Source organism: Pavona decussata, unplaced genomic scaffold (assembly GCF_977016875.1).
Source record: "Pavona decussata unplaced genomic scaffold, jaPavDecu1.1 SCAFFOLD_181, whole genome shotgun sequence".
Classification (NCBI taxonomy): Eukaryota; Metazoa; Cnidaria; class Anthozoa; order Scleractinia; family Agariciidae; genus Pavona; species Pavona decussata.
In genome coordinates, this window is record NW_028145591.1 from 834440 (window position 1) to 978618 (window position 144179).

Sequence of the window (144179 nt, forward strand, 5' to 3'; positions counted from 1 at the left end):
TGTACATGCTAATTTCGTTTTGCGGCTCCATTTCGTCTGCCGTTTCAAGTTACAATCTGAAAGGTCAATTTGTCTCCCTGCCCTGCTAATGCTTATTTTGTCCAAGCTATTCCGATTCAATAGGAAAACTATTGACTAAAATAACTAGACTGAATGATTACCATGAGAAATACTGATTGAGTAGAACTAAAGCGATAATCCTTTTGATCTCCTACAAATTTGCATAGGAACGTAAACATGACATATGCAAATTAAATGAAAAAACATTTTTTCATTGCCGGACATTCCAACAATTTAGATTTAAAATCTTCAGCGCAGCTAATGGTAAAGTTTGATGTCAATGATCACAGGTAAATATATAAAATACAACAATTATTTCAGTATCAAGAGCTTTTTGGCAAACTCTACCGGTGAAATTGAACGGCGCGCGCGCTCTTCGATAACGCATATTTTCTCCTCGTGTAGGCAGTTCTTGATATTTCTGCAATGTTCACATCAAACTGATTTTTGAGGCGTTCTTTTGAAAAGGGGGATTGCAATATCAAATCTCTTAAGAGATCTAGGCATAGCAAGTTTGGCTTAATAGGAAGTCAAAAGAACAATCCATGTGGGTCTCTAACTAGGAAGGTTCATTCAATTATTGTATTCTTTTGCCAAATTTACAAATGCAGTGTTGACCAGTGCATTCTTGCTTTGACATTTCCTTTTATTTAGTATTGAGCATTCAACTCTTTCTTGTGTTTTAGTACAGATCATACATTTTCAGGCTTGCAATCTTTGATGATCGAATGATTTGGAACTGTCTCTTTCAATAGAACACCTACTTATTTCTTTTTTACTAGCCCTTCTTGACACCTAATGAACTGGCGAAGGACCTCCTCGCACAGTTATTAATTCTGTGTCACTATTGTCCTGAGAAACATTATTGCTTGTGAAGTAGTTGAAGATGAAAGTGTTTTTGTAAAAAAAAATCCATTTTTTTCTGTGCCTTGTTATAATTTTCTCTTACTGTAACTAATTACTTGGGCAATCTGTGGAGCCCAAGTTATTAATTCCACTTTCTTCTTAGATGTTAAAAGTGCAATAGGGTGTTGGGCAAGTCTGGGCAAGTTATAGTATCTGTTGATGGATTGTGAATGTGACAAAGTTTAAGTTGAGATGACCACATGACTATGTTTATACTTCATGTGCTGTTTGCTGTTTTCAGTTTATCAGAGGTGTTTCGTTAGCATCAAAGGTGATAATTATTTCGCACTATTCTTCTCCATGTACCAATTTTTTTTTAAGAAAACAAAACAGTGAATCTCATGTTTGCCCTCTAAAAACAGCGAGCAAGCATGTAGTAGTCAAATATGGAATGAAAGGAAATCCCTTGCTTGTTTTCATGAATTTAAGCTACCAGTGAGGGATACCTAAAATATAAAACGTTGAAGTAAGTTGAATTTGTGAGATAAAATGCGTTTGAGGCATGATTTCTGGAGTAATAACAATCAAGACACCATTTGTTTGTTTACCTTTCGGTTTGAAGAGGCATCTCATTGGTGCCTAAATGATAGTTGTTGACACTCAAGCGAGTCAATATTGCATTGCTATTTTGCTTAGAAGGCGTGACTGAGTTAAAGTGACAAGAAATTCTGTCTAGTACGTTGATTCCACATACAAATACACATGCCATTCGTGGTAGACCCACACTAAAAGATTTTGGACGTTTTCAGAACAGATTTGTGCGCAAACTTAAACAAAAAGAAAGATACTGTATTCAATGATACCAAATGGACAAACTGACAGATAGTCAACAAAGCAAAATGGAAAGCAGTTGCTCCACTTTCGTACCTCTTATTAATGCTCATTTTTTTTTTACATATAATCATGTAGTTTGGCATGTTCACAAGTGCATTGTTCGTGATTGTGCATCATCAGCAAAATCTGTTGACATTGTGTTTGATGATCAAAGTGATGTGTTGGAGAAAACTATAACTGTACCTAGTCTACCAAAGGAAAATGGTGTTCCAGTGAAAATAAACGTAATTGAATTGAGATCTCCTCAAGCGAATTTATTTTTAGCAAAAATGATTGTGTTGGATTTCACAGGTGTGTGTTTCAATGCAATCATGCATCCAGATCGTGTCACCAGTATAAAAGCTGAAATGTCTGTCACAGAAAGCCCAGGAAATAAGGGTATTTGGGTGAAAAATTGTTCACACAAATCTCGTTTTTCATCAAAATTCGTCATTATCTGAAATGCACTCATGGTTACAAAACTTGACATGTTCAGTGATGTTATGTTTTTTTTTTTTTTTTATTCAATCCTTTGCGTGACATTTCAGGTTGAACTAATCACATTTATCGCAAATACAAAGTGATGCCTTGGACTCTCCGTGAGTCTTTCATAGTTTACCTGTCATCAAAGACTGAACTAACATGCATGGTCAAATACGCCTAATAAAATGACAGCCAAGTATATGCTCCCACAGTGCCTTCTTTGATTATTATTTTTATTTTTTTAAGAACACTTTATTGTGTACAGTACTTCAGAACAGTACATTTCATTAATTATATTACCATATGACACTGCATTACTACATAACTTACATTACAGCTAACACCGATACTAACAATTATATCATTACTTGCAATACAATACTAATTACTTAGAATACTTACAATACGGTACTAACGATGTCACAATAGTTATGATGCTTTTTAAACTACAAACTTAGGCAACAAATTACACAATTACACATTACTTGCTGGCGCTTGGCAGCCTTGCAAAGCAATATAGCAAAAATACAAAAAATTGAAATAAAATTAAAAGGCGCAAAGACTTATTTGCAGCTTAGATTTGTGTTTTTCAATTTCAAGGTGACTCTTTAATATAGCAAAATAGGCTTCCCAGATATACCCTTCTTCTCTTCTTGACGCAGTATAGATGTAATATTTGGCAAAAATTTAACGGACCTTCAAGCCAAAACGACGAGACAGATCCAGGGTTGTCATTATGTTTCTGAGTAGCAGGTTCTGTCCATAAAGTAGGCGGCTGCAGCAAGGCACGGGCATCGTTCAGGGAGGGTATGGAGGGATATTGGTCCCTTCTATGGGGGGTCCTGTGGGGCCTCCCCCAGGAAATTTTGCCAAAAACGATACTCTGAAATGCAATCTGGGCATATTTTCAGCAAACTTTGTGTAAATTTGTAAATGGTTTTCCCACTGTTAAGTTGATGTTATAGTTCTGCAATCCATCTTTATGTGATACCTGAAGTCATGTATAACTGTATAATTCACCATGCCTGCCATTATCTTTATTTCCTTTTCTTTCTTTTGTGATTAAAAATCCTGAAAAACTACAGCGCACAAGAAGGAGACTACTATTCTCTTACACTGTATTTTGTCTTCAACACAACTTTTCTATTTACAGTATTGTCCGGTTTCTGTCAGTGTGTACTCTTTGAATTCAGTGTTTGAAATGTAAATTACTGTAACATACAAAATACTTCAAAGAAACCAAGATGCTTCAGATTAGACTTATTTCATTACAGATTAGATTGCTCTAATCATCTTCCAAATCACTGTAATAATCAGATTCATCTGATTCATGATCATCCACTTCATTATCATTATCATTATGTAAAACCCGGTGAACTGAAATAAAAAGTCAACAGCCCACAAAAATGAAATGAACATCTTACTAATTATCAGAGGTGCCGTCATGTCTGGCGGATAAATTTGGCAATTTTCTTGTTTGTATAAACACTCATTTGGCTGCAAGTTTCGTCTTGCAAATAAAGCTCAACTTATTCTAAAATTATCCTTCTTCGTTTCAATATTAGTTTTAGCCTTGGTATTTCTTTTTGATTGCTTGAGAGACGCGCCAGCACAAAAAAACGTAACTGTAAATAGTGAGTAAATTTAATTAGGGTTTACAAAATTTTCACACTGTTGTAATCAACAAAAGTGTTTCTAAAGCGACACAAAAGAAAAGATAATTCGAATGTAAGAAAAAAAGTATCATTAAAGTAACCTTAATGTTAGTGCCAATACTCACAAGATAACCAGTGAACCAGAACGACTTTTCTTTTTGCCGTATCGGGGTACTGAATCCATGGTCTGTCCAATGACTGATATTGTTTTCCGAGACAATGCGAAACGTGCAAAGGACGAGTTTTTATCAACGTTTACCTTGTTGCCCGTCGTCTTGCTCATTCTCCTCATCTTCCCTCATCGTCTTCTTTTTAATGAAATAGGCCTTATCACGGTTTTCGACGCCATTTTGACGAGTAGGCAAACACGTCTGAAATAACAGTGTTTGTATGGAAATCCGATGTCAAATAATTTTCATAAAACATCGCTTCTGAAAAACTCATGAATTGGAAACTTTTAGCACTAGTAAAAGGATTTTAAGAAAAAAAATTTGGAGGGATGTAGCTGTGCCAGAAAGCGTCCAGTCGTGTTTTGAACTTTCCATACATTTGTCTGTATTTTTTCCCGCGAACTATTTTTAGTAGCAGTTCACGGCTGGTTCGCTATACAGACAAATGTATGGAAAATTCAAAACACGACTGGACGCTTTCTAGCACAGCTACATCCCTCCAATTTTTTTCTAAAAATCCTTTTACTAGTGCTAAAAGTTTCCAATTCATGAATTTTTCAGAAGTGATGTTTTATGAATTCAAAGTTATTTGACATTGAATTTCCATACAAACACTGTTATTTCAGACGTGTTTGCCTACTCGTCAAAATGGCGTCGACAACCGTGATAAGGCCTATTGAAATCAAGCAAAGTCCTATTTCGTTTCGCTCCGCCCCCTCCGCTCGCCATAATTTTTTTGAAACCTCGAGCATTGACTGATGCTTTCGCAAGCGCGGCCAATCGCGTCGACATCTGTGTCACGCACACAATTTATTGTACTTTTTAGGCAAAATAACTGTTTTATTGCCTCTGTTCCGATTTGGCTTCCAACAAATTATTAACTGAACAGTTTTATTTCCGCGATACCATGCCTAGAACAAACCTAGCAGCCAGAGTAGCCGGCGCAGTATTCGGAATAGCCGGTGAAATGTGCCGGTTGCCGGCTTATTTTGACAACCCTGCAGATCTCTAGTGAACCCGTATGTTATTTCTTGTTCTGATAAGGTGATTGAATTTAGGGTTTTTCCCTTCCATCAGAGGGAAAATTGAGTCCAAAAACGCTGTACAAAAGGGCAAGTTACGAAAAGGTGTTTCAATGTTTATTTCTCGTTACAAAGGTGTCTTTGCTCTTTTTGAACAGGCGAATCCCTGAAAAGAGTGGCATTAGTTGGTAAAATATGAATATGATCTTAAACTGAAAGATAGCAAGTCTAATGTCTTTAGTAACTTTAAAGGGAATGCTGTAAGTAAGTTGTATTGATTCTTTGTCGAAGTTAGCTTGTTTCATCCTCCTCTCTGCTGTAGGTCTTTCGAATTTCTTTTGCGTGAAATTTTGTCTGGAGAAATTTTGTTATTGTTATTAATTTTATGGAACTTGTTATAGGTCCGCTTTTACCCTTTAATAAATTAATCCATTCTTGGGTGATCGCATGGCAAAGGCCACAATACTTCAGAAAGTTAGTCTTTAACTGAAATGTTGATACAAAGTCATTAAAGGTTAAGAAAGAGTTGCCTTTGAGAATATCACTGACTTTAGTAATGCCAGCTTCATGCCACTGCTTGTAATAAACTGAGGATCCATTAATTTTAATAAACCTATTCCAGATAATTTCATCTAGTATTTGCTCTGTGGATTCAGGAGTAGAGTAAACTAGTTTTTGCCAAGCTTCCAAGGCTTCTTTATAAAAATCAAGAGGTATATGGGCTTTTGGGAACTTCTTCTTTGATTATAGTGTCATCTCCATGCTGTTAATCCCTACAAATTTTTATACCTACCAAGCCCTTTTACGAAAATCATTGAGGCGCATAGTCAAACATCAGAACCTTCAATGGCCTTCAAATAACAATACAAATAGCTTTTTCACTAAATTTGACTGTAAACACACCTATGACATGGTGTTTGCATCAGGTCGTAAAGTTAATTCTGGCTCCCAGCAATATGGCTTGAGCTCCTAACTTTCAGTTTTCTTAGGCTGCAACCTTGAAAAGGATAAAACAACAAGCACTGGTATCAGGTTATAAAATGTACTAGGCCGTTTGTGCCCAATCAGTCATGGAAATAATTTTTACCTAATTAGTCCAATTATTAATAATTATTATTTATTATAGCCCATGTTAGTATCAGCATGTGTTCTGTTGGCTAGCATAGACAAATGAAAATCATGTATGTATAGATCACACACATCCTGCATGCAACTAGGACCAGTAGTGTTAAAAGTTAAAGTGCAAGATGCTGGTGAAGAAAGAATGATTGCAAATTTTATGATTGGTTAATTTATTCATTTATTCTTGTTGCTACTAACTTAAAGTTTTACCTCTGGCACTGGTACATTTTTCTGACCTCATATCATTTTGAAAAATAAGAGGTGAAGAACTGTAAGGCCAGCTGATTGCCTATCAGGGCTCTCGTGAAGTGAGCTTAACACTTCAAACCTTGTTGGTAAATTCAACCATGTACAGTGTACAGACACTATAGCCTGCAACATCAAGGTTCTATAATGAACATTCAGCTACAATAGGTGTAAATGGTTGTGACCCTTACTGACAACCCTGTATGTTAATGGTAATCAAAGAAATGCATTTCCAGGCACCATTACACATCTTGCATAATTGCACCTGATATGAACATTTGTTTCATCATGATGCTCATGGGTGATTTCCATGTGGAGGTTGGAGGAAAGAAGAGCATTTGTTCACTCAGCTATTATATAATGCATTTGTTATTGGCTTCTCTATAGGGGGAAGGGGAAGAAACAACAAGAAAAAACCCAGGAAACTTTAGACTAAAGTCCAAATGATAGAGGGAAACCTACACTTGATTGTGAAAGGGTACTTGTTATAGGGTTCATTCTGCCAAAGATGCTTATGCTTTAAGATATGAATTATAGCCTTATGGATGGCAAATAAAGGTGCAAATATTATCCTTTTTTTGGAAGACTTAACCCTTTCAACTGTTATGGCAAACCAGCTCCAATTGAATGTTGCAGAATATTTGTCTGGAGCCTGAAGTATATTATGCCATCAGCCGTTTATCTCCTCCCTCTGCTCTTACAGAAATGTGCTGAAAAACCACTAATTACTCCACACGTAGCCTGGGTCCACTTCTTTGAGAATATGGCAACAAATGCATGAATGGCTTACAAAGGCAAATCCATTATCTATGAAACCTGCTTCAGTTGGGTGGGGAGGGGTGGGGGATGGGCGTGCCTCCTGGAAGAATGAGCGATCGTGGGTTGTCATGGGAAACTGCAATGTGCCACGCCCTGCCTCACATCTCTTCTCTTCCCCACAGACCTTGGGTCTTGAAGCACCCAAGTCTCCGACCAACCTCTCTTTGGCTTGACTCAGTTCTGGCTAAGGGTCCCAAGGGATGGTATCACTGTTGACATTTCTTTCATTGGAAAGAGGCAAAAAATATTTCCTCTTGCCTGCATTCTCTTAGCCTTAGTCTAGTGGGTCTAGTATTCCTTTCCTCACCCTTACTGTACTGGACGGTTGACAGGACATGTCATCATCCGTTACACTTGTAGCAACGAAACGACTCTGCACCACTCAACAATCTCTGGGAGACTTCACAAACACTGGACAGATTGCTTGTTACACAGGATTGGACAGAAAGATTCTGTGAGGATCTGGGTACTGCGCAGTAACTTTGTCATCTGTTCCAGGAGTCGTGCTGCCACCTGATGAAGAGAACAGTAAGTTCCTTCTATGGCTTGTGATGATGAGCTGTTCCATTACCCATGAATCCTCCTGTCCAGCAAAGCTCTGGTCAATCTTCCACATCTTGATGCACTACAGGAGGCAAGCAGTCAGCTGAGCAATGACCAAGTCACAACTCTAGCAGTTCCAGACTTTGATGCTGAACATTTTGCGTCAGTTACCATTCCCAATGCTGTTGAGAGGCGTTCACAACAGCACTTGCTTGATCCCGTCATAGTCACCAGCAGCCTCTCCTGAGAGGAGAGAAGAAGCTTCTTGAGGACATCCTGAAAGGAAAACACTGAACTTTGTAACCGTTCTAGTTCTCTAAATTGTGCAGTTGGGGGTGGGAGTGTAGTTAGTTAGGATAACAGTTAGGACCATTAACCTTTAGATTAGATAATCTAACCATGGGTACCCAATAGCCTAGCAATAGCCATAACATTGACCATAACTTCTAACGCTAACTTCCTAATTGTAGTCCTGACTAACTACAACCCCATCCTTTACTTCAAAATGGATTGGACCGGAACGGTTACAAAGTTTCAGTGTTCTCCTTTCGGGGAGTCCTTTAGAAGTTTCTTCTTTCCCCTCAGGAAAGGCTGCTGATGACTGTGACAGGATCGAGTAGGTGTTGTTGTGAATGTCTAACCACTCTGGAGATGGTTACTAATGTTAATGTTGAGCATCACAGTCTGGAACTGCTGGAGTTCTGACTCAGTCATTGTTTAGCTTACTACTCACCTTCTGCAGTGCATCAAGATCTGGAAGATTGTCCAGAACTCTGCTGGACAAGAGGATTCATTGGTCGTGGAACAGTTCATCATCACATTTCACAGAAAGAACTTACTGTTCTTTTCATTCAGTGGCAGTACCACCCCTGGAGCAGGTCACACAGACACTGAGTAGTAACCGGAACCTCACAGAATCCTTCTGTTCTGTCCTGTGTAACAGGCAATCTGTACAATGTTCGTAAAGTCTACTAGAGATCGTAAAGTGGTACAGAGTCATTTCATTGCTTCAAGTGCAATGGTTGAGGGCCACTGTATACAAGAATGAAGGCCAACAAAGGGAACACATCACTTCTTCTCCCCTTTCTAAACCAAGCTTTCACTGAAAAAGCAGAGCAAGAGTAAATATTTCTCTGATCCAATGTAGAAATTCAATATTGATATCATTCTAAGTAGTTGTACAGCTCCTGAAGCAGGCTAGTACCCAGTCTTTTTTCCTTTTTTTTTAATTTTTTTTTAACCGCACACGTTACAGTACTTACAATAACTTACAACTAACTTAACGACGATGAATTGAGGCATGTGGGGTGTCATGGGAAGAGGCGCCTGTTCCCATGACACCCCACGCACCTCAATCTATCCTCTTGTCCAATCTTCTCACCCCACAAAACACATATATAGCCACTGGATACGAGTCTGCTCCTGAGGTGATTAATTTGTGTCCTAACCTTCACCATAATACTAAACCTTTCTATAACCTTGTTCTTTTGCTATCGCTAAAGCCAACTTAAACATGCCTAGGCCTTCTCTTTTTGTAATGCTCATCCTAACCTCTTACTTATGTTCATGTTCATGCACTAATCCTAATCCTTGCTTTCTGTATGCACATGACACAAATTGATTTCTCATTTCAGGAACTGTACCAGGACTCTAAGTTAGGATTGATCCAGGTCAGGAGAGATTTGTCAAAGACTCGGGTACTTTGAAACCTGCGGCCTGTAGGGTGGGGTAGGGAAGCAAGGTAGGACGTGGTATACTGTGGCTTCCCTTGGCACCCCAAGATCACTCATTCTTTCAGGCAGCATGGGGTGGGGGGGGGGGGGGAGGTTGGGGGCATCCCAACTAAAGCAGGCTTTATATATCTGGAGTTGCCTTTCTTGCCATATAGCTGGGTGAACATATGTTCTTCTTCTGGGAATTACCAATCAGCATTTTGAAGATCTAGCTCAAATTTCATAGGCGGATGGTGCTCTGTGGTCACCAATTTTAATGGACATTTAATACTATTTTCAAGAATGTACCAATTATTATAGCTGCCAGTCAGTGAAACAACTTGAGAATGCCATTTTCAGTGTTTATTCTCATGTTTTCTATAAAGTATAACTTTTTGTTACCTATGTTAAATTATGTAATAAACACTGTAAAACTCATATTTTCATTGGTGTGGCAGAGTTTGTGATCAGAGTATAGACACACAAAATAATGACGTCATTAACTTGGGTGATTGGCGCCACGATCTTAGTCTGTAGGTAAGACAGAGTGACTGGTCATCAATTTTGTAATCTGTATTGGCGAGTAGCATACTAACGTAGGCAATGAAATGAGGAAAGCAGACCTGCTTGATAGAAAATTGGACAAAGAACATTGGAAGTGACTTCAGCCAGGCTACAAAAGCTAGAACATTGTTGTGATGTGAAAAGTAAGGGAATATTTCTGTTAATAATTATGTCATCGATGGAAATCCCATAATACGTGTAATGGATCACAAATCGCAGTGAAGTGCTTCACATGTATATTACAGAGAATGGCACAATGCTGGAATCACTAGAGTTGAAGATATCTTCAACCAAAACAATTCCCTTGCCCCTGACATGTTTAGTAAAAAGTTTTCTTTGAAATCTTCCAACTTTCTGAAATATCTCGCATTGTGTAGCGCAATCCCCCGAGATTGGATTCGAATGTCTAAAGACACCCACGAAACCTCTGTTCCGGTCCCAGACACTGTGAACACGATATCAATAAATAAGCTTTCTTGCAAAATAGCGACCCAAAGTTTAATCGGCAAAAAATTTCAACCTCCAACTACTTAAAGAAGGATGAGGCAAGCAAACTTAGATAATAACGTAATTAAAAAATCTACAATATTCCATTTAATGTCACTAAAGATATTAAACTCGCCATCTTTCAATCCAAAGTCGAGCACCATATTCTGCCAACGCAACTTTATTTAGAGATAAAATTAAAGAGAAGAATAAATGCTATCTTTACGAACAAAAACAATCGCTAACCCGCTTATTTACAGCTTGTTCATTTGTCAAAACCTTTTGGACACAATTTACAAATTGGTGGAATACAAAAAATGACGATTCTATCGAGCTCAACGAAGAAAATTTTACCTATGGCTTCACTAACAGTATCGTGCTGCAACTTGGCCTGAACCTCAGTTTAATAATTGCAAAATATTACATTTACATTGCCTTGAGAGAAGAAGACCCTTATTTCTTTGATACCTTCCTTGCTGTTCTGAGAAGCAAACTTCACATAGAAAAACACAATTCAAAATTACAAATCAATCTTTAAATGCCGTAGAACTAAAACCTACCTTTTTGCCTATTAAATGAAGCAGCACTTTGTGTATTATAAATTGTAAACAAACATCTTTTTTTTTCTATTAAATTTTTTAAGCTTATATAAGTCTTGTATTGTATTGTATTTTCTTAGCTTGTATTTATGTTTGTAACTGTTTCTTTGTAACTCTTCACTGGAAGTGAGATAAAATCAAAGGCTCCTCTGAGCCAACTCGTGACTGCAGATGACACATCAGTAATTGAAATTTAGACGGCTACGGAAACTTCCTTGAAAGCTAAAAGAAATGATATCTTTGCCCGATTATGTAACAAAAAATAACCATTCTTGTACTATAAAAATGATTGTCAAATTATTCTCTACAGATTTAATAAGATTATTTTGATGTGCCGATTAAAAAAAATCATGTGTTTTTTTAAATTCAAAGTTCATAGAAGCACACCATGTGCAGCTACGTCATGCAAATTCGTGTCCGATAGTCCAGGACTACTGAATTTTGCGATCGGGCTAGTGGATTCTGACCATCCATCGGGAAGTGAAGTTTTTTTGGGAATTAAAATTACAAAATTACTGTAGGGCATACTTTTTTTAACTTCCAGGTAGATTTGTGTTTTTCAAGCCGATCTCACAGAGGGAAGTCTGTCCAACAGAGTATCGCATGACATTTCATGCCCGACGTAAATGCCTGAAATTTTTTCCTGTGGAGTTCAGTACTAATTATTTTTACGAAAAAAAAAAAAAAAACAGCGAATCTCACGTTTGCTCTCTAAAAACAGGGAGCGAGCATGTAGCAGTCAAATATGGAATGAACGGAAATCCTTTGCTTGTTTTCATGAATTTAGGCTAGATATATAGCCCACTTTGAAAAAGAGCTATAGCCTGGGTCGAAAGTAGCTTCCCAATCAATTGTGGGAAGGTTTGGGGGACGTTAGCTATTATCATTGCATTCAGTCTCCCCCCGAACAATCCCACAATCGCTTGGGCAGTTACTTTCGACCCAGGCCAGGACTCATTTTCAAAGTGGGCTATTGCAGGGAGGGATACCTAAAATACAAGCGTTGCAGTAAGTTCAATGTGACAAAGTTTAAGTTGAGATGACCACGTGGCTACGTCTATACTCCATTTGCCGCTTGCTGTTTTCAATTTATCAGAGGTACTTCGTTAGCATCACAAAGGTGAATTATTCCACACTATTCGTGTCTATGTCCTAATTTTTTTTTACGCAAAAAAAAAACCAGCGAATCTCACGTTTGCTCTCTAAAAACAGGGAGTGAGCATGTAGCAGTCAAATATGGAATCAACGGAAAGCCTTTGCTTGTTTTCATGAATTTAGGCTAAATATATATATCTCACTTTGAAAAAGAGTGATAGCCTGGGTCGAAAGTAGCTTCCCAATCGATTGTGGGAAGGTTTAAGGGACGTTAGCTATTGTCATTGCATTCAGTCTCCCCCCAAACAATCCCACAATCCCTTGGGCAGCTGGTTTGGGGGACGTTAGCTTTTATCATTGCATTCAGTCTCCCCCCAAACAATCCCACAATCGCTTGGGAAGTTACTTTCGAACCAGGCCAGGACTCATTTTCAAAGTGGGCTATTGCAGTGAGAGATACCTAAAATACAAGTGTTGCAGCAAGTTGAATGTGACAAAGTTTAAGTTGAGATGACCACGTGGCTACGTTTATACTAAATAATGAAATGTTATCTATGGCTTCACTAACAGTACATCGTGCTGCAACTTGGCCTGAACCTCAGTTTAATATTTGCAAAATATTACATTTACATTGCCTTGAGAGAAGAAGACCCTTATTTCTTTGATACCTTCCTTGCTGTTCTGAGAAGCAAACTTCACATAGAAAAACACAATTCAAAATTACAAATCAATCTTTAAATGCCGTAGAACTAAAACCTACCTTTTTGCCTATTAAATGAAGCAGCACTTTGTGTATTGTAAATTGTAAACAAACATCTTTTTTTTTCTATTAAATTTTTTAAGCTTATATAAGTCTTGTCTTGTATTGTATTTTCTTAGCTTGTATTTATGTTTGTAACTGTTTCTCTGTAACTCTTCATTGGAAGTGAGATAAAATCAAAGGCTCCTGTGAGCCAACTCGTGAATGCAGATGACACATCAGTAATTGAAATTTAGACGGCTACGGAAACTTCCTTGAAAGCTTAAAGAAATTATATCTTTGCCCGATTATGTAACAAAAAATAACCATTCTTGTACTATAAAAATGATTGTCAAATTATTCTCTACAGATTTAATAAGATTATTTTGATGTGCCGATTAAAAAAAATCATGTGTTTTTTTTAAATTCAAAGTTCATAGAAGCACACCATGTGCAGCTACGTCATGCAAATTCGTGTCCAATAGTCCAGGGCTACTGGATTTTGCGATCGGGCTAGTGGATTCTGACCATCCATCGGGGAAGTGATTTTTTTTTGGGAATTAAAATTACAAAATTACTGTAGGGCATACTTTTTTTAACTTCCAGGTAGATTTGTGTTTTTCAAGCCGATCTCACAGAGGGAAATCTGTCCAATAGAGTATCGCATGACATTTCATGCCCGACGTAAATGCCTGAAATTTTTTCCTGTGGAGTTCAGTACTAATTATTTTTACGAAAAAAAAAAAAAAAAAACAGCGAATCTCACGTTTGCTCTCTAAAAACAGGGAGCGAGCATGTAGCAGTCAAATATGGAATGAACGGAAATCCTTTGCTTGTTTTCATGAATTTAGGCTAGATATATAGCCCACTTTGAAAAAGAGCTATAGCCTGGGTCGAAAGTAGCTTCCCAATCAATTGTGGGAAGGTTTGGGGGACGTTAGCTATTATCATTGCATTCAGTCTCCCCCCGAACAATCCCACAGTCGCTTGGGCAGTTACTTTCGACCCAGGCCAGGATTCATTTTCAAAGTGGGCTATTGCAGGGTGGGATACCTAAAATACAAGCGTTGCAGTAAGTTCAATGTGACAAAGTTTAAGTTGAGATGACCACGTGGCTACGTCTATACTTCATTTGCCGCTTGCTGTTTTCAATTTATCAGAGGTACTTCGTTAGCATCACAAAGGTGAATCATTCCACACTATTCGTGTCTATGTCCTAATTTTTTTTTACGAAAAAAAAAAAAAAGAATCTCACGTTTGCTCTCTAAAAACAGGGAGTGAGCATGTAGCAGTCAAATATGGAATCAACGGAAAGCCTTTGCTTGTTTTCATGAATTTAGGCTAGATATATATCTCACTTTGAAAAAGAGTGATAGCCTGGGTCGAAAGTAGCTTCCCAATCGATTGTGGGAAGGTTTGGGGGACGTTAGCTATTGTCATTGCATTCAGTCTCCCCCCAAACAATCCCACAATCCCTTGGGCAGTTGGTTTGGGGGACGTTAGCTTTTATCATTGCATTCAGTCTCCCCCCAAACAATCCCACAATCGCTTGGGCAGTTACTCTCGAACCAGGCCAGGACTCATTTTCAAAGTGGGCTATTGCAGTGAGAGATACCTAAAATACAAGCGTTGCAGCAAGTTGAATGTGACAAAGTTTAAGTTGAGATGACCACGTGGCTACGTTTATACTAAATAATGAAATATTATCTATGACTTCACTAACAGTATCGTGCTGCAACTTGGCCTGAACCTCAGTTTAATATTTGCAAAATATTACATTTACATTGCCTTGAGAGAAGAAGACCCTTATTTCTTTGATACCTTCCTTGCTGTTCTGAGAAGCAAACTTCACATAGAAAAACACAATTCAAAATTACAAATCAATCTTTAAATGCCGTAGAACTAAAACCTACCGTTTTGCCTATTAAATGAAGCAGCACTTTGTGTATTGTAAATTGTAAACAAACATCTTTTTTTCTATTAAATTTTTTAAGCTTATACAAGTCTTGTATTGTATTGTATTTTCTTAGCTTGTATTTATGTTTGTAACTGTTTCTCTGTAACTCTTCGTTGGAAGTGAGATAAAATCAAAGGCTCCTGTGAGCCAACTCGTGAATGCAGATGACACATCAGTAATTGAAATTTAGACGGCTACGGAAACTTCCTTAAAAGCTAAAAGAAATGATATCTTTGCCCGATTATGTAACAAAAAATAACCATTCTTGTACTATAAAAATGATTGTCAAATTATTCTCTACAGATTTAATAAGATTATTTTGATGCGCCGATTAAAAAAAATCATGTTTTTTTTTTAAATTCAAAGTTTATAGAAACACACCATGTGCAGCTACGTCATGCAAATTCGTATCCGATAGTCCGGGGCTACTGGATTTTGCGATCGGGCTAGTGGATTCTGACCATCCATCGGGCAAGTGAAGTTTTTTTGGGAATTAAAATTACAAAATTACTGTAGGGCATACTTTTTTTTAACTTCCAGGTAGATTTGTGTTTTTCAAGCCGATCTCACAAAGGGAAATCTGTCCAACAGAGTATCGCATGACATTTCATGCCTGACATAAATGCCTGAAATTTTTCCTTTGGAGTTCAGAATTAATTTTTTTACGAAAAAAAAAAAAAAACCAGCGAAACTCACGTTTGCTCTCTAAAAACAGGGAGCGAGCATGTAGCAGTCAAATATGGAATGAACGGAAATCCTTTGCTTGTTTTCATGAATTTAGGCTAGATATATAGCCCACTTTGAAAAAGAGCCATAGCCTGGGTGGAAATTAGCTTCCCAATCAATTGTGGGAAGGTTTGGGGTACGTTAGCTATTATCATTGCATTCAGTTTCCCCCTGAACAATCCCACAATCGCTTGGCAGTTACTTTCGACCCAGGCCAGGACTCATTTTCAAAGTGGGCTATTGCAGGGAGGGATACCTAAAATACAAGCGTTGCAGTAAGTTCAATGTGACAAAGTTTAAGTTGAGATGACCACGTGGCTACGTCTATACTTCATTTGCCACTTGCTGTTTTCAATTTATCAGAGGTACTTCGTTAGCATCACAAAGGTGAATCATTCCACACTATTCGTGTCTATGTCGTAATTTTTTTTACGAAAAAAAAAAAAACAGCGAATCTCACGTTTGCTCTCTAAAAACAGGGAGTGAGCATGTAGCAGTCAAATATGGAATCAACGGAAACCCTTTGCTTGTTTTCATGAATTTAGGCTAAATATATAGCCCACTTTGAAAAAGAGTGATAGCCTGGGTCGAAAGTAGCTTCCCAATCGATTGTGGGAAGGTTTGGGGGACGTTAGCTATTGTCATTGCATTCAGTCTCCCCCCAAACAATCCCACAATCCCTTGGGCAGTTGGTTTGGGGGACGTTAGTTATTATCATTGCATTCAGTCTCCCCCCAAACAATCCCACAATCGCTTGGGCAGTTACTCTCGAACCAGGCCAGGACTCATTTTCAAAGTGGGCTATTGCAGTGAGAGATACCTAAAATAGAAGCGTTGCAGCAAGTTGAATGTGACAAAGTTTAAGTTGAGATGACCACATGGCTACGTTTATACTAAATAATGAAATATTATCTATGGCTTCACTAACAGTACATCGTGCTGCAACTTGGCCTGAACCTCAGTTTAATAATTGCAAAATATTACATTTACATTGCCTTGAGAGAAGAAGACCCTTATTTCTTTGATACCTTCTTTGCTGTTCTGAGAAGCAAACTTCACATAGAAAAACACAATTCAAAATTACAAATCAATCTTTAAATGCCGTAGAACTAAAACCTACCGTTTTGCCTATTAAATGAAGCAGCACTTTGTGTATTGTAAATTGTAAACAAACATCTTTTTTTCTATTAAATTTTTTAAGCTTATACAAGTCTTGTATTGTATTGTCATCTATGGCCTGGCCAGCCCTTCCATCTTCAGGGGGCATCAGCATTTGCAATAAAAATTCTCCATCAATTCCCATTGCATTGTTAGAGATATAATAGGGTCATACTACAATAATTATATTAAAAACAGATCAACTTTGAATGCTATCAATTTTAACACCTGTAAACATTTCCATGTGGCATCCCTTACTGGCATAATGAGTTGTGTGCCCTGGAGAAGACCATTGTCAAATGGAGTGCAATCAATCTAAGGCCGAAGGAGAGCCTGAATAATAAGAGGTTCAAGTTTTGCAATACAAAAGGTAGTCAAGCTGTTGTGGATATAATTATGAAAGATGGAGGGTCGTTTCTCCAAAGTTTGTAACAAGGGCTTTATTTCATAAATGAAGCCCAACATATGTAACATTCTCGAACACAATTTAGGACCTAAATTTGTCATGGAAAACCTTCTAGCGACGAGACAGGAGAATTACATTTTTGATCTTTGGGATAAAAGATGCTGCGATGTATGTGCAGAAATGTCGAACACAAGCAATATAGATTCAGGTATCAAATTAGTTGTCAATCAGATCTTTCACTTTGATAATGGCAATGTCTGTCCTGCAAACAAGGCATTGCAACAACTAACTGAAAGTGCATTGTTAACCTAATTTTATGCATTACGAGTACAGTTAATTCAGTTTTCAGCATTGTCATGTGTTTACATTCCTGTTTAAGGCCTCATTTGTTTACATGCCTCAACTCATAAGTGCACCACAGGCTTTTCTCAAACTAGAAAAATCAGGAGAACAGTTGCCAGAAAATAGAAATACCAGAAGACCAGTTGCCAGTTGTACAATGAAGACTTCTAGAGAGAAACAACAAATACGAGAAGGAGTTTGCCTACAATATGTGAGTGTTTTGTGTCAGAGTTAAAGGTAGGTAAAGTCGCACTACACGCCCAAGTGGCCCATATGGCCGTAGCTTAGCCCAGTTTCTGTAGTATGAAGCAACTAGGAGTATTAGGAGTATTGCTACTCCCCCCTGGATGGGATGCTAGTTCATCGCAGGGTTAGTACCACCAGCAGTATGTCTCCAGTACCCATTTATAACCTGGGCGATGAGAGACAATGTGGAACAAAGTTTCTTGTCTAAGGAAACAACACAGCAATGAAGAGACCAACCTGGCCACGAACCACCGACCCTCTAATTGAAAGTCTGACGTGCTAACCACTACACCACCACACCTCTGGAGTTGTTCCTTTAATGAGTATTGTATAGCATACCAAATGTCTGATTACTGTTTGCAGGATCAGAGAGCCTTTTACTGTCTGTGGTTTGTGATGTTAATGAAGAGATAATTAATGTGTCTCATTGCGCATCTATTCCCACTTTGGCTAGTCCATAGTTGACAACAAGGGTTGTACTGTTGTGGGCTTTTCTTCCCAATTTTGGGTTGGGTGCTTTGATTTTTTTTAAACATCACTTTCTACGGGCAATAAAGCTTTTTCACTTTTTCAATATGCAGTGTTTAGTCTGGAAATTGCCCTGTGAGAACTGAATGAATTCCCTTCATACAGGTAAAACATGGAGATTTTTTCAATAACTGATAAAATTTGCTTTGAAACATTTGCCAGTTTGAAGCAAAACAACCACAAAATAGTTGGCACGTGCATGGTCTTTTTCAGAAAGTGATAATTAACTGTGAAATGTCTTGGCAGTGAGAATAGAGGATGTAATATATATATATATTTTTTTTAATTTCCCTAATAAAGTTAAGGATTTCAGACAAGAAGTTTAGATTGCTTTGTTAGACTGGTTTTGAATGAGAATATTGAAAAAAAGAGATATTGAACTTTTTGTATAACATTGAAGGTAAAACATGGAGATTTTTTTAATAACTGAGTTAAATTTGTGGTGAAAAAGTTTCCAGTTGAAGCAAAACAACCTCAAAATAGTTGGCAAGTGCATGGTCTGTTTTGGAAAGTTAACTGGCAAATGTCTTGGCAGTGAGAATACAGGAAGCAACAGTTTAAATTTTATGAATTTCACTGAATGAATTTAAGATTTAAGACAAGATGCTTAGATTGCTTTGCCCAACATATGTAACATTTTCAAACACAAGTTAGGGCCTAAATTTGTTATGGAAAACCTTCTAGTGATGAGACAGGAGAATAACATTGTTGATCTTTGGGATTAAAGATATAGTGATCTATGCACAGAAATGTCGAACAGAAGCAGTATGGATTCATGTATCAAATTAGTTGTCAATTAGATCTTTCACTTTGACAATGGCAATTTCTGCCCTGCAAACAAGGCATTGCAACAACTAAGTGAAAGTGCATTGTAAACCTTATATTATGCATTACAAGTACAGTTAATTCAGTTTTCAGCATTGTCATGTGTTTACATACCTGTTTTACTTTAAGGCCTCATTTGTTTACATGCCTCCTCTCATAAGTGCACCGAAGGCTATTTCCTCAAACTAGAATCATCAGGAGAACAGTTGCCAGAAAATAGAAATACCAGAAGACAAGTTGCCAGAAATTTGAGATGTACAATGAAGATCTCCAGAGGGAAACCTCAAATACAAGAAGGCATTTGCCTACAATATGTGAGTGTTTTTTCTAAGAGTTGTATCATATAGCATACCAAATGTCTGACCACTGTTTGCAGGACCAGAGGGCCTTTTACTGTCTGTGGTTTGTGATGTTAAAGAATAGAGAATATTTCTCATTGTGAATCTATTCCCGCTTTGGACGTGTCCATACATCACAACCAGAGTTGTGAATGCTGTGGGCCATTCTACCCAACTCTGGGTTTAGGTCCTTTTTTTTTAAACATCCCTTTCCTCAGGCAGTAAAACTTTTCCAGTTATTCAGTATGCAGTGTTTAATGTAGACATTGGCCTGTGAGAACTGAATGATGAATGCCCTTTATACACTTATAATGAATGGCCTTTATACACGAACAGAGAGTTTTATACTGGCCTTATACTGAACAAAATCTGTCACAGGGATTAAAATGAAAATGATAGACCCCATATAGGAGTTAATCTCCTTTTTAACTCGTGAATACGGAGGTTCTTGGAAGAAAAACAGGACGCCTTTTTGTCGATTGCCAACCATGCAAAACCGCCAAATTTTCAGAGGTAACATGAAATACAATAGTGTTGAGTCAGGAGAATTGTATTGTTTATGTTTGGGATAAAAGATACAGTGATGTATGCACAGAAATGTTGAACAGGGGCAATATAGATTCAGGTATGAAATTAATAATAATATTAGTGTCAATTAGATCTTTCAACTTGATAATGCCAACGACTGCCTTGCAAACAAGGCATTCGAACAACTAAGTAATTATGCATAAGAAGTACAGTTGGCTCAGTTTTCAGGATGTCATGTTTTTACTTTGCTGTTCAAGGCCTCATTTGTTTACATGCCTCCTCTCATAAGTGCGCCAAAGGCTTTTCTCAAACTAGAAAAATCAGGAGATCAGTTGCCAAAACATAGAGAAAAAAAAACAGAAAACTGTGCAGTTGCCAGAAATTTGAGATATACAATGAAGACCTCTAGAGGGAAACCACAAATACAAGAAGGAGTTTGCCTACAATATATGAGTGTTTTGTGTCCGAGTTAAAGGTAGGTAAAGTCACACTTCACGCCCAAGTGGCCCACACGGCCGTAGCTTAGCCCGGTTTCTGTAGCATGAAGCAACTAGGAGTATTGCTACTCCCCCCTGGATGGGATGCTAGTTCATCGCAGGGTTAGTACCACCAGCAGTATGTCTCCAGTACCCATTTATAACCTGGGCGATGAGAGACAATGTGGAACAAAGTTTCTTGTCTAAGGAAACAACACAGCAATGAAGAGACCAACCTGGCCACGAACCACCGACCCTCTAATTGAAAGTCTGACGTGCTAACCACTACACCACCACACCTCTGGAGTTGTTCCTTTAATGAGTATTGTATAGCATACCAAATGTCTGATTACTGTTTGCAGGATCAGAGAGCCTTTTACTGTCTGTGGTTTGTGATGTTAATGAAGAGATAATTAATGTGTCTCATTGCGCATCTATTCCCACTTTGGCTAGTCCATAGTTGACAACAAGGGTTGTACTGTTGTGGGCTTTTCTTCCCAATTTTGGGTTGGGTGCTTTGATTTTTTTTAAACATCACTTTCTACGGGCAATAAAGCTTTTTCACTTTTTCAATATGCAGTGTTTAGTCTGGAAATTGCCCTGTGAGAACTGAATGAATTCCCTTCATACAGGTAAAACATGGAGATTTTTTCAATAACTGATAAAATTTGCTTTGAAACATTTGCCAGTTTGAAGCAAAACAACCACAAAATAGTTGGCACGTGCATGGTCTTTTTCAGAAAGTGATAATTAACTGTGAAATGTCTTGGCAGTGAGAATAGAGGATGTAATATATATATATATTTTTTTTAATTTCCCTAATAAAGTTAAGGATTTCAGACAAGAAGTTTAGATTGCTTTGTTAGACTGGTTTTGAATGAGAATATTGAAAAAAAGAGATATTGAACTTTTTGTATAACATTGAAGGTAAAACATGGAGATTTTTTTAATAACTGAGTTAAATTTGTGGTGAAAAAGTTTCCAGTTGAAGCAAAACAACCTCAAAATAGTTGGCAAGTGCATGGTCTGTTTTGGAAAGTTAACTGGCAAATGTCTTGGCAGTGAGAATACAGGAAGCAACAGTTTAAATTTTATGAATTTCACTGAATGAATTTAAGATTTAAGACAAGATGCTTAGATTGCTTTGCCCAACATATGTAACATTTTCAAACACAAGTTAGGGCCTAAATTTGTTATGGAAAACCTTCTAGTGATGAGACAGGAGAATAACATTGTTGATCTTTGGGATTAAAGATATAGTGATCTATGCACAGAAATGTCGAACAGAAGCAGTATGGATTCATGTATCAAATTAGTTGTCAATTAGATCTTTCACTTTGACAATGGCAATTTCTGCCCTGCAAACAAGGCATTGCAACAACTAAGTGAAAGTGCATTGTAAACCTTATATTATGCATTACAAGTACAGTTAGTTCAGTTTTCAGCATTGTCATGTGTTTACATACCTGTTTTACTTTAAGGCCTCATTTGTTTACATGCCTCCTCTCATAAGTGCACTGAAGGCTATTTCCTCAAACTAGAATCATCAGGAGAACAGTTGCCAGAAAATAGAAATACCAGAAGACAAGTTGCCAGAAATTTGAGATGTACAATGAAGATCTCCAGAGGGAAACCTCAAATACAAGAAGGCATTTGCCTACAATATGTGAGTGTTTTTTCTAAGAGTTGTATCATATAGCATACCAAATGTCTGACCACTGTTTGCAGGACCAGAGGGCCTTTTACTGTCTGTGGTTTGTGATGTTAAAGAATAGAGAATATTTCTCATTGTGAATCTATTCCCGCTTTGGACGTGTCCATACATCACAACCAGAGTTGTGAATGCTGTGGGCCATTCTACCCAACTCTGGGTTTAGGTCCTTTTTTTTTAAACATCCCTTTCCTCAGGCAGTAAAACTTTTCCAGTTATTCAGTATGCAGTGTTTAATGTAGACATTGGCCTGTGAGAACTGAATGATGAATGCCCTTTATACACTTATAATGAATGGCCTTTATACACGAACAGAGAGTTTTATACTGGCCTTATACTGAACAAAATCTGTCACAGGGATTAAAATGAAAATGATAGACCCCATATAGGAGTTAATCTCCTTTTTAACTCGTGAATACGGAGGTTCTTGGAAGAAAAACAGGACGCCTTTTTGTCGATTGCCAACCATGCAAAACCGCCAAATTTTCAGAGGTAACATGAAATACAATAGTGTTGAGTCAGGAGAATTGTATTGTTTATGTTTGGGATAAAAGATACAGTGATGTATGCACAGAAATGTTGAACAGGGGCAATATAGATTCAGGTATGAAATTAATAATAATATTAGTGTCAATTAGATCTTTCAACTTGATAATGCCAACGACTGCCTTGCAAACAAGGCATTCGAACAACTAAGTAATTATGCATAAGAAGTACAGTTGGCTCAGTTTTCAGGATGTCATGTTTTTACTTTGCTGTTCAAGGCCTCATTTGTTTACATGCCTCCTCTCATAAGTGCGCCAAAGGCTTTTCTCAAACTAGAAAAATCAGGAGATCAGTTGCCAAAACATAGAGAAAAAAAAACAGAAAACTGTGCAGTTGCCAGAAATTTGAGATATACAATGAAGACCTCTAGAGGGAAACCACAAATACAAGAAGGAGTTTGCCTACAATATATGAGTGTTTTGTGTCCGAGTTAAAGGTAGGTAAAGTCACACTTCACGCCCAAGTGGCCCACACGGCCGTAGCTTAGCCCGGTTTCTGTAGCATGAAGCAACTAGGAGTATTGCTACTCCCCCCTGGATGGGATGCTAGTTCATCGCAGGGTTAGTACCACCAGCAGTATGTCTCCAGTACCCATTTATAACCTGGGCGATGAGAGACAATGTGGAACAAAGTTTCTTGTCTAAGGAAACAACACAGCAATGAAGAGACCAACCTGGCCACGAACCACCGACCCTCTAATTGAAAGTCTGACGTGCTAACCACTACACCACCACACCTCTGGAGTTGTTCCTTTAATGAGTATTGTATAGCATACCAAATGTCTGATTACTGTTTGCAGGATCAGAGAGCCTTTTACTGTCTGTGGTTTGTGATGTTAATGAAGAGATAATTAATGTGTCTCATTGTGCATCTATTCCCACTTTGGCTAGTCCATAGTTGACAACAAGGGTTGTACTGTTGTGGGCTTTTCTTCCCAATTTTGGGTTGGGTGCTTTGATTTTTTTTAAACATCACTTTCTACGGGCAATAAAGCTTTTTCACTTTTTCAATATGCAGTGTTTAGTCTGGAAATTGCCCTGTGAGAACTGAATGAATTCCCTTCATACAGGTAAAACATGGAGATTTTTTCAATAACTGATAAAATTTGCTTTGAAACATTTGCCAGTTTGAAGCAAAACAACCACAAAATAGTTGGCACGTGCATGGTCTTTTTCAGAAAGTGATAATTAACTGTGAAATGTCTTGGCAGTGAGAATAGAGGATGTAATATTTATATATATATTTTTTTTAATTTCCCTAATAAAGTTAGGATTTCAGACAAGAAGTTTAGATTGCTTTGTTAGACTGGTTTTGAATGAGAATATTGAAAAAAAGAGATATTGAACTTTTTGTATAACATTGAAGGTAAAACATGGAGATTTTTTTAATAACTGAGTTAAATTTGTGGTGAAAAAGTTTCCAGTTGAAGCAAAACAACCTCAAAATAGTTGGCAAGTGCATGGTCTGTTTTGGAAAGTTAACTGGCAAATGTCTTGGCAGTGAGAATACAGGAAGCAACAGTTTAAATTTTATGAATTTCACTGAATGAATTTAAGATTTAAGACAAGATGCTTAGATTGCTTTGCCCAACATATGTAACATTTTCAAACACAAGTTAGGGCCTAAATTTGTTATGGAAAACCTTCTAGTGATGAGACAGGAGAATAACATTGTTGATCTTTGGGATTAAAGATATAGTGATCTATGCACAGAAATGTCGAACAGAAGCAGTATGGATTCATGTATCAAATTAGTTGTCAATTAGATCTTTCACTTTGACAATGGCAATTTCTGCCCTGCAAACAAGGCATTGCAACAACTAAGTGAAAGTGCATTGTAAACCTTATATTATGCATTACAAGTACAGTTAGTTCAGTTTTCAGCATTGTCATGTGTTTACATACCTGTTTTACTTTAAGGCCTCATTTGTTTACATGCCTCCTCTCATAAGTGCACTGAAGGCTATTTCCTCAAACTAGAATCATCAGGAGAACAGTTGCCAGAAAATAGAAATACCAGAAGACAAGTTGCCAGAAATTTGAGATGTACAATGAAGATCTCCAGAGGGAAACCTCAAATACAAGAAGGCATTTGCCTACAATATGTGAGTGTTTTTTCTAAGAGTTGTATCATATAGCATACCAAATGTCTGACCACTGTTTGCAGGACCAGAGGGCCTTTTACTGTTGTAGTAATATGATAGTGCATGATTATGCAATACATGATACGTATCACATGATTACTGTAAGCAGAAAGCACATGGTATAATACAGTGAGTTAAACGGATGTCTGTGTCTTCACTCGTGTCTTCGGCGGTGTTGATGATCTGTCGGCGGTCTTGGCTGTCGCGGCGCGTGCTGAAAATCTTCTTTCTTGTCATTTCGGCGACCCGATCTGCCACCTTGTTTATCATCTGAGCGGTATCTTTGATCCGTGTTACGGCACATTTTGGTGTAGTGGTTACGTTTACCACATTTGTAGCATTTAGCTCCGTATGCTGGGCAATTTCCTTTTCCATGTTTTGAACCACAGCGGGGACACATACCATTGTTGTCACGCTTGTAACTTTTGACTTGTTTAACTTTGTGTGATTCCGTTGTGTCCTGGAGTTTCTGGTCGATTTCGTTTGCTTGAGTAGTGGACTCTTCTTCTATGGCTGCTTCATCCAAGATCTGGGACAACGTCCAGTTATTGCGAATTGTTTTTACTCGTAAGCGGCTGTTTGTCATCGTCTTGATAAGATGGTCTCGGATTGCATCATCTTCGTCGGTGAATTCGCATTTCTTTGCTATCTCTCGTAGTCTAGCGTAATATTTCGCCATGCTCTCATCGATCTGCTGAGAAAGGTTTCCAAACTGGAATCGTGCATAGTCCTTGTTTTTTCTTGGTAGGAAATTCTTGTCTAGTTTCCGAATAAAGCGCGAGTAGACATCTTCGCCCTCGTGTTGTGCGGGTAGATCCGGGAGGGAATCTTCTAAATCGGCAATCTGCGATCCACCATAGATAATTAAGCCATCTTTCTTAACTTCTGGATCTGTTAATCCGAAGAACCTGAATTGTCTCTCTATATCCTTTTTCCATTTCGCCCATCGCACGGCTGTGTCGTTAGCATCATTTGAGATGGTGAACGGACGGATGTTTAATTGACGATTCACGACTGTGATGTTTTGTTGCGGATTTGTGCTCGGACCAGGATTATCGGTTTCTTCTGGTGGAGCCATTGGCTGATGTTCTTCTACTCCTTTCTTCTTTGTGGGATCCTCGTCGCCAATGTAGTAACCGAAAGGTTCTTTATATAATTGAAGACACGAGTGAAGACACAGACATCCGTTTAGTACAGGAATGTACTGAAAAGGGAGGAATGTAGTAATATGATAGTGCATGATTATGCAATACATGATACGTATCACATGATTACTGTAAGCAGAAAGCACATGGTATAATACAGTGAGTTAAACGGATGTCTGTGTCTTCACTCGTGTCTTCAATTATATAAAGAACCTTTCGGTTACTACAACTGTCTGTGGTTTGTGATGTTAAAGAATAGAGAATATTTCTCATTGTGCATCTATTCCCGCTTTGGACGTGTCCACACATCACAACCAGAGTTGTGAATGTTGTGGGCCATTCTACCCAACTCTGGGTTTAGGTCCTTTTTTTTTAAACATCCCTTTCCTCAGGCAGTAAAAGTTTCCCACTTATTCAGTATGCAGTGTTTAATGTAGAAATTGGCCTGTGAGAACTGAATAAATGCCCTTTATACAGGAACAGAGAGTTTTATACTGGCCTTATACGGAACAAAATCTGTCACATGGATTAAAATGATAGACCCCATATAGGATTTAATCTCCTTTTTAACTCGTGAATATGGAGGTTCTCGGAAGAAAAACAGGACGTCTCTTTGTCGAATGGCAACAATGGAAAACCACCAGAGAATGCACATGGTCACTTTTGCGTTGCCTCAGGTATCGGAAGGAATCGGGTTGCATGTGTAATTTAATTGTGTAAATGTTTATACATAATGCATTCCCGCAATATGGCGTGCCGTACAGAAATGAGTTGGCTAACAGGAGCATTTGATTGTATTTTGAGTGCAATATGGTTATTTTCTTTAATTTCAGCATTGCCAAGTGTTTTTGTTTTCTTGTTGAGGTCTGTTAAGTTTATTGTGTTCACTCATAAGTGCGCTTAAGTTTTGTCTCTCAGCTAGTACAAACTAGAGAATGGAGAAGTGAAGAAGGTTGAGAAATCCAAAGAAGAGGCCCAAAAGGGGATCACCCAGAAAGAAAGAAAATTGCACATGCATGTAAGTGACCTTTGACTTGCGTGTGGCTGTCATAACTGTAAAATAGACCTTTCTAAAGGATGCTGTAGGGACCAGGAAGCAGGTTAAGCCATTTTTGAGGAAGTGTGCAAAATTACTTTTCCTTTGTTGGAGAGCATGCAAGTGTGATTCTGGAGAGTTTCATTCTTGTGCTTGTGGATACCTGATTTTGTAAACGGACTCCAGTTAACTAGTTGTCCCGTGTTAAAATAAAACCTACAAACTCCCAGAAATGTCGTAAAGATGCCCAAGCTGTCATGAAGATTATAAGCTTTAGAGCGGGAGTTGTGACTACTTGTACATTTTCCCTTCTTTCAACCCAATGTTTTATGGCTGCTATATACCTTAAATTCTTGTGCTTTTTTCACAGCCACCAACAGCAACCAGGAACAGTTGTCAGATGCTCTTTCATGAATGATAACCAGTCAGTGGAAAGCATGTGGTAGGGAAAAGTTCATTTGTATCACCAAGCACAGTAATATTTGTCCAAAGTTCAAGTTAGTCTTTTGATCTTGTTTTTCTAGGTTATTCCAGACATTGTAAGGTTATAAAAAATGGAAAACATGCTCTCAGGAAACAGACACCACATTATAACCACAACCTCATTTGGATAAACAAGTGGATTTAAATCTTGTCACATTTGATGGCATTCTTGTTATTTCCTCATTTTCTGCAGGACAGATATTTGGAGGGCCAACCAAAACATATACATGTATGATTGAGTGCAAAGAGAAAAGGTCATACCAAATGAGGACTGCATCATCTATGCCCTGGCAGCCAACCACTTTCACATGTAGTAACTGAGGTAGAGAATGCCACTCCTGGATACGACTGCACTCTCATAGCTTGAGCTGAACCTCAATCAACTTATGAAGAGCTGGATGTAGTGCATTTGAGATGGAGGACAAGGTTTCGGGTATTTTTCAACTACAGCAAAGAAATTTGTTGACACTTTTGGTTGTTTATGAGGCCTCAGCAGCCAAAAGTGTCTCAAGAAAATATTCTGCATGTGAGAAGTATATTATTTTGTCCAGTGGCTTTCTGATGATCAAGGCTGTTAGCTTACTGGTGTAAGGTTGCTTACTTCTAACATTTCACAGGTTGGACTCTGAAATTCTCAGCTGCTGGCCTTTTGGGGCTCCTTTAAAGTTTTCTGTAGCCAGCAGCCTTGATTTTCGATGGAAGATTAATAATTATGTAGCATTTTACTATATTATAGAGTGTTTTCACATGATGTCACGGCGGCCATGTTGCATGGTGTCCCAACTTAAACCTCTGGGAATTGAACTCTATTTCTTTGCAAATACTTTCTTTTGTTTCATTAAACCAATATAGCCAGTAGTCATGTGAATGAAAACACTCCATATCTTTATTACCGGTTCCTAAATTGGTCAAAAGAAATAGTCACACTTACCTTTTGCATAAACCACTGAGTGCCAACTCCTGTGTAATTAACATGAACCAACTGGGATTATATCTACTGACTCCCTTGAGCAGAATGTTTATTTATCTCAAGGTTACTTCTAGTATTTTGGGATGGTTCCCTTAACCATTAAGACGAGATAGTGACAAGCATGCAAATTCTCCTCACAATATCACAACTTGTTCAAGGATTCAGCTAATGATAAAAAATGGAAATAGCCACCAAAGACAAAGGTCTTCATCTTTTGACAAATACTCCTAATGTCATGACAAAAATACGGAGAATAGTGAGAAGAAAATGTATGTTGATATTGGAGCTTAAAAGGTTGAATATGCCAAAATGGTGCATGGTCACTATTGCATTTTTTTTTACTAACAAACCCTGACCCTAACCTCTCAGCAAGATTGAGTTCCTTGAATAGTTTTGTATTTTTGAAAATCGTTTGGAGCATTTGAAGTGGTTGGCTTTTAAAGGTGAAAAAGAAAAAATGTTTCTCCATAGCTGACTGACTACATGACACTTCTTAATCGTAGAAATAAAGGAATGAAATCTTTAGCATGGTGACAGGGTATTTTACCTGCGTAATATTGCAAATAAAGGAATAGCCAGTTGGCATCAAATATTACCATCACTATCTATGTGACACTCCTTAATCTTAGAAAAGGTATGATCTCTTTTATGTGCTAAGCTGGTACAGGGTTCCATTAAATATAGCTGAGTGAGTGCACAGAGTGACATATTTTATATGCCAACACATGGTAACTGGACATTTTGTCTGCATATAAAGAAAAAAGGGCAGAGTAACATAACAGTCACTGACTAGCACAAAACTCCTTACTCAACCTTACTCAAAGAACAGGAGTGAATGCTGTAAACAGCTTTTTTATAACATTTTTATTCTTTTTTTAATTTTTATTTCTTATTTTTGATGATTTTATTCAGAGTATCTTAGAATAAATGGTGCCACTTTGCATGGTAAGCATCACTATCTAAATGCCAGCATGACTATTGAATGCCCAGTATAACTGCAAATGTAAACCTCGCAGGATAAAACTGCTGTCTACATATATGTGTGACTGAAAGCTTAATCACTTATAAAAATGTGTTGAAGCCTTTGACGAGAGGTGCGGCATAGAAACCAGAATCTGCACCAAAACTGGTATACCTGTCTGGTTATATTCCCTGCAGATGCCCTTATAAGTCTCTGGTTTTTATGGTTATTGAACACATTATTTCATATAAGGTAAATGACATACATATCCATTTCAGCACACTGTAATCGCTATAACCCAGAGAAAAAAGTACAGTTGTTGTCCTTGGGCAATACTCCCTACATACATTTCCATTTGTCTGGTATACCTTATGTGCCCCTGAGGACATAACATAACCTGTGGACCCTTCTGTTGTATACTTAACAATTATTCCATGAGCGCGCGTTGTATATGAGATGATAGATAGCCAACGATGCGCGTAGCGCCGAGTCGGCTATAATCATCTCATATCCAACAAGCGTGAGTGGAATAATTGTTTTATTAAAAGCAATCAAGAAATATTGCTAGATTTTGCCCATTTCGCTTTGAAGAACAATTAAAAATCAATTGAATGGTTGCCATTTCTCGGGCATGGTATAATGGCTCACCATAGCCGCTAAGCCAATCAAATCCCTGGAATTGCATTATACAATGATCCAGTTTTTAATAAAATATATTATTTTATAAGGCACACTGTACCCCTATAAACCTCATTTGTACCATGGAGACCCTTATGCACCATGCATATCTTTGGATATCAATGTACACCCTGCGTCCCTAGATATCATTTTACACCGAGCATCCCTACACACTGTTTGGATATCCTGTGAACCCTACATACCATTGGATACCCTGTGAACCCCACGTACCATTGGGTACCCTGTACACCCTGTGTAGTCTACATACTGTTGAACACCCTGTGCACCATGCATATAGTTGCATACCCTGTGTACTGTACATACCATCCTGCGCCTTGTGCACCCTACATATTGTTGCACATCCTGTGCACCATGCATATCGTTGTATACCTTGTGTATCCTACATACCATTCCTCTGTACTGTACATGCTGTAGTACACCCTACATACTGTACCATTAGATACCCTGTGAACCCCCTCATACCATTGCACCATGCATAAAGTTGCACACCCTCTGTACCGTATATGCCATTCTGAACCTTGTGTACCCTACATATTGTTGCACATCCTGTGCATCATGCCTATCGTTGTATACCCTATGTATCGTACATACCATTTTACACCCTACATACCATTGGAAACCCAGTAAACACCCACATACCATTGGACATCCTGGGTACCCTGTACACACCGTGAAGTCTACATACTATTGCACACCCTTTCTACCATACATACTGTTCTGCACCTTGTGTACCCTACATACCTACCTACCCTTACATACCCTTTTGTACCCTGTGTGCAACACTATCTGAGTGGAAGAAACATTAACTTGTTCCAGGCATTGAGTGTGTGTGTGGTGTGGAAATGCCTGGTTGGCCACCTGACAACACCACATTTACCTGTTTTAGGGTGATGTTAATCATAGGTGTTGATCACCTATTCAAGACCTCCAGGTTTAATTAAGTAAAAACATCACCCTGGACAATAATAATAATAATTTATTGCTTATATAGCGCGCAAATCATAAACAGATGCTCTCGCGCGCTTTACAATAAAGATATCCTAAATAAATATAATTTAAAATTACAATGGCAAGGTCAATGGCTAAAATACAGTTCTAATAAATGTCAAAGGCTTGTCCAAATAAATGAGTTTTCAACCTGTCCTTGAAAGATTGAACACTTTGTGCGCAGCGAACTGCATTGGGTAAATTGTTCCAGAGCGCTGGTGCTGCTACGGTAAAGCTACGATCACCCAGCGTACGCAGAGTCTTGATTCTGGGCAGTTGAAGGAGGACTTCGCCGGACGATCTAAGACTATATCTAGATACGGTCTTTAGGGTGATAAGTTCGGTAAGATACGCTGGAGCGAGTCCATGGATAGCATTATACGTAATTAACAATATCTTGAAGATCTGTACAATGGCGAGAAAGTAGCGCCAGGAGGTGACCTTTGGATGCTCTACCACTGAGCTACAGGAGACTTGTGGGAGCTTTTTTTTATTTATTTTTTTTAAATACAGGAAATCTGGCAAGGCCATTAAACCAGGTTCATGGGACAAACATCCTGCATACTGCTAGGGTTGGAATGTCGTGTGGCATATGCGCAATGGAACAATAAAATGTGATGCAATATTTTAGCCGGGTAAATAGATGAGAATGATGTATTATTCAGTGTCACCTGGACACTCGCAAAATCCGAGTTCTCCTATCAGGAGTCATACCTGACCTTCTGATTACTAGTTCAGATGCTCTACTACTGAGCTACAGGAGTGGGACAAACAGTATGAAGTATTTATTGCACCAAGACAAGCCACTGCAATTTTAAATCCCCCCCCCCCCCCTGAACATTTCAACTCTTAAAACATGTATGGCTTACTAATGCAAATAATGCTACTAAATGCCAGGTAAAATAGCCCTTGGAATGGAGTTGGTCTTCAATATACTGATAAACTTAAAATGCATGCCCCTCCAATTGCATTAGTTGGCAGAGGGGTGCAATGGGTGCTTTCAATTCCAGCATGGACTTATCCTCTTTTTGTTTCCTCATCATCCAGATGATTTTAAAATTCTTTTAACTGCAACCATGTTTCAATGATTCAAAGGTGAAAAATAGGTAAATGGATAAAACTATACAGTCGCTCAATTAACTTAACATGTTACATTACCAACAAATAAAATCTATGGGACTCCTTTAAACATTAAACACTCTTAAAATGCTTTTACATGCCGCCTGCAGTTGTTGTGCATGTATGTAGTTTACATACATATTCAATAATATTGATTTTTTCAGGCCTCTGGCGAATTGGCTAAAATTAATGTAGTATGTATATAGTTAATTCTTTGTAAAAGAAGCATACTCTCTGTTACTGTTTGTATTGTATGAGACTTTGTGGCTTCAAATTAATAATATACATGCACATGTCAATGACACTTGAAAGTTCCTTGCTCTTGTTTAGAGTATAATACTATAAGAGGGCCATTGTATCTTATGAGAAAAGATAACCCTAACACTAGTTGATGGTTTTTGTATTCTTAGGAACTTGCAAAAGTATAATAATCAAACAAATTATGATACAAGTATAATATATTATTGCTTGGAATATCATAGTGGAGGCAAATGAAGACCTAAGATCATTTCTGAAAGTGCATATATGAAGTGATCATTTGTGAACTGCAAATTAAGTAATTTAAGGTTGAATGAATGAAAGCCATAATCTCATGAGGCCAGAACAATACTTTTCTGGCTTAAATCTACAAAATAGCTTATAACTGCCAAGTGGGCTTTTTTAAGGTATAATAAATTTATTGTTAAATTATTTAAAAAATGAATAGTTTAATAACAAATAGGAAACAATATCATAGAAAACAAAGATAATAAATGGAAACAGCAATAGATGCTGCAATCCACAACTTAAGGGTTTTGTCTTGTCACCATTTATCTCAGGCTTGTTGTCAACAACAACACCATCCAAAGAGGCAAAACCAGATTGACAGTATGATGAAAGTGGGTTAAACAAGATTTTAAAAAGAAACAAATCTGTGAATTTTTCTGCATAAAAATGCTAGTTCATGCGGTTCCTTCTAACAATTTCACCAAGTGTAGACCTGTACAACAACTGCAAAACAAGACCTGAAGAACAATTCCAAGGGGCACTCCAGACATTACGTGAGAATAACAGTAACTGGTACTACCGGTAACTGTTCATGAAAACAAATTGACTTCAATTAATTATGACTTGAACTACATTGAGGGCTTATTGTTAAGTTGTAGGTAGGTAAGGATTGGGAACCCTTGTTGTAGTGCTTGGCTTATTCTGCTTGTCATGCCCGTGTCTCTTTAACTACTTCAGCAATTCTTTGGTAGAAGTAGGTTGTGTTTTACACTGTCAGCCTTACAACAGCTGGGCTGGACTGGTATCCATTGATTCAGTGGGAGTGTTTGTAGGGCCAGGACTGTTAGGTAGATGTCTCCCTTGGTTTCCTTTGCCTTTTACCGGAGTTGTTAGAATCGTTTATTGTGTTAAATCAAGCTATCATATTACATGTATCATATAACATCATTACATCATCAATTAATTCAGTACATATGTAGTAGTCATGTAATTCTTATCCCTTGATGTATGGTTTTGAAAGCTGCTGATAAACCAAGATGTTAAAGAGCAACAGCGCTTCAATCTACCTGCAATAATCCCAAAGATGTCATCCTATACTTTCACAGGGCTCAATCCTGGAACAATGTCATTGTACATGTAACTGTTTTAATTGTCCTAAATTTAAATGAATAGAGTTGAAAAAAGTGCATAAAAAACTGACATATAAACAGCTTTGTAGAAAAAGCCTTAAAGATCAGCACCAGCTATGCACAGTCTTTGAGGTGAGCAGGTCTTCTGCTTCTGGAACAGTATGTGTTAGCACATGAAACATCAGTTTCGCGTCTCAGTGCACATAGGGTGTGCAACAGCTTCTAGCTGCATTCCTGTAATGAAAAAACTTGTCAAGGCATGCACCACTTAACATTACTGGCTGCTTACATGACTGATTCAGCACTTATTTTCATCACAAACAAAGAGTCACCGTTTGCAGTGCCACCTCCAGAGAGGCCTCTGTCACATCAGGCGTACCCCAAGGATCACTCTGGATCTCATAAATGAGGCAGTACGGTTTGCTGGCTTCCAGTTTGTGTATCTTAACATCATGTTGGATTTTTCTCCTTGTGAAGACTGGCTGAATTTCTTTACCGATTTTGCTTCCTTAAAATCTCTAAGTTGGCAGTGTATGTCATCTGATTTGTGTGTGATTTAATTGTTGTTATGGATAATCTGCACGTGGGAGGCCTTTGAGGTGATAACCTGGGTTATGGTTGAGTTTACAAAGTTTGCTGGATATTTGAGTTTCGAAAACATTGTTTTCAGATGTTCACATTCCTCAGAGAAATATTGCCAAGAGGATGAGGGATGGTAGGCGCAGTTCAGCATTGTTTCCACTAATGATTTTTTTTCTGTTGTTGATTGTGTTGAAGGAGACCTGTGTTGGTTGGTTTTCTGTAGACTTTTGTCTCTAATCTACAGCCTTTCTTTTTTTATATTTGCATTCCAAGAAAGAGTAGTTTGTTGAGAATAATAGACTGCAGTTCCATGGTCAATGAGACTTCAATTGAGCTAAGTGTTTCTAGGAAACCTGTTGTAGCTGTTACATCTCACACAATTGTCAGTGTGTCATCCAAGTATCTTTTGTAGAAGGAGGGCATCTTGTCTTGGCGCTTAAGATTCTTTTTGATGGAGCTCATAAACGTGTTTGCCATAAGAGGACAAAGGGGGATCCTTTTGCCACACCGTTAATCTGTTAATATGGTTTCCCATCAAACTGAAAAAGTTGATCTTTTGTTGAACATTCAACATGGTGAACTACAACAATGTGTCTCCTACATACAATATTGCGGGTAATCACTGACCAGCACTATTTGATGTAAGTCAACTACTCAACCAAACTGAAAACCAAAACCCAACAACTACACTGGAATTGTGGTCACTAGCAACATATTAAATTCAATATGTTTGAATTTGAACATTGAGACAATTGACACAAAAGATAGTCTACTGAATTTATTCGAAAATTGTAATAAATTAAACTGTTACTCTTTGAGTGAATCTATGAGATACAAGAACTGTTACAACTTAAGTTAACTTCCAATTAAAACCCGTGGTCATAATGATCATAATAAGATTAAAAGTTACAGTTATGTTAATATTTATGCAGTATAAAAAATGAATGATATTGTTATTAATTAAGGTAATAAGATAAAGGTTCAAAGAAAATATAGCAGGTCATCAAATGCAAGTTAAATACCAAAACTAAAGATTGCAACCTGTATCACATAATAAAATGGGACAAGATGTAGATGTACAATTAATTATAAAGCTTGTATGTTCATACCTTCTTGTCTACCCTGGCCTTTTTTATCTCTCCCAAACGTTTCCGTTTTCTCTCTAGGTACTAAACTCACTGTATGTACAGAAAATAAGAGTTATGAACCGTGGTTTTTTGAAGAAGGGACTTTCACTGTAGATTCTCTCTTTGGAACTGAAAAATTAAAGGCTTTAATCATGAGCTACACTGATAGTGTGATTAGCCATCATGTTGCCTCAAGACAGTTTTCAGACTCATGCAATATTTTATTGTGTCACCCATAAAACAACCTGTACATGTTCACCACGAAACATAGTTTTGGGGGCTTAAAGCACTGGTAATAAGGTCTCAGGGAGAATAGCAATGCTATCCTCACAATTGCTGAGAAATGCCTTTCCGTCTCATACAGGCTCTGCCAGTGAAGTCACTTGTTGCACGTCCTCGATTTCGTAGCCCCTGGTAATGCTTTTATAAGCAGCCGAGCAACAGTGGCAGAAGGCGACTGTCTGGCGCCTTTAAAATAACCAGAACATTTATTTTGATAAAATTTATAATATTATATAATTTTGGGATTCAGGGGTTGATTTCGTGTGTGATAACCGAATTTTCCCTAAAAGACCTCAGATTTCATATGTTGGCAAAGTGAACACTTTTTTACAATACAATGTTGAAACAGCACAAAACTGCTTTACAGTAATTTGGGTTATTAAGATTACAAAACGTTACAATTGAAGTGAACACTTGCTATGGGCTGATTTCAGAGAAGGAGAGGTGGAGATTAATGCTGATCACCTTACCTTATCACCTTACCTTTTGAGGCCAAGGAAGCAGTGTCAAAAATATTCATATGTAGCCTACAGAATTATGATATTCATCAGTGCTGGGTTGTTCAAAAGCCGATTAACACTAATCCACGATTAAAACTTAACCAAGGTTTTCATTTCGCTCATTAAAAATGATTTTAAAGACTCATTTTAAGCCAATGGTAAAGAAACGTCTAAGACAAAAGTTAGGGACAAAATCTTTTGAACGAATCCTTATGAAAAAATAAATATACTGGAATCAAAGTTCATGTTAACCCAGGATTAGCTTAATCGGGCTTTGAACAACTGTGTGGTGGACTGTGCCAGTTATCAAAAAAGCCTTTCTACTAAAATTATTTAGGGCTTTTAAAACAGGTCCAGATGAAATGAAAATACTCTGGAATATAAAGACAAAGACAGTTGAACTTTATAATTTTGAAGCTTGTGACATGGTTTTACAACATGAAATATAGAAATATATCAGTGTAAATGCGGCTTCAAGTTTGTAAAACAGTCCTTGCAAGCTTCAAATAAGCTTAGCAAGCACAGAAACACATTTCAACAATGTGTTCATTTATTAAAATTTTATTTGTTTATATATTGTTTGCTTTTTATTTTCTTTTGATCTGTTTGGAGTACTATTAAAATGGCGCCTTAAGAAAGGCTTACGTTTTAACTTAAAAGCACAGTTGACCAGACAAAAGATGAAAGCCTGTGCTTTTGCCTCAGAGTTTCCCATGGGCAATATGTCTTGGTCTTTTGCATCTATGCAACATTTGATATCTTCCTTTAAATAAAAAAAGTTACTCAAATGAATTTTCTGTAAAAGACATTGACTGTTACTATAGTTACTAATGGTGTTTCCACAGAAGCTGCTTTTTTCCAATGTAACTAAATTTCCATAGGTTAAAGTTTTGCCATGCTCAGTGTCAGAGTAGTTGCAGATTTTTGTGCTCAACATTTTGTGACATTTCAAGAAAATCTATCAAAACTGCAGGTTATTGTTGTAAATTTGCACATGATTTGCAAACAAAGGAAGGTGTTACAAGTCATTTCAGAAAGCCAAGATATTGTCATGGTATTATGAGGTCATAGCAACAGATTTGTAATATATAATTTTATGTTAATCCTGCATGATCAGAAACAATGTTTTTGTGCTCTTTAAGGACTTAAATAGAAAGAGAAAAGAATTATAAGCTACTTTGAATGATAATAAAAATATATTGTCTTCCATCAATCAATGTGGACCTCACGTTTTGCAAAAAAAAGAAGGTAAGATTTATGCACAGCCCCCTACATTAATTATATATGCACCGCTGTCACAGTATAAACCCTCTTCCAAAAATGGCCAGTATTAATAAGAGTTTTTAAGTCAAAAAATGTTTAAATAATTAATGTATGGGGTTCTGCGAAAATCTTTCCTATACAGATACCGACACGGCACTTTTATATAAAATGGACCCAGTTTAAGAGGTGTTCATTGTTACAAAGGAGGGTGTCCTATGCGTTTTATGGCAAACCCATAGGAAAACATACTTTCCTCCCCAAGACAAACGGATAAACATGCATTACTGACCCCTCGGTAACCCGTGTGTATGCTTGATTGACGGACGTCTTTTGCAAGGTTTGAAACCAGGTCGCGTGGTAATGAATTTGACTGTAATAGTTAATTAATAAAATGGACTTTTGCTTACTGGTTTTGTATTCAACGACTTCCGAGGATCAGCGAAAATGGCGTCACCTTTGGGATATGGGTCTTACAGTGACGAGATTCAATTCCCCCCGAGTCTCATAATTCACCAGCGGTGGGTTCGTGACCAAATGTCACATGACCTCCACAAGAGCCCATGACTGCAATTCTAAAATCTAAGCCTCCCTGTGAATTCAAAGCTAAAAGAAATTATATCTGCACTATCATGTAACGAGAAATAACCATTCTTATACCATAAAAATGATTGCAAACTCATTGAATAAGGTTATTTTGATGCGCTGATTAAAAAATTTTCACGCGTTAGGTTAGCAACGTCGAAATATTTTTCCGTGGAATTTTCTTTCTGGTGATGTTTTCTGGGCACTAAATCAATTTTTCGGTAGATTGTTCCAAATATGTTTATAAGGTGTCAAGCGGTATCCTTTCATAAGTAAGCCTTAACTTATGCAATTTTATGAGTGGTTTTGGATGCCCTTGTATCCGAAACAAGCTGATAGCAAAACGTAATTTATTTCGCTACAACACTTAAAAGTATTTTTTTCAGTGGTGATGCACTTATTCTTTTTTCCCTAATTGCTATATTTCTTTGGCTTTCGAAAAAGCAGTAGAACGCTTGTTTTGCCTTTCAGGCATAAAGACAATCCTTCCGCTTAAGAGCAAAAAGCATTTTGTCAGTGAAAAGATCATGTCCTTTTCCCTAATTACTTTATTTTTTTTTGTCTTTAGAAAAAGCGTTGGATTAACTTCCGTAGATGGTGCGTTTTCTTTTTCTGGCATAAAAATCGTCCCTCCGTTTCTTGAAAAAGCCGTACAGAGTGCGTTTTCCATTTCTGGCATAAAAATAATCGCTCGTTTTCACAGCAAAGAGCATTTTCTCAGTTAAACGATCATGTACTTTTCCCTTTTCCTTAATGACTTTCTTCCTTTGGCCTTCAAAAAAGCAATTAATCAACCTGAGTAGAACGTGCTTGGTACTTTTTAGTCTAGTATAAAAATAATCATTCCGGTTTACAGGTTTCCTTTTCCCTGATTTCTTTGACTTTCGATAAAGCCGCAGACAAAGCTGTGTAAGGCGTGCGTTTAGCTTTCCTGGCATAAAAATAATTGCTCGGTTTTACAGCAAAATGAATTTTGTCAATTAAAAAATCATGGACTTCTCCCATTTCCCAAATAACTATTCATCTTTGCCTTTCGAAAATGCAGTGGATCAACTTGAGTAGAACGTGTGTTTTTCTTTTCTGGCATAAATACCAGGCCAGTTTTAAGATCAATGGTGCGCATGCTTATAATTTGCTACCCTCTGGAATAAGATTGGTATGTGACTTTAACAAGTTTAAGTCACTTGCGAAGCAATTATTCAAGCGCCAGTGAACTTGTGAACCAGTGATTTTACACTGGAGTCTATTTATTTGCTGATTAATCAGGACCCTATTTCTTTTCTCTATTTTTATTTCTCAGTATCAATAAATAAATATATAAATAAATAAATAAATAAATAAATAAATAAACAAATAAATAAATAAATAAAGAACCTTTTGTCAGTTGAAAGATCATGTACTATTTCCTTTTCCCTAATTTCTTTATTTCTGTGGCTTATGATAAAGGAGTGGATCAACCCCAGTAGAACGTGTGTTTTTCGTTTCAGGATTAAAAATAATCGCTCCTGTTCACAGCAGAGAGTATTTTATCAGGTAAAAGATCATGTGCTTTTCCCTTTTCGCTAATTACTACATTTCTTTGGCCTATGATAAAGCAGTGTTAGTTTTCGTTTTGGCCAAACTCTAAATTTCTCCCTTTTGGCTGGAAACAGTGGCCTCGTATTTTTACCCTTGTAAGCGTATCAGTTGGCAAGATCAATAACAGCTCAAGCTCCTTCTAATTGGATTTCTTTTCTCATTGTTTCAATTGCTGTATAATATTGACGTAAATGGTAGATTTTGACGGGAATGTGTGAACTGCAGACGGTGCCAGCAAATGGCGTATGGCGGTTTAACTTATTGTGAAATTCTGATACTGAAGGATATAACAACGAAAGGCATACAGATGAAATACCTAGAAGGTCTTTAGAAAGTTTTTGTGTCTGCGAAAACCGAGAGCCTGGTTGAAAAATGAAGACATTAGGGAGTCTTAGGAACGGATCAGAGCATCTTTAACGTCTGCTGAGTAGAGGTCTTAGATTTCTGTTAAAAAATACAGAAATTAAAGGTGTCTTTGCTTCCGCCTTCCGTAGGGGGCGTAGCTTCAAGACCAGGCACTTGTCTCGTCTAAGTTTTTCTCGAAATTATGACAAAAGAAAATACTGTTACACGTAGTTGCAAAATAATTCTCAAATAGTATTTGCGATTTCGTCCTGAAAGAAAAGATCAAATAATTGCAATGGGTAACTTGTTCAAAATTAAATTTGAGGGTCAAATGCAGCTGGAATGCTTCTGAAGTCTGCTCCTGAAGACCCCATTGGGTCTCAGTTTTCGGGGATCTTAGGTTTCGCAACAACCATTATAATCAAAACAATTTCTATTGAACACGAAGGATAAGCATTGCGTGTTAAAAGCTAGATAGTGCTTTTATACTACTAGTTGTTTCTAATTTTCATTTTTATGAGCCATTTCTGCGTAAACGTTTATATTCATCTTAGTCGAATCGTTTTCTCATGATACTGTCAGAATTTGCACAAGCTGTATGTGGTAATAACAATAACAACAATCTTTATTAAAGACTTTACAATTAATACTCTGAACTAAGTTATGAAACAATCAGGGTTTTGCTAGCTCGCATATATTTATTTATATATGACCTTAAGAAACGAATCAATCAATCAATCAATCCCCGGAGGGAGGGGGGGTCTCCTCGGTATTCTCGGTAGGGGTGTGCCGCCCAGTTCTCCAAATCCTGACCCCTATTTCAGACCAAAACATCCCGTTTTCTACACCCGTTTTCAGACCTGGCCTCTAAAATCCATACCCGTTTTCAGACCTGGCTTGTAGCGTAATTAAGCGTCACAACAGTGCCGAAGTCAAGAATTGGTAAAATTCACCCGAAAATTCAGCTCGAATGATATATTTTGGATATTTCTCTTTCTCTACTATTCATTTGGAGTTGAAAAGACAAATACGTTTATACACTCTCGTGATTCCCTTGAAAACCACCCCCGACTTAACACCATAATGGTCAAAATCTATACCCGTTTTCAGACCAAAACGGCAAAAAAAACCCCACACCCTTTAGGGGAGTACCCCCCCGGATTCAATAAATCTTATTCCAAAATGGCTCCCATTTTACTATAGTTTTGTTTGCATTCAAATTAGCCCTTCTTGCCTCGTTCAAGGTAAAATTTTCTTTTGATTTTTGAGATTAAGAACGAGGTAAGGAGGGCTCATTCGAATGCAAACAAAACAATGTTAAAATCAGTGGTAGCGGCATTTTGGAATAAGGTCTATGAACTTTATTAACGTGTCTAAACTGAAGTATCTAGCAGAGATCCGACCTCTAACAGTGTACACCTAACTAACAATTAAGTGACTATAACTGAGTCACTGAGATAACTCCATAAAAACTTTTGTAAGAAATTGAGATAAATATTACAATGTCTGTTACAAAAACTAAGAATTGTATAGATGGCAGTCCTTGCATCCATCTTGTAGAAAGCTCGATAGATTACGCCTTCTTCTTTTAGATTGCTCGCAACTCTCTTCTTACTGGAGAGGTTAGTCCACAGTTTATCGGGACCAAGGTATTGGCTGGAAGTGACAGTGTTAAATCTGGGTAGCACAAAGTCGGTTTGTCTTAATTGATAAATGTGGTTGCTAGCCTGAAATAAATCATGGATTGTCCCGGCCATGGAACACAAATTGAGTTTAGCCTTATACATTACAGTAAAACACATATATCTTGCAGCCTTCTACCGTGCCAAGATGGAAAATTTGCTTTATCCAGTTGCTGTAAGTGGCTAGACTGTTTGTCTGTAAAGCACAAAGCTCTTTTCTAAGTTTTTGATAAAAGGCGTTGTGTAACGTTTTTTCAGTTTTCTGAAGTCAGAGTCATTGTAGCATGAAGTATAGCCCGAGAACACGCGTTATTTTTTGCGTTTTTTTCAGGCGAGCGGCGGCAAGCACGAGGCGAGCGCGGGGCGCGAGTCACACGCGATCTTTGCGCCCTTTCCGTCGCGCGTGACTTGCGCTTGACTCCGCGCGCTCGCCTGAAGAACGCAAAAAAAAAAAAAAAAAAAAAAATCACGCCTGTTCTGCAGGCTACATGAAGTATATACCTGATGTTCCCTTACATGAACAGCATCCAAGTGGCTGCAGAGCCATATGATAAGAGAGACACTGGGGACGAGTAGGCTGTGTTGATAGTAAAATGGCCGCCCAGAGCTCAGGTAGTCAAAGTTCGGGCTCAACAAGGGCATTTGCCCAAAAACTTAACAAGTAAGTCACCTAATACTTTAATTAGAGCTAAAACATATGTAGGACTCGTTGCTTATTATAGTTCACTCGCCTACTTCTATTGTCTTTTAGATATCGGCGCAATGGATCGGCGAGTTTTGGCACTCAGACAAGTCTCACTAAATCACCGTCTTCATCAAGCTCCTTCCTTCATTTCGCCACGGGAACGGTATGTTTCTTCTGGCATAATATAGGCGTTGGATATTCAGATCTTTTGTAGTGGTAGCCTTAGAAGTCTTTTTGCTGTGTCATGTTGTAACATACACAAATACACACAACAGTCGGGGAATTCCGATAGTGAATGACACATTGTGAGTTATACATTTGTACGTAACAAGGATGTATTGATTGTTTGTTTTGTGAATGAACTGAGATTGATTGGAGCAGAAAAAGGCTCCAAGGTAATGGGAAGTAAGGAGATACAATAATTCCGTTTAATTACATGTAAAACGTCAACGAGGTCCTTTATGAAACCGTAACGTACTGAGTTAGAAAATAATTGAGAGTGCAGGAAGTGGCCCACCACCATTTCTATTTCCGTATCAATTTTCATTAAAATTTTTCAGGTTTTGTTGTTTGCTTTCCTTGTAGATAATTTCAACCCTACAAAGAAAAAAGATAGTTTGACCTCAAAAATTCATGTTTTAAAATCTTCCTCGAGATTTTTTCACTAAATTAAAATGCTTTTTTCTCATTGCATGACTGATCGATATTTTTCCAGCTTCTTGCATTTTGAAGTTTTAATTCCTTTATATTCATTTTAATGTGGGCATTATGCAGAGAAAAAGATTGCCACAGTGGTCAATACTCTATTAAACTGGATAAGACATGTATCTTGCAATCAAACTTGTTACCTTAGATTTGCCCTTGCTTTTTTACTTATTTTCTATCTTGAACTTGGTTTTCTCAAACTTGCTGCTATCTTCAATGATTTTCTGCTTAATTACTTTTGCCAAACTCCACCTTGAACCAACATTACAAAGTGTTCAAACACAACTGGACATTAAATTAAATTTCATGAGTATAATAGGCCATTTCCAAGTTGTGTTGAAGCTCATTATGAAAGTGAGGTTAAGTGCAAAGTTTTTATTATGAAAATTAGTTTCCATTCTTATGTAAACAATATGCAAGAGCTTTGCACTTAGCCTCACTTTGATAATGAGGTTCACAGCATCTTGGAAATGGCCTATTATGTAATTCTATGGTTTCATGAGATATTTGCAATTTAAATACTTCAATAGACCCTTCTTCTTCTTCTGAAACTTTGCAGGGTTACTAAGGTAGAAGTGCTCTTTCTAGTGCTGGTTTACGTTTTTAATTTTTACTTATTTGAATTTTCTACCGCCATTTTGGAGAAGGGTCTATTGTCCAAAATATCACTTGCTTTTGCCCCTGCCAAAGAGCAGAAAACAAGTACAGTCGACTCCCGATAACTCGAACCTTCAAGGGAAATTGAAAACGGTTCGAGTTATCGGGAGTTCGAGTTATCGAGGGTACAATTATATAGAAAATGACCTGAAAGGAAAGGAAAACTGGTTCAAGTTAGCGCGAGGTTCGAGTTAGCGAGGGTTCGAGTTATCAGGAGTCGACTGTAGTCCTTACTGAAGCTAAATTAATATGTAAGTTTGCATTTCTTTGCAGATCCCCCTTAATGAGGTTGTAGAACCACCAGATTTTGAAGACATTGTGTTGGGACAACAACCCTTTAACGAGAATGACCCAAACAGTAAAATGCTGGAATTTCCAGATGATGATATAGAAGTCACTACAATCGCCAGACAATGTCGCACAGTCAATCCATGCTTTCCTAAAGATACAGGGTAACTAATGAACCTCATAAATTAAAATGTTAAATTCAGTTTGTCATGATTATGTTGTGCTACATAGAAAGAAAACTGGAGTGCCAGATTGGAACCAAATCACCATGGTAGTGGTTGGTGCATCAAACGTTTAACAGACCGACGTTAATTCGAGGACAGGCTGATTTCAGCATTGCTGTGTTGTTTCCTGAGACAAGGAACTTCGCTCCACATTGTCTCTCTTCTCCCAGGTGTATAAATAGGTACTCCTATTTGTTTCATGCCATAGAAATCTTTTTAAGCCCTGGCTGTGTGGGCTAATTAGGCTTCTTGTGCAAGTTTTCCTTTTGGATTGGAATTGAATCCTTGATACACCAGACACTGGGGCCGGGAGCGATGAGAGGCGGCTGTATTCACAGGCTGGACACTGGTTTCATGTTCTAACCATTGAAGTATACAGAGAGATGATGTAATGTAGGACATTCATATTAGCCTCATTTGTTACCAACATACATGCATATCTCGATACATGCATATCTGTTACAGCGTAACAGTAGATAAAACCATGTCGTAACCAAGTGTGACTTAGAACCTTCTATCACACATTTAAAGCTAGACAGCGTTCAATGTCAGGGCCAATGGTCAGGGTTGTACTATGCTTATGATAGACTTTACATCATAGCAAACGCGACATGAATGCACCATTCACTGGTTTAGCCATACAGAAAAAGCGAACTAACTTGTCTCCAGACAATGTCGCAACATATTACAATGTGACTATTGACTAACGTGACAATGATACAGTGATAAGTCTAAAGTACAGTACGTAGAGATGCCACCCGGGGCTAAGGGCGTCACGTTCCATTAACTACGTTTTACAATTGTATTGTAAAACTTTCTTAATAAAAACTGTACTTTTTAAATTCTTTGCTTCATTAACTCCGGGCTCTTACAGTGATGATTGCCTCAATTCGGGAAGTTTACAAAACATTTCTAGATGCTCTTTTGGATAAGCTACATGTAGTCCTCCAGTGTTTACAATAACATGAAATTATTATGATTTTCATTTTAATCATTAATTTCTCCTCAGGTGTAAACCAAAATTAAAATCTGATGCTAATCCTGTATTGGCTTAACCCTGTTCTCAACAACTGGACACAGTGGAGTAGAAGATACTGGGAATAAAGTGTTTTCTTTAAAATGATGGATCACAAAGTAACTTTTATTGATAGGGTAAGAGTGCATCACAGCAGAAATTAACACAAACAGGCAAAGAAAAGGAGGACAGTTTACCCAGGGGTAGCTGGGCATCAAGGTAATATTCCTTCTAGATTTTCCATCCAGTTACAGAACTGGTACAGTGGAGTCTGTGTGAGATATCAGTTAAGCAGAACTTTGAGGCAGGGTTGTCACCTATTGGCATTCACATTTCACAGTCTGAGGCTTTGAAGTGTAAGTGAACATGTAATTGGGATACAACAGCCGGGCTATTTCTCTTTAGAGTTGTTGTGGTTTTATTTTTCATTTAACTTAGAGAACACGAAAATCAACTAAACAAATCAATTTGAATTTTCCTACAATCACACTTTGACCAACACTAGCTGTTTTCTTAGAGGGCAAAATAAAATAAAAAAACATTTGCCTTGCTCCATCATGCTGGTTTATTGAATGATAATACCTTTGGCTGCAAGACTGTTCCAAAATCTGACATTTTCTCTCAAAACTTTGTGTCATTGCTAGCTGTATATTCTGCAGACATTCTTCCTTGGGACACCTTGTAGCAGATGCCAAAAGGGGTTTATTTACTGCTTGTCTTTAATAACGTATAAGAAATGTCTAATATATATCTTGGACAAGTTCATTTCCTCTTATTGTTTGAGTGAACCATTTTTATGGCATGATTTTGGTTGATATTAGAATTTTCCAATCATTATGCATTCATAACAGTGAGCTGTTTTATTGTTTTAGCATTTTTGACCTGCAGTCCTGTAACCCTGATCCCTTGCTTCCTGCTGTTCTTGATCGCACTCCTGGAGATGAGGTGGACCGTGCAAATGAAGAGGATCGCCAACAACACAGAATACACTCTCTATTTTCCATCTATTCTGTTCAACAGGTAAATAAAAATGACTCAGAGCCGGCAGTGTAGTTGTTAATATGGTGGACTTCATGGATTATGATTTGCTTAGCAGTTTGTTGATAAAAGGTCACAAAGTCAGTCATCTCTAGTAAGCTAAATTTCATTGCTTGCTTGGAATCCTGATTAAATGAACATAACTATGTTATGTTTTATGTTTTTTTATGTTGTTACTGAGACTAGTGTTGCCTTACATTTAATAATAAGCTGCACATTGTAGTTCTCCAGCAAGATGTATAAATATTATTGGTACCAACAAATTAAATTAAGTAAATTTTAATAAAGATAGGTTTGTCATCCTGTTCAAGAAATCACTCCTACTTGCTTCATGCTAAAGAAATAAGACAGTGTGGATACAAACTTTGTAGATCAATGTTAATGATGTAACTTGTGGAATGTTTGATCTGTTAGATTTGACACAGTAATTACTACATCTACCTTTAGTTAACAGCAAATAAACACTGGGATGTGTGACCCTTTGTGCTTTGATCCACCTCATGTTGTTATGTTCATTTTTGTACAGGAAGAAGGGATCGAAAAGAGAGTTCCTGCAACTATTCCTCAAGAACATTTTGGGCAGAGAATTTTGGTCAAGTGTCTTCAACTCAAGTAAGTTTGATTGTTCACCTGCATATGACTGTTGTCTCATTGCATTTTGACATCATATAAAGCAAAAATATTTTATTGTCAAACAAAATGAAACTAATTACCGGGTAAATAAAAATGTAGTGATTATTTTTCTTAGCTTGACCTTTTTATCTGGCCCGTGTTGGTCTGTGTGGAGAAAAGTGGTTGTATCCAAGGTTCACCATACGAAACACGATCATGAAATGTTAATTTACTGACAAGTTTCTGTTTTTTAATTTTAGGCTTGAGTTGGAAGTGGAGCCAATATTTGCATCAATGGCTCTGTATGATGGAAGAGTGAAGAAAAAGGTGCACTTGATTTTGATTATTTTCAATTTCACTCTGTCTCACTATGGGTCTCCTGTACAGTGTTAAGGTGGCCGAACACAGTTTGCGCGCGCTTTACAGATTCTGTTAGTGATGATATTAAGCGCGCGCTAGGGTTGTGGTAAGCAAATACTAAGGATCCCTCGATTTTATACTAAATGGATCACAAAGGTAAGTTTAGCTCTTAAAATAACTCAGCTTCTTGTTTGTGAAACCTTCTTCATTTATCGGCAAACAAAAAAAGTAAGTTCACGAAGAGCTAATCCTTTTTGTACGCTTTTCATCTTTGCTGAGAAAATCTAATTAAAAGCCACGCATGCGCATTTGAGCAAAAAATTGTGACTGGTTGTTTTAATGGAAATGAACTGTTTTCTAAGGAACTGCTCGTTAGAATTTCGTGAAATTTGACAAAACAGTAGTTCTCTAAAAGCGTAACTCGCCTACAAACAAAAAACAAAATCTAACAGAGGGTGTGTTAAAAAAACATTAAAGTGCAAAACCAACATTTGCAGGAGATCTCTCTGTTAAAATTACATGAAAGCAGCGTCACTATGTCAGTATTTTGTGAGTTTTTAACTCGTGAATGCGCGTAGCGTAATTAACGAGTTATAGCGATAGCTGACTGTCGACTTGGTTGGTTGGTTGGTTGGTCGGTCGGTCGGTCGGTTTTGTCGTTAACTTTCAGGTGTGCGCAGTGAATGAGTTTTAAATTCAATTAGTGAAAAAAAACCCGCGAACATTTGTTGTTCACGGGGCATCAGGAAATTCTTATTCAATATGTAGAGAATAATTTGATGATCATTTAGTGCAAGAATGGAGATTTTTCGTTCAATATGAGCAAAGTTACAAGTTTTTTCAGTTTTTCAGAAAGTCCGGGGTCGTAAACTCAATTAGTGAAAAAAAAAAGCGTGAAAATTTTTTTCACGACGCGTCAAAATTCGCTCATTCATTCTGTAGAGAATAATTTGACAATCATTTTAGTATAAGAATGGAGATTTTTCGTTGAATCTGAGCAAAGTTAGGTTTTTGTCGTTTTATTCTACAGAGTGCGGTTTCTTTTAAGAATTAAAAATAATTTAATTTAGAAATAATTTAATTAAAAAATAATTTAATTTGTCAGTTTTCACGCCAAAGCGGAACGTGCCATGTCACACATCATTGACGTCGTAAACAAAATTATGCAAATTTCTGGTGAAATGAACACTTTAAGATCTTGTCAGCTTTCATAGAGGTTTCAAAGGGAAAAATGTTTCATTTTCGAAATTTACAACTGGTAATTTATGGGGAAGCAAAAGGACGCGGTCGATAAATAATTCTTATTTAGCAAGAGCTTGTCATAGTTCATTATTTTTACTTGAGGATTACGTGGACTGAACTCCAAAGGAAAAATTTCACGCATGTATGTCGGGCATGAAATGTAATGCGATACTTTGTTGAACAGATTTCCCTTTGTGAGATCGGCTTGCCCTACAGTAATTTTGTAATTTTAATTCCCAAAAAAACTTCACTTGCCCATCGGGCAAGTGATGGTTAGAATCCACTAGCCCGATTGCAAAATCCAGTAGCCCCGGACTATCGGGGACACGAATTTGCTTGACGTAGCTGCACATGGCGTGCTTCTATCAACTTTGAATAAAAAAACACGTGATTTTTTTTAATTGGCGCATCAGAATACAAGAGTACAAGAATGGTTATTTTTCGTTACATAATCGGGCAAAGATATAGTTTCTTTTAGCTTTCAAGGAAGTTTCCGTAGCCGTCTAAATTTCAATTACTATGTGTCATCTGCATTCACGAGTTGGCTCACAGGGGCCTTTGATTCTGGATACAAAAAATGGAAAAAAATCTAACGAGTGCATTTCTAAAAATTAAGGAAAACCTTTATTTGTGGACTGTTAATAGCTTGCTGTGTTGCCATGGCAACGTTACCTTGCTCAACGAGAAGTATCAAAATTTATTCCTTCTTAGTTAATTTTGCACCATGCTTATTTCGGGTACTCAGAAGTACGTAGTTTTCAAATGTTTACTAACACCTGTATACTTAAAAACTGTGTTCGGCCACCTTAAATGGCAAATATTCATGTTATGATGCAGTTTAACATTGACCTTGAATTTCAAGAAATTCTCCATGGATCCTTCAAAGTTAACACCTGCCCAAACTTATTCCTTTCAGAGTTTGGGTGAGCCATACTTCCCATCCCCAGAAATGTTGAAACCCTTGCTTGCAATAAACTGGCTTATATCCTTATTGCCTTGGCAGTGAAATGTGGAGTGAATTCAGCCCTCTCTTGCCTTCTGTACTTAATTCTAACTTCTTTTCACTGGAGACTGATTATTGGTGTCAGTTTCAGTTTTTGTGACACGTTGGTGGTGCTTGGTTGAGTGAGGCTGCTTAATTAAGTCAATCTTCTGATTGCCCTTCTATTTGGCTTGTGGCCTATTTTAAAATACTTTTAAGGTTATATTTATTAGCTTAAGGACGGTGCCTACTATTGTTACTGGGCATACGTTCTGCGCATCGCGAGATTCTCGGGTTTCCTATGGGTGGTGCCTACTAATACAGGAATATTTTTGCCAGTTTAAAACTATACTGAGAAAGCAGAACTTACCAAATGCCTTTGGTATCTCAAAAGAAAATTGGGGGTAACCATGCATTTTTCAGAGAAAATTAAGCTTCAATTTAGGAAAAAATCTCATACATTGCTTTATATTTTGGCGCTTTCTAGAGATATTTTTGCTCAATTATCTCTGAAAAATGCGTGGCTACCCCCAATTTTCTTTTTGGATTCCAATAGGCCTTGCTAAGATCTGCTTTTCCCGCATAGTCATAAACCGAACAAAAATACTTCGGTATTAGTAGGCACCGTCCTTAAAGTAGTTAGCACAGCTCGCAGTACTTAAGACCTTCTACATGATTATGATACCCTGATTAAAGTAAAGCTTATCATGGTGATAATGATGATGATGATGATAATGACAGGTGGTTGCTTAATTGAGGTTCTGGTCATATCAAAATTAAGGGCAATCCAAAGTACATGTACTAAAAACAACCCTTACTGTCAAATCTTATGGGTTTTCATAATATTTTCCTGTTATCTTCTGGTTAACCTCATTTCTGACACATGGCCCACAAGAGTTCATTTAACATTTACTCACACTTATTTAACTCACAGAATTTAGTATTTGGTAATTTTCAAGAAAAATAAAAAATCGACCTACAACAGTTTATTTAAAAGCCAAAAATCAACCTAAAGTTAAGACATAGGCCCTTAATAATAACACCCTCAATCCTTCAATTTTGAGAGAAATGTAGACAAATATGATTCATTTGAAAGCTGTGTAAAAAGTGATCTTTCTTTGAGTTTTGAACTTCAGAGTTGGCATTTTATTAATTAAAAGGTAACATGACAAAGCTGTTCCATACAGTCATAAGTTAATCTGTAAAGTCTTCAAGATGTATTTTTGTTCTTTTTTGGGGAAAAAATAATATTTCCATTTATTCTCTAGTTGTGCTCAATATTGATGGCCATCATCGTTAATAATTATTAATAATTGATTTTCTCTGATTTACTGTGCATTAGATATCAGAAAACTTCTACTTTGACATGAACAGTGAGTGGTGCAGAAAGTTGGTTAAAGAGCACAATCCTCGCACTGACATCTCTACTCTCAGTCGCTCAGCGATATTTTCCATCACATACCCCTCAACAGATGTGTTCCTTGTCATAAAATTAGAAAAAGTTTTGCAACAAGGAGACATCAGTGAATGTGCTGAACCATACCTGAAGGATACTGAAAACCCTAAGGTTAGTTTGGGTGAAGTAAGTAAATAAATAAAATAAATTATAAAGGACAAAATTTAAGTTAAGATAAGATGAGGTACATGTACAATGCAAAATTAGTACAGTAAAATACTAGACAGTCTTAGTTAATAGCTGGTGATAAAAAACTGCATATCATTAGTTACAATCATGAAAAATTAAGAAAGGTTTGAGTTTTGTTTACCTTTTGCAATTTATTTAATTTGCCGGTAGGTGATCAAAAATTTTTGAATGGTGCCATGCTGGTGTACATTTTGGACACGTGCACATGCAAATTGTGAAACAAAGAATGAATTTTAAAACCTGGTGAAACTATGAGAATGTGATGGTGGTTTCATCAAAAGAAATCATGCAGCTCAGTGATTTTAAGAAAAAACACGAATGTCTGAACCAATTACTAGAATAATTTGGCATGGTGCTGGAATTTGAAACAGGCAAAGTGAAAAGATATACAATTTATTGCTCAACTTGGCCCACAAAATGGACACCCACTTCTATTTGTGTTGGTTTCCTAGACTTATTTTGCCTTGTCTTTAATCACTAGCATAGAGACAAGATGCGTTTAGCAGCTGTATCAAACTGTGACAGGCTTGGCAAGTATCGCATGCCATTTGCATGGACTGCTATACATCTAGTGGACATTATCACTGGGAAGAACACTGACACAGGACCTGTTCAGGAGAAAGACAGTCCAGCAGCTACTGCTCCAAATAGAAGGGTACATGCAGTTAACCTTTAACCCCTAATATCAAAGAACAAAATTCTCCTATCTTGGTCTCATACTTTTATTATAAAAGTACTGGGGAGAACTTATTAAAATATCCCAAAAATTAATGAAGCATTGATATTACAAGGAGAAACTTGATGCTGATCACTGGCGTTAGGGCTAAAAGGTTAACATAGTAGTATTGTGGCATCAGGCCATTTTTCTTACAGTAGTTCAGTAATTGTAGTGTAACAGAAAAAATTTTCCGGCCAATCAAAATCGGGGAATTTAAATGCTTCTGGAACTGGTTCAGTAAGCCCAGGGGCTCTCCCGTTTTTATAGTAAACCAACGTTTGCCCATGTAAATCCTTTCTGCCCGACTAACCGCCCCTCGGTCTCAGAGGATGCCCAATGCCCTCCTCAGCTCTGTCGTTTTGCTTTCTGTATATTTTGGGATTGCTTTAAAAAACCTTTTCACTTTTTCAACCAACTAGGAGTCAAGCCAAGAGTAATGATGACTTGCTTGTGCTTGTTTCTCTCTGCTTGATGCCATTTAATTCTGCTGGAAAAAATAGTTTTGATTTTTACCTGTATTGTCCCCCTGTAGTCTCCCTAGTCAATCACAACAAACGTAAACAACACAAGGTCCAGCCAGACCTCAAAGCAAATGCAACAGCAACAGTTGCCAATTGGTGCAGTCCAGGGAAAGCAAATTATTTTTCAAGATCAGGGAAATTTGCATCAAGCTAGGGAAATTCTAAATTCTACCTCAAAGACAGTAAAAACTCACTCAGGCAATATTGCAGTTTTTCCTTGCCATTACATGCACTTTTGATAAAGTTTATTTTTTGTTGGGAAGGTATAGTTATTGACAGATGTCTATGAATAATTTTTTATTTGGCTTTATGACCAAATGATTCATCATGCACGGTCAGTGGAAACTTGTTGGTGATCCATAAAAAGCCAGGGACAAGTCACTCAGGATTTTTTTTTTGAATTCTTGATTAATGGCAACCCTGTGCAGAAAAGAACTCTCCAATACTTTACCACTTAGCTAATCCAGATTATTAAAAGTTGGAGCTTAATTTTCAGAGTGGCTTTCATAACCTGGAAGAACACATTTGATGGGCCATGGTTCATGTTTGCATGTGACAATGTTTTTTCAATTGAGTGTATTTTGTTTCTTCTTGGTTTAAGTTTTTTGTTTTTGTTTAACAGCAATCTGGTATGGTAGATGCGCCATCTGCAATGCAACGTTCCAGCAGAGGTTCAATTTATGAAGCACGGAAGTCAATTCATCTGGGTGATGGTGCTGAATTAGACATAGTTCCTGATCTTACAAATTTTAGACCTGTCACACTTACAGTCAGCAGTTTCTTCAAACAGGTATGCTTCTTAGCACCACACAAAAGAACAACCATGCTCAGTTGCAAGCCTTGATTTCAGTGGTCATGCCTTAGGACTTTATCCAAGCCTTAAAAACTTAAAATCGCTTTGTACAAGATAATAAACAGTATAACGGGAAGTACAGTCGACTCCCGATAACTTGAACCCTCGCTAACTTGAACCTCGTGCTAACTCGAACCAAGATTGATTTCCCCTGGATTTGCGTCATTTTACTTACCCTTGGTAACTCGAGCCCTTGATAACTTGAACCTCCAGCTTAATCAAACCAATTTTAGTTTCCCCTCAGGTCATTTTCTATATAATTTTACCCTCGATAACTCGAACTATGTTTATCATGACATGACTGGTCAAAACAATAATTATTAATACTGTAGTCCAAAACATTGAAAATATTTTGTAGCAGCCGTGTATTCTTTTAATTTTTCTTTACATTACACCGTGTCATTCCAGCTCAGGGTTTTGCTGGTTTACGGTACTTTTAACTACAGTGTACTGTATCTTTATCAAGCTTTGCTGCTTAATTCCTTCTCCTTAGAAATCAGCACTTTTAACGACAATCAATAGTAATAGATTAGTTCAGAAGCGCCAGGGCATATTAACTGACTATATTTCTTGTGAAAATAAATTGCATGATGAACTTTGTAGCAGTAGCGGCATGTTGATATCTTTAAAACCTGCTCGTGGTACTTAGTCTGCTTTGCTTTGTTTTGCATTACGTTACATTTCGGTTACGTTCTGATTTATAATCTAGAAATATTGTTCCATTTTCACTCGACTTCTCTACAATTAAATTTGATTAAAATGTACCTTGTGTGAATAGAAAGAAGCAGTAAATACCGTTTTTCCTTATTTTCGGTCATTTGTGCTCAACTCCTCTATTGAAGGTTCGAGTTGTCAGGAGTTGACTGTAGCTCTCATTCTGTCATAAGTGATAACGCTTCAAGTTATGGTACAGGTCTCATGAAGAAAACCTGACTTTAGTTAAATTAATGTTTCTTTTTTTATTTAATAGTATGATTTATAAAACGAATTCAGGCAATCCAGTGTTCCAATTAACTTTCAAAATCAGAGAGTCAATGAAGAATTTTGAGGGGTCAATAGCTCTGGTTCTCTCTAAATCTTCTTAAGTTTGCCATTCATTTTGTCGGGTCAGGAAACCAGGCTTCTCGGGTTTTTGACCTGAGACCCCTCTCTTATCTGGAACACTGCAATCTGTGCTTATATCATCCTTTTTCTTCTGTTCAGGAATCAGATAAATTGAAAGATGATGACCTGTACAAATTCTTAGCTGACCTGAAAAGACCGTCATCTGTATTAAAACGTCTCAAGTGCATTCCAGGTGATTTTTATGTTTAGTGTTGTAGTCCTTTTGTTGTGTAATCCAGGTAATTTTGTTTACTGAGTGAAACATCTCAACGATAATACTAAGAAAGTCCATCAAGTACCAGGGTGGACCTCAGATTCATATAATTCATGTCTGGGGAGTGGGGTGCTTGTTGGAACCTTTTGTGAAGTTACTTGTAGCTAGCAGACCGTTATTGTGTTTTGTGGGCAAATTAAGTCCAATTCATTTTCACTTCTAATGGCTACCAATTCTGATGAGTACAGTAGTTTTGCTCCTTACCCAGAGATATTGTTTTCTGGTTTGTGTTCTAAAAGGTACCAGGGTACATAAAGTTTTAATTAAATTTTAAACAATCCAAGTGGTAGCAAACACTAACTAAATGGTAAACCGAGTTTCCTTAAAATGATAACTGCATGTATCTCATCCAGACAAATACTTTATTAACTTCTACCAAATATTGATGTGCACGCCCCTTAGTGCCTTAACATCAGTTTCTATAGATTTGGAAAATTGTTGTTTAATGTCTTAATTGTGTAAGAGATGTAATGTGTCTAAAACATATGAGGATCTGGAAAGGTTATCATGCATGTGTTAAATTATTTAGTTATAGTTTTGATGACTTACTCGAACAAAGTAATCAGATGAGTAATAGTATTCTTTGTATTTATTTAATACATTGTTATTAAATGGATGCATGTAGAAGTCAAGCTATGGATACTTGTCTGTCTACTAACCTGATTAGTTAATTATACCAAAATTAATTTTGAGAACCTTCAGAGGTTAGAAGGAAAAGTTACACCAACAGGAGTAACTAAGTGTATTCCTGCCTATATGCCGGAGAAAGTATGGCACACAGTTTGCTGGCTAATTTTGAGTGTACTGTGTTTTGTATTATTGTCTTACCAATTAGCTTTGTTATGTTACAGGTACACTAAAGCTGGACATTTCTCCTCCTGGAGACAAACCACCTTACTGTTTAACTTCTGAGTTACACCAGGTATTCATCAAGTTTTATTTGCTCTTTTTTTTTTTGACAAGAAGAGAAAACAATATTGAAATTTAATTAAAAATTAAATAAATGTGTTTCTAATGAGAAGATGGAAACTGCATTTACAGTGCGACGCACCTTACCGTGGCCACCCAACAAAATTTGTTTACAAGTTAGCCAATCAGGACATCTTCCTCCTTGTTCATAAAATACAAAATAACATGATTGGCTAACTTGTAAAAAAAGTTTATTGGGTGGCCACAGTAAGGCGCGTTGCACTGTAAGTTCCTTACAATCTTGTTCCCTGCAATATTACTGCTATCTGATTTTATTGAAATGTGCATTGTACACATAACATAAAGTAAAATATATGATAAATGGTCCACCGAACCCTCAAAGTTTGTTGCCTTGTTGTGGACATCCTGTTATCAAAGTATTGCCTTTTACAAATTACCATGTTTTTATTTTGTATTTGTGTGTCAAGTAGTATGATTTTCCTTCCTAGTTTTCATTTTTTGTTTTAGTGCTTTCTTGAAGGGGAAGTATCAACAGAACCTAAAAGTATCGCTCATACAAATGTGTTGTTGAGTGTCACCCCAGTGTACTACATGTAAGACTATCAAGGCCTCTCTGGCCACAAATGGACTGAGTTTAGAGTGGACTGTAACTCGAAAAAAGTTTGTTCTCAAAATGCACCAGAGCAGGTCATGAGTTGTTCCTAACAAGAATTCACTTGATTTTTTTCTTGATGTTCAAGACTTTTTTGTAACCAAGTGAAGGTGTTGTTGCACCATTTTCATCACAAAAGTTGAAAATCCCCGTGATACTTCCCCTTTAACATTATCTTGAATGGCAGGTTTCTGGTAGCTGTGGGGGCTTGTGACTACTGAATACTTTGCAATATTTAAAATATTGTTATTTGTTGTATACATCAGTGCCATGAATTATTATTGTTCTTCAGGTAAACCCATACCCTGATGGACAGGGTAGACCAACTAAAGAAATTGAAGAGTTTGCCCCCAAAGAAGTGTTTACACCTTACCTCACGTACAAGTAAGACATCTGTCTGTAAACTTATTAACAAAAAATAATATCATGAGAAGAAATAGGTAGTAGTGGCTTGAAGTGTTTGGAGAACTTCATCTTGAAATTCTTGGTAATACCAGTCATGGATATTTACCAATATTGCTAACAACTGCAAATGAATGTGTTTTCAGGAACTTGCTGTATGTGTACCCCTTGAGTGTCAATTACACTAGCCGCAGTTCGTCAGCCAGGAACATTGCAGTGAAGGTACAGTTTCTGGCTGGAGAAGAAATGGCTCCTCTTGAGGTAAGAGTTGAACAATGTCAGGGTCCATCTTTGAATGAGAAAGTAAAAATTGGCTGTGTTGCACTGAGGGATATCTTGTAGTGAAATTAGGAATTAAAAGCTTCTCAGGGGAGTAGAAATGGAAGAATGATGAGAGTACAAGCCTCTTATCAGTGTGGCAAATTCAAGGGAATGCCAAATTGTAAATTACACTTTTGTCAGAGTATAAAAAGATAACTTTCAGCCAATTATTTAAACAAACTTCAGACAGAGTTTAGCAAACAATGGTTTAAAAATTTATTTATGATAACATTGTGGCCAACCCAAATAGTTAAGTTACATTATCTACTATAACAGGGCAAAAAACGTTTTTTTATTCCACTTGTCCATTGGACGAGTAACGTTCAGATTCTGGTTGTCCGAAAGTTAAATTTACTAGTCCGAAAAAATTATTAAAGTGAATAACAAATAACAAATAGCAAATAAAAACAAAACAGTTTTTGAAAAACTAGCTCAAGCTTCAAGTTGAAAGTTCATTTAACAATCCATGTTGGCATGGTCTTCCATGATGGATTCAGCAGCAGTGCATTGTTAACTGGCTCTTGTGGTGTAATGGGTTGTTTAGCGTATTGCGAATGACAGAAAACTGTGGAGCAACAAGGCTTTAAAACAGTCCAATCAGTGAACTGCTTTTATATTCTCAACCAGCATCTTTTCTGAGGACCTTCAACTTCACATCTAATGCCATGGCTTTGATTAGTTCTCTGACGTGAATCAAAATAATGTGGAATAAATGATTCTAATAAAAAGCACAGTTTGCTTTTTGAGTTTAAGCCATCTTCAGTAAAATTACAAAGCTACATGAATCGCTATATACATGTAAAGGTAATTTAACTGAAGATGGCTTATTTTCAAGCCAAAACATGTCTCATTTTAAACTTAAAACTTTAAAACTCAGAAGCATTGTGCTTTTTATCAGTCTGGGAATCATTTCTTGTCTCCCGCTACCGAGACCTTGTGGTAAAAATTAATGTGGAATAAGGGTGCTCCTTTTAGTATATTGAAAGAGTAATTTAAACCTTGTGAGACAGGCTTTGTTGTGTTTGTTTTCAGTGTTTGTTTGGCAAATCAAGTATGGCTGCATTGCAGTCAGAAGTCTGGTCTGCAGTGACTTACCACAATAAGTATGGCATGTTTCGATTATTTTATTTGTGCTTTACTTGTTATTATTAAATTTTTCAAGTTTGTGTGATTTATGTATCATCAAGGATGTTTTTTTTTTGGGTTAATTTGTGGACTTTTGATCCTGACAGTATTCAAGGAGGGATATAATTTAATAAAAATGAACGTTGCTGTTGGTGGACAATGATATTAATCTATTTTTCTGCTCCATTTGTGGTCCAAACAAAATGCCTTATACCTTTAAGTGGTTTTCAGAAAACTAAGGTATTGATTTTTTAACAATCATTTAAGTGAGTTGCTGTCTTTGATTTTAGGGCTCCAGACTTTTATGAAGAAGTGAAGATGAAGCTACCAGTTAACTTGACAGCTGAGCACCATCTGCTTTTCACATTTTATCACATCAGCTGTTCAACAGGCAAGAAACCTGATAAGAAAGTACCTATTGAAACACCCATTGGATACACGGTATGTTTGGTTGGATAAGGGTTCATTCTACATCTGTAGAGATTGGCCAGTGAGGGCCCAGTTGGCCCTCTTCTGTAATTTAAGAGGGCCCCTTTTCAAGAAATGGGGCCCAAGAAAGGGGGCTCCCCAAAAAGATATTTGAACTTCTTTGTACAGTCTATTCAGTAAGAAATCAATGTCTTATTAAATGGTATTTCACCATAATTGTCCAAATTCCCGTCGCTGATTGGCTCGTAGCCATTGTCTATAAGAGTACAGACAATAAAAATGACGTCAGATGTAACGCGCGCGCTTTCTCAACGAAAAAAAATAGCCAATTCCGCTGGTATTTTTTCCATGTTATTTTAAGAAACAAATCGACGGCAGTTTTTCATGGTCTATACTCTTATAGACCATAAAATGACGCCATAAAATGTCCAAAACTTCGCAGTGAAACCACTCGCCTGCAGCTCGTGGTTCCACTTGAGTTTTGAACATTTTTTGACGTCATTTTATAGTCTATAAGAGTATAGACCATAGAAAACTACCATCGATTTGTTAAATGTAACATTTATAAACAACTTTGTAGATCTTTATAGTAGCAGTAGTAGTAGTATACTTAGTAGTAGTCTTTATTTAATGATGGTAATACATAATAGTGCCCAACACCAATAAACTAATATCAATACTTGTAAATAGATAAAAACAAAAGAAGGCACTTGAAGACGCTTATTTTGCTTGAGGTATTCCAATTCAAAGTGAAAAGTATTGACTAAAATAACTAAATTGAGTGATTACCTTGAGAATCATCGATCAGTAGAGCTAAAGCGACAATCAGTTTGGTCTCTAAAAAATTGGCATAATAATGTTTGATGTCTGTGAACATGAGCAAATATCAAACACAACAATTCTGATGCAGTATCAAGAGTATGTAAGAGTATTAATTAAACAAACTCTGCCAGTGAAATTGAATGGTTCTTCAATAACGCAGATTTTCAAGGTTTCCAACTCTAAAAGTTATGTTTGCAGAAAATGGATTAAGTTTTGGGCTGTTTTGTCAAATGAAAATCTTCCAGAGGGAGGAGGGGTGTATTTATATTTGATAAATTTCCAAAAGGGTTGGGGAGGGGGGTGGGGGGTGTTGCTTAGAAAACTACCTAGAAAAATGGAAAATCCTGGGGAGTAGGGGGGGGGGGGGGACCTGTGTGAAATTCCCTCTGTGGTGGGGGTATGGATATTTTCTGGACCCACACAATTTTTGATAATGCATTTTAAATAATATGACACCCTGGTAAGTTTGGGTGTTTAAGATGAATTTGTATGGGAATAGTGACTACATGTATAATTATGGAAAAAGAATTACTCAGAAGCAATTCAAGAAAGTGCAGAATACGAACATATAAACAAAGAAAGAAAAGAAAGGCAATAGAGACATTAAGAGGCAGTGGTCATGTCAATTGTATTGTCAGTGGTGTTTTTGAATACTTTATTTAGAAATAAGTTCGATGCTTATCCTTGGGCACAATTTTGTACACCCCATTTGACACGCCAACATAAAATTTTTGCATTTTTTTTTTCAAATTGCGTAAATCCCGCAAAGCTACGCTCTTGAATAAACCCTGTTGGATTCCATGAATTATAAACCTCCAAGAATCATTGATTTTATTTTTATCTCAAGAGTTTGTGTCATGACCTACCTTGATTTTTATGCATGGAACATTCAGTCTTTGTGTTTACTTTACTAACCTTAATTTTGCTTTTATGTAATGAAGTTACCATGAGTTAGCATGTGATGAAATTCTGCTCTTAACCTTTTTACAGTGGATCCCTGCTGTGAAGGATGGCCGATTGTCATTGGGTGAATTTCATCTTCCTGTTTCATTGGAGAAGCCACCCCCAAGTTATAGTATGCTTTCCCCAGAGGTAACTGACTCACTCTGTCTGATTGTATCTTGGTACTATAATAATGTTTCACCGGAAACACTAGCAGAAAACTACACTCACAGAACAACTCAAATCTTGGAAAAAAATTACCCATATTTAAAAAAAAATCACCATCTAGTCATAAGAAAGCTTAACTCTGTGTGTATTGAACTCCAAATATTAAATCCTTAATACTTGCAAATTTAATATCTTGGTCTATGGCTGTACTGAGACAAATCTGGTGTCTGACACTTTGTCTTGTTCAATTCAGCCCCAAAATTACTATGGGTTAGGATACGGCCAGATTGTGCCATGTCTAGCTGTAAATTTTCGTACAGGTTCCTTCTACTTATCAAGTCGCCAAATCTAAATGTGAATAGAGATAGAGAACAGCAGTCTTAATTACTGCCATGTTTGAGTCCACCCTGTGGTTTCATCTCTGTAGACATGGTATCATTATTTTGTTCTTTAAAGGTTCCACTTCCTGGTATGAAATGGGTGGAGGGCCACAAAGGAGTTTTCCATGTTGCTGTTAGGGCAGTGTCTTCCATTTATACACAGGTAAACATTTTGTTTCTATTACATGTACCACCTGTAATTCTGATGTTTTTTTCAAAGTATGTTTTCAGATGCTCATTTTTGAGGGGAGGGATTAATTATTGGAGGGAATTGTACACTTCAAACAGGGCTGTCACAGTGATTTTGTTACAAATAATAATAAAATTATTGTTATTGCTGTCATTGAGTCCCAAGACTTGCCTCTTGAAAAACAATAAGTGCCAGTTTGAAAATCGTGCATCCCTCAACATAACTACAGTCCTTTTAACAAACACCAAAAGACCCCAAAGATTACAAAATCACCACACCTGTCATTATCAATGAGGGTCCGGCTATCACAGCCCGCAACCACACTGAAGTCTGTGTTCCAAATAACTTTCAAAGTCAGGAAGTCAATGAATGAGTCAATGAATCATTTTAAGGGGTCAATAGACATGGACCTCTCCAAATCTTCTTAAGTTTACCATTCAATTTGTCACCCACTCTTATCTGAAATACAATCAACACAAAGATAACTGGATTTTTACTGGCCTATAGGGTGTCAAAATGACTGAAAGACTTAGAATCAAGACTTACTTCTACTTATGAATGGCTAATAATAATAATAATAATAATAATAATAATAATAATAATAATAATAATAATAATAATAATAATAATAATAATAATCTTTATTTCACTAGTAAAGATACATACCAAGTGTTACATAGTGAATAACAATCCAAAGGCACAATGTCCTTGTGGAGCCAGCTTCTTTAAAGTGTGATATGACAGCCCTGATTTTAATTTGGGTCAGGTTTCACGTTAACGTTAGTTACTTTGATGTGCTAAGTTAAGGACCTAAACCAGGTTAAAAAAGCTATACTCATACAAGCCCTTGGAGCGTTGGAGTTGCTTGCTTCGGCTAAGATTTCAAAGGCTTATTTTTTGGGAGAACTTATTCTTAGGGGATGAGGAGTTGATATTTCCCTGCTAGCAGAGGTCTCTGACGGCGTGAAGGGAGAGAGACCTCTGCCGGCCCCCGACAAATCTCTTGTCGCGCATGCGCTAGTGTTTCCTGGCAACGAGTGACATTTTAGCCGCATGTAACACGAGCTTCGCAAACCGGTTTGCACGCAAAACAGCAGCCGCAGTAGGGCGATGTGTGAAATTACTGTTAGCTGTAGGTGGAACTGCCACGGACCCCTCAACAACATCCCAAATTCAAAGAACATAATTGTCCATGGACACCAGTAAAACCAGCAGCTGTAGGCAAAGATGGAAACTGCCTTTTGTGCGGAGTAAATTTCAAGTTAAGCGGCCAGAGCACCTGGCGATCGCTAACTACAGGAGATTGGAAAGCTAAGGTTTGCGGTATTTTGGATATCACTCCTGACTTTTAAAAGGAATCTTCACGGCTCTGTAAGGAATGCTTTTGCAAAGTAGAATCGCGTTAATCAAGCAAAGTAAGGATTTTGAAGATGGCAAACGTGTAATAATTGAAGTGCGAAACTTGTAAACTAGCAGAAGCCATAACAATTGTGGACTCAGAGATTTCCAGCGTACAATCTGAACAGAGCATGCGCATTGCACATTAACGGAAACCGGTTTTGAAAACGGGTCAGTTTCGACCAAAAATCTGGTCGGTGGCTACGTGAGAGAACACGTCGGGGGCCGGCAGAGGTCTCTCTTCCTTCTCCCTGTGAGAGACCTCTGCTAACAGGGAAAATTGATATTTAGTCTTCCATGGATTACGAAAACAGATGAACTTAGGGCATGTACAGAAACAAACAATAAAACATTGACAAATCCAAGATGTCTTTGAAACACACAATTGAATAAAATAATCCAGCATTCATCTGCTAAGAAATAAACAAGTGCTAAAAACCAACCGCAGAGAAAACTTACATTACTAGAAAATACATTAGCTAGATAAACCTTTATTTCTTGCCTTCAGGAGCTACATATTCACAAATTTCTGAAGACTTGCCATCAAATTGAGGGGTGGATTACATCATCACCAAGCCGTAGCACTGAAGGAAATCTGGAGACTGCATTGAGAAAAAGCATTGTTGAACTGTCCAAGGCACGGGAGGAGCCTCTTGTGAGGTTTCTGTACCTTGTTTTGGACAAGCTTATCTTGCTTCTAGTCAGGCCACCTATTATATCAGGAACTGTAGGTATAAACCCCAAGTTATGTGTTTCGTTGTTTCTTGTTATATTCCATACACATACACCGGGTGGTTGGGTGTCTTGTCAACAGCCAAGTCCTTGAGAAAGCTGTGAGTCACTTTTTATTTGCCGGCAAACAGGTCCAAACAGGGTGGTTGGCTGCTTGGTTCAAATAGTCCAACTGAGGCTCACAAGCAGTGGACTAGATTTAGACCTTGTTAGGCCCAGCACAAGCCTATATAATGGTATTAGGCCTAGGTTAGATCCAATACATCTCTAACTACCAGTAACCAATATAGTTTTAGCCTACAGGCTGCATTTTACACTGACTGATTGGTACATGGCCATGGCTGGTGATAGCAAGAGATGGAACACACATCAATTATTTTTGCATTTGGATATTCCAGTTGAAATAAGATTTCAAGGAGTTCTTTGATCTTGCAAATTTCCCATTGTCTTTTGGTTGGAGCTTTGTTGTTTGAAGAGAGGACAACTTAAATGGAGATTACATCCCTACTCAGTAGACAGTGTCCCCCAAGCCATCCATTTATCTGTTGAATAAGGATGTACCCACTTGATGAAGTTTTCTACTCAGGTGTATTAGTGACAGGGTGGTGCAAAGACCTTAAACAGGTTTGAAATTAGTGATGGTAGACTTTTTTGAGGGTAGACAAGTTCTGTTGGACTTTTTATTGGGTGGAGGGATTAGGACTGGGACATTTTGAGGGATTTTCTGTAGAAAATAATGAACTGGTTATATTCTAAACCATTGGGACTTTTTGAAGATCCAGTTTAAGCCCTAAAATGAATTTTTTGTACGTAACAACTTGACTTCATTTGCACCTCCCCATCACTAATACACTTTAGTACCCCCCGCCCCACCCTGTCTTCAGCATCCCTTTGTTTTAATCCCTTTGTCCAACAGATGTTAGCCAACCATTCACACACATGAAAGCTACTGATCAGTACTACACAGTGTTGTTGCCTTTTATGACCACTGTACAAGGGGGTTGTATCATAGGAGTCAGTAAAGGAAATTCTAGGTTGTAATCTTTCTGATAAAAGCTATTCAGATTAAAGCTATTCATCATAGCTTTCTAGTGGTGCTGTTCACTTTCCAATTTTTCCTTACTGAAAATTGGTAGTTTGGTAGAAATAAGTGAATGTTTAATAGGTGACAGAGTGTGCTTGTTTTAACAGTGAACATTGGCCAAGCAGCGTTTGAGTCACTGACACAGATTGTTCGCCGGCTTCATCAGATGCTGGAGAACAGCGAGGATGAACATGGCCGTAACCAGCTACTGGCATCCTACATCACTTATGTGTTTGCTGCACCTTATAATCACTCACCAACAGCATCACCTGAACATTTTTCAGGTTAGATTCGTTTCAATAGTTTTAAGCTGCCTTATGCACTTTTCAACCTTGCATAGAATTCATATATTTTTTCTACATTTTACTTATTTCCCTGCCTCCTTGACGGTTATATTATGAACTCAAAGAATGACCAGCTCCCAGTTGGCTTGATAGCTCAGTTGGTAGAGCACTGCACCGGCATTGCAGAGGTCATGTGTTCGAATCCCATTCAAGCCTGGATATACTGTATAACTGCATAGGCCTCTCATTAATTATTTCACCCACAGTGTAAAGATATAACATTAACAACAACAACACCTTATTTCATGTCACAACAAGATCTTATAGTCAGTTATCTGCAAGTAGCAAAGACTAATCAAGGCAGATGAATGACTAATACTTATCCTGTAGTTTGAAATTTTTGTGGATTTTCCATGATCCGTGAAAATTAGATCCCGTGTAAATAAACTGCCGCCAAAAAAAAAGCCATCGAAAATGTACTCCTTTTATTTACATTACTTTCAATTAAATTGGTTGCAAACAATATAACGACGACGACCTGTATTCTTTACAGTTGTAATAGAGTCTTCAATTTTTCCCAGCATTATAGTCTGAAATCCAAATTCGCGAAAATTTGTTTCCGCGAAACACAAAAAATCTGTAATCCACAAAATTATACTCCCCCCAAAATTTCATGCCACACGGTAGAACAATTAACAGAGCTCATTTTCTTATATTAAGGTTACCCTATACCTTTAGAGGTGTCTTCAGAGGTGTCTGGCGTCCAAGCAATGTAGCTGGCTATCAAACTAAACCAAGAATTTTGAAATAAAATGAATTGCTGAAGTTTTAGCGCTGTTTTCTTGAATCAATTTGTTCACTTGGAGGAGCCAGAACTCAAAAGGAATTTGTTCGTTTGCCTTCAAATTTGGACAGTAGCTAGTTTAACATATAAACAACAAAATCATGTCTGCGAATTTTTTCTTTCGAAATATTTTTTCTCCGAGAGCGATTTTTGTAAGATCACTCCACATTTTTTCCATCCTATTTCGAAAATGCTCCATAACGTTTCATTGCGATTGAATATGGCAAAACACAGACACGTTTTTTAGCGCTTTGGGTCGGGAAACTCAGGAGAAAATTAAATTAGCGAAAATCAAAATTGGCTTTGACTTGTAGCTTTAAAAAGGTGATTCGGATGCTCCCGTTTAGAGGTTGTGAAAAATTCGACAATGCTTTTTATTTCAAAATTCTTGGTTTAGTTTGATAGCCAGCTCTATAAGCTTTAATTTGATATGGGGGTTTAGGTATCTACAGTTTAAACTGGACGCACTACATCGCTTAAACGCGAGACATCTCTGAAGGTGTGGGGTAACCTTAAGCTTCCTAGTTAGAGTAAGGGGCTATTCACATGATTCCAGAATGAGTTTCAATCCGGAATGAGTTCATTCCATCTCCATATATTTCTCTGCATCTATTTACATGATGCCGAGACGAAATTGTGCCCTCGCACAAGTCATTCCGGAATGAGTTCATTCCGGTTTTCAATCCGAATGAAATTTTCGTTCTGGTATGACATTTCATTCTGGTATCATGTAAAGTGAGAACGAACTTCGTTCCGAGATGAAAAATCGCCTGGGGTGAGTAGCGCATGCGTATCTTTTTCAAGATGGCGGATATGAAAGTGAAGAAAGATTCGGTTTGCAGATGGAAATGGGACGCAACGAAAACAGAAAATTGCTGGACGTTTTCATTAGCTATAAAAGGCAAAAGTTGGGAGAAGAAGTGGAATGGGACTCGGATAAAGTAGTGCTGTTCGAGCACCTTCAAAGTGCTTTAGCTGAACAGTGACCTGAAGACTTTGGCAAAAGCTGTTGCCATTAATATGCACAACAATGTTTCGTGCAAACTCGCGCCATCTTGTTTACTGATACGCGGGAACTTAAACCATGTGAGCCAGAGTCCGTCGATTTGCACATGTGAATGCGGCACGAACTTCATTCTGGAACGAAACTCGTTCCGGAATGAGTTTCATTCCGGAATCATGTGAATAGCCCCTAAGTCACTGTAGTCCAAAGATTATTTTGCCTCCAAACTCTCAGGGATAGGGATTTACTTTTTTAATCTACCTTTTTTAGGAGAGCCAGGACGTTCAGCAAGTATCCCAATAGGCCTGCAGGGTAAAATTTGGCAGAAGCTCTCAAGCAGTAATCCCCAACTCAATGCACCATTGACTGATCAACAGCAAGAGTCACATGGATCTGGAAAATGGGTTGATGGTGATGACGAGCCGATGATATGTGAGGGTTTGAACATGCCTGGCAATAGAAGCAGCATGGCAGAAGCACGGTCAAGCTCGCTTGCTGTCCCTGGTTTTGGCCATAGCAGTAACAGTAGTAGAAAGGTACAAAATTAAAAAGATGTTAAAGGGGAAGTATCATGGGATTTTTGACCTCTTTTGTTAAAAATGGTGAAATAAGACCTTCACTTTGCTACAAAATAATTCTAGAACAACGAGATGAGAGAAATCAACTCAATTCTTGACAGGAACAACTCGTACTGTGTTCTAGCGCATTTTGGAAACAAAAATACGAAAACTTGAAAAACATTAGCCTAACATTTTTCAAGTTTCAATCCATTCCGACGTACTCTGTCTCTGGCCAGGGGCACTCATCGGCAGTTCTATTGCACTGGGGTGATAATTTATAACAAAACTAGACAATTATGTTTTGTTTCTGTTGTCAGACAAGCATTTTTGGGTTTTGAAATTGCATCAAATTTTCATGATACTTCCCCTTTAATAAGTAGCAGAAAGTTATGCAAAATGACTTGGGTACTTTCACATGTCAGTTTCTTGGGTTCCCAAAAAAAAAACTAACAAGCAAAAACATCCAGTTGTATTAAAATTATTATAATTATTATTATTATTATTATTATTGTTATTATTATTATTACACAACTTTCTGGTGGATGAAGACTTATTGCACGGCAATTTTCTTTCTTCAATTCAATGCTTTTTATGGTGTTTACACTCTAGTTTAGAGTTATAAAGTTTCCATGTACACTGAATTTGGTGAGCAATTGCATTCGCTTGGAAAAAAAACCATTATAATAAAAACTGTTAGCCATTGTCTTGGTCTGGTATTGATATCTTTTGAACAGTGACTTTGTAGCTGTCACCTGCAGTTATATAAATGACACTTTTTTGTTTTTTAAATTTTTTAAATTTTTTAAATCTTTATAAACTAAACTAGTGAGCAGCACTTTGCGAACTGAAGCTGTAAAACTTGTTTTATTCTTCTGCACGTTCTGTCTAACTAACATAGACTTCTACAGGGAGTTTTACATTCAAACACTAAACACCTGTATTTAAGCCATACTTTATGACTAAAAATTTGATGGTCGCAAACATTAAAGGTTTGGCTGGATGGTGCCAAACCTAAATTGTTTGCGACCGTCATTATTTTTAGTCATAAGCTATAGCTTAAATACAGGTATTAAAAAAAAATATTAAAAATTAAAAAATTGGAAAAAAAAGACTTTTTGTTTACAGGGGGAGGGGGAGGTGGACAGTGCATCCAATCATCCTGTTTTCGTTTCCTCTTCATTGCCTGCCTGCACCACATTTAAATATTAAACACTATTGCAAAATGTTTTTCCATTTCTCCCATCTTGGGAGTGCTTCCCATACACTTCCCATCCCTTTGTCTCCTGACTACCCCTTCCCCCCCCCCCCACCCCCACCTTGCTAGTAGAGTGTTTCTTTTGCCAAGTTTTTTAGCATGTACGAAGCCCATGTCCCCGCTCCCTTACTTAAGCAACTTCAGAAAATTGTGTCTTGTTTTTTCCCTCTAATTAACAACAGCTTCGCTCTAGAGTACTCAAATAACAACTAGACAGGTCTGGCAGTAAATGGGACTATGGACACTGGGTGCTCCCTAGGATAGCAACAAGCGTGGGTGGTAGCGACACACCCAGGAAGGTGTAAATGGGTGGTTAGCGAACACACCCTGCAAAATAAATGGGGCGGTTAGCGGACACAAACCCCAAAGCATGAACTTGGGTGGTTGGCAGACACACCCAGAGATAATGAATGGGGACAGAAACCCTTGGGCGGTAGCAGACGCCCAGTGAATGATTAGGGGTGGTAGCAAACTCACCCAGAGAACGAAACCCCCCGACCCAGTACTTGTAGGTAGCTAATAATAAGGTGGGATAAGGGACCCACCCAGCCTGCCACGGGCGATAGCTAAGTGGAAGGTGTGCACCCAAATATAGCCCCAAATACTGCCAGGAAAATAATAACATTTGCAACATTAAAGAGGTCTACATTGTCCTGTGCTTGGATCCCAGGATTGCAGTGGAGTATTATGGGTAGCAGCTAGTTGGGCAGGGACTGACTGGAGTATTGAAGCCGGTGTCCTGATATACTGGGTGTAGCAGTTGCTGGACCATCGGCCAAGTGTTTGGATAAGCCAGGGGGGCAAGCCGGCCTCTGGAGCGGTAGTGGCAGCCCCAATGCGGAAACTGTGAGATGCACGAAAGCGCTGTTCTTTGAGACCTGATACGCAACAGATGGCTAAACTGATAATATTCGGATACGCACATGCACGCAAACCTAAACGATCTAGGAACAATGACATGGGTATGAGTGCTGATATAAATAGCAAGTTAATGTAGCTAACAACGTCCATTGTTCCGATAACAAGTTCCTTGGAATGTCCGTAACGCACTATGACAACAAAATGGTAACTCTGCGGTCACACCATAGTGATAAGCAACACAGTTAAGCTCTTTGTAGTTAACTGTACTTTACAAGTAAAGTGGGCATTTACATTTGCTGGGGGTGGTGTCAGGTACTTCTTTGTTGTCCAAGAGTTAATAGACCATCTCCGAGATTAGTTGAAGGATTTATGATCATGTACTGTAGCTGGTAAAATGTGTGGGAAAAGATGCAGTGTGTATAGCTTTCAACGGTATTGTTGTTGTTGTTTTTTTTTCAGTTAGTGCATGAGGAATTAGCTTTACAGTGGGCACTGGCCAGTGGACCTCTTGGTTCTTTTTTGACCTCATGGTAATGTTTCAGATTTGAAATTTACTGGCGGCAATCTGGGATTACAGTACATCCTAACCACCGCTCTGACTAACAAAGCCTCTCCATAATGAAAACCTCTCCACAAAGCCAGAACAATTATGTCTCAGAGACATTTTGTTCAATGGTTATTTTATTTCAGCAAAAACTGCATCGGTATGTGTTGATCCGGGTTGGAGTGTACCTTGAAAGTTCTTAAATATGAAAATCTGACTCCATGGCCAAATTCGTGTTAAAAAGACAAAATAAACATTGTTGTACCCTTTAAAATTGTACTTTTGTCCTGAAACGTCCTTGAAAAGTTTAAAAAATTTTTCCACCAAATAAGGGTACCCTGATTGACTCAGTAAGGTAACAACATCTTACTTGTGAGGAGCAGGTTCCAAACTTTTGTTGCAGCTGGAAGACATCCGATGTGACATGCTTTGCTCTTTCAAATTTGATTGTTGCATTTGCAGTTTAAAAGTATGGCCCAGCACCTTGAGAACACAGACAAGTTCTTCTGGACAAGAAAGAGTCGTTTTCCTGATCAATTCTTGGGTGACATACGAGCCATGGTTAACTCCACAGTCTATGAAATCACCACTAAACTTGAGGTGGGTACTGTAGACACCTGTAGATAATGTAGAACCTCTCCTTACGGGCGCCTCTATAATACGGACACCTCTCTATTACGGACAGTTCACTTGGTCCCTGAGAGACCGAAATCCATATAAAGCCTACCTCTCTAAAACGTGAACCTCTATAATACGGACACTCATTCCTGTCCCCTTGGTGTCCGTAATAAAGAGGTTTGACTGTACAGTAATTAGCCACAATATTGTAAGATGTCATAGCTTAAGAAAAACAGAAATTAGCGAAACTTCACCTTAAGGACTAAAGTATATCCAAAGTATATCCTAAAACATTATTTGTTTGGTGTATTATTAGAGAACTATAAGAAACAAAATGACTGCTCGCGCGTGCGTTGGAAAACCCTTTTTTCACAGTACGAAGAACCTAACTGGTTTTTTCCAGTACAACTAACTGACTGCACAAATATCTCGTCATATTTGTACTCGTTTCCAGATTTGGATGATAAAGTGTATGTACTAACGGATATTCTCAATGTTGTTTTTTGCAGGATTTTGTTCTTGCTCAGAGGCTAAACTCCAGCCTTGCCTTCTTCTTGTATGACCTATTTTCACTGATTGACAGAGGCTTTGCTTTCGAACTTGTCAGACATTACTGTAAAGAGGTATGAAACAAAGCCTTTCAATAACATGTGAACTCTGAACCCATCATCATCAACTAGTGGACCATGAAAAGCAGAAAGTGAAAATGTGGATCAGTATCTACCAATCACAGGGTGCGAATGCGACCTTTGAGCCCATTCAGCTTAACGTCTTTGTTTTGCCAGTCTTTTTCTGTACTGACTGACAGCAATGAAAAACGGAACCAGTGGTTAAGTATTAAACTTCAGGGCTCATGTGTGATAGAAAGATGAGGCTCGGCAAAATGCGTATCGAAGAAGTGTAAATTAAATTGAAGATGCAGTAAATGGTCTTTAGATGTGAAATGCCACCTTTTTAGCATTCCCTTTATTATCATAGTATTTGTGCTGTGGCAATCAGTGTTATAGAATTTATTCTTATTCAAGTGCAAATCCACATAAATCTATCACAAAATTACAGTAGTTCCAAGACCTTTGTGTTTTATGAGACCATTTAGCACGAAAAATGCTTCATTTTACTCAAATAATCATTAGTATAAATAGAGCTCCACGGTGTAAGGGTCACCAAAAAACAATCATTAAGGATGATGATTCCTAAATCAGAGGCATTTTTGGGCTGTTTTTGACTATGAGAATAAGAAAATCTTAATGAGGGCTACCTGACTCCAAAACGAAAATTTGGAGCTTAATTATCTCTGAAAAATGCATGGTTACCCCAAATTTTCTTTTCGGATTCCAATAACCCTTGTCAAGATCTGCCTTTCCTGCATACAGCTGCAGTTATAAACTGCGCAAAAATTTGTCTTTTTTAGGAGGCATCGCTGTTAAGAAACCCGACTTTCTCGGGCCATCTTGAGATGCGCAGAACGTATGCATAGTAGCAAAAGTAGGCACCACTCTTAATAGAGAGACCTTTTCTGGTCCCGGCTGTGTCTGTAGAACAGGGTTTGGCTGTGCTGTAATCTAAATCAAACTGGTGTACTTTCTTCCCTTTCAGATGCTTTATCAAGGCACCATTGATCCAGAAGCATCACAGCTCAGACTCGAGTTCCTGAGGATTGTTTGTAGTCATGAACATTATGTAACTCTTAATCTGCCTTTCCCATCTCCATTGTACCCATCCCCACCCCCCTCCCCTACAAATTCAGTCTCCGCGATTGGCTCTGCGGCCTCTACGTACACAGTGATCATTGGTAACAGCATGGCGGAGCTGTCAACTGCCTTTAGACAGCAGCATTTCATGGCTGGCTTGGTCTTATCTGAACTGGCTTTGGCTTTGGAGGGAGGGTAAGATTTAACATTCTAGTAAATTAAACCTTTTTGTTCCTACAGTCGAACCTCCATGCGCGTCCACCTCTCGTAAGGGACTACCTATCCAAAACACCCAATTTTTCCCAGTCAAAAGCCTATAATAATATTAGAACCTCTCGTAAGCAGGGTTAAGCGACCATACTCGACCGCAACCATGACCACTTTTTGAAGTGACAGCATTATAATTATTCATTGTTTTTATCCTCTTGTAAGCGACCACTTGACACATTGTCTGATCTTCATGTTGAATGTATGTACTATGCCACTCAGTGTTTACGAGGAACTGTTGTGACGGTCTAGCACTTGTGGTATTGTCAGACAAGGAATATGTATGCAATGAATTGTCTTGGAATTAGTAGATGTGTGAGACCTGTTCTTGTAAGAGGCCTCCTCTGGTTCAACTCTCGTAAGCAACCACTACATTTTGGTGTTTTGGGTGGTCGCTTATGAGATATTTGACTGTAATTTTGAAGATTCAGACAATGAGAAAAAAAAATCTATACGTTTTTATTTAATTAATTACAAAACAAAAGGAATCAGCTTCTTCTTAAGTAATACCCTTTTAACCTCATTAGAATTGATGTGAGTGGTCACACATAGAGTGTGACTACATAGAGTGCAGAACATTCAGGAACATAAACCTCAAATATTCAAAAATTTTTTTATGCACTGTTTCCAAGTTTTAGAATAAAGGGAATGGCATTTGACAAGCGGGTAATACAGTGCATAACAATTTTTTTGTTTTTATTTTAGGGACATGACCTTGATAAACCAAGCCACAAACACCACAAGAGACCTGATTGCCTGTCACGACTCAGACACTCGTTATGGTGATTTGTCGTGTCGCTCTGCTGTGGCTGCACTTTATCTGCCCATAATTGGTTTAGTTGTTGGAGCGTTACAGCAGCTGCATGTTTATGGCAGCGAGGAAAACTCCAGCATCACTCCAGATGTGGCAATGGCCATAGCTACCTCCAGCATAACAGGTGTCATGGCGACCGAGGAGAGCAAGGGTGACATGGCTTCACAGGTCTGTAGCTTAATACTACTTGATCACTTGCCTTCTAGAGTAGTTTTCTTGAAACTGGTTGTGAAAAGTTATTTTGCGTTTATTTTGGTTTCGCTTTGGTTCATTCTGTGATTGGTTTAAAGGGACACAGTCACCTGGTGCACATGCGCATTAGATACTATTTCTTAGCTGATTTGCATATCACACTTTATCACAAGTCTCGCGCTGAGAAGCGCATCCTTTGAAAAATGTAAACAAACCTTGTCGAGTCGAAGTATTTGCCAGTCAAAAATTATTATATATATAGTGATTATAGACCTAATGTCATTTTAGAACACTCATTTTCTTGATACCATGGAGAATTTTCTGATGGACTTGTCCAGGGAAAGTCAAACGTCAACGAAAACCTCTGAAGTCGAAGAATCATTAAATCGTTTATTTCGGTATCCGGTCGTGTGAAAAATTATCTTAGCTGTTTCTGCGTTTCACAGTGTTTGCATGAGAAGCAAATTTCAAGTTCAAATATTAGAGAATATGTCAATTTTAAAACGTAGCGAATCAACTGAGCTGCAGTGTAGCGAAACGACTTTGTAGCGAAACTACCGGTAAGCTTTATTTCTGCTTTCAATCATATATTTTGCTTTTATAATTTCGTTTCTACAACTTCTCCGTTATCTAAATTTAGGAACCAAACCCATGTCGTTGCAAGAACGCTTGCTCGACCCGTAGAAAACAAGGTCCTACTGGAGGTTTTCCTTGTCAAGGAGATAATCGACCGTGTACCGAAGCTTGTCTTCGTCTGAGCTCCAAACCAAGCAGCCATGACGCGTAGTTCGAATCGTTTACGAAGATTCCCACCGCACGAACCTTTCGCCAGGTTGAGAAAATGTAATTTTCCAAATATATATAATGTTGATTTGTTCTCCAATGTTTTTGATTGATTTCTCTCGTTATTTTAGTCAACGCAGGCGATTTCTTCGGCCCGGCGCCTTCACGTTTCCCACCTCTTCTTTTCATGTTCCGTTGGAGACGCGATTCATACTGTTTTTAACCAAATATGATAAAATAATATCATAGGATGAGCAAAAGCATACTCAGAAACAGGTTTCCAGTAAAAGATTGAAAATCCAACAAAACACTGGGAAGATTGAAGCGGATTTCTAGATGCCGACGCGTACTTTTGATTTCGGGTTGAGGTGGACGCTTTTCAAAATTGACAAAAACTAGCGTCCAGGTCAGCGCGGTCACAAAGGTGACTGTGTCCCTTTAAAAATCGCGCCACTTTCTCAACCAATGAGAAGTCAAACCAAACCACTCGTGATTTACTCGCACACGTTTTCCTGCGTTTGGTGCCGTGTGCATGTATTTGCTTCGAGATCTGATTGTTTCCTTGTGTTGTTTGTGTCTGCTGAGACTGGTCAGAGTGTTAATGTTGTTTTTGGCTTTACGCCGTTGTTATACCCCATAGGAACCACATAAATTGTTAAATAAATATTAACGGGATGTCGCTATTGAGTAGGTTCTCATTTTTTACTCAATGTAGGCGCCTTAGGTAAGTTCCCTACCTTACTACGTATAATCCCTTCAAATCAATAATAAATAGCGACCTGACAAAATCCCCTCAACTCCTTTCAGGTACACTACTAATATATTGTGTAGCTAATTGCCAGGGCGCATTGCACAGATTTCAGTGCCTGAAATTAGTAATAAGGATACCATTGTATGTGATTTTCTACGTCTAGACAAGAACTGAAAAGTGTCTGTTGTTTGTATTTAGCGAGGTAATTTAAAAGAAAATCTGTATAAACGATGTGTCCGTATGTCGTGGATGTGTGTAAGCTAACATTTGGTTTGTAGCCTGCTTGCTGCTCAGGAAGCATGCAGACAGTGCGATGTTAAGAGCAGTTTCTGCAACAGTGGAGAGAAAAAAAGCGTTAAACAGCTTTTCTCTTTTGCATATCCCCAGAAGAGTAAACCACAGCAGTTAAGTCTGGAGACAACAAGGAACCTTCTGGTGTGCCTGTTATGGGTGCTGAAGAATGTGGACAGTGAAGTGTTGAAGGATTGGTGGGCAGACCAGCCATCCTCAAGGTCTGTTTAACTGAGGGCTGAGTCAGCTTAAGGTATCCCTAGGCCTGTTTCTTACTTTTGATTATTTCCTGAGCACATTAACTTGCTTGGTAGCTCCCAGTAATTTTTGGGTTTTTTTCCAAGTCTCTCGGCATTATTTCACTCCTGGTGTAGTCTAACCTCCTTTATTCAATCCTTTTCCTTTGCAATTCATCTTGAGACAGTTATTTATTCTGTGGTGAGGTGCTCAGCATGTCTGTAGGTTGGGTGTTCAAAGTGTGATTAGAATAACATTACTAAACTGAATTTCACCTTAACCTTAAGGTGATATTTGATGCCTTTTATGTTTTCTTCGTTTACTTATCACAGTCAACTATCGCCTTGCAGACACCTCCCTATTACGGACCCCCCGATAATGCAGACAGTAGCTAAAATCCCTTGCAAAAATAGATTACAGACGTTTGACTGGAATCAATTCCCGCTATTACGGACTCTCGCTATTAAGGACACTAACTCGCGGTCCCTTGGGTGTCTGAAATAAAGGGAGTTGACTGTGTAACATATTGTTAAATTAAATCTGCAAATTAATTCACAGAAAACATATTTAAATGGTCTTAACCTAACACAAATGCCATAACAAGCCATAACACAAATGTAGAGTAGTAATGTGCCCCACACTTAGCCAGTAGTTTTTTCTAAACCCCATGAAGAGTAAACGCGTTGCTGTGGCTTTGATAAAACATTTTCGACAAAGCAACATTGAAAACTGGTACAGCAAAATCCTGTTTCACTAAGTCTAAAGCTATCTATTTTATCTAGATTGGGCTTGTTACTGGATGTTCTTCGGCTGTGTGTTACTCTGTTTGAGTATGGCGGCAAGATTCAAAAGTCGTCACAGTATCCAACTGCACCAAGGCCAAAAGCACAACAAGAGATGAAAGCCAAGCTAGAGGAGATGATGCTTGGAAACAAGGGAGCTGCAAAGGAAATGATGCAGCATCACAGCAGACTCATGCCAGGTAATGTAACATCATGGAACTAAACTCTTGATTCCTCTTCTCACCATCCAATAGACCTTTATCAGAATAATTTATCAGTTTTGTGTAGGCCAGGTAACAAAAAGCCGATGACACTGTGAGAAATCATCCAAGATTCATGTCAATAAAATAGCGAAGACGTAGTTCCGTCAATTCATAAACTTGGCAAAGTGCCTCATTGGCATCTTTCAAACGCACCCTGAAAGACACACTATTGAGGCAGACATTTCCTTCATAAGCTTTAAATTTTAGTAAAATACCAGCATAAATTGTGATTTCGAGTTTTTATTGTCATTTTTGCTTTTATAAATTGGAAATAGTTTGTAAATAGTTCCTGAAAAACCTCACGAGGATGTTACTATTAAAGTTATTTATTATTTATTAGAACAGCACACACAAAAGTCTGTAAAATTCTCAATCTTATCTGAAGTATATCTTCACTTTTTTAAGACAAGACTCTCAAAATTGGCCAGCAGTGTCAGTAGAGTTTTGTTAGCTTGCCCGCGTCAAAATTTAAAGTTAACGTGATTAAAAGATTAGTAATATTGTCACCAAGGAGAAATATGCCCTAGAGCTGTGGACTGTACAGGCATTACAGTCGTCACAGGTATTGGCTCAAAGCAGTCTTTCAGTGTAATTTTGTGTGATGTAGTGTGGACTCCCCAAACAAGGCTTCTTCTTGTACGTCTTATGGGCGTTAGCATTTAGTGCTGTTAGGAGTTCCTTTCCAAATTTCCTGTCGGTAGCCTTGTCTCTTTACATTTACTTTCCCTGGAAGATTTAACACTAAGGTATTGATGAACAGAATAGATAAATGAAATAAAGTATTTCCACCTGATAAACAACCTTTACTGTGATAAAAACAGAAAAGGGTCAGTCACCAGCAACAGAATCCAGATTAAGATGGCGTAAAGATCAAACACAATGGAGACAGGCAACTGAACAACAAGACAGGTAGGGTTTGATTCCGACATAAACGGTGCATGTGTTATTATTCTACACAACTCTACATATGCAACAAAAAAGCTCTATATGTATTTTAATGTATGCCCTCAAGTGGTGGGCAAACTCGTATCTCTGGTGATAACTCATTTTTCTGTCGTAAATTTTTTGTAAAAATCTTTAAACATAAAGAGGGTAATAGCTAAGTTAAAACAATGAGACAAAACAAGATAGGTCACCATGCTCATTTAGGAGGAAATTATTATCTATTAATTGGCTGAGCTTCACATCAAGGAAACACATCATGTGCGCTCTAAGCGCACACCGATGACGGAGGGAATTATGTGCAGTAAGAATGCGCTATGCTATTCAATGGAATCACCTTACATGTAAATTATAAATATTCTACCCAGCTGTGTGCTGGTTGCTTGTGTGGGCTTGCAAGCTGTGGGTAGACTTTATGTGTTAGTATAAAATTACAATGGACAAGAATAAATATTTTGCACTCATCTTCACGCTGAATCATGTAACAGTAAACCGCCATGTTAGACTGAACGTGGAGAGATTAAATAAAACAATGTAATACTGACCTAAGTCTGTATTTCCTTTACCTTCTTGGTAGACTTCGTCCCGAGGCAGAGGTGAATGCACAGGTTGAAGGTGCCCTTGCAGCTGAAGTGAATTCAGTTGTTCTTGATTCATTGGAGCACTTGGTCCAGGTGTGTGACTCATGATCACTCGCTGGTGCATTTAGCAAAGTTCACTTTTCCTTTTTTGACATTTTTGTTAACTTAAGGAGAAAAGCACCATCACCATCATGAACAACTTTTTAGTGTGCACAGTAAAGGATTTCATCCAAAGATTTCAGTAAATGATAGAGGCACATACCATGACTCAGTTTATGGATCCATGAATATAGGGTTCAGAAAAAACTCCTTTACTGGAGACTACCCTGCTTAATGCCCTTGAGAGTTTCTTTGAAGTGGTTCATTGGGGCTGGTTATCCACTGGTTTGGTATGTACTAAAACAATTATTCACCTCAGTATCAGTGAATAAGTGATTGTTATTTCATTTACTTGTGTCCTGTAGACGGTGGCAACATCGGATTCTTTGCGTGTGGTTCTAAGTGGAATTCTCCAAGTGCTGCTACACTGTTTAAACTGCAACCAAAGTGAAAGAGTGCTACAAAACATGTTTACAACACAGAGATCCATTGTGTACAAGGTAAGTTCGAAATTGTATAGTTGACAGATTTATTCACAAAATCACCATATTTATTTATTTATTTATTTATTTATTTATTTATTTATTTATTTATTTATTTATTTACTTATTTACTTATGAACTAATTAGTGGGTCATAATACCATAATTATCTCTGGACACCCATCTTTTTAACATTGACGAGGTTGTTATTCATTATCTGGAGAGCTTGTTATCTGAGCTCTCGAACAGAACGAGTTTCCTATCATAAACTTCTGTTTTCTCCTATGAATTGTTGTTTTCCTCCAATGTTCCAGATAAGTGGGTGCCTACTTTATCTTCAATCCCTATTTTCACAGGTTAGGTGATACCGGCCGGCTCTTAAAAATCAGAACATGCGATAATGGCATCTCTTTAATAAAGATCCAAACGTCAAAACAGGTTGTTTCAACTGTGTCACAAGTTACATATTAAATGGATGGATGATCGTGACCTTTATTTAAACAGGATAAATGTTACAAAGCTTGTGGAGGCCTGTTTATAAAATAGAGTTTAAGATTAACGCAAAAGATAAAAGTTACAGCTACCGCTCTGTCTGAAGCGCGTGGAACATCAAACTTGACCAACTGTTGAATAGCAGAGTGCTCAATGTTGGTGCCCTTATGCGCCTCATGGCGCGGAGAGAACTAACTAACTAAACTTTCAATGTTGGTGCATATGTCATTCCAAGGTGTATCACAACTGTTCCCTGAACTGCTGTTTGAAGATGACACAGAACTCTGTGCAGACCTGTGTTCCAGGCTCCTGAACCACTGTAGCTCGGCCATCAGCAGTATTCGAGCCCAGGCCAGCGCATCTCTTTATCTTCTGATGAGACAGAACTTTGAAATTGGAAATGTAAGTCTGCAGTAAAATTATAACTGGAAATAACTATCACTGATTGAATCAAAGCATGCCCTCTCACGCAAAAAACAACCTAATGTCGCGTTAAACATTTGAACTTTCTTCATAAAGTTATCCGAACTTTTGTATCCGTCACTGTCAACGAGAAACGAGTTGGTTTGACAGACATTTCTTCCACTGAGTTTCTTCCAATGTTATTTTGTAGCGTCCGTGTTCTTGAAATAAACTGTATTTATTAAAAAAAAAAGAGTTTAATTAATTTAAATGCTTAAGGTATTTTTCCCAGGTTTAACACAGAATCGTTGAATTTAGTTGCATAAAACTTACTTGAGGGCCCAAGTTTGTGTAAAGAGCTGTTGAAATTTAAATTTTCTGTACTAAAGTTTCCTTTCTTTTGTTTATGTTATTTAGAACTTTGCTCGTGTCAAGATGCAGGTTAGGGGGGTCAGGTTACAATGTCGCTGTCCACGCTTGTTGGAACTTCACACGTTAGTTTGTACTATATCTTGATATCGAATAACTGTCATTACAGTTTTGAGCCATTAGACATGCAAACGAGGCAGTTTAACAAAAGAATATTTGACCACAGGCTCAATAGACCGTATTCGTATTCTCGGTATTGAACTGGAACTAGCTTGCACACGAGGCTTCTGCGGGGAAATCTTTTCACATGCAAATAGTTTCTAATATATTCCCCCGCATGAGCCTCCATTGCAAGCTTGATCCAATTCAATACCGAGAATATGAATATGGTCTATTGTAGTAGCAGCACTCCGTATTTGTAGAGGTTGGTTCGAGTGACGAGTTGTTGAAATACAACCATAGCCTGCTGTTTCTCTTGTAATTTAAGGTTGTTTTTTTTTTCAAGTGTATTTTTGTCAACCAGTCTGATTTTGTCAGTTTGATTTTTGTCAATCAGTTTGATTTTATCTTTCTTTGCCACCCCCCCCCCCTTTTTTTTCTCTCTCTTTCGTAATGAATCTGAGACGAAGAAATTAAAATTGAACTAGCTAGTTAAACTGAAAATTTTTGAACCAAATACAAATTTCACATTTCCACTGCTGTTCTCGCAAACCTTTAGGGACTTTTTGTAGAAACACTGTTACAACTGGAAAATTACCCCTTGAAAATATACTATATTGTTCGCTATAAGATAAATTGAGTGACGTTATTTCTTTTTAGATATCCCAAAATGAAAGAGCAGAGCCTGAGCTGGTTATTTTTGTGGTTTTGTAATTCTCCTCAGTTATTTTTTGCAAATAATTCAATGAAAACCTGTAGTCGTACCGTGGATGATTTGTTTAAAATAAACCTGCATCACCGAGTGCGTTTATACAAACTACAGTCTGTGAAGGCTGACTGAATGTTGACTTAATGTTACATTTAGTGAAGAACATCTCCGGCGTTCACTGAAGACAATCATAACTTATGCTGAATCTGATCAGGAGCTGAGAGCAAGTACTTTCTCGGATCAGGTACAGAAACCACATGTGAATGGTTTTTATACAACTCTAGGCCATTTAAATAGGTTCATGTGACAAACATCTTGCATACTGCTAGGATTTGAAAAACTAAAATTTGAATGTTGGTGAGTGGTATTTGTGAAAGAAATGTGATGTTATGTTTAGGTTTGTTGAATACTGTGACTGGTGAACATGTTTTATCAACCTATTAATCTATTTTAATGGCACTAGCTCACATGAGTCTCCTGTAGCTCATCAGTAGAGCATCCGAACTAGTAATCGACTACTCGGAAAGGTATAGTTTGGACATCTGTTGCGAGAATCCCAAGTTTACCTGTGTCAGTAACTGATTAAAACATATCTACCAAAATCAAAAGTGCTTTCCAAGTTGCTTAGTTGGTAAGCTGTGGCCACTTAATATTTTTGTGTCCATTATTTGGTATTGGCCAGTTGTGTTTCGGTTGGATTCAGTTGCGCAATAATCATCCGTCTTGTGTAACTAACGGCATTGTTTTATCTTGAATATGACCCACACAGGTCAGAGAGTTGGTGTTCAACCTTCACATGATTCTGTCAGATACAGTCAAGATGAAGGAATATCAAGAGGTAGTGTTTATTTGTTGTGTTGCTATTAGAAATAAGCTCAAATAACAAGTTTAATTTGCGTTGTATTTTCTTTATCTTGAGGATAGAAAAATTGAATTGAATAGATTTAAATCAAGTTGAATAATGTAATTTAATGGAATAGAGTTAAATCAAGTCGAATAGAATTAAATTAAATTAAATTATATAGGGATATTAAGTGGTACTCTTTTTCAACTTTTGTATTTATGCAGGATCCAGAAATGTTGATTGATCTGATGTACAGGATTGCCAAAGGGTGGGTATCCTGGGTGTGCAGTATGTACTCATTTATGTGCTTCACCCTCCCTACCCCAACCATTCTTGTTTGGAACTGTCCTCAGTTGTTCAAGGAGTAGACCACTTTATCCAGTGGATAAAATGCATTAGTTGGAGTACATTTTCTTCGTTTTTTGGCGACTTATCCGCTTGATAAGCTTACCTGCTCGTTGAGGAACTGAGGTAAGTACTCTCCAGTGGTGCTGTTTGTTTTGCTGTACAAGGTAGTTCTAAGTTTTAATTGTACGACAAAATCCTTATGTCTGACCATTGAAAGGAGGTTTTTGAAACTGCTTTATTTATTTATTTATTTATTGTAATGCTGTACAATTAAGGTCATTCTACAGACGCTTTCCATTTTTGTCATCAGACCTGATAGGGCTGGCCAGTCTGTTAATAAAATGTGTCATTTGTGAAGGACTGGCTCGAAACATTCTTCAAAATGATACATTCCGAAAATAGCATGCACCGTGTAATTCAAAGAAGTGGCATGTAAGCAGTCCTTCTGCAAACTGACCGCTCCGGCCATCCAGACCTGACAATTGGAAAGCGCCTTAACATTGAGTGTGCTTGCTTTGGATGAAATCTTTAAGAGTGTTAATGAAGCTGGGATGCGCTGCTGTTTTGAGTCGTGATTTTGGAACGTTACTTATGTTTTCTAAATGATGTTTATACCTTGCAGATATCAAAACTCGCCGGATTTACGACTCACTTGGCTATACAACATGGCTGCCAAGCATGGCGAGGTACAGTTTTTGCTGACTGATAGTCGTAAAGTCAGCAGTGCGACCGAAGCACGTAGGATTGTTTTATTATTATTATTATTATTATTATTATTATTATTATTATTATTATTATTATTATTATTATTATTATTATTATTATTATTATTGAGATACCATAGTCGATTAGCGGAGCTGATTGCTATCAAGAAAGGGGAGCAATATGCTAAAACCATGTCATGGATCAGGAGCCGAATTTCCTTTGCACTGTTAAGATCTGCACTCGTCTGTCTTAGAGGTTCTAGGACACTACGAAGAATGCAACGTGACATCAAGAACGCGGACATTGACATTGAAACTGCAGAAGGGGCCATTTGAGAGATGCGTATTTTGTTTATTTATTTATTTTTTTTTTCTTTTTATCAAGTAGACCGATTTTAAAATGCCGAATTTGATTTTTTTTAAAAAAACGTCATGACATTTGTTCTTTTTTTCTTTTTCTTTACAAAAACATTGTTGCTTAAAAATGTTATCTTTTTTTAATCGAAAAGAAATGTGAATAGGTTTTTAATAGCTCTTTTTTTTTATACTTTTAACTTGTAAATAGCAATTTGTGTGGAATATTTTAATAAAGAATTTGCATTAAATTAAAAAAAAAATTATTATTATTATTATTGTTATTATTATTATTATTATTATTATTATTATTATTATTATTATTTTATCTATTTATTTGCCGTTATCATCCATTAGGAACTCAAGTTCCTGAATAATAAAGCGACTTAACCCTCTCACTCCCAAGAGTGCCATATGGCACAAGAAGTCATTGCGTGCCCAATATTGGGTCAATTTGCATCAAATTTGGACACCAAACAGATCTTGGAGAGATCTGCACAATGGAAGCATACAATCTTAGCCCCCTCCTACATAAGACATGATTAACCACCCCTCCATTTTTTTTTAACTTTTTCCTCTTACACTTTTAAGACCAAGTCACCATTTGACAAGAAACTATGTGCTGAGATCTGCAAATTAAGCTATAGTTTAGGGGTATACCCAGTGTATACAAGAAGTGAGATGTATTTTAAGGTTTATATTTTCTTGTTTTAAACACTTTTCATTCTTTTCTGTTACTTCCTTTGTCTTAGCTGGAATGATTTATACAATGCCCCAGATAAAACCTTTTAATTGGTGTATTACAGTTGGTGTAGGGGTTCACAGTTGCCGTTTTACAAAAATACGACAACTCCCATGGGAGTGAAAGGGTTAAAGCACTTAAAGCTTCCCCTACTCCCCTACGATAAAAACAATACTATTTTGGGATCTAATTTGGCTTCACTAACTAAGGGCCAAAATGGCCTTAATTTTACGGGCTCTAACGCACCTAAGGGCTAAAATGAGTCCCAAGGTAGGCCTCAACTGGTTTTTGTCAGGTCCAAGTTATGGAACAAAGTTTCTTGTTTAGTAAAACAACAGGACAGGAGAGAACAGGTTTAAACAAGTAAGAAGTGCCAATCATGAAACTTCCTCTCCTTCGTCATTCTGAACTGATATTTCAAGACAAGTTTGAAAAATTCAAGATATGAAAATGGCATCGTGAGTGAGTCTTGCATGCATTGGTTTTGAGTGACGAGAGTTGATTTGTTCTTCTTTACTCTGTTTGGTAGGTTAATAACCATGTTGAAGCAGCCATGTGTACATTTCGTATAATTTTCTTTAAGGATGAGGAGGGTATTTGTACCGGAAAGTACTTTTGTGAAAATGGCTTGGTGTCCCTTCTGGAAAAGGCTGCCACTACATTTTTCCGTGCTCAGCTGTTTGAGTGTGTAAATGAAGTCTACAAACTACTGATACCTACACTAGAGGCCAGACGTAACTACAAAAAGCTAACACACGTTCATCAGAAACTTTCAGAAGCCTTCAGTAAGATTATACAAACGGTAAGGGATTCTAATTCATCTGACCTATACCCTCTCCTCCGCAGTGGTCCTCCCCATCCCACTCCACCCCCAGCACACAATTTATACATTTGCGTACCTTTTATTTTGAATGTGATGCAACTATTGAAGTTCCTTAGACCACTGCAAGCCAGGAGATTCTTCCCTCCATGTAAAGTATTTTATTGATGTAGACTGTTTTTGTGTGACTTCATAGGAAGGAAAGCGCATGTTAGGGACATATTTCAGAGTTGGATTTTACGGATCAAAATTTGGCGACTTGGATGGTGAAGAGTACATTTACAAAGAACCGGCCATCACAAAGCTGCCAGAAATTTCACATCGTTTGCAGGTTTGTTGACAGTCCTTAACAAGAACTTAAGAAAAAACAAAACAAGAGTCTACCAAAAATACTTTTTGGAGTGACTCAATTGCCAGTAAATCCTTAAATTATTCCAAGAAAAACGTAATAGAAAGATTTAGAATTTTGTTTACGATAAACGGCAAATTGCAGAAATGACCATGTGAACATGTTTATCCTATATTTGCCGCCCGCTGTTTCCAGTTTCTCAGTAAAATGGAGTAGTTTGGGTAATCATCAAAGGCCAGAATTATTTTGTACAATTCTAATCTACGTACTCCTTTTCTCAAGAAAACACAAATGCAAATATCACGTTGGCCGTTTGACAACTATTCCCAAGCGTGACTGAAGAGTTGAACACGTGTTTGCCATGAAACAATAGGCCATTTCCGAGTTGCTGTGAACCTCATTATGAAAGCGAGGCTAAGTGCAAAGTTTTTGTTATAAAAATTAGTTGTCATCCATATGCAAACAAAAATAATCAGTTTCACATGAAAAGCTTTTGCACTTAGCCTCCCTTTCATAATGAGGCTTACAGCAACTCGGAAATGGCCTATTCAGCTAGTGGTCAGGGCGAGATTTCAACTTGGGGCATCCAGAATTTAACTAACCGCTGGTCTACTCTTATTCCCTGGCGTTCAGACCTGATGCTTGCATCTCACAGATGACAGTCAAACCAGTTTAAATTCTCATAGATTCTCATTACACATGTGATGTATGTGGTATAACAGCACCTATGCTGTTTAAGGTGGTTCTGACTTTTCATTCTGTGTAGGAAGCACGAGTTAAACGCTGCTGTTTGTTTTTGCAACATTTGGAGTACGGTTGGGAATGAAATTGTTCCATTGCCTTTTCGCTTATCCTTGTAACTTTTTACGGAGAAAAGTTTGGACCAGATGTCATTGAAGTGATAAAAGATTCCAATGCTGTTGAACAGGACAAGCTTGATCCAGATAAAGCGTATATTCAGCTAACATTTGTGGATCCTTACTTCGACGAATATGAACTGAAGGACCGTATTACATACTTTGACAAGAATTTCAACTTAAGTATGTTCTTTTTATTCTGCACCAGGTACTTAACGGGATAGGTTATAGTAGCATTGTTCTAGTGTAGAAATTATGCTAACTTGCTGTTAGGTAATGGAGCGAGTGCACTGAATTTGTGCGTTTCTTATGCAGTGGTGAAATATTAATTAAATTTTTGCCTGTGTGCTTAGCCTGTGCTCAATGTTCCGCTCTTCTCAACCAATTTTTGTTCAGAGAGTGGCCAGCTGTGTAGAGGCTACTGTGTGATTAGCTTTCAGTCAATCCCTGCAACATTAGTATGGACGCTTGTAGGTGCTCTCCGGCATGCGAGTTGTGAGAATGCAACATGCGAATTGTAAAAGTCTGACAGTTGTCTCCAAACCCACTGCGGATATGGAGAAAGTGAGTGCTACACTGTCGTATCTTCATCAATGTTTAATTTGTTAATTTAAGTCACTTAGACTGCATCTTAGTCAATCTTTGGCCAAATTTAATTTGCTTGTTTCCTGTACTCCCTATACTTCCCTTTCGTTACTGTCTAAATTTGATGACAGCTGTGATAAGTTAAAAAATTTATGTTCTGATGAAATGAAATATGTTGTTGTTGTATTGCTAGGGAGATTCGTGTATGAAACACCATTCACACCAAGCGGTAAGGTGCATAGCGAGTTAGTAACCCAGTACAAGAGAAAGACCATCTTGACAGCAGCTGCCAATTCATTCCCTTATGTCAAGACCCGAGTCAATGTTGTACATCGTGAACAGGTCAGTAGTTGCTAACTTGTTTTTCATGGCAGACAGTAGTGGTTGAGGGGGGGGGGGGAGGGGGGAACTGAACAATGATATTCTGTGGGAATGAGGAATGGGTTCATGACTCCGCTGACGAGAAATGTTTTACAGCGAGGCCTAATGTTCGTCATTGTGGTTGGATCAGAGCTGTTAACATTTATCACCCTTTGACATAGTTTGCATATTAACTTATCAGATGTGTGCTTGTCAGTTTTCTGGCTAAACTGGCTTTGTGTCGGTCTTCTCGGTAAGCAACTCAGTCATGCCTCTTCTCCTCTCTTGTTCTCAAACTCAACTGCTCTACATCGCTTGTTTTATGCTTTGTAGATTGTGCTTAGTCCAATTGAAGTTGCCATCGAAGATATGGAGTTACGAACCAAAGAGCTTCTGAGTGCAGTACAACAGGAGCCTCCTGATCCTGAGATGCTACAGATGGTACTACAGGGCTCTATTGGTACTACAGTTAACCAGGTGTGTTACTTGTTCACTCTGTAAGGGTGAATTTACTTTTCTTTTTCACCTCAACGTTTATTTACTCATTTACTCAGAAGTTTAGTAGCTCGTTTCGCTGTCGCACACTCATGCATGGTACATATTCCTGCAGGCTACTATTTTCGGAGTCATTTTGTCCCGGCTTCCCAGCCGTTACCCGCTTCCTTGATCTTACTGTTCGTGGTCGTTCTCTATGGCTACCCGCTCCCCCTCTCATCCTGAGTCCCACTCAGGCCTTCACCTTGCTGACGGTTAATTTACCTTAAATATTTATAGTCTTTGTTCTCTTTAGGTTGCTTTTGAAACTCCACCCCCCCCCCCCCCCCATCTAACATGTCACAGTTGTCACAGTTGCAATTGCCGATTTGTCTTACATAGCATTTCCCTATCCTAATAGCACTTCATTGTCAGTACCAATGATGTCCAGCATGTTTGCAAGAATTAAGACAATTGGTAACATGTTAATAGTGTCAATTTATGGACTGGTTGCAATATTTGATTGTTTCTCGGCGGCAGGGTCCATTGGAGATAGCTCTGGTGTTTCTTTGTCACAGTCAGGATTCTAACGGAGAAGGCGAATCTCAGATGTTCACCAGACACCATCACAGACTGAGGCTCTGCTTCAAAGAGTTTGTCAAAAGGTTAATATTACTCTACACATAGGCAGTTTGTTGCATTGGGGTCCATGATTTGAGCCAAGTTTATAAACGATAATTGGGAAGTTATTTCACATTTCCTTACACCATATTAATGTTATATATGTATATAATTTATTTAGTTAATTTAAAGTTTTATAGGTATTTATTTTTATTGTCGTAGTGCCTAAGTTAACCATATAGTTTTCTAGTTAGACACTAGTCTTGTTTATTTACATTTCAAATGTAGACATCTACATACATACTGAGCACATACACTTATTGTTGAAATAATAAGGGTGTTTCAAACACAAATAATAGTTTGCAAGCACGTGTTGAGAATTCTGTTGTGCGGACACCGAAAAACATCAAACGTGGTAACATGTTGACAAACTATTGGCGAGAAATGACAGCTGGTCTCTCGGAATCTCGCTAACTTTTTTTTAGCAATAACGTCATTAACAGAATCGCAGTTGTTTGATGAATGAGCATTTGTCAAACATGTTATACGCTTAAGAAAAGACATGGAAAAATTACTATTGAACTGGTACCTCCACTTGTTATTGTGCGTTCCTTCTGCGCATCACTGGATAGTCTGACAAACTTGAGCTATTTGAGGATGGTGCCTCTTTATATTAACTCTTTTTGTGTGGTTTATGACTTCTCTGGGAAAACAGAGTTCAACAAGGGCTAGTGGAGTCCAAAACGAAAATTGGGGTAACCGAGGCTTATTCCGGCTAAACGTTACATATGGCGTGGTTCCCCCCAAATTTCTCTTTTGGGTTCCAATAGCCCTTTGTAAGTTTGTGACTAAGCTTTCCCCGCAATAATACCTTTGGGTAGGAGCTACCGTCCTTGATGAAAGCAGTCCAAACACACATCCAAGTGTATCACCTAATTACTCTTAATCCAAAATGTTCTCTTAGTGTACTTTTGTTGGTCGTTCATTTCAGATGCGGAGATGCACTGCAGAAGAACAAACATCTGATTACTGTTGATCAGCGTGCCTATCAGAAAGAGTTGGAAAGGAATTACACAAAATTAACAGAACAGCTTGAACCTCTCCTTAAGAACAAGTTTGGCACTCTGCGAGGATCCATGAGACAAAAGTGCAGTATTGTTTTCTCCCATTGAAACGGGGACTAAAAAGCAACCTTTATTTGGCACGAAGATTTCACATGCATTTGTCCCCGCACATTATCTGTTCCGAGAAGCAAACAGTTTTTCCAAAGCGAAAGAATTACGCAAAAGTTTTAATTTTCAATACCATATGAGAGCTACTGTGTTTATTATCCTTCAAATATTTTAGCTGAAAGCGCATTGGGTGTACTTTTGGGTATTAGAGTTCTTATTTGTTCAGTGGTTTTCAGTCTTGATGTTTAGATAACGAACCTCTTGAACCACTGCACTAACGTTTTGGAGTTTTCCAGAAACACTTTAGACGAGTTTGCTCTCCTCATCTGTTCCAACAGCTTTGTTGCACTGAAGTAACTCTAACTTTTAAAAGCGGGGGAATATCATCTTGTATTGCCAATTTAAGTGGGGACATATTGCCTCACGTGACGGATTTCGACCAATCACAGACAAGCAAAAATATTTCTTTGATTTTTATAAGCAGTACTTTCCTGTGATAATGTCTTACGTCCTACAAAGTGGTTCTAACCATTCAAACGAGTGCTATTGAGCAGCTGTTTATTATTTTATGCGCTGCACCATGTGGTTCTATTTTTTAGTTGGATTCAATTCTGGCCACCGTTGTTCAAAGAGCAGATAACTTTATCCACTGGATAAGTCGCTATCCAGAGGAGCAAACTTACTCCAACCAACCCTTTTGGCAACTTTTACACACAATCCCATATTTGAATTTGACGTATGCTTATACTTTATTCACAAAGTGTAGGGCTATCGGGGAAAAGGTTGCACACATTTATCGGCCGGATAGCAAAGTATCCAGTAGATAAAATTATCCACGCTTTGAACAACTGGGGCCTGAAGTGTACCCATGAGAGCTATTGGGCAGTACTTCCCTGAACATGTGCTACTATGACCGTTTATCGAAGAGAAATGCAAGAATTTTTAGTTCTGAGCTTGGCCACAGTTGGGAGTGGTGCCATCTGTGATCAGGTGCTCTTTTCGTAGCTATTGCCTTGCTTGACGGTCTGGACAGTGAGCTTAAGAAACAAAGGAGAAAGAAATCTCGAGAAAGAACTCGGGCCTCGTCGAGTGTGTTTTGCTCCTCAAAGTGATTCCTTCTCCCTCTAGGCTATCAAGAAAGGGAATGCTAGCAATGTTGCGCTCTTTTTTGCATAGGGTAAGTTCCTCCGACGGCCAACTGTCTAGAAGACGTACTTAGCAACATGCACATTTTGTGTTGAGATAATTATAGGGCTTATGGTAACTTTTTGTTGTTTTGTTGTTACTGTTTCAGCGAAGGATCTGCTTTATTAAGGAAAATCTCAATGAGTTTCAATACAGGACACAGTGTAGCTTAAAAAGCAAAGGAAACTATTCTGATGAGAAACGATTTTGAGAAACATTTTAACAAGAAAATTAACGACAATAAAATAACATGACGTTTCGACGACTTCATATCGTCATTGTCAAATGAGTAAAAATGGAAATAACGGAAACGCATATTTATAGGTATTGAAAGTGAGAAAATATATTAGTGAGTTTCGCGCAAATGGAATCCGCTTGCGTGTTCAGTTTCGGTCTTTTGTTCTTGATCCACAGCATTTCGTAGACCAAACATTCAAATTTGTCACGGCATTTCTTTATGACCTTAAAGTTCTTAATTAAGTTGTTAGGTGTTAAACCATGTGCGTCCCTGAGGTGTTTTCCGATCACAGAATGTTTATGCTCCTCAACACGTTGATGTAGGTGGCGGCAAGTGTACCCAATATAATTTGTATCACACAAATCACATGTGAATTCGTATACTACACTTTGCTGATTGATCAGGGGAGGCTTTTCTTCTGTGACTCTCAGATGATCAGCGATCTTTTTGCTCGTGAACACCGGCTGTAGTTCTTGATTAATTTTAGTTCCGAGGTTGCCAAGTTGCCTGCGAACCACGTCCGCCAATTTCTGATCTTTAAATGGCAACGTAATCCAAACAGGGCGGTCAGAAGGTGTTTGAACTGGGTCTATAGGATGCTGGAGGCGATTGATAGCTGAGTCGATGAGTTTTTCGGGATATTTTAATTTCAAAAATATCCCTTTTAAGGTCTTCCATTCCTGCCAAAGGAAGTCTTGTGTAGACGATAAGCGTTTTGCGCAGTCTAGCATTGTTCTTAGAAGTGACCGTTTGTACCGGCTGTCAACATGGCTTTGGTAATGTAGGAGGAGCCCTTTATTTGTTTGCTTTCTGTAAACACAGGTTTCAAGGCTGCCGTCGGTTTTGATGATTTCCAAGCCAATGAATGGTAATCGATCGTTGGTTGCTACTTCCATTGTAAATTGAATGGAGGGATGGGCTTCTTTAAGACATGTAAGCAAATCGGTGGCACCGGAGAGGTCGCGTACCAGAGCCAGCGTGTCGTCCACGTATCTCTTTCAGAAGCTCGGAAGCTTGTTCTCACTCGCTAGTTTCTCTTCAACTGAACACATGAACACGTTTGCCATAAGTGGACCTAATGGTGATCCCATCGCGACCCCATCGACCTGTTCGTACAAGTTTCCATTGAATTGAAATAGTTGGTTTTTTTTGTGGCAAGACTTAGCAGCTCGATCAGGTCGTCTTTGCTGATGTTCATGTTGTAGGTCTTGTTGAACCAATTATCTTTGAAGGCTTTATCGGCTAGAATATGGATGGTTTCGTCCAGAGGAACATTTGTGAAGAGAGCGGTGACATCATAGGAGACAAGAAAAACATTTTCGTCGAGTTTGAGGTGTTTGATTTCTTCGGCAAAATTGAAAACATCAGAGATTGTATACTCGTTAGTCGACAAAGGTTTCAGCTTTTCATCTAGCCATCTCGCGAGCGCATAGTTGTACGTTCCAGTTGCTGAGAGGATCGGCCGCATTGCAAGTGTTGTTTTGTGCGTTTTGGGAAGGCCATATAAGTGGGCCAGGCGAGATCCCTTCTTACAGACAGAGTCTGCCATCTCTTTCGGCAGAATTTTACGCACGACTGATTCAAGATGTTTTTCTTTTGCCAGAAGCGGATGATAATATTTAGGAGGTCTTCCTCTTGTGGTTGGCTTTTGTTGGCTAACGGGTCATCAATGACGATATGAAGTTGTCGAAACGTCATGTTATTTTATTGTCATTAATTTTCTTGTTAAAATGTTTCTCAAAATCGTTTCTCATCAGAAGTTTAAAACGATGCAAAGAGCTTGACTTGTTCAGGCGACTTGAAAAGTTAAGCATCAAACAAATCAAGTGTGATGGAGCCATTGAATTCCTCCGTCTTTGCCAAAGTTTCGGTCTCACACCTACGTTTGCCAAGATCGACGAGACGAGGTCTAAAAAGTGGACACAATCCTCCGAACAATTTGCCAGTAATGTCATCGTGGAAGAGCTTCGTCACAAATCACAGCAGAACAACATCCTTAAGAAAGAGATCAGAGAAATCTACAGCGAAATTCGTCAGAAATGTTCCACTTTCCGCTTCTTGTGTATTCTGAAGACGATCGCGATGCTACGCAAGCAAGCCTATCAGAAAATGGCAGACGACCACTCATCAAAAATTGCCCGGCTACTCTACAGGGATGTGGACGTAGATGAACACATTCAGAACATTTCTTCTTACAATCTTTCTTTCTTTGACAAACTTGTTCTCTGTCGCGGTCTGCAATCGCTCTGAATTACATCAAGAGAAAAGGCCCTAAACCACCGAAGCCTCTTGTACGATCAATCCAAAAGCTGAAGAAACGAGATGACATAGTGATTACCAAGCCAGATAAGGGCTCAGGCGTTGTCGTTATGGACAAGTTGGAGTACATTCGATTGTTGAGTGAGGCATCTATCAACGATGTGACAAAATTCCGACCCGTTAGCCAACAAAAGCCAACCACAAGAGGAAGACCTCCTAAATATTATCATCCGCTTCTGGCAAAAGAAAAACATCTTGAATCAGTCGTGCGTAAAATTCTGCCGAAAGAGATGGGAGACTCTCTCTGTAAGAAGGGATCTCGCCTGGCCCACTTATATGGCCTTCCCAAAACGCACAAAACAACACTTGCAATGCGGCCGATCCTCTCAGCAACTGGAATGTACAACTATGCGCTCTCGAGATGGCTAGATGAAAAGCTGAAACCTTTGTCGACTAACGAGTATACAATCTCTGATGTTTTCAATTTTGCCGAAGAAATCAAACACTTCAAACTCGACGGAAATGTTTTTCTTGTCTCCTATGATGTCACCGCTCTCTTCACAAATGTTCCTCTGGACGAAACCATCCATATTCTAGCCGATAAAGCCTTCAAAGATAATTGGTTCAACAAGACCTACAACATGAACATCAGCAAAGACGACCTGATCGAGCTGCTAAGTCTTGCCACAAAAAAACCAACTATTTCAATTCAATGGAAACTTGTACGAACAGGTCGATGGGGTCGCGATGGGATCATCATTAGGTCCACTTATGGCAAACGTGTTCATGTGTTCAGTTGAAGAGAAACTAGCGAGTGAGAACAAGCTTCCGAGCTTCTACAAGAGATACATGGACGACACGCTGCCTCTGGTACGCGACCTCTCCGATGCCACCGATTTGCTTACATGTCTTAACGAAGCCCATTCCTCCATTCAATTTACGATGGAAGTAGCAACCAACGATCGATTACCATTCATTGGCTTGGAAATCATCAAAACCGACGGCAGCCTTGAAACCTGTGTTTACAGAAAGCAAACAAATAAAGGGCTCCTCCTACATTACTAAAGCCATGTTGACAGCCGGTACAAACGGTCACTTCTAAGAACAATGCTAGACTGCGCAAAACGCTTATCGTCTACACAAGACTTCCTTTGGCAGGAATGCAAGACCTTAAAAGGGATATTTTTAGAATTAAAATATCCCGAAAAACTCATCGACTCAGCTATCAATCGCCTCCAGCATCCTATAGACCCAGTTCAAACACCTTCTGACCGCCCTGTTCGGATTACGTTGCCATTTAAAGATCAGAAATCGGCGGACGTGGTTCGCAGGCAACTTGGCGACCTCGGAACTAAAATTAATCAAGAACTACAGCCGGTGTTCACGAGCAAAAAGATCGCTGATCATCTGAGAGTCACAGAAGAAAAGCCTCCCCTGATCAATCAGCAAAGTGTAGTATACGAATTCACATGTGATTTGTGTGATACAAATTATATTGGGTACACTTGCCGCCACCTACATCAACGCGTTGAGGAGCATAAACATTCTGTGATCGGAAAACACCTCAGGGACGCACATGGTTTAACACCTAACAACTTAATTAAGAACTTTAAGGTCATAAAGAAATGCCGTGACAAATTTGAATGTTTGGTCTACGAAATGCTGTGGATCAAGAACAAAAGACCGAAACTGAACACGCAAGCAGATTCCATTCGCGCGAAACTCTTTACCTGAATGTTTTCATGCTAATTTATTTTCTCACTTTCAATACCTATAAATATGCGTTTCCGTTATTTCCATTTTTACTCATTTGACAATGACAATATGAAGTCGTCGAAACTATTCTGATCTTACATTTCTGGATTCAAGAATTGTAACGTACTCCTGAAGAATGCGCCAAAACAGGAAAAAAAACCTTGGCCGCCTTGAAACTGAGAGGATAGTATTCTGTTCATGTTGTCCTTCAGCAGCATGGTTCAAAATATATAAAAACTGTTCAATTGAGGCCTTACACTGCTGTTTAAAAACTAAAAACTAAAATCCGAGCTTTCGCCGATCAACGGCATCATCAGGGATGAGGAAATATTCCGCGCGCGCTATATATATATATACAAAGAGAGTGTAGGGTGAAGGGTGAAATGTGTAAAAAATGTGACGTATGTGTGAAAGCTATAGAAATAAACTGCGAGCGTTATACAAGGTTCTGATGATGGATTGTAGTGTCTAAAATTAAATATTAAAATAGCAGTTCCGCAAATTCAGTACATTCCTCTCAGGAATTGAGTGTCGGCTTGTATTTTCTGATATAAAATGCTTCGTAGAGGTGTAGATTAGCGGGATCGTTTTCGCTCATAATAATTTTGATGTTAATGCCTTTATGGTCGTTGTTCTGGCAGGAAGAGATGTGTTTTTTCACGGAGGAGCTATTGTTACGGAGATGTTCTCTTACGGGGTCATGGATGAAGCGTGTTGTGCTACCAATGTAATGTTGATCACAGCTGTTGCACGTGAGCTGTTACACTGCATTTCTTCGTAAACACAATCCGGTGTTAGCGATGGGGCATTTGTCTCTGGTACATTTGCGCTCCGTGGAGGTGTCAGATAGGGCTTGTCTGAGCGTGTAGGACTTGTGGGCAACGCGTACTGGGATGTTTTCCTTTCTAAAAATGTTAGTGATCTTGTGATTGAGTCGCTCAAAAATGTAAGGGATCTTAAGGTACGACCACTCCGTGCCGGTAGGCTGAGAGTTGTGTTGAAGATTTTGTGGGCATTTAGTTTGCTCTATACTATTCTCTGGGTAACCGTTAAAGCGAACGATGTCATCGAATGCGTCCAGGAGTTCTTTTGTGGATGGGTTTGAGGAGCATCTGTCTTCAATGCGTTTTCTCTCGTTGCGAATGAAGTTGTTGACAATACAACACCTGGGCGCATTCGATCACATCCCTCGTAAGTAATAACTCATAAGTAATACCTGCTCATGCTCATGTGTTACTCAAGAGTAATAACTGCTCAGGCTCATGCATTACTCAAGAGTAATAACTGCACATGCTCATGCGTTACTCAACGGAAATAACTGCTGATGTTCATGCGCATCTCATAAGTAATAACTGCTCATGCTCATGCGTTACTCAAGAGTAATAAGTGCTCATGCGAAACTAATAAATAATAACTGCTCATGCTTATGCTCAACTCATAAGTAATAACTGTTCATGCTCATGCACAACTTCTAAGTAATAACTTCTCATGCTAATGCGTTACTCAAGTGTATTAACTGCTCATGTTCATGCGCAACACATCAGTAATAACTGCTCATGCTCATGCGTTACTCAAGAGTAATAACTGCTCATGCTCATGGGTTATTCAACAGAAATAACTGCTCATGCTCATGCGTTATTCAAAAGAAATAACTGCTGATGCTCATGCGCAACTCATAAGTACTAACTACCCATGGTCATGCGCTACTCAAGAGTAGTAAGTGCTCGTGCTCATGCGCAACCCATAAGTAATAACTGCTTATGCTCATGCGTTACTCAAGAGTAATAACTGCTCATGCTCATGCATTAATCAAGAGTAATAACTGCTCATGCTCATGTGTTACTCATAACCAATAACTGCTGATGCTCATGCGTTACTCATAAGTAATAACTGCTCATGCTCATGCGCAACCCATAAGTAATAACTGCTTATGCTCATGCATTAATCAACAGTAATAACTGCTCATGCTCATGTGTTACTCATAACTAATAACTGCTGATGCTCATGCGTTACTCATAAGTAATAACTGCTCATGCTCATGCGTAACTCATAAGTAATAACTGCTAATGCTCATACGCAACTCAAGTAATAACTGCACATGCTCATGCGCAACTCTTAAGTAATAAGTGCTCATGCTCATGCGCGAATCATTAGTAATAACTGCTCATGCTCATGAGCAACTCATAAGTAATAACTCTTCATGCTCATGCACAACTTATAAGTAATGACTTCTCATGCTAATGCGTTACTCAAGTGTATTAACTGCTCATGTTCATGCGCAACTCATCAGTCATAACTGCTCATGCTCATGCAAAACTCACAACTAATAACTGCACATGCTCATGGGCAAGTCATAAGTAATAATTCCTCATGCTGATGTATTACTCAAGAGTAATAACTGCTCATGCTCATGCGTTACTCAAGAGTAATCACTGCTCATGCTCATGCGTTACTAAACAGAAATAACTGCTGATGCTCATGCGCAACTCATAAGTAATAACTGCTCATGGTCATGCTTTACTCAAAAGTAATAACAGCTCGTGCTCATACGGAACCCATAAGTAATAACTGCACATGCTCATGCGCAACTCATAAGTAATGACTGCTGATGCTCATGCGTTAGTGAAGAGTAATAACTGCACATCCTCATGCACAACTCATAAGCAATAACTGCTCATGCTCATGCGTTACTCGAGAGTAATAAGTGCTCATGCTCATGCGCGAATCATTAGTAATAACTGCTCATGCTCATGAGCAACTCATAAGTAATAACTCTTCATGCTCATGCACAACTTATAAGTAATGACTTCTCATGCTAATGCGTTACTCAAGTGTATTAACTGCTCATGTTCATGCGCAACTCATCAGTCATAACTGCTCATGCTCATGCAAAACTCACAACTAATAACTGCACATGCTCATGGGCAAGTCATAAGTAATAATTGCTCATGCTGATGTATTACTCAAGAGTAATAACTGCTCATGCTCATGCTTTACTCAAGAGTAATAACTGCTCATGCTCACGGGTTTTTCAAAAGAAAAAACTCCTGATCCTCATGCGCAACTCATAAGTAATAACTGCTCATGGTCATGCTTTACTCAAGAGTAATAAGTGCTCATGCTCATGCGGAACCCATAAGTAATAACCACATGCTCATGCACAACTCATAAGTAATGACTGCTAATGCTTATGCGTTAGTAAAGAGTAATAACTGAACATGCTCATGTGCAACTCATAAGCAATAACTGCTATGCTCATGCCTTACTCGCGAGTAATAAGTGCTCATGCTCATGCGCAAGTCATTAGTAATAACTGCTCATGCTCATAAGCAACCCATCAGTAATAACTGCTCATGCAGAACTCATAAGACATAACTGCACATGCTCATGCGCAACTCATAAGTAATAACTGCTCATTGTCATGCATTACTTGTAAGTAATAACTGCTTATGCTCATGGGCAACTCATAATTAAGAAAAGCGCATTCTCATGCGCAACTCATAAATGTAATAACTGCACATGCTAATGCGTTACTCAAGTGGAATAACTGCTCATGTTCATGCGCAACTCATCAGTAATAACTACTTAATAACTGCTCATGCTCATGCGTTACTCAAGAGAAATAAGTGCTCATGCTCATGCGCAACTCTTCAGTAATACCTGCACATGCTCATGCGCAACTTATCAGTAATAATTGCTCATGCTCATGCGCAACTCATAAGTAATCACTGCTCATGCTCATGCGTTACTCAAGAGTAATAACTGCTCATGCTCATGCTCAACTCATAAGTAATAACTGTTCATGCTCATGCAAAACTTATAAGTAATAAATTCTTATGCTAATGCGTTACTCAAGTGTATTAACTGCTCATGTTCAAGCGCAACTCATCAGTAACAACTGCTCATGCTCATGCAAAACTCATAACTAATAACTGCACATGCTCATGGGCAAGTCATAAGTAATAACTGCTCATGCTCATGTGTTACTCAAGAGTAATAACTGCTCATGCTCATGCGTTACTCACGAGTAATAACTGTTCATGCTCATGCGTTATTCAACAGAAATAACTGCTCATGCTCATGCGTTATTCAACAAAAAAAGCTGCTGATGCTCATGCGCAACTCATAAGTAATAACTACACATGGTCATGCGTTACTCAAGAGTAATAAGGGCTCATGCTAATGCGAAAATCATAAGTAATAACTGCACATTCTCATGCGCAACCCATAAGTAATAACTGCTTATGCTCATGCGTTACTCAAGAGTAATAACTGCTCATGCTCATGCGTTAATCAAGAGTAATAACTGCTCATGCTCATGTGTTACTCATAAGTAATAACTGCTAATGCTCATGCGTTACTCATAAGTAATAACTGCTTATACTCATGCGCAACTCATAAGTAATATCTGATAATGCTGATGCTCAACTCATAGGTAATAACTGCACATGCTTATGCGCAACTCTTAAGTAATAACTGCTCATGCTCATGTGTTACTTAACAGTAATAACTGCTCATGCTCATGCGTTACTCATAAGTACTAACTGCTCATGCTCATGCGTTACTCAACAGAAATAACTGCTGCTGCTCATGCGCAACTCATAAGTAATAACTAGTCATGGTCATGCGCTACTCAAGAGTAATAAGTGCTCATGCTCATGCAGAACTCACAACTAATAACTGCACACGCTCATGCGCAACTCATAAGTAATAACTGCTCACGCTCATGCGTTACTCAAGAGTCATCACTGCTCATGCCCCTGCGTTACTAAACAGAAATAACTGCTGATGCTCATGCGCAACTTATAAGTAATAACTGCTCATGGTATTGCTTTACTCAAGAGTAATAAGTGCTCATGCTCATGCGGAACTCATAACTAATAACTGCACATGCTCATGCGCAACTCATAAGTAATAACTGCTCATGCTCATTCTCAACTCATAAGTAATAATTGTTCATGCTCATGCACAACTTATAACTAATAAGTTCTCATGCAAATGCGTTACTCAAGTGTAATAACTGCTCATGTTCATGCGCAACTCATCAGTATTACCTGTTCATCCTCATGCACAACTTATAAGTAATAACTTCTCATGCTAATGCATTACTCAAGTGCTCAGGTTCATGCGCAACACAACAGTAATAACTGCTCATGCTCATGGTTTATTCAACAGAAATAACTGCTCATGCTCATGCGTTATTCAACAGAAATAACTGCTGATGCTCGTGCGCAACTCATAAGTACTAACTACCCATGGTCATGCGCTACTCAAGAGTAGTAAGTGCTCATGCTCATGCGAAACTCATCAGTAATAACTGCACATGCTCATGCGCAAACCATAAGTAATAACTGCTGATGCTCATGCGTTACTCATAAGTAATAACTGCTCATGCTCATGGGCAACTCATAAGTAATAACTGCTAATGCTCATGTGCAACTCATAAGTAATAACTGCTCATGCTCATGTGTTACTCAAGAGTAATAACTGCTCATGCTCATGCGTTACTCATAAGTAATAACTGCTCCTGCTGATGCATTACTCAACAGAAATAACTGCTGATGCTCATGCGCAACTGATAAGTAATAACTAGTCATGCTCATGCGCTACTCAAGAGTAATAAGTGCTCATCCGCATGCAAAACTCACAACTAATAACTGCACATGCTAATGCGCAACTCATAAGTAATAACTGCTCATGCTCATGTGTTACTCGAGAGTAATAAGTGCTCATGCTCATGCGTTACTCAAGAGTAATAACTGCTCATGCTCATGCGTTATTAAACAGAAATAACTGCTGATGCTCATGCGTAGCTCTTAACTAATAACTGCTCATGGTATTTCTTTACTCAAGAGTAATAAGTGCTTATGCTCATGCAGAACCCATACCTAATAACTGCACATGCTCATGCGCACCTCATCAGTACTAACTGCTCATGGTCATGCTCAACTCATAAGTAATAATTGTTCATGCTGATGCACAACTTATGAGTAATAACTTCTCATGCGAATGCGTTACTCAAGTGTAATAACTGCTCATGTTCATGCGCAACTCATCAGTATTAACTGCTCATGCTCATGCAGAACTGATAACTAATAACTGCACATGCTCATGGGTAACGCATAAGTAATAACTGCTCATGCTCATGTGTTACTCAAGAGTAGTAAGTGCTCATGCTCGTGCAGAACTCACAACTAATTACTGGTTGTGTTCACGCGCAACTCATCAGTAATAACTGCTTATGCTCAAGCGTTACTCAAGAGTAATAAGTGCTCATGCTGATGCAAAGCTCATTAGTAATACCTGCTCATGCTCATGCGTTAGTCAAGGGTTATAACTGCAATGCTCATGCGCAACTCATAAGCAATAACATCTCATGCTAATGCATTACTCAAGTGCTCAGGTTCATGCGCAACACAACAGTAATAACTGCTCATGCTCATGGGTTATTCAACAGAAATAACTGCTCATGCTCATGCGTTATTCAACAGAAATAACTGCTGATGCTCGTGCGCAACTCATAAGTACTAACTACCCATGGTCATGCGCTACTCAAGAGTAATAAGTGCTCATCCGCATGCAAAACTCACAACTAATAACTGCACATGCTAATGCGCAACTCATAAGTAATAACTGCTCATGCTCATGTGTTACTCGAGAGTGATAAGTGCTCATGCTCATGCGTTACTCAAGAGTAATAACTGCTCATGCTCATGCGTTATTAAACAGAAATAACTGCTGATGCTCATGCGTAGCTCTTAACTAATAACTGCTCATGGTATTTCTTTACTCAAGAGTAATAAGTGCTCATGCTCATGCAGAACCCATACTTAATAACTGCACATGCTCATGCGCACCTCATCAGTACTAACTGCTCATGGTCATGCTCAACTCATAAGTAATAATTGTTCATGCTGATGCACAACTTATGAGTAATAACTTCTCATGCGAATGCATTACTCAAGTGTATTAACTGCTCATCTTCAAGCGTAACTCATCAGTAATAACTGCTCATGCTCATGCAGAACTCATAACTAATAACTGCACATGCTCATGGGTAACTCATAAGTAATAACTGCTCATGCTCATGTGTTACTCAAGAGTAGTAAGTGCTCATGCTCGTGCAGAACTCACAACTAATTACTGGTTGTGTTCACGCACAACTCATCAGTAATAACTGCTTGTGCTCAAGCGTTACTCAAGAGTAATAAGTGCTCATGCTGATGCAAAGCTCATTAGTAATACCTGCTCATGCTCATGCGTTAGTCAAGGGTTATAACTGCAATGCTCATGCGCAACTCATAAGCAATAACTGCTCATTTTCATGCGTTACTCAAGTGTAATAACTGCCCATGATCATGCGCAACTCATCAGTAATAACTGCTCATGCTCATGCAGAACTCACAACCAATAACTGCACATGCTCATGCGCAACTCCTAAGTAATAACTGCTCATGCTTATGTGTTACTCAAGAGTAATAACTGCTCATGCTCATGCGTTACTCAAGAGTAACAACTGCTCATGCTCATGCGTTACTCAACAGAAATAACTGCTGATGCTCATGCGCAACTCATAAGTAATAACTATTTACAGTCATGCGCTACTCAAGAGTAATAAGTGCTCATGGTCATACGAATCTCATAAGTAATAACTACACATGCTCATGCGCAACCCATAAGTAATAACTGCTCATACCTATGCGTAACTCATAAGCAATAATTGCTCATGCTCATGCACAACTCATAAGTAATAACTGCTCATGCTCATGCGTTACTCAAGAGTAATAAGTGCTCATTCTCATGCGGAACTCTTCAGTAATAACTGCACATGCTCATGCGCAACTCATCAGTAATAGTTGCTCATGGTCCTGCGGAACTCATAAGTAATAACTGCTCATGCTCAGGCGTTACTAGAGAGTAATAACTGCTCATGCTCATGCGGAGCTCATAAGTAATAACTGCTCATGATCATGCTTTACTCAAGAGTAATAAGTGCTTATGCACATGCGCAACTCATCAGTAATGACTGCTGACGCTCATGCCCAACTCATTAGTAATAATTTCTCATGCCCATGCACATTTCATAAGTAATGACTTGCTCATGCTCATGCTAAGCTCATAAGTAAGAACTGCTCATGGTCATGCGTTACTCAAGAGTAATAAGTACTCATACTCATCCGTTACTCAAGAGTAATAACTGCTTATGCTCATGAGTTATTCAACAGAAATAACTGCTGATGCTCATGCGCAACCCATAAGGAATAACTGCTCATACTCCTGCATAACTCATAAGTAGTAAGTCCTCATGCTCATGCACAACTCTTCAGTAATAACTGCACATGCGAAACGCATCAGTAATAATTGTTTATGCTCCTGCGCAACTTATAAGTAATAACCGCTTATAATCATGCGTTACTCAAGAGTAATAACTGCTCATGCTCATGCAGAACTTATAAGTAATAACTAATCATAATCATGCTTTACTCAAGAGTAATAAGTGCTCATGCTCATGCGCAACTCTTCAGTAATAACTGCACATGCTCATGCGCAACTAGTCAGTAATAATTGCTCCTGCTCATGCGCAACTCATAAGTAATAACTGCTCATCTTCATGCGTTACTCCAGAGTAATAACTCCTAATGCTCATGCGGAACTCATAAGTAATAACTGCTCATGCTCATGTGTTACTCAAGAGTAATAAGTGCTCATGCTCATGCGTTACTCAAGAGTAATAACTGCTCATGCTCATGCGTTACTCAACAGAATAATTGCAGATGCTCATGTGCAACTCGTAAGTAATGACTGCTAATGCTCATGCGCTACTCAAGAGTAAAAAGTGCTTATGCTCATGCTAAAGTCATCAGTAATAACTGTTCATGCTCATGCAAAACTCATAACTAATAACTGCACATACTCATGGGCAAGTCATAAGTAATACCTGCTCATGCTCATGTCTTACTCAAGAGTAATAAGTGCTCATGCTCATACAGAACTCACAAACAATAACTGCACATGCTTATGCGCAACTTATAAGTAATAACTGCTCATGCTCATGTGTTACTCAAGAGTAATAACTGCTCATCCTCATGCGTTACTCAAGAGTAATAACTGCTCATGCTCATGCGTTTTTCAACAGAAATAACTGCCGATGCTCATGCGCCACTCATAAGTAATAACTACCCATAGTCATGCGCTACTCAAGAGTAATAAGTGCTCATGCTCATGCGAAACTCATAAGTAATAACTGCAAATGCTCATGCGAACCCATAAGTAATAACCGCCGATCCTCATGCGTAACTCATAAGTAATAAGTGCTCGTGCTCATGCACAAGTCTTCAGTAATAACTCCAGATGCTCATGCGCAACGCATCAGTTATAATTGTTTATCCTCCTGCGCAACTTATAAGTAATAACTGCTTATGCTCATGCGTTACTCAAGAGTAATAACTAATCATGATCATGCTTTACTCAAGAGTAATAAGTGCTTATGCTCATGAGTTATTCAACAGAAATAACTGCTGATGCTCATGCGCAACCCATAAGGAATAACTGCTCATACTCCTGCATAACTCATAAGTAGTAAGTCCTCATGCTCATGCACAAGTCTTCAGTAATAACTGCACATGCGCAACGCATCAGTAATAATTGTTTATGCTCCTGCGCAACTTATAAGTAATAACCGCTTATAATCATGCGTTACTCAAAAGTAATAACTGCTCATGCTCATGCGGAACTTATAAGTAATAACTAATCATAATCATGCTTTACTCAAGAGTAATAAGTGCTCATGCTCATGCGCAACTCTTCAGTAATAACTGCACATGCTCATGCGCAACTAGTCAGTAATAATTGCTCCTGCTCATGCGCAACTCATAAGTAATAACTGCTCATCTTCATGCGTTACTCCAGAGTAATAACTGCTAATGCTCATGCGGAACTCATAAGTAATAACTGCTCATGCTCATGTGTTACTCAAGAGTAATAAGTGCTCATGCTCATGCGTTACTCAAGAGTAATAACTGCTCATGCTCATGCGTTACTCAACAGAATAATTGCAGATGCTCATGTGCAACTCGTAAGTAATGACTGCTGATGCTCATGCGCTACTCAAGAGTACAAAGTCCTTATGCTCATGCTAAAGTCATCAGTAATAACTGTTCATGCTCATGCAAAACTCATAACTAATAACTGCACATACTCATGGGCAAGTCATAAGTAATACCTGCTCATGCTCATGTGTTACTCAAGAGTAATAAGTGCTCATGCTCATACAGAACTCACAAACAATAACTGCACATGCTTATGCGCAACTTATAAGTAATAACTGCTCATGCTCACGTGTTACTCAAGAGTAATAACTGCTCATGCTCATGCGTTTTTCAACAGAAATAACTGCCGATGCTCATGCGCCACTCATAAGTAATAACTACCCATAGTCATGCGCTACTCAAGAGTAATAAGTGGTCATGCTCATGCAAAACTCATCAGTAATAACGGCTCATGCTCATGCACAACTCATACGAAATAACTGCTCATGCTCATGCGCAACTCATAAGTAATAACTACCCATAGTCATGCGCTACCCAAGAGTAATAAGTGCTCATGCTCATGCGAAACTCATAAGTAATAACTGCAAATGCTCATGCGCAACCCATAAGTAATAACCGCTGATGCTCATGCGTAACTCATAAGTAATAAGTACTCGTGCTCATGCACAAGTCTTCAGTAATAACTCCAGATGCTCATGCGCAACGCATCAGTTATAATTGTTTATCCTCCTGCGCAACTTATAAGTAATAACTGCTTATGCTCATGCGTTACTCAAGAGTAATAACTAATCATGATCATGCTTTACTCAAGAGTAATAAGTGCTTATCCTCATGCGCAACTTATCAGTAATGACTGCTGATGCTCATGCGCTACTCATAAGTAATAACTGCACATGCTCATGCGCAACTCATCAGTAATAATTCCTCATGCTTCTGCGCAACTCATAAGTAATAACTGCTCATGCTCATGCGTTACTCAAGAGTAATACCTGCTTATGCTCATGCGGAACTCATATGTAATAACTGCTCATGCTCACGCGTTACTCAAGAGTAATAAGTGCTCATGCTTATGCGAAACTCTTCAGTTTTAACTGCACATGCTCATGCGCAACTCATAAGTAATAACTGCTCATGCTCATGCGGAACTTATAAGCAATAATTGCTCATGCTCCTGCGTTACTTAATAGTAAAAAGGGCTCATGCTCATGCAAACCACATGAGTAATAACTGCTCATGCTCATGTGCAACTCTTAGGTAATACCTTCTCATGCTCATGCGTTAGTAAATAGTAAAAACTGCACATGCTCATGCGCAACTCATAAGCAATAACTGCTCATGCTCTCGTGTTACTGAAGAGTAATAACTGCTCATGCTCATGCGTTACTCAAGAGTAATAACTAATCATGCTCATGCTTACTGAACAGAAATAACTGCTGCTGCTCATGCGAAAGTCATAAGTAATTACTGCTAATGCTCATGCGAAAGTCATAAGTAATAACTGCTCATGCTGATGCGTTACTCAAGAGTAACAAGTGCTCATGCTCATGCAAAACTCATCAGTAATAACTGCTCATGCTCATAAACAACTCATACGAAATAACTGCTCATGCTCATGCGTTACTCAAGAGTATTAAGTGCGCATGCTCATGCGCAAGGCATTAGTAATACCTGCTCATGCTCATGAGCAACCTATCAGTAATAACCGCTCATGCTCATGCAGAGCTTATAATTATTAACTGCACGTGCTCATGCCCAACTCATCAGTAAAAACTGCACCTGCTTATGCGCAACTAATAAGTAATAACTGCTCATGCTCATGCGTTAGTAAAAAATAATAACTGAACATGCTCATGCGCAACTTATAAGAAATAACTGTACATGCTCAAGCGTTACTCAGGAGTAATTAGTGCGCATGCTCATGCGCAAGTCATTGGTAATACATGCTTATGCACATACGCAACTCATCAGTAATGACTGCTTATGCTCATGCTCAACTCCTCAGTAATAATTGCTCATGCTCATGCGCAACTCATAAATAGTAACTGCTCATGCTCATGCGGAACTAATAAGTAATAACTGCTCATGATGATGCTTTACTCAATAGTAATAAGTGCTTATGCACATGCGCAACTCATCAGTAATGACTGCTGATTTTCATGCGCAACTGATAAGTAATAACTGCACATGCGCATGTGGAACTCATTAGTATTAATTTCTCATGCTCATGCGCAACTCATAGGTAATAACTGCTGATGCTAATGCGTTACTCAAGAGTAATAGGTGCTCATGCTCATGCGCAACTCCTCAGTAATAACTGCACATGCTCATGCGCAACTCTTCAGTAATAACTGCACATGCTCATGCGCAATTCATCACTAATAATACCTCATGCTCAATCGCAACTCATAAGTAATAACTGTTCATGCTCATGTGCAACTCTTCAGTAATAACTGCACATGCTCATGCGCAACTCATAAGTAATAATTGCTCATGCTCATTTGCAACTCATAAGTAATAACTGCTCATGCTCATGTGAAACTCTTCAGTAATAACTGCACATGCTGATGCGCAACTCATCAGTAATAATTCTTCATGGTCCTGCGCAACTCATAAGTAATAGCTGCTCATGCTCATGCGTTACTCAAGAGTAATAACTGCTTATGCTTATGCGGAACTCATATGTAATAACTGCTCTTGCTCATGTGTTACTCAAGACTAATAACTGCTCATGCTCATACGGAACACATAAGTAATAACTGCTCATGCTCATGCGTTACTCAAGAGTAAGACGTGCTCATGCTCATTTGCAACTCTTCAGTAATAACTGCACATGCTCATGCGTTATTTAAGAGTAATAACTGCTAATGCTCATGCGGAACTCATAAGTAATATTTGCGCATGCTCGTGCGTTAGTTAAGAGTAAGAAGTGCTCATGCTCATGCAAAACTCATCGGCAATAACTGCTCATGCTCATAAGCAACTCATCAGTAATAACTGCACATGTGTAATAAGGGTTTATGCTCATGCTCATGCATAAATCATTAGAAATAACTGCTCATGCTCATGAGCAACCCATCAGAAATAACTGCTCATGCGCATGCAGAACTCCTTAGAAATAACTGCACATGCTTATGCGTAACTCATAAGTGATAATTGCTCATGGTCATGCGTTACACGTAAGTAGTAACTGCCCATGCTTATGGGCAACTCACATTTAAGAACAGCGCATTCTTATGCACAACTCATATATGTAATAACTGCACATGCTAATGTGTTACTCAGGTGGAATAACTGCTCATGTTTATGCGCAACTTATTAGTAATAACTACTTAATAACTGCTCAAGCTCATGCGTTACTCAAGAGTAATAAGTGCTTATGCTCATGCGAAACTAATAAGTAATAACTGCTCATGCTCATGCTAAACTGATAAGTAATAACTGTTCATCCTCATGCACAACTTATAACTAATAACTTCTCATGCCAATGCGTTAGTCAAGTGTATTAACTGCTCATGTTCATGCGCAACTCATCAGTAATAACTGCTCATGCTGATGCAAAACTCATAACTAATACCTGCACGTACTCATTTGCAAGTCATAAGTAATAACTGTTCATGCTCATGTGTTACTCAAGAGTAATAAGTGCTCATGCTCATGCAGAACTCACAAATAATAACTGCACATGCTTATGCCCAACTCATAAGTAATAACTACCCATGGTCATGCGCTACTCAAGAGTAATAAGTTCTCATGCTCATGCGCAACCCATATGTAATAACTGCTCATACTCATGCGTAACTCATAAGTAATAAGTGTGCTTGCTCACACACAAGTCTTCAGTTATAACTGCATATGCTCATGCCAAACGCATCAGTAATAATTGTTTATCCTCCTGCGCAACTTATAAGTAATAACTACTTATACTCAGGCGTTACTCAAGATTAACAACTGCTCATCCTATTGTGGAACTCATAAGTAAAAACTAATCATGATCATGCTTTACTCAAGAGTAATAAGTGCTCATGCTCATGCGCAACTCTTCAGTAAAAACTGCACATGCTTATGCGCAACTCATCAGTAGTAATTGCTCATGTTCATGCGCAACTCATAAGTAATAACTGCTCATGCTCATGCGTTACTCAATAGTAATAACGGCTAATGCTCATGCGGAACTCATAAGTAATAACTGCTCATACTCATGCGTTACTAAAGAGTAAGAAGTGCACATGCTCATGCACAACTAATAAGTAATAACTGCTCATGCTCATGCGTTAGTAAAGATTAATAACTGAACATGCTCATGCGCAACTCATAAGAAATAACCGCTCATGCTCATGCGTTACTCAAGAGTAATAAGTGCGCATGCTCATGCGCAAGTCATTAGTAATATCTGCTCATCCTCATGAGCAACCCATCAGTAATAACTGCTTATGCTCATGCAGAACTCATAAGTAATAACTGCACATGCTTATGCGCAACTCATAAGTAATAACAGCTCAAGCTCATGCGTTAGTCAAGAGTAATAACTGCACATGCTGATGCGAAACTAATAAGTAATAACTGTTCATGCTCATGCTAAACTCTGAAGTAATAACTGTTTATGCTCATGCACAACTTATAAGTAATAACTTCTCATGCCAATCCGTTAGTCAAGTGTATTAACTGCTCATGCACAACTCATAAGCAATAACTGTTCATGCTCATGAGAAACATATCAGTAATAACTGCTTATGCTCATGCAGAACTCATAAGTAATAACTGCACATGCTCATGCGCAACTCATAAGTAATAACTGCTCATGCTTATGTGTTACTCAAGAATAAAAAACTCCTCATGCTCATGCGTTACTCAACAGTATTAATGCCCATGCTCATGATTACTGAACAGAAATAACTGCTGATGCTTATGCGCAAATCATAAAAAAATAACTGCTCATGCTCATGCGTTACTCAAGCGTAAGAAGTGCTCATGGTCAGAAGCAACTCATCAGTAGTAACTGCACAGGCTCATGCGCAACTCTTAAGTAATAACTTCTCATGCTCATGCGTTAGTAAAGAGTAATAACTGCTCATACTCATGCGTTACTCAAGAGTAATAACTGCTCATGCTCATGCGTTATTCAACAGAAATAACTGGTGCGCAACTCATAAGCAATTACTTCTCATTCTCATGAGAAAGCTATCAGTAATAACTGCTCAAGCTCATCCAGAACTCATAAGTAATAACTGCACATGCTCATGCGCAACTCATCAGTAATAATTCCTCATGCTTCTGCGCAACTCATGAGTAATAACTGCTCATGCTCATGCGTTACTCAAGAGTAATACCTGCTTATGCTCATGCGGAACTCATATGTAATAACTGCTCATGCTTACGTGTTACTCAAGAGTAATAAGTGCTCATGCTTATGCGGAACTCATCAGTATTAATTGCTCATGCTCATGCGCAACTCATAAGTAATAACTGCTCATGCTCATGCGGAACTTATAAGCAATAATTGCTCAGCTCCTGCGTTACTTAATAGTAAAAAGGGCTCATGCTCATGCAAACCACATGAGTAATAACTGCTCATGCTCATGTGCAACTCTTAAGTAATACCTTCTCATGCTCATGCGTTAGTAAATAGTAAAAACTGCACATGCTCATGCGCAACTCATAAGCAATAACTGCTCATGCTCTCGTGTTACTGAAGAGTAATAACTGCTCATGCTCATGCTTTACTCAAAAGTAATAACTGCTCATGCTTATCTGTTACTCAAGAGTAATAACTGCTCATGGTCATGCGTTACTCAAGAGTAATAACTGCTCATGCTCATGCTTACTGAACAGAAAAAACTGCTGATGCTCATGCGCAACTCATAAGTAATAACTGCTCATGCTCATGCGTTACTCAAGAGTATGAAGTGCTCAGCTCATGAACAACTCCTCAGTAATAACTTCCTACGCTCATGCACAAGTCTTTAGTAATAACTTCTCGTGCTCATGCGTTAGTAAAAAGTAATAACTGCACATGCTCATGCGCAAGTCATAAGCAATAATTGCTCATGCTCATGCAGAACTCATAAGTAATAACTGCACATGCTCATGGGCAACTCATAAGTTATAACTCCTCATGCTCATGCGTTGCTACAGAGTAATAACTGCTTATGCTCATGTGGAACTCATAAATAATAACTGCTCATGATCATGCTTTTCCCAAGAGTAATTAGTGTTTATGCACCTGCGCAACTCATCAGTGATGATTGCTGATGCTCGTGCGTAACACATAAGTAATAACTGCACATGCTCATGCGCAACTAATTAGTAATAATTTTCATGCTTATGCGCAACTCATAAGTAATGACTGCTTATGCTCATGCTAAGCTCATAAGTAATAACTGCTCATGCTCATGCGTTACTTAAGAGTAATAAGTACTCATGCTCATGCGTAACTCATAAGTAATAACTGCTCATGCTCATGCGTTAGTCAAGAGTAATAACTGCTCATGCTCATGCGGAACTCATATGTAATAACTGCTCATGCTCATGCGTTACTCAAGAGTAATAAGTGCTCATGCTCATGCGAAACTCTTAAGTAATAACTGCACATCCTCATGCGCATCTCATCAGTAATAATTGCTCATGCTCAAGCGCAACTCATAAGTAATATTTGCTCATGCTCATGGGTTACCCAACAGTAGCAACTGCTAATTCTCATGCAGAAGTCATAAGTAATAACTTCTCATGCTCATGCGTTACTCAAGAGTAAGAAGTGCTCATGCTAATGCTTACTGAACAGAAATAACTGCTGATGGTCATGCGCAACTCATAAGTAATAACTGTCCAAGCTCATGCGTTACTCAAGAGTAAGAAGAGCTCATGCTCATGAGCAACTCATCAGTAATAACTGTACACGCTCATGCGCAACTCTTAAGTAACAACTTCTGGTGCTCATGCGTTAGTAAAGAGTAATAACTGCACATGCTCATGCGCAACTCATAAGCAATAACTTCTCATGCTCATGAGAAACCAATCAGTAATAACTGCTCATGCTCATCCAGAACTCATAAGTAATGACTGCACATGCTCATGCGCAACTCATAAGTAATAACTGCTCATGCTCATGCGTTACTCAAGAGTAATAACTGCTCATGCTCATGCTTACTAAACAGAAAAAACTGCTGATGCTCATGCGCAACTCATAAGTAATAACTTCTCATGCTCATGCGTTACTCAAGAGTATGAAGTGCTCAGCTCATGAACAACTCATCAGTAATAACTTCCCACGCTCATGCACAAGTCTTTAGTAATAACTTCTCGTGCTCATGCGTTAGTAAAAAGTAATAACTGCACATGCTCATGCGCAAGTCATAAGCAATAATTGCTCATGCTCATGCAGAACTCATAAGTAATAACTGCACATGCTCATGGGCAACTCATAAGTTATAACTGCTCATGCTCATGCGTTGCTAGAGAGTAATAACTGCTTATGCTCATGTGGAACTCATAAATAATAACTGCTCATGATCATGCTTTACCCAAGAGTAATTAGTGTTTATGCACATGCGCAACTCATCAGTAATGATTGCTGATGCTCTTGCGCAACTCATAAGTAATAACTGCACATTCTCATGCGCAACTAATTAGTAATAATTTTCATGCTTATGCGCAACTCATAAGTAATGACTGCTTATGCTCATGCTAAGCTCATAAGTAATAACTGCTCATGCTCATGCGTTACTTAAGAGTAATAAGTACTCATGCTCATGCGTAACTCATAAGTAATAACTGCTCATGCTCATGCGTTACTCAAGAGTAATAACTGCTCATGCTCATGCGGAACTCATATGTAATAAGTGCTCATACTCATGCGTTACTCAAGAGTAATAAGTGCTCATGCTCATGCGAAACTCTTCAGTAATAACTGCACATCCTCATGCGCATCTCATCAGTAATAATTGCTCATGCTCAAGCGCAACTCATAAGTAATATTTGCTCATACTCATGGGTTACCCAAGAGTAGCAACTGCTAATTCTCATGCAGAAGTCATAAGTAATAACTTCTCATGCTCATGCGTTACTCAAGAGTAAGAAGTGCTCATGCTAATGCTTACTGAACAGAAATAACTGCTGATGCTCATGCGCAACTCATAAGTAATAACTGTCCAAGTTCATGCGTTACTCAAGAGTAAGAAGAGCTCATGCTCATGAGCAACTCATCAGTAATAACTGCACACGCTCATGCGCAACTCTTAAGTAACAACTTCTGGTCCTCATGCTTTAGTAAAGAGTAATAACTGCACATGCTCATGCGCAACTCATAAGCAATAACTTCTCATGCTCATGAGAAACCAATCAGTAATAACTGCTCATGCTCATCCAGAACTTATAAGTAATGACTGCACATGCTCATGCGCAACTCATAAGTAATAACTGCTCATGCTCATGTGTTACTCAAGAGTAATAACTTCTCATGCTCATGCTTACTGAACAGAAATAACTGCTAATGCTCATGCGCAAGTCATAAGTAATAACTATTCATGGTCATGCGCTACTTAAGAGTAATAAGTATTTATGCTCATGCAAAACTCACAAGTAATAACTGCACATGCTCATGTGCAACTCATAAGTAATAACAGCTAATGCGGAACTCATAAATAATAACTGCTCATGAGCATGCTTTACTCAAGAGTAATACGTGCTTATGCACGTGCGCAACTCATCAATAATGACTGCTGATTCTCATGCGCAACTCACAAGTAATAACTGCTCATGCTCAAGCGTTAATCAAGAGTAATTACTGCTCATGCTCATGCGGAACTCATAAGTAATAACTGGTCATGATCATGCTTCACAAAAGAGTAATTAAAGCTTATGCACATGCGCAACTCATCAGTAATGACTGCTGATGCTTATGCGCAACTCATAAGTAATACCTGCACATGCTCATGCGCAACTAATTAATAAATAATTTTCATGCTCATGTGCAACTCATAAATAATGACTGCTTATGCTCATGCAAAGCTCATAAGTAATAACTGCTCATGCCGATGCGTTACTCAAGAGTAATAAGTCCTCATGCTCATGCGCAACTCTTCAGTAATATCTGCACATGCCCATGCGCAACTCATCAGTAATAATTGCTCATGCTTATGCGCAACTCATAAGTAAAAACTGCTCATGCTCCTGCGTTACTCAAGAGTAAGAAGTGCTCAGGCTCATGCAAAACTCATCAGTAATAACTGCTCATGCTCATGAGCAACTCATCAGTAATAACTGCACATGCTTATGCGCAATTAATAAGTAATAACTGCTCATGCTCATGCGTTACTCAAGAGTAATAAGTGCGCATGCTCATGCGCAAGTCATTAGTAATACCTGCTCATGCTCATCAGCAACCCATCAGTAATAACTGCTCATGCTCATGCAAAACTTATGAGTACTAACTGCACATGCTCATACGCAACTCATAAGTGATAACAGCTCATGCTCATGCGTTAGTCAAGAGTAATAACTGCACATGCTGATACAAAGCTCATAAGTAATAACTGCTCATGCTCATGCGTTACTACAGAGTAAAAACTGGTCATGCTCATGCGGAACTCATAAGAAATAACTGATCATGATCATGCTTTACTAAGGGGTAATTAGTGCTTATGCAGATGCGCAACTCATCAGTAATGACTGCCGATGCTCAACCGCAACTAATAAGTAATAACTGCACATGCTCATGCGCAACTAATTAATAAAAAATTTTTATGCTCATGTGCAACTCATAAGTAATGACTGCTTATGCTTATTCAAAGCTCATAAGTAATAACTGCACATTCTGATGCGTTACTCAGGAGTAATAAGTGCTCATGCTTATGCGCTACTCTTCAGGAATATCTGCACATGTCCATGCGCAACTCATCAGTAATAATTGCTCATGCTCATCCGCAACTCATAAGTAATAACTGCTCATGCTCATGCGTTACTCAAGAGTAATAACTGCTAATGCTCATGCGAAACTGATAAGTAATAACTGCTCATGACTGATGCGTTACTCAAGAGTAAGAAGTGCTCAGGCTCATGCAAAACTCATCAGTAATAACTGCTCATGCTCATGAGCAACTCATGAGTAATAACTACACATGCTCATGCGCAACTAATAAGTAATAACTGCTCATGCTCATGCGTTAGTAAAGACTAATAACTGCACATGCTGATGCGCAACTCATAAGAAATAACTGCTCATGCTCATGGGTTACTCAAGAGTAATAAGTGCGCATGCTCATGCGCAAGTCATTAGTAATACCTGCTCATGCTCATGAGCAACCCATCAGTAATAACTGGTAATGCTCATGCAAAACTCATAAGTAATAACTGCACATGCTCATGCGCAACTCATAAGTAATAAAAGCTCATGCTCATGCGTTAGTCAAGAGTAATAACTGCACATGCTGATGCAAAGCTCATAAGTAATAAATGCTAATGCTCATCCGTTACTTAACAGTAGTAAGTGTTCATGCTCATGCCGAGCTCATAAGTAATAACTGCTCATGATGATGCTTTACTCGAGAATAATAAGTTCCTTTCCACATGCGCATAGGCAACTCATTAATTATAATTTCTCATGCTATTGCGCAACTCATAAGTAATGACTTCTCATGCTCATCCAAAGCTCATAAGTAATAACTGCTCAAGCTCATGCGTAACTCAAGAGTAAAAAGTGCTCTTGCTCATGCGCAACTCTTCAGTAATAACTGCACATGCTCATTCGCAACTATTCAGTAATAACTGCACATGCTCATGCCCAACACATCAGTAATAATTCCTCATGATCAAGCGCAACTCATAAGTAATAACTGCTCATTCTAATGCGTCACTAAAGAGTAATTACTGCTAATGCTCATGCGGAACTCATAAGTAATAACTGCTAATGCTCATGCGTTACTCAAGAGTAATAAGTGCCCATGCTCATGCGCAACTCTTTAGTAATAACTGCAGATGCTCATGCGTAACTCATCAGTAATAATTTCTTATGCTTGTGCGCAACTCATAAGTAATAACTGCTCATGCTCATGCGTTACTAGAGAGTAGTGACTGCTCATGCTCATGTGGAACTGATAAGTAATAACTGCTAATGCTCATGCGTTACTCAAGAGTAATAAGTGCCCATGCTCATGCGCAACTCTTTAGTAATAACTGCAGATGCTCATGCCCAACTCATCAGTAATAATTCCTCATGCTGAAGAGAAACTCATAAGTAATAACTGCTCATGCTCAAGCGTCACTAAGGAGTAATTAGTGCTCATGCTTTGAGGAACTCATAAGTAATACCTGCTAATGCTCATGTGTTACTCAAGAGTAATAACTGCTCATGCTCATGCGCAACTCTTCAGTATTAACTGCAGATGCTCATGCGCAACTCATCAGTAATAATTGCTCATGCTCATGTGCAACTAATAAGTAATAACTGCTCATGCTCATGGTTTACTCAAGAGTAATTAGTGCTCATGCTCACGCGGAACTCATTAGTAATAACTGCTCATGCCCATGTGTTACTCAAGAGTAATAACTGCTCATGCTCATGCATTAGTCAAGAGTAACAACTGCTCATGCTCATGCGTTACTTAATATGTAATAACTGCTCATACTCATGCGTAACTCATAACTAATAATTTCTCATTTTTCATGCGCAATTCTTAAGTAATAACTGCACATGCTCATGCGCAACTCATCAGTAATAATTCCTCATGCCTCTCCGCAACTCATAATGAACTTATAAGTAATAATTGCTTATACTCATGCGTTACTTAATAGTAAAAAGGGCTGATGCTCATGCAAACCTCATCAGTAATAACTTCTCATGCTCATGCGCAACTCTTAAGTAATAACTTTTCATGCTCATGCTTTAGTAAAGAGTAATAACTTCACATGCTCATGCCCAACTCATAAGCAATAACTGCTCATGCTCATGAGAAACCCATCAGTAAAAACTCCTCATGCTCATGCAGAACTCATAACAAGTAACTGCACATGCTGATGCGCAACTCATAAGTAATAACTGCTCATGCTCACACATTACTCAAGAGTAATACCTGCTCATGCTCATGCTTACTGAAAAGGAATAACTGCTGATGCTCATGCGCAACTCATAAGTAATAACTGCTCATCCTCATGCGTTACTCAAGAATAAGAAGTGCTCATGGTCATAAGCAACTCATCAGTAGTAACTGCACACGCTCATGAGCAACTCTTAAGTAATAACTTTTCATGCTCATGCGTTAATAAAGAATAATAAGTGCTCATGCTCATGCGTTACTCAAGATTAATAACTGCTCATGCTCATGCTGACTGAACAGAAATAACTGGTGATGCTCATGCGCAACTCATAAGTAATGCGTTACTCAAGAGAAATAAGTGCTCATGCTCATGCGCAACTATTCAGTAATAACTGCACATGCTCATGCACAACTCATCCGTAATAATAACTCATGCTCATGCGCAACTCATAAGTAATAACTGCTCATACTCATGCGTTACTCAAGAGTAACAACTGCTAACACTCATGCATAACTCATAAGTAATAACTGCTCATGCTGATGCGTTACTCAAGAATATGAAGTGCTCATGCTCATGCAAAACTCATCAGTAATAAGTGCCCATGCTCAAGATCAACTCATCAGCAATTACTGGACATGCTCATGCGCAACTAATAAGTAATAACTGCTTATGCTCAAGCGTTAGTAAAGAGTAATAACTGCATAACCTCATGCGCAACTGATAAGAAATAACTGCCCATGCTCATGCGTTACTCAAGAGTAATAACTGCGCATGCTCATGCTTACTTAACAGAAATAACTGCTGATGCTCATGCGAAACTTATAAGTAATAACTGCATATGCTCATGCGCAACCCATAAGTAATGACTGGTCATACTCATGCGTAATTCATAACTAATAATTGCTGATGCTAATGCGCAACTCATAAGTAAACACTGCTCATGCTCATACGTTACTCAAGGGTAATTACCGCTCATGCTCACGCGGAACTAATCAGTAATAACTGCTCATGATCATGCGTTACTTAAGAGTAATAAGTGCTCATGCTCATGCGTTACTCAAGAGTAATAAGTGCTCATGCTCATGCCCAACTCTTCAGTAATAACTGGACATGCTCATGCGCAACTTATCAGTAATAATTGCTTAAGCTCATGCGCAACTCACAAGAAAAAACTGCTCATGCTCATGCGTTACTAAAGAGTAATTAACGCTCATGCTCATGCGGAACTAATAAGTAATAACTGCTCATGGTCATGCGTTACTTAAGAGTAATAACTGCTCATGCTCATGCGTTACTCAAGCGTAATAACTGCACATGCTCATGCGCAACTCATGAGTAATAACAGCGGATGCTCATGCGTTAGTAAAGTGTTATAACTGCACATGCTCATGCGCAACTCATAAGCAATAACTGCTTATGCTAATGCGTTACTCAAGAGTAATAAGGGCTCATGCTCATGCGCAAATCATTAGTAATAACTGCTCATGCTCATGAGCAATCCATCAGAAATAACTGCTCATGCGCATGCAGAACTCCTTAGAAATAACTGCACATGCTTATGCGTAACTCATAAGTAATAATTGCTCATGGTCATGCGTTACACGTAAGTAGTAACTGCTCATGCTCATGGGCAACTCACAATTAGGAACAGTGCATTCTCATGCGCAACTCATATATGTAATAACTGCACATGCTAATGCATTACTCAAGTGGAATAACTGCTCATGTTGATGCGCAACTTATTAATAATAGCTACTTAATAACTGCTCAAGCTCATGGGTTACTCAAGAGTAATAAGTGCTCATGCTCATGCGAAACTAGTAAGTAATAACTGCTCATGCTCAAGCTAAACTCTGAAGTAATAACTGTTCATCCTCATGCACAACTTATAAGTAATAACTTCTCATGCCAATGCGTTAGTCAAGTGTATTAACTGCTCATGTTCATGCGCAACTCATCAGTAATAACTGCTCATGCTGATGCAAAACTCATAGCTAATAACTGCACATACTCATTTGCAAGTCATAAGTAATAACTGCCATGCTCATGCGCAACTCATAAGTAATAACTGCTCATGCTCGTGCGTTACTCAAGAATTATAACTGCTAATGCTCATGCGGAACTCCTAAGTAATAACTGCTCATGCTCATGTGTTACTCAAGAGTAATAACTGCTCATGCTCATGCGTTACTCAAGAGTAATAACTGCTCATGCTCATGCTTATTGAACAGAAAAAACTGCTGTTGACCAAGCGCAACTCATAAGTATTAACTGCTCATGCTCATGCGTCAGTGAAGAGTATGAAGTGCTCATGCTCATAAGCAACTCATCAGTAATAACTTACACGCTTATGCCCAACTCTCTAGTAATAACTTCTCGTGCTCATGCGTTAATAAAGAGTAATAACTGCACATGCTCATGCGCGAGTCATAAGCAATAACTGCTCATGCTCATGAGAAACCCAACAGTAATAACTGCTTATGCTCATGCAGAACTCATAAGTAATAACTGCTCATGCTCATGTGTTACTCAAGAGTAATAAAAGCTCATGCTCATGCTTCCTGAACAGAAATAACTGCTGATGCTCATGCGCAACTCATAAGTAAAAACTATCTATGGTCTTGCGCTACTCAAGAGTAATAAGTGTTTATGCTCATGCGAAACTCATAAGTAATAACTGCACATGCTTATGCGCAACCTATAAGTAATAACTGCTCATACTCATGCCTAACTCATAAGTAATAATTGCTCATGCTCATGTGCAACTCATCAGTAAAAACTGCTCAGGCTCATGCGTTACTAAAAAGTAATTACTGCTCATGCTCATGCGGAACTCATAAGTAATAACTGCTCATGACTGATGCGTTACTCAAGAGTAAGAAGTGCTCAGGCTCATGCAAAACTCATCAGTAATAACTTTTCATGCTCATGAGCAACTCATCAGTAATAACTACACATGCTCATGCGCAACAAATAAGTAATAACTGCTCATGCTCATGCGGTAGTAAAGAGAAATAACTGCACATGCTCATGCGCAACCGATAAGAAATAACTGCTCATGCTCATGCGTTACTCAAGAGTAATAAGTGGGCATGCTCATGCGCAAGTCATTAGTAATACCTTCTCATGCTCATGAGCAACCCATCAGTAATAACTGGTAATGCTCATGCAAAACTCATAAGTAATAACTGCACATGCTTATGCGCAACTCATAAGTAATAAAAGCTCATGCTCATGCGTTAGTCAAGAGTAATAACTGCACATGCTGATGCAAAGCTAATAAGTAATAAATGCTAATGCTCATGCGTTACTTAACAGTAGTAAGTGTTCATGCTCATGCCGAGCGCATAAGTAATAACTGCTCATGATCATGCTTTACTCAAGAATAATAAGTTCTTTTGCACATGCGCAACTCATCAGCAATGACTGCTGATGCTCATGCGCAACTCATAAGTAATAACTGCACATGCTCATGCAAAGCTTATAAGTAATAACTGCTCAAGCTCATGCGTAACTCAAGAGTAATAAGTGCTTTTGCTCATGCGCAACTCTTCAGTAATAACTGCACATGCTCATGCGCAACTCTTCAGTAATAACTGCACATGCTCATGTCCAACTCATCAGTAATAATTCCTCATGCTCAACCGCAACTCATAAGTAATAACTGCTCATTCTAATGCGTCACTAAAAAGTAATAACTGCTAATGCTCATGCGTTACTCAAGAGTAATAAGTGCCCATGCTCATGCGCAACTCTTCAGTAATAACTGCAGATGCTCATGCGCAACTCATCAGTAATAATTTCTCATGCTTGTGCGCAACTCATAAGTAATAACTGCTCATGCTCATGCGTTACTAGAGAGTAGTGACTGCTCATGCTTATGTTGAACTGATAAGTAATAACTGCTAATGATCATGCTTTACTCAAGAGTAATAACTTCTTTTGCACTTGCGCAACTGATCAGTAATGGCTGCCGATGCTCATGCACAACTCATTAGTAATAATTCCTCATGCTCAAGCGCAACTCATAAGTAATAACTGCTCATGCTCATGCGTCACTAAGGAGTAATTAGTGCATATGCTTTGAGAAACTCATAAGTAATACCTGCTAATGCTCATGCGTTACTCAAGAGTAATAACTGCTCATGCTCATGCACAACTCTTCAGTAATAACTGCAGATGTTCATGCGCAACTCATCAGTAATAATTGCTCATGCTCATGCGCAACTAATAAGTAATAACTGCTCATGCTCACGCGGAACTCATAAGTAATAACTGCTCATGCCCATGTTTTACTCAAGAGTAATAACTGCTCACGCTCATGCATTAGTCAAGAGTAACAACTGCTCATGCTCATGCGTTACTCAATATGTAATAACTGCTCATACTCATGCGTAACTCATAACTAATAATTGCTCATGCTCATGCCCACTTCCTAAGTAATAACTGCACATGCTCATGCGCAACTCATAAGTAATAACAGCTAATGCGGAACTCATAAGTAATAACTGCTCATGGGCATGCTTTACTCAAGAGTAATAAGTGCTTATGCACATGCGCAACTCATCAGTAATGACTGCTGATGCTCATGCGCAACTCACAAGTAATAACTGCTCATGCTCATTCGTTGATCAAGAGTAATCACTTCTCATGCTCATGCGGAACTCATAAGTAATAACTGCTCATGCTAATGCGTTACTCAGGAGTAATAAGTGGTCATCCTCTTGCGCAACTCTTCAGTAATAACTGCACATGCTCATGCGCAACTTATAAGTAATATTTGCTCATGCTCATGCGCAACTCATAAGTAATAACTGCTCATGCTCATGCGTTACTAGAGAGTAAAAACTGCTTATGGTTATGCTAAAATTCATAAGTAATAGCTGCTCATGATCATGCTTTACTAAAGAGTAATTAGTGTTTATGCACATGCGCAACTCATCAGTAATAATTGCTTATGCACATGTGCAACTCATAAGTAATAACTGGGCATGCCCATGCGTTACTCAAGAGTAAGAGGTGCTCGGGCTCATGCAAAACTCATCAGTAATAACTGCTCATGCTCATTAGCAACTCATCAGTGATAACTGCACATGCTCATGCGCAATTAATAAGTAATAACTGCTAATGCTCATGCGTTAGTGAAGAATAATAAGTGCACATGCTCATGCGCAACTCATAAGAAATAACTGCCCATGCTCATGCGTTACTCAAGAGTAATAAGTGCGCATGCTCTTGCGGAAGTCATTAGTAATACCTGCTCATGCTCATCAGCAACCCATCAGTAATAATTCCTCATCCTCAAGCGCAACTCATAAGTAATAACTGCTCATTCTAATGCGTCACTAAAGACTAATTACTGCTGATGCTCATGCGGAACTCATAAGTAATAACTGCTAATGATCATGCGTTACTCAAGAGTAATAAGTGCCCATGCTCATGCGCAACTCTTCAGTAATAACTGCAGATGCTCATGTGCAACTCATCAGTAATAATTTCTCATGCTTGCGCGCAACTCATAAGTAATAACTGCTCATGCTCATGCGTTCCTAGAGACTAGTGACTGCTCATGCCCATGTGGAACTGATAAGTAATAACTGCTAATAATCATGCTTTATTCAAGAGTAATCAGTTCTTTTGCACATGCGCAGCTTATCAGTAATGACTGCTGATGCTCATGCGCAACTCATAAGTAATAACTGCACATGCGCATGTGCAACTCTTTAATTATAGTTTCTCATGCTCATGCGCAACTCATAAGTAATGACTGCTCATGCTCATGCAAAGATTATAAGTAATACCTACTCATGCTCTTGCGTAACTCAAGAGTAATAAGTGCTCATGCTCGTGCGCAACTCTTCAGTAATAACTGCTCATGCTCATGCGCAACTCATCAGAAATAACTACACATGCTCATGCGCAACTAATAAGTAATAACTGCTCATGCTCATGGGTTAGTAAGGAGTAATAACTGCACATGCTCATGCGCAACTCATAAGAAGGAATTGCTCATGCTCATGCGTTACTCAAGAGTAATAAGTGCGCATGCTCATGCGCAAGTCATTAGTAATACCTGCTCATGCTCATGAGCAACCCATCAGTAATAACTGGTAATGCTCATGGAAAACTCATGAGTAATAACTGCACATGCTTATGCGCAACTCATAAGTAATAAAAGCTCATGCTCATGAGTTAGTCAAGAGTAATAACTGCACATGCTGATGCAAAGCTAATAAGTAATAAATGCTAATGCTCATGCGTTACTTAACAGTAGTAAGTGTTCATGCTCATGCCGAGCTCATAAGTAATAACTGCTCATGATCATGCTTTATTCAAGAGTAATAAGTTCTTTTGCACATGCGCAGCTGATCAGTAATGACTGGTGATGCTCATGCGCAACTCATAAGTAATAACTGCACATGCGCATGTGCAACTCTTTAATTATAATTTCTCATGCTCATGCGCAACTCATAAGTAATGACTGCTCATGCTCATGCAAAGATTATAAGTAATAACTACTCATGCTCATGCGTAACTCAAGAGTAATAAGTGCTCATGCTCGTGCGCAACTCTTCAGTAATAACTGCTCATGCTCATGCGCAACTCATCAGAAATAACTACACATGCTCATGCGCAACTAATAAGTAATAACTGCTCATGCTCATGGGTTAGTAAGGAGTAATAACTGCACATGCTCATGCGCAACTCATAAGAAGGAATTGCTCATGCTCATGAGTTACTCAAGAGTAATAAGTGCGCATGCTCATGTGCAAGTCATTAGTAATACCTGCTCATGCTCATGAGCAACCCATCAGTAATAACTGGTAATGCTCATGCAAAACTCATAAGTAATAACTGCACATGCTCATGCTCAACTCATCAGTAATAATTCCTCATGCTCAAGCGCAACTCATAAGCAATAACTGCTCATTCTAATGCGTCACTAAAGAGTAATTACTGCTGATGCTCATGCGAAACTCATAAGTAATAACGTCTAATGCTCATGCGTTACTCAAGAGTAAAAAGTGCCCATGCTCATGCGCAACTCTTCAGTAATAACTGCAGATGCTCATGCGCAACTCATCAGTAATATTTTCTCATGCTTGTGCGCAAGTCATAAGTAATAACTGCTCATGCACATGCGTTACTAGAGAGTAGTGACTGGTTATGCTCATGTGGAATTAATAAGTAATAATTGCTAATAATCATGCTTTACTCAAGAGTAATAAGTTCTTTAGCACAAGCGCAACTGATCAGTAATGACTGCTAATGCTCATGCGCAACTCATAAGTAATAACTGCATATGCGCATGCGCAACTCCTTAATTATAGTTTCTTATGCTCATGCGCAACTCATAAGTAATGACTGCTCATGTTCAAGCAAAGATTATAAGTAATAACTGCTCATACTCATGCGTAACTCAAGAGTAATAAGTGCTCATGCTCGTGCGCAAGTCTTTAGTAATAACTGCTCATGCTCATGCGCAACTCTTCAGTAATAACTCAACATGCTCATGCCCAACTCATCAGTAATAATTCCTCATGCTTAAGCGCAACTCATAAGTAATAACTGCTCATGCTCATGCGTCACTAAGGAGTAGTTAGTGCTCATGCTTTAAGGAACTCATAAGTAATACCTGCAGATGCTCATGCGCAACTCATCAGTAATAATTGCTCATGCTCATGCGCAACTAATACGTGATAACTGCTCATGCTCATGGGTTCCTCAAGAGTAATTACTGCTCATGCTCACGCCGAACTGATAAGTAATAACTGCTCATGCCCATGTGTTACTCAAGAGTAATAACTGCTCACGCTCATCCATTAGTCAAGAGTAACAACTGCTCATTCTCATGCGTTACTCATAACTAATAATTGCTCATGCTCATGCGCAATTCTTAAGTAATAACTACACATGCTCATGCGCAACTCAACAGTAATAATTCCTCATGCTTCTGCGCAACTCATAACTAATAACTGCTCATGCTAATGCGTTACTCAAGAGTAATACCTGCTAATGCTCATGCGGAACTCATATGTAATAACTGCTCATGCTCATGCGTTACTCAAGAGTAATAAGTGTTCATGCTCATGCGAAACTCTTCAGTTTTAACTGGACATACTCATGCGCAACTCATCAGTATTAATTGCTCATGTTCATGCGCAACTCATAAGTAATAACTGCTCTTGCTCATGAGGAACTTATAAGTAATAATTGCTCATACTCATGCGTTACTTAATAGTAAAAAGGGCTCATGCTCATGCAAACCACATGAGTAATAACTGCTCATGCTTATGCGGAACTCTTAGGTAATACCTTCTTATGCTCATGCGTTAGTAAATAGTAATAACTGCACATGCTCATGCGCAACTCATAAGCAATGAGTGATAACTGCCCAAGCTCATGCGTAACTCAAGAGTAATAAGTGCTCTTGCTTATGCGCAACTCTTCAGTAATAACTGCACATGCTCATGCGCAACCCATAAGTAATAACTGCTTATACTCATGCGTAAAACATAACTAATAATTGCTCATGCTCATGCGCAACTCATAAGTAATCACTGCTCATGCTCATGCGTTACTCACGAGTAATTACTGCTCATGCTGATGGGGAACTAACAACTAATAACTGCTCATGCTCATGCGTTACTCAAGAGTGGTAAGCGCTCATGCTCATGAGTTACTCAAGAGTCATTAGTGCTTATGCTCATGCGCAACTCTTCAGTAATAAGTGCTCATGCTCATGCGCAGCTCGAAAGTAATAAGTGCTCATGCTCATGCGTAACTCAAGAGTAATAATTGCTAATACTCACTTGAAAGTCATAAGTAATAACTGCTCATGCTGATGCTTTACTCAAGAGTAAGAAGTGCTCATGCTCATGCGAAACTCATAAGAAATAGTTGCTCATGCTCATGCGTTACTCAAGAGTAATAAGTGCGCATGCTCATGCGCAAGTCATTAGTAATACCTGCTCATGCTCATGATCCAACCATCAGTAATAACTGCTCATGCTCATACAGAACTCATAAGTAATGACTGCACGTGCTCATTTGCAACTCATCAGTAATAACTGCACATGCTCATGCGGAACTAATAAGTGATAACTGCTCATGCTCATGCGTTAGTAAAGATTAATAAGTGCACATGTTCATGCGCAACTCATAAGAAATAATTGCTCATGCTCATGCGTTACTCAAGAGTAATAAGTGCGCATGCTCATGCGCAAGTCATTAGTAATACCTGCTCATGCTAATCACTAACCCATCAGTAGTAACAGCTTATGCTCATGCGTTAGTCAAGAGTAATACCTGCTTATGCTCATGCGGAACTCATATGTAATAACTGCTCATGCTCATGCGTTACTCAAGAGTAATACGTGTTCATGCTCATGCGAAACTCTTCAGTTTTAACTGCACATACTCATGCGCAACTCATCAGTATTAATTGCTCATGCTCATGCGAAACTCATAAGTAATAACTGCTCATGCTCATGAGGAACTTATAAGTAATAATCGCTCATACTCATGCGTTACTAAATAGTAAAAAGGGTTCATGCTGATGCACACCACATGAGTAATAACTGCTCATGCTCATGCGGAACTCTTAAGTAACACCTTCTCATGCTCATGCGTTAGTAAATAGTAATAACTGCAGATGCTCATGCGCAACTCATAAGCAATGAGTGAAAACTGCCCAAGCTCATGCGTAACTCAAGAGTAATAAGTGCTCTTGCTCATGCGCAACTCTTCAGTAATAACTGCACATGCTAATGCGCAACCCATAAGTAATAACTGCTTATACTCATGCGTAACTCATAACTGATAATTGCTCATGCTCATGCGCAACTCATAAGTAATCACTGCTCATGCTCATGCGTTACTCACGAGTAATTACTGCTCATGCTGATGCGGAACTAATAACTAATAACTGCTCATGCTCATGCGTTACTCAAGAGTAATAAGTGCTCATGCTCATGCGTTACTCAAGAGTCATAAGTGCTCATGCTCATGCGCAACTCTTCAGTAATAAGTGCTCATGCTCATGCGCAACTCGAAAGTAATAACTGCTCATGCTGATGCGTTACTCAAGAGTAATACCTGCTAATACTCATGCTAAAGTCATAAGTAATAACTGCTCATGCTGATGCTTTACTCAAGAGTAAGAAGTGCTCATGCTCATGCAAAACTCATCAGTAATAACTGCTCATGCTCATGCACAACTCATAAGAAATAATTGCTCATGCTCATGCGTTACTCAAGATTAATAAGTGCGCATGCTCATGCGCAAGTCATTAGTAATACCTGCTCATGCTCATGTGCAACTCATCAGTAATAACTGCACATGCTCATGCGGAACTAATAAGTGATAACTGCTCATGCTCATGCGTTAGTAAAGATTAATAAGTGCACATGTTCATGCGCAACTTATAAGAAATAATTGCTTATGCTCATGCGTTACTCAAAAGTAATAAGTGCGCATGCTCATGCGCAAGTCATTAGTAATACCTGCACATGCTAATGCGCAACCCATAAGTAATAACTGCTTATACTCATGCGTAACTCATAACTGATAATTGCTCATGCTCATGCGCAACTCATAAGTAATCACTGCTCATGCTCATGCGTTACTCACGAGTAATTACTGCTCATGCTGATGCGGAACTAATAACTAATAACTGCTCATGCTCATGCGTTACTCAAGAGTAATAAGTGCTCATGCTCATGCGTTACTCAAGAGTCATAAGTGCTCATGCTCATGCGCAACTCTTCAGTAATAAGTGCTCATGCTCATGCGCAACTCGAAAGTAATAACTGCTCATGCTGATGCGTTACTCAAGAGTAATACCTGCTAATACTCATGCTAAAGTCATAAGTAATAGCTGCTCATGCTGATGCTTTACTCAAGAGTAAGAAGTGCTCATGCTCATGCAAAACTCATCAGTAATAACTGCTCATGCTCATGCACAACTCATAAGAAATAATTGCTCATGCTCATGCGTTACTCAAGATTAATAAGTGCGCATGCTCATGCGCAAGTCATTAGTAATACCTGCTCATGCTCATGTGCAACTCATCAGTAATAACTGCACATGCTCATGCGGAACTAATAAGTGATAACTGCTCATGCTCATGCGTTAGTAAAGATTAATAAGTGCACATGTTCATGCGCAACTTATAAGAAATAATTGCTTATGCTCATGCGTTACTCAAAAGTAATAAGTGCGCATGCTCATGCGCAAGTCATTAGTAATACCTGCTCATGCTAATGAGCAACCCATCAGTAATAACAGCTTATGCTCATGCGTTAGTCAAGATTAATAACTGCACATGCTGATGCGAAGCTCATAAGTAATCACTGCTTATACTCATGCGTTACTCAAGAGTAATAAGTGCTCAAGCTCATGCGGAACTCATAAGTAATAACTACTCATAATCATGCTTTACTCAAGAGTAATAACTGCTTATGCAGATGCGCAACTTATCAGTAATGACTGCTGATGCTCATGTGCACCTTATTAGTTATAATTGCTCATGCTCATTTTCAACGGATAAATAATAACTGCTCATGCTATTGCGGAACTAATAATTAATAACTGCTCATGATCATGCTTTACTCAAGAATAATAAGTGCTTATGCACATGCGCAACTCATCAGTAATGACTGCTGATTGTCATGCGCAACTCATAAGTAATAACTTCACATGTGCAACTCATTAGTAATAATTTCTCATGCTCATGCGGAACTCATAAGTAATAACTTTCCATGCTCATGCGTTACTCAAGAGTAATAAGTGCTCATGCTTATGCGCAACTCTTCAGTAATAACTGCACATGCGGATGCGCAACTCATAAGTAATAATTGGTCATGCTCATGCGCAACTTATAAGTAATAACTGCTCATGCTCAAGTTCAACTCTTCAGTAATAACTGCACATGCTAATGCACAACTCGTCAGTAATAATTCCTCATGGACCTGCGCAACTCATAAGTAATAACTGCTCATCCTTATGCGTTACTCAATAGTAATAACTGCTCATGCTCATGCGGAACTCATATGTAATAACTGCTCATGCTCATGCATTACTCAAGAGTAATAAGTGCTCATGATCATGCGTTGCTCAAGAGTAATAAGTGCTCATGCTCATGCAAAACTTTTCAGTAATAACTGCACATGCTGATGCGCAACTGATCAGTAATATTTGCTCATGCTCATGCGCAACTCATAGGTGAAAAACTCCACCTGCTCTTGCGCAACTAATAGGTAGTAACTGCTCATGCTCATGCGTTAGTAAAGAGTAATAACTGCACATGCTCATGCACAACTCATAAGAAATAAGTGCTCATGCTCGTGCGCTACGGAGGAGTAATAAGTGCGCATGCTCATGCGCAAGTCATTGGTAATACCTGCTTATGCTCATGAGCAACCCATCAGTAATAAATGCTCATGCTCATGCGTTAGTCAAGACTAATTACTGCACATGCTGATCCAAAGCTCATAAGTAATAACTGCTTATGTTCATGCCTTATTCAAGAATAATAAGTGCTCATGCTCATGCTAAACTCATAAGTAATAAGTACTCATGATCATGCGTTACTCAAAGGTAATAAGTGCTTATGCACATGCGCAACTTATCAGTAATGACTGCTTATGCTCATGCGCAACTCCTCAGTAATAAATGCTCTGCTCATGCGCAACTCATAAATAGTAACTGCTAATGCTCATGCGAAACTAATAAGTAATAACTGCTTATGCTCAAGCCTTAGTAAGGAGTAATAACTGCATATCCTGATGTGCAACTCATAGGAAATAACTGCCAATGCTCATGTGTTACTCAAGAGTAATAACTGCGCATGCTCATGCTTACTTAACAGAAAAAACTGCTGATGCTCATGCCAAACTCATAAGTAATAACTGCACATGCTCATGCGCAACCCATAAGTAATAACTGCAAATACTCATGTGTAACTCATAACTAATAATTGCTGATGCTAACGCGCAACTCATAAGTAATTACTGCTCATGCTCATGCGTTACTCAAGAGTAATTACCGCTCATGCTCATGCGGAACTAATAAGTAATAACTACTCATGGTCATGCGTTACTTAAGAGTGATAAGAGCTCATGCTCATGCGTTACTCAAGAGTAATAAGTGCTCATGCTCATGCCCAACTCTTCAGTAATAACTGGACATGCTCATGCGCAACTTATCAGTAATAATTGCTTATGCTCATGCACAACTCATAAGAAAAAACTGCTCATGCTCATGCGTTACTCAAGAGTAATAAGTGTGCATGCTCATGCGCAAGGCATTAGTAATACCTGCTTATGCTCATCAGCAACCCATCAGTAATAACTGCTCATGCTCATGCAACTGCACGGGCTCATGACCAACTCATCAGTAAAAACTGCACCTGCTCATGCGCAACTAATAAGTAGTAACTGCTCATGCTCATGCGTTAGTAAAGAGTAATAACTACACATGCTCATGTGCAACTCATAAGAAGTAACTGCTCATGCTCGTGCGTTACTCAGGAGTAATAAGTGCGCATGCTTATGCGCAAGTCATTGGTAATACCTCCTTATGCTCATGAGCAACCCATCAATAATAACAGCTCATGCTCATGCGTTAGTCAAGACTAATTACTGCACATGCTGATCCAAAGCTCATAAGTAATAACTGCTCATGTTCATGCGTTATTCAAGAATAATAAGTGCTCATGCTGATGCTAAACTCATAAGTAATAAGTACTCATGATCATGCGTTAATCAAAGGTAATAAGGGCTTATGCACATGCGCAACTCATCAGTAATGACTGCTTATGCTCATGCGCAACTCCTCAGTAATAATTGCTCATGCTCATGCGCAACTCATAAATAGTAACTGCTAATGCTCATGCGGAACTAATAAGTAATAACTGCTCATGATGATGCTTTACTTAAGAGTAATAAAAGCTTATGCACATGCACAACTCATCAGTAATGACTGCTGATGCTCATGCGCAACTGATAAGTAATAACTGCACATGCGCTTGCGGAACTCATTAGTAATAATTTCTCATGCTCATGCGCAACTCATAAGTAATAATTGCTCATGCTAATGCGTTACTCAAGAGTAATAGGTGCTCATGCTCATGCGCAACTCCTCAGTAATAACTGCACATGCTCATGCCCAACTCTTCAGTAATAACTGCACATGCTCAATCGCAACTAATCACTAATAATTCCTCTTGCTCAAGCGCAACTGATAAGTAATAACTGCTCATGCTCATGCAGAACTTATAAGTAATAACTTCCCATGCTCATGCGTTACTTAAGAGTGATAAGTATTCATACTCATGCGCAACTCTTCAGTAATAACTGCACATGCTGATGCGCAACTCATCAGTAATAATTCCTCATGGTCCTCTGCAACTCATAAGTAATAGCTGCTCATGCTCATGCGTTAATCAAGAGTAATAACTGCTCATGCTCATGCAGAACTCATATATAATAACTGCTCTTGCTCATGTGTTACTCAAGACTAATAACTGCTCATGCTCATACGAAACACATAAGTAATAACTGCTCATGCTCATGCGTTACTCAAGCGTAATAAGTGCTTATGCTCATTTGCAACTCTTCAGTAATAACTGCACATGCTCATGCGTAACTCCTCAGTAATAATTGCTTATGCTCATACCCAACTCATAAGTAATAACTGCTCATGCTTATGCGTTATTCAAGAGTAGTAACTGCTAATGCTCATGCGGAACTCATAAGTAATAACTGCGCATGCTCGTGCGTTACTTAAGAGTAAGAAGTGCTCATGCTCATGCAAAACTCATCGGTAATAACTGCTCATGCTCATAAGCAACTCATCAGTAATAACTGCACATGCTCATGCCCAACTCATAAGTAATAACAGCGGATGCTCATGCGTTAGTAAAGTGTTATAACTGCACATGCTCATGCGCAACTCATAAGGAATAACTGCTTATGCTCATGCGTTACTCAAGAGTAATAAGGGCTCATGGTCATGCGCAAATCATTAGTAATAACTGCTCATGCTCATGAGCAACCCATCAAAAATAACTGCTCATGCGCATGCAGAACTCATAAGAAATAACTGCACATGCTTATGCGTAACTCATAAGTAATAATTGCTCATGGTCATGCGTTACACGTAAGAAGTAACTGCTCATGCTCATCGGCAACTCACAATTAAGAACAGCGCATTCTTATGCGCAACTCATATATGTAATAACTGCACATGCTAATGCTTTACTCAAGTTCATGCGCAACTTATTAGTAATAACTACTTAATAACTGCACAAGCTCATGCGTTACTCAAGAGTAATAAGTGCTCATGCTCATGCGAAACTAATAAGTAATAACTGCTCATGCTCATGCTAAACTCTGAAGTAATAACTTTTCATCCTCATGCACAACTTATAAGTAATAACTTCTCATGCCAATGCGTTAGTCAAGTGTATTAACTGCTCATGTTCATGCGCAACTCATCAGTAATAACTGCTCATGAGTAGTTAGATATTTGGGTGTATCAGCCCACTTTTCAAAAAATGATAAAAAATCCCATACAAATCCTTATAAATCCAATATTTTTTCTAAACCCCATAAACCACACATTATCTCATCCCAATAACTACATAAAATACTATTTCAACAATGACTCCTGCAACGGAGACGTCAAAAACGTAAATCTTCGGTTTTTCAAAACTCCTGCAACGGAGACGCTAAATTTTTATCCTCGGTTTCTGAAAAACCTAAAAACATAAATCCTCGGTTTTTCAAAACTCCTGCAACGGAGACGCTAAATTTAGGTTTTTCATAAATGACACCAACTCACAAACAATCATCGATTAAATCCAACCAACTCATCAATCGCTGATTTGAATGATGAATACAATATTTTTGAACACCAATTTGGAGAAAAAAATAATCATTATGGTTGTTGTGTGACTGGATGCCGTTACTGTCACGCGTGACGTTGTGTGACTTGTCACGAAAATGGACAAAACCCTGAACGTGGGGTGCTCGGTTGGCTGTTTACTTGCCTGGCCCCAGCCAGGTCTTTTTCCCGCCGCTGACAAGGCGGCTGTCCCTTTCCCAGTTTACCTCTGGGACCGAGGTTGAGTCCTGGGACGAACTCTGAGCACCCCGCTGTAAACCAGTAGGGCCTGAGCGGGCTCACCCTGGAGGTACCGTCTACTGGAAGACATCCCACACTACTCAGTAATTCACCATCTGCACAAGCCGTTAAACAGGTTTCAGTCAGGGGCCAGCTGACACCACCCTAAAGCTTCACCAGAGTTTGTGAACTAATATAACAATGGCCCGATTACCTATATATTACACTCAGTTCTGAAATTTTTACACTTGTGGTGCTATTTTTCTGTATATTGCGTAATATTGCTTGATTTGGATTAACACGCATGCGCTTTCATGCACACAACCCAAAGCGGACTGGACACTAGTTTGTTAACACACGTGTCGGCCATTTTGTTGCCATTTTGCGAAGTCATGTTTATGGCTCCTGTTTTGGGATTTTTGAACATTTATTTCTCCACTTTCATCGTTCTGATGTTTGTAGACGCTTTTTGAGGTAAGAATATCATTTATCTTGCACACAACAATAGATTTTTTTATTGAATCGACTCGCTATCGAATACTCGTGAAACCGTGAAATGATTTTACACATCGACTAAATCCTTGATTGGGATCCAAGTATTAAAGGTATCATTGTATCCTTTCCACTTTACCAAAGCTTGTTTCTTCTTGTAATCTCTCCTGATAACTTTATCGATTCTGAATATCTCCTGATTAGCTTTCAATAATTCTGGTTCATAAAAACTCCCTGTAATTTCTTCATTATTGAGATCTTTCAGTTTATATGTGATCGGATTCGTGTATTGTATTTTATCGATAATGAAGACCTCTTCTGACCAGTTTTCTGTATAACCTCGATCAAACAACTTTCTTTTATACTTTGATATTCTAACCTTTTCACCGACTTTAAATTTTGGCAAAGATGATAATTGCTTCAAATTGCCAAATAGATTGAAGTAAACAGTTCCTACATTCTTTTTCTTAGATGCTTCTGTCGGTGTCATTTTTATTGAACTGTGTTTAGTGTTATTATACTGCTTCAATATTTTAGGCAAAATATCCAGATACATTGTATTGCCTTGAGCAGTGAATCGTTTCCACATTTTATTTTTAATCGTTCGGTTCCATCGCTCAACAACTGATGACTTCTCTTCATTTTCAGTCGAATACAGTGTAATGTTATGTTTTTTGAGCAAGTCTTTGAAATGTTTGTTGTAGAACTCTGAGCCTTTATCAGTCCACAGATACTTTGGTTTTCGACCCTCTTTGAATATGCTTTGAAATGCTTTTGTTATGGTCTCACCTTTTTTATCTTTTAATGGAACAATCCATCCGTATTTACTGAAAACATCTATAGTCATGAGAAGATACCTATTACCTTTATTCCATTTACTGAATTGTTGCATTTCAACAAGATCAGCAGCCCATATTTCATCAATATTATTTACAATAACACGCCGCCGAGTAAAGTTACGTCTTATGGGTTTATGCAGCTCATTAGCTAATTCTTCTTGCCAGTTTTCCTCTTTACCCGACGGCTTTTGACGTTTTTTGGAACCCCAAGACCCAGTTTCTGTTTTGTATTTATTGCATTTCTTGCCAACCAATGTCCCCATTGTCGTTCGGAATATGGAACAGCATCCAATGACTTTACCATCTTTTTGTCAGCTTTTAATTTACATTTTTTATCATCTTTGCAGACTGAATAATCAACATCATGTTGCATGGCTATTGCATCTGTTTTGCCTGTTGGTTTATCATATATTTCCAATATTTGTCCAGTTTTGGGGTTATATTTGACTTGATTTTCCAAATCATTGTATGGACCAGTGTATTTGTGTCCAGGTAATACCCATCCAGATTTTGAACGCGGTAATTTACCTATCATTTTGTGTATATCAATTGATCCACCACTTTTGGGACGACCCTTCATGCCTCTTTCATATTCATCCCAATTTGGTGGGTGCCAACCAATTGCATCATAACTTGAGCATTTCGGTGTGTTGTGAAATTTGCTCCCAATTTTTACCATGCTTTCACATGGATAATTTTTGTATTTTTCTAATGTCTTTTTTCCAGCCTTGCCAGACCAAAATTGACTCGACAATATACCAGTATCTGTGCTAAATGCACTTTTGGCAATGTCACCGGATTTGTATCTATCAAAGACTTCCTTTGTTGATGGAATTAATGTTCCAACAACATCCATCGACTTCGATGCAACCTTACCTGGTGTGCCAAATTGTTCTAAAATTGTATTTAAATTACCACCATCAAGTTCTTTTCGGTCAGTTTTGTACCTTTTTTTTGGCCTTACTTTGGTTGATAATTTATCAAACATCTCTGATCCAGTCTTTTGAACAAAAGGAGTTGCTTTAGAGATAGCATAATCAATAGCTTTTTTTTGCAATTTAGGGTTTCTGAGTGCTTCAGACCCATAATATCGACCCATTTCAACCGCTTTCTTTCCCAACCATGGTAATCCATGTTGAATTAACATATCAGCACCAGTTGATGCTAAAGTATCCATTATGCCCCCCCCTTCAGAGGGGCTATTTAGTTTCCCCGTTTTTTAACAAATTTGGTTTTAGTTATCCCACATTCAGCACATGTACAGAAGAACATGAGCCGACCATTTTTGGCTTGCTTGTAACCTGAAGGCTGAACACATTCAGTTTCTTTCTTTTGTTTAACACAATATGATTTGACCATTTTATATCACTATATTAGATTAATTATCATCAGAGTCAGACTCAGAATCTGTTACCAATGTACACCATAAACATAATTTTCCTGAAAATTCTGTGTATTCATCACACTCTTCACAATATCTTATATCAACCATTATACAAACTAATTAGATAATTTTTTAAAATATTGGATTATAAAATTATGATTGACACTTTGATTGTTCATGTCAAAATGTGCATTGTGGATTGTTTTCAATATACTTGTACCCTTTTGTCTCTCAAATAAATAATACAAACACCAATAGCCACACAATACTGAATCTCTTTCCTGGATTTCATCACCTGAATACATTAATCGTTTGCCACTTGTTGACATGAATTGCATAATTTCTTTTGGCATAATTAACCCAAAACTATCAAAATATTCTACATATTTGTCTCCGTTTCGATACGCAACCCAATGTGTACCTGGTCCAATCTGTGAATCCAGGTTAATGATACCAACTTCATCTTTTTCCATCTTTTGTGGTAGATTATCTCTGCTGTAAATGCCTCTGAAGTGTTTTATTTTGAGTTTTTTGACCCAGTCAATGAGTTCAAAGTTACTGAGTGGTTTATTTATGAATTTCACAGAATGTCTCCGATTAATGGAATCCCCTTGAATGGACTGTTTTTGCCTAACAACAGACCTTTTCCTTTTTTTGGTTTTTTTTTTCCCTTTACCATACTGATCCCATGTACCGAAAAATGGAGGCGGTCGATAATTAACTGGTAGGACCAAACCACCATCTTTTTTGGTTGTGTTTGGAACAAAAACTGGGACCGATCTTCTGGATCTACTTCTATCCACCTGCAAGCCTTTACCCATTAATGCATTCAAAACCATTGGAATGCCAATTGAAGCCAGTAAAGTACCCAAAAAACCTCCTGATTGTGCCTTAGTTGGTTTAATTACAATCTGTCCACCAGTATGTATTGCATTGACAATTTGCTTCTTTTGTGCTTCAGTGAGCCAATCTTTGTATTTTATTAATTGATCAATTTTATTTTGAGGAATGAGGAAACCACCAACTTGTCCTCTACCAAATATTTTATTGACTCCCACATTTGCAAGCCCAGAAAGTGCTCCAGTAGCTAATGGTCCAACTGCTTTTGCTGCCATTGGTAGTAATTTTGTGCCAATTTTGAATAATGATGACCAAAGACTGCCTCCTTGTTGTACAGCTTTTCGTATCTGTGTTTTGCTTATTTTAATATCTGCTCCAGTTTTGTTTTGCATTGCCTTTTTCAGCCTATTTATTTGTGTTTTGGTTAACATCAGCTGATCCGGTCCAGTTAATTCAGAATTTGATAATCTTATTGTTATTGCTGAATTGTTTTTTAATGCTTTTGCTAGTCTATCTTTTTGCCCAATTGATAGGTTTACTCCATGTGAATGATAAGTTGTCATATCTTTTATATAACTAACGTTACATTAAAAATTTATTCCATTTATCGAAACAATATTTTACCATCTTTTTGAATGAGCTCAGCGTCTTGCTCGTATAATGTCAATGCATAAACTGAATATGCAGTTGCAGTTGTGCCAGATAATTCATAGTGGAATGTCAGCTTTGTGGTACCATCTTTGATATCCATTTTTTGTTTTGTTAAATCGAAATACAAGAATGGAAATAGTGTTTTGAAATTGTTGACATTCAATAAAGTCCCCTGACTGTATTCATTATTTGCATGCACATATTTGAGAATATCTCTGTAAACTCGAGTCAAATCAGCCTCTGGAGTGTAATGTACATCAGGATATTCATTGCCATTAGCCACAGATAAATGACAATTTAGCAATGTTCTGGGATCTGTTGATACACTGAATGTATTGTACAAAAATGGATTTACTGTTTGTGCAGCAAGATTTGCATCATTGATAATGAAAACAAATACATGCCTTGGTTTTGAAATCCCACTTGTTATCTGAAAATGACCACTTCTTTGTGTTGAAGAATTACTTCTCTCAATATTTTCTCGCAAATAAACCCATTTATGTGGCTTCAAAAACTGACTCATATACAGTGATTGCCCCTCTGAATTGAAAGTGATTCTTGGTACAATCAACTCCATTCTGGTAATAATTACACGACAATCAGCCCCAGCTTGCCATATTAGAATAGTATCAGATTCAATCTGCAAATTTAATTCCAATCTTGTTGATGGCAATAACTCATCCATCAATGCTTCAAAGAATGAGTATCGATTCAATGGTATTTCTGTATTGACAACCACTGATAGACCCAAAAGTGCTTTTCTTACAGCAAATCCTTTATTGTAGTTATCTTCAGCCGATCGTTCTTCAGCGTGTCGGTTTGTATCCAGATAGAAAAACTCATTTGTTGCTGTCGATTGAGCATATCCTGGACTATATTCCAATAGATTCTTGATATTAACACAATGATTTGCATCATTACAATCATATACCATTTTACCATTCAATCTTACATCGAAATCATGTATAAGACTGTGTGAACCATTAACAATACCATTATGGTCTTCAGCTGCTATATTTGCATTCTGCATTGTTTGGACTTTAAAACCAACTGATATTCTTGCATTATACCAATCAAATGGGGTCACTTCTCCTGTGTTGTCAACAACAAAACGATAACCATCTTTCTTTTGTGACCTATTATTTCCTGGATTACCAGTATTCAATGGTGTCTCCAATTGGAAGAAGACATGTTACATTATTTTCATTTCCTCCTTCTTTTGAGTTTTCCACCAGATATCATCCTATTAACTCTCTCAGCTATTTGAAAATCAGTCAGTGGCTGCTCCATTTTTGGTTGGCTCATTGTCACTGATTTTGTTTTGGAAGGTTGTTTTTTGCTCAATAATTGAATTATTTTATCACCTGCTTTATTACCAGCAAACTCACCAGTTTTGGTGACTGCTTTTTCAGCTGCAGTTTTGGCTCCTTTCTTAGCTAATTCTTTTGCTGTTTTTCCGAAAAGTTTTGATCCAACTGATCTGAAAACATCCATAATTCCTTCACCATGGATATGTTTCATCGCATAACGACCCAATTCTGGGTCAAAACGTGGCTTAAATTCACTTTGTCGTACCATATATTGATATATTATATTAAACTAGACCTGAGAATCAAGCTCATGAACCAGTCAATGCCATTCAAGTCAATTGGCCGACCCAAAGCGTCAGTCACTGTTATCCCCATTTCTGAAATAATTGATTTGGAAACTGGGCTGAATAATGCTCTTTTTGGCTCAAAAGTAAAGGGATAACTCCTTGTTAAATTGTCAGTGGGTATCATTATCAGTGTATTTGTGAATCGTCCATCACTGAGGCTATCAGTTATTATATCACAATTAATGTCCAAAACGTCAATATCATTGGTAATATTTGGCAATTTTGTCCCATGTTCAGTTTGGTTAATTAACTTTGGTTCAAATCCAATAAGCGCTCCAAAATTAGAGTTTCTAATATCAAGCTTCCATTGGTTGTCTAGCTCAATGACAACTCTATATGATGAAAGCACAAAATATAGATTGATGCCCTTGCTGGAAGATGGTTTATCTCCATTTTGAATTATTGATTGAGTGATATAATCATCAAGATCATCATATGAATACATTCCATCAACAAATGTGATTGCTTCCCATTTTGTACCATTATCTGGGCTGTATTTTATTGTATTATTGTTGTATCCTGCATTGACATTATGCCACGAGTATGTCATTGAAACTCGATCAACAGCTAGCTCATGTCTCATTGTTGTGTCAAGCTTCAATGGTGGATCAAATTTGATAATAAAGTCTTCAGGCCGACTTCGACCTATTTTTTGACGGTTAACAGATGAAATATGTATCGCCCTTTCTTGCATATATACTTCAGTTATATAATTAATTATGTAACTGATTATGCGACCTAGCGAATTATATATTGTTGCAATAAATCAATGAGTTGTTTGTTGTTTATCAAGCCAAGTTGATTCAATTTATGGGCTATTTGTGAAAATTCCTCTTTGACTCCATTATTGCCAGCCAAAATGGATCCACCAAGCAATTCCATTCTGTCAATCAAATCATTAGCATCATTGAAATAAACAACACCAGAGCCCAATTTCTTGAATTTTTTGCTGGATTTATGGATTGGAATCTCACTGAGTTGGTTCAATTCATCAAATACCATTTTGGCAATATCACTGTATTTCTTCTTTGAATTAAATCTCTTGGTCAATAAATCGATTGTATCGAAATCAACCTTTTTGTCCATAACTTTGCGTTTATCTTTTGTTGCCACAAGTCTGAGTTGTCCCATTAATTTTGGAATATCAATCATCAGTCCACCATATTTCCCAGAAGATGATATTTTGTATGCATTTCTCTTTGGTTGCGTATAACCAGAACCTTTTTTGATGGTTTTCATTCCTTCTGGGATTATTTTAATGCGCCCTTTGTATTTTTGCAATAATTTTATATCTTCATCTATTTTATCAATTTTGTCTTTATTCTTGGTCTTTCCTTGGCCCTTGGATAAAGGACCCTTCTTTGTTCCAAGTTTTTTCAACATTTTGCCAATATTAGCATCGTAATCCTTGATGTCAATATCTCCTTGCATAGAAGCTTGGAGAACAGAACTCGGAGGTGCAAGATCGTATTGCATCAATTTTTGGATTTCATCAATATCAAAACCAGCATCCAAATTTGATTCAACATCAGGTGACATCATTAATGGTTTATAGCCAATTGGTAGCTTTGCTTCTGGTGGTTTTGTTTCTGGTTGATAAGTTAACATAGCAATGTCTTCCAAACCTGAAGTTAACGCTTTTTGGTTTTTCTCCAATTGTTCAATCAGTTTGTCTTGTTTTTCATCAATTGTTTGTTTTGTTTCCTCTTGAGCTTTAATAATTGGTTTGAAAGTTTCTGATAAACCTTGTTGTAAATCTTGTTTATCATGCTTGTACTCCTTCAATGTATCTCTAACTTGTTTGGTTATTGTTCCAGCCTTAATCTTGGCTTCAGATAATTGTTTTAATCTTTGTAGATCCATTATATTATTAACTTATATAATGTATTGATATACATGGAAATCCCAAATTATGATAGACATGATAAAAACACTAATTTCAAAAGATTGTATGGTTACATGCCAAGTGACACGTTTCGGATGTTAATATGTGGTAATTCAGGATCTGGAAAGACAAATTTATTGTACCATATGCTGATGAAACCACTTTTGTATTATGATAGAATACATTTGTATGCCAAAAATTTGGAGCAACAAAAATACAAGGATATGCTACAAACATTGACTGATATATCAAATAGTGTCGGGTATAATGTCCTTGTTTGTAGCAATGATGATATAATTCCAGTAGAGGAATTGAAGGATGAAGATGCCCAGAAGATAGTAATATTTGATGACTTTATTTGTGAAAAAAACCAGAAACCATTGATTGATTATTTCATTCGTGGCAGACACAAGAACTGCTCTGTTATTTATCTGAGCCAATCGTTCTACAAAACACCAAAAGATATTCGACTCAATTGCTCTCATTTCTGTGTCTATGACTTTCCTAGCAGCAATGAAAGAGGTCTGATATCCCGTGAGTTGGGTGTCGAAAAGGATAAATACATTAAAGCAACCAAAGAGCCATTTTCATTTCTATATGTTGATAAGCCCATGAAGAGAATTAACAGGAATTTTTATGGAACAATATAACCAAATGATATAAATGGGAATATTCAACGAACATAGTTCATCGTCTTCTTTCACAACGGTTCCTCTTCAAGGAGCCGCTGGGCCTCAAGGAATAGGGTTTAAATTAACCCCAAATGGAAATTATGATATACAAAACAAAAAACTTGTTAATGTTAAACAAGGAGCTGATCCCAATGATGTTGTCACAAAGAGCCAAATACAATTGTTGGATAATGCTCCTGGTGATGTGCGAGCTAATAAAGCAGTAATTTACAGCAACAGTGGAAGTGTTCATACCAATAGTATTTATCTACAAGACACGCCAGACGGTGCTGGCAGCTCCAATGATGTTCGATTATTGACTGAGCATCAGTCTTATGAAAACATTCATCTTAATATACCAGATTTGAAAAACTTTGATGGCCATGGTGGACGAGCTAAAAGTGAAATAATGGTTACATCAACAGAACAACATATTACTGGACGGAAAACATTTTTTGATATTAGTGTTTTAAAACCTGATAATAACGATCAAGCGGCGAATAAAAAATATGTCGATGATGAGATTAAAAAAATACCATCACCTGATTTGTCTACATATTTGAAAAAAGATGGCACTGTTGAAATGACTGGAAATCTGGATATGGGTAATCAACAAATTACTAATCTTGGAGCCAATATACAAAATACATATGATGTCGTTAATTTAGGTTTCTGTGATACTAAATATTTACAAAAAGTCTCCAATAGTGACCTCGATATGGACAATCATAAAATCAAAGATATGGCTCAACCAACTGATGATAACGATGCTGTTAATAAACACTACGTTGATCATAACTTTCTCAACAGGTTAACACCCAATGCTCTTGGTGGTGAATTAGATATGAGAGGTCATAAAATAATCGTTCTTGGAAATCCTTCCGATCCCAATGATGCTTCCACTAAAGCATATGTTGATACAGAAATAGCTAAAATACCATCTGTTGGAAGTGATTTGAGTGTATATTTGAAAAAAGATGGAAGTGTTGCAATGACTGGAAACCTTGATATGAATAATAAACAAATCAAAGATATGGCTCAACCAACTGATGATAATGATGCTACTACCAAAAAATATTTTGATGACAAATTGGAGCAAAGTCATCTTGTCAGCAGCCATAAAACAAATGAATTCAAATATCTTACAGATACCGATGAAAGCAGTTCAGAATATAATATCACAGTGTATGGAATAGCTGCTTTCAATCAATCCCCACATCAGAATAAAAAAGCTTATGATATCACATTGATTAAAGACAGTGGAAGTAATGATTACAGATCAAGGATAGGTTTCAATATTTATACTCTTGCTATTGGAACATACACAATTGTGTTTGAATTCTACCCACCGGAAATGACTAATATTCAATTATCATGTACTGCTTCTGAAGCATACATCCACAAAGCTGTACAGCGTGATTTCACTGCTTATAGCAAGCTATTGGTTCAATTCAATAACAACAGCAAACAAACTCCAAATTACATCTATTTGACGATGCATGGAACAGCTACAGCGACTCCAGTACAATGTCATCTGGTTGTTTACGGTGTCAAAGATTGGTCAGATAGCGTTTATCCAGGAGTGTATGACGGCTTGGACAATGTAATGTTTGAATATAAAAATGGAGATATGGAGATGAAAGTCAATATGGATATGAAAAATAAGATTATTTCTGGTTTAATAAATCCGATATTTGATTCTGAAGCAATGAATTTGGGTTATTTTACCAACTTATTCAAAACGAAATACACTGGAACTATTGCCAGTGGTGTTTTCCAAAGAACAAATCCAACAAATAATTTTCAAATCGCTGCTGATGGAAATAACTTTTTCAATCTATACTCCGTTGTTTTCCAAAGCAATCAACAAGTTGCAAATGCACAAATTTTGATAAATGGGAAAAAACAAGGTGAAACAACCAACACTGACACATACCACAGAATTGGAAACATAATAAGTGGAAGCAATACATTTGATTTGCCCAAATCAAGAAAATTTGTCAGTATTGATTCTATGTCAATATTGGATAATATTGGAGCTGGAACTGCTGTCAATGGAACTTTTGAATTGAAAATATTATACTCTAATTATTTTGAAAGATATCATGCAAATTTTAATAAAATAGTTAATGTAAACAATAATCGTATCATAAATGTTGGTGATGCATTACTTGATCAAGATGCAATTAATAGACGTGTGTTGGTTAATTCTGAATGTCATTATACAATTGAAGGTGAAATAAAATTTGTTTTTTTTAAAAATTTTGTGGGGACAAATATGATTGTTTATAAACAAATAAGATTAAAAAGAATTGTTATTTCAACAACTTCAACAGTAACAAATGCTGCAGTATCCATTGTGACGCGACAAGGGGGTGCACATCATACTTTTTCAATGTCAATCAAATCAGGAATTAATAGTATGACAACTAATGCAAAATTACATAGTATAGAAATGGCTGTCATTATTGATAAAAATGATGGACGACGTGTAGTGAGTAATTTTCAAGGTAAATATCAATTTGAATTATCAACATTATATATATAATAGATATGCCATACATTGAAGATGAAAATGGAAACCATATTCTTGATGATGATGGAAACAAAATTGAGTTCACAGTTGAACATGAAAATTTCCCAGATGGATACAAACACAGAGAACCAATACATCTGAATGATGATGGTCATTTGGATACAGAAAACAGACATTTGGTGATAAAAGATGGAGTTAATTCAAATCATGCAATTTCACTCCAACAATTAATTAACAACAATGAGGACATCATCAAACCATATATTGAAACACAAATACAACAAGCTCTGGCTCAGTTTAAAGCTCAACAAGCTCAGGAAGCTGTAACGTTTCTCAATAATCAAGTTGCAATGAGAATAGGAAGAAAAAGTGGTACAATACCAAAAACAAATTACAAGTGGATAAAATTATTGAGTAAAGATGACATTAAAGGAATCAATACATTGCAAGAGATTATTGTGACAAACACATATATCAGGAGAAATGACAGATATCATCATTCTAAATCCGGTTTGGTGTCATCATCATTTGATCAATTGGAATTCTTCTTTGATGTGTCATTTGAAAACTATTATTGCTACTTCAACAATCATCCATCTGATTGGACAATGAAGTATTTTGTTGAATATATTAGGATACAATTACCTGACAATAACCA

At 38.1% G+C, this 144179-nt stretch overlaps 1 protein-coding gene, 3 long non-coding RNA genes and 3 pseudogenes across 5 annotated transcripts in view; 5 read left to right on the top strand and 2 right to left on the bottom strand.

Annotated features, from left to right (window-relative positions):
* LOC146463070 (uncharacterized) overlaps positions 1-753 on the top strand; it is a 12602-nt gene extending 11849 nt beyond the window's left edge. The window contains exon 3 of the long non-coding RNA XR_014857000.1: positions 1-753. This exon is cut by the window's left edge and continues 1698 nt beyond it. This is a non-coding gene — a long non-coding RNA (uncharacterized LOC146463070).
* Positions 754-26432: 25679 nt separating this feature from the next.
* Positions 26433-28331, top strand: LOC146463071 (uncharacterized). The gene is made up of 3 exons (XR_014857004.1): positions 26433-27127; positions 27516-27587; positions 27822-28331. It is a non-coding gene; the product is annotated as an uncharacterized LOC146463071 (long non-coding RNA).
* A 13108-nt stretch (positions 28332-41439) lies between these two features.
* LOC146463072 (dedicator of cytokinesis protein 6-like) lies at positions 41440-45559 on the top strand. The gene is made up of 4 exons (XM_085084926.1): positions 41440-42582; positions 42673-42769; positions 44242-44420; positions 45490-45559. The coding sequence occupies exons 1-4, from the start codon at positions 42515-42517 to the stop codon at positions 45533-45535; spliced, it is 390 nt and encodes a 129-aa protein (XP_084941052.1). The 5' UTR covers positions 41440-42514; the 3' UTR covers positions 45536-45559.
* A 207-nt stretch (positions 45560-45766) lies between these two features.
* On the top strand, positions 45767-90422 carry LOC146463073 (dedicator of cytokinesis protein 7-like; annotated as a pseudogene). Its single transcript, XR_014857005.1, has 41 exons — positions 45767-46515; positions 47060-47145; positions 47406-47472; positions 51072-51296; positions 51856-52029; positions 53236-53403; positions 54670-54763; positions 55696-55766; positions 56719-56810; positions 56975-57089; positions 58182-58252; positions 58565-58715; positions 60516-60617; positions 61092-61178; positions 63112-63334; positions 64527-64703; positions 66821-67086; positions 69686-69756; positions 70233-70370; positions 70898-71011; positions 71985-72274; positions 73052-73328; positions 75274-75398; positions 76197-76396; positions 77281-77368; positions 77979-78075; positions 78447-78585; positions 79290-79456; positions 79874-79958; positions 80850-80937; positions 81463-81531; positions 81762-81805; positions 82508-82571; positions 84215-84487; positions 84702-84837; positions 85715-85894; positions 86490-86638; positions 86990-87133; positions 87671-87795; positions 88743-88898; positions 90218-90422. The product of XR_014857005.1 is annotated as a dedicator of cytokinesis protein 7-like (transcript).
* On the bottom strand, positions 56985-62477 carry LOC146463074 (uncharacterized). The gene is made up of 3 exons (XR_014857006.1): positions 61872-62477; positions 61484-61664; positions 56985-57117 (listed from the first exon to the last, which is right to left on the bottom strand). It is a non-coding gene; the product is annotated as an uncharacterized LOC146463074 (long non-coding RNA).
* A 4-nt stretch (positions 90423-90426) lies between the features above and the next one.
* On the bottom strand, positions 90427-92572 carry LOC146463075 (uncharacterized; annotated as a pseudogene).
* Positions 92573-92589: 17 nt separating this feature from the next.
* On the top strand, positions 92590-94804 carry LOC146463076 (uncharacterized; annotated as a pseudogene).
* Positions 94805-144179: the final 49375 nt, after the last annotated feature.

Bases quoted from the DNA above. Each gene is read 5' to 3' on its own strand.
- LOC146463072 (XM_085084926.1), top strand. From the start codon at position 42,515: ATGGCCGCCCAGAGCTCAGGTAGTCAAAGTTCGGGCTCAACAAGGGCA. The intron at 42,583-42,672 runs GTAAGTCACCTA...ATTGTCTTTTAG, and splicing joins TTTGCCCAAAAACTTAACAA to ATATCGGCGCAATGGATCGG. The intron at 42,770-44,241 runs GTATGTTTCTTC...ATTTCTTTGCAG, and splicing joins TTCATTTCGCCACGGGAACG to ATCCCCCTTAATGAGGTTGT.